This window comes from Bufo bufo, chromosome 6 (genome assembly GCF_905171765.1).
Source record: "Bufo bufo chromosome 6, aBufBuf1.1, whole genome shotgun sequence".
NCBI lineage: Eukaryota > Metazoa > Chordata > Amphibia > Anura > Bufonidae > Bufo > Bufo bufo.
Window position 1 is genome coordinate 298155554 of NC_053394.1, and position 141522 is coordinate 298297075.

General features: G+C 43.8%; 2 protein-coding genes across 3 annotated transcripts; both read left to right on the top strand.

Annotated features, from left to right (window-relative positions):
• Positions 1-18642: 18642 nt before the first annotated feature.
• LOC121003450 (keratin, type I cytoskeletal 17-like) lies at positions 18643-25763 on the top strand. Its single transcript, XM_040435312.1, has 8 exons — positions 18643-19019; positions 20552-20634; positions 21194-21350; positions 21579-21737; positions 23651-23776; positions 23897-24111; positions 24238-24272; positions 25568-25763. Exons 1-8 carry the CDS (start codon positions 18687-18689, stop codon positions 25669-25671), a joined length of 1212 nt encoding a protein of 403 aa, XP_040291246.1. The 5' UTR covers positions 18643-18686; the 3' UTR covers positions 25672-25763.
• Positions 25764-26896: 1133 nt separating this feature from the next.
• KRT222 (keratin 222) lies at positions 26897-117644 on the top strand. 2 transcript variants are annotated; one of them, XM_040437381.1, is made up of 11 exons: positions 26897-27058; positions 35116-35195; positions 55364-55595; positions 76094-76176; positions 77512-77668; positions 98735-98905; positions 103300-103428; positions 107950-108170; positions 109257-109327; positions 110813-110930; positions 116196-117644. In XM_040437381.1, the coding sequence occupies exons 2-11, from the start codon at positions 35146-35148 to the stop codon at positions 116407-116409; spliced, it is 1446 nt and encodes a 481-aa protein (XP_040293315.1). In that variant the 5' UTR covers positions 26897-27058; positions 35116-35145; the 3' UTR covers positions 116410-117644. The 2 variants fall into 2 exon arrangements, with proteins under 2 accessions (XP_040293315.1, XP_040293316.1); XM_040437382.1 differs by lacking the exons at positions 26897-27058; positions 35116-35195 and adding an exon at positions 46181-46192.
• Positions 117645-141522: the final 23878 nt, after the last annotated feature.

Here is a 141522-nt window from a genome sequence, read left to right on the forward strand (position 1 = left end):
CCCCCAGTTAATATAATGGCCCCCTATAGAGCCCTAGTAGTCATAATGCTCTCCTTAGTGCTCACAGTAGGTATAATGCTCCATATGGTGCCCCTGTAGGTATAATGCACCTATAGTGTCCCAAGTAGGTATAATGATTCCCTGTAGTCCCCCCAATATATATAATGGCCCCTTGTAGTGCACTCAGTACTTATAGTGCTTCTAGTACTTATAGTGCTCCCCTGTAGTGCCCCCAAGTAGTTATAATCATCCACCACCCATAATGCCCAAGTAATATCTAACCCCAAAGTGACAGAGAACAAAAAATGCCTCACTCCTGGTCCATGCTGTAGAGTGCTTTGCAGGCCGCAGGCCTCTTCTGGCCTGCGGCCTGATTTTCCTGTGTCCAAGCTTTTGCGGTTTTGACGAACCCTTCACCTTTCTAATGCATCATAGGCTTCAGGCCTAGAGCCCTGAGGCCTATGAGGGTGAATGGCAGAGGGCCATCGGATGCCCCACCAAAGTGTTCAACTGTATCATTGTCCTGAGGATGGTGATACAATTATACAATTAATCTAATGTAAGAGGGGCACTCAAATATCTGAGAGCTCTGGACAATAACATATACCATAAAAACTATATTTATTATACACCACTAAAATACCACCATAAACCATAAAAACATAATAGACTTTCGGCGCATCAACCAGTCAATTGTATGTTGCTGATAAGCACACAAAACAGAATGATATAAGTCCACTGTTTGAACTTCATATAGAGGAGGCTTGAAAGTACTCTGGTATTAAAGCAGTATATATCTTAGGTGACTGACATATATTGCACACCTTATTGCCACATTTTAGAGTCAATAGTATATAAACTGCTTAAAATGTCCCAATAAAAAAGCCTTGTAAAGGATAAATAGATCGTGCCACCTGTTATAAAAATGCTACTTAGGGATGTCCCGTATTGGTATGGACTCCTACTTATAAGAAATGTCCATCTCCTTTAATAGACAGCATAATCCATATCACCAATCAGACAGTAATACGTTTTCAGTTGTTAATAGCAATGTAATCGGTATTGTAGATTACCACCAAGCTTGTGAGTGATTGCCAAGTATCTTCCTTCCCCGCCGCCCGGACCTACTACGGCGTCCCGTGTGGTCTCGCGGTCGTTGCACGACGTCCCACGTGACCTGGCGGCGTCTCATGTGACTTGAGTGTATCCAAGTGACCAGCGCCAACTGCGCTGTGGGGAAATGAATATTCGGCTAATGTTCCACTTGAGTCCTGCAAACAGGACCTCTGCAAACGTCTGAATTTAGATGAAAATGTTCAGTTTTACTTGCATATTAAGCAGCATATTGTAATGTCCATAATAATACAGTGCTTGCTGGGCCACTCCGACCAGACGCGTTTCGGGGTAACACCCCTTCTTCAGTGGTAGTGTCAGCAAGCAGAAATGTGACGTATTTATAGATTAGGGTAGATTAGCCGGTCTGAAAACAAGTGCGGCCAGCGGGACCAGGCCGTTCCGAGAACAGCCACCGGGGGCCTTCACCTGGCTGTTCTCGGAACTGCCTGCTCCCGGTGACCGCATTTGTTTTCAGACCTGCTCGCGCACATGCACAGGTAAGGGCTTACCTGTGCCTCGCCGGACTTGTGAAAAAAGATGGCAGCCCGCATATGTTCGCGGGCGAACTATGTGAACTGGCCATCACTGATAATAAATATTGTTTTTATGGTATATATTATTGTCCAGAGCTCTCAGATATTTGAGTGCCCCTCTTACATTAGATTCATTTTTACCTTTTGGATTCGGGTGATTCCAGAAGAGTGCACCGAGTCCATAGGAGTCCTTCAGGTGAGCCGCTAATCTTTATATCCGAGTTTTACAATTATGCAATTGTATAGTGGGCAGCCACTACGTTCAGGGCCCTAGACAAAACATCTGTGACACAAGTTGCAGATGTTTTGACCTAGCGACATTCCTGCTGTTTGATATGTATATAAGTACGTGGAGAGGTACAAACTGCCCTATGTTGTCAGCTGATCCATAAAATGCCTCTTTTATTATCATCTATTTACTCCATTGTCACTTCTCTGTAAAGCTAAAAGTACCACAGTGCTGGCAGAAAACACTGAAGTACACAACGTATGCCAGAAATGGTAGAAGATCACATGTTTCATTTATGTGAAACGTAAAGGATTTCTCCTGAACTTAAACAATTATGGTCTAACCTTGGATAAGACCATCACTGTGATTAGTGGTGTTCAAACCCTGATGATGAGCCGTATGAAGGGGAAACAGTGCTCTGCATCCCCTTTATTGTTCATAAAGGCAGATTCTGGCCAGGTAGCTCATCCCATTCATCTGAATAAACATGAATGAATTTTATTGATTTAAGGCCACTTTCCCACTAGTGTTTTTTGCGGATCCGTCATGGATCTGCAAAAACGCTTCTGTTACAATAATACAACTGAATGCATCTGTCATGAATGGATCCGGTTGTATTATGTCTTCTATAGCCATGATGACGTATCTGTCTTGAACACCATTGAAAGTCAACGGGGGATGGATCCGTTTTCTATTGTGCTCCACTTCGTCAGGTGGACATCAAAACGCTGCAAGCAGCGTTTTGGTGTCCTCCTCCAGAGCGTAATGGAGACTGATTGGAGACAAACTGATGCATTCTGAGCGGATCCTTCTCCATTCAGAATGCATGAGGGCAAAACTGATGCGTTTTGGACCGCTTGTTAGAGCCCTGAACGGATCTCACAAACGGAAAGCTAAAACTCCAGTGTGAAAGTAGACGAATACACTTTGAACTGAAGTTTTATTAAAGAGCATACCAAACACATGGAACCAATGAAAGACCCAATTATATTTTCTATTGGTTCATTTGACCTACGGTGCCTAATAGAGGTTCTATATGTGAATGTGTTATCAGCCCAGGTAATAACATCCAAAAGTGCTTATAGAAATGTCAACTCAAGCAAGCCTTCAGACTGGAAAATTTGCAGAAGCTTACCGTGGTCTACAAGTGACCTCAAAAACATGACTGCCTTCTTTAAAAAACCGCACCATACATCCGTACGTTGGGTACTGTATTGCAAATCGGCCCTATTTTCTTCAAAAGAGCTGATTCTCAGGATAGGCCATCAATATCAGATATGGAGGTTTAACTCTGGGCCCCCCACTGATCAGCTGTTTGAAGGCAGTGGCGTACCGCCAATATAGGCAGCGCACGCAGCTGCTATGGGGCCCTGTGGCAAGGGGGGGGCCCGAAGTGCATGGAAGGCCCCACCCCTATGTTTGTAGTTATGTATTTATCAATGCTACAGTCTTCTGTCCCAAGTCCCTATCTGGAGCTTGGGCGGGCCCCGCTTTCCCTATGCTCAGGCTCCCCACCCCGACCCAGCCAGTGACATACTGCAACGCCGCTCATTCTCCTCGGTTTGCTGGGCGCTCGCACTTCACTGGCCAATCAGCATTTAGTGGTACAAAGCTCCTACTGCTGATTGGCCAGTGTGTGAGTCACAGGCTCAGCAGACAGATCAGAGAAGAACTGTGCAGGCGGGTGGATGGGCAGGGTGGCAGTCTTGTGCTTACCGCGCTCACCACCTGCCTCATACTGCCACCAGTTCCACTGAGACCCAACTCCAACCAGCCCCCAGCATCGCCGGCTTGCCCCTGGCCTGTTGTGTGCCAGTGCCAGTCTGCCACCAAGGACAAAGTAAGTTGTACACTCACAGCAGTGAGTGACAGACTCTACGTTTAAAAAAGTTCATGGGGGGTGGTGAGGGATGGCTATTGGTGGGAAAAGGGCAGCAGCAGCAAGCAGAGTTCCTGCAGGGTTGGGGGGGAACTGTTCTATAAGGGTTATTATATAGAGGACTCAGGAGGAGTACCCCCCCCCCCAATGAACTCTGCTGTTAAATTGCTAATTTAGAGTACTGTGTCATGGGGGATGGTTAGTGGGGGGAAGAGGTCAGCAGAAAGCAGGGTTGGGGAACACTATTCTATAAGGCTTATTATTATATAGAGGATTTAGGACAGTGCACCGCCCCCCGTAATTTAACCCCTCAGGTCCCACAATTAATAGCAAAAAAATTAATAGATTAATAGTAAAAAAAAAAGAGTGAAAAAAATATAAAATAAAAAACACTGATATATTAAACGTTTAAATCACCCCAATTTTACATATAATAATATATAAACAATAAAAAAAATCATTATAGGTATTGCCGCACCCAAAAATGTCTGCACTGTTAAAATATTTAAAAAAAGAACCTGTACAGTAAACGCCTTAACAAAAAAAAAAAATGAACAACGAAAAAAAAAAAAGGAAAACACGCAAGGGCAGGTGGTGGGATGGGTAGCGGGTGGAATTAGGGGGCCCAATTCAGATTCTTGCTATGGGGCCCAATGATTTCTATGTACGCCCCTGTTTGAAGGGATCAGAGCTGGCCTTTGCATACATGGAACCATGTTTGAGAAGTCTTTTTAGCAACCGTCAACACACAAACTGGAGCACTTCCACCCTGCACAACCACTCCTCCATTCACCACTATGGGACTTTCAAAAATAGCTGAGCACTGGCTAATTACAGAAGTTCCACAGCGGTGAATGGAGAGTTTCACAAGAGAATGCTACCACCCATCATCACGCTGTGACTATAGCACTCATCATACACAGTCAATGCAGAGTAAACATTTACATTTAGTGACTAACAAGTGACGTCTCCCCAGGAGTTATTCTCTTTTTTTTTCTTTCCATCCGGTTCAGACCATCATGCTGATTTCTCCTGGCTATGACTTGTCTCTGCAGACTTTGCTGCCCAAATCTCTTCAGCTTCTCACTTTGCCAACACATTGGCACCATATATACTAACACAAACTCCTCTTAGTGCCATATGCCCTGAACATAATAGCAATACAATCCTGTCACATACAGTGCCCCCTGAAAATGAAGCACCACACACCCAGTGCTCTTAATGGCGGTGCCCCCTTATATAGTGTCACACATTCTGTGCCTCATATATATATACAGCCTCATGGTCTGTGCCCCTGTATATAGTGCCACACGTGTTGTGCCACTGTATACAGTGCCAGGTTCTGTGCACCTGTATATAGTGCCAGGTTCTGTGCCCCCTTGATATAGAACCAGGATCTGTGACTGCTTTATATAGCACCTCTTGCTCTGTATCCCCTTAATATGGTGCTAGATTCTGTGCTGGTGTCAGGCTGGGGCCCCTTTATATAATACCAAGATCTGTGCCTCTTTATATAGTGCCAGAATTTTTAACCCCTTTATGTTATGCCTCTTACTCTGTTCCCCTTTTACATACTACCTCTAGCTCTGTGCACCCTATATATAATGCCTCTTCTTCTGTGCCCCTATAATGCCTTATGTTCTGTGCCTCCCTTTAGTGCCTCATGCTCTGTGTCCCCCTGTAGTGCCCCACGTTCTGTGCCCCCTACAGTGTCTCAAGGTCTGTGCCTCCCTATAGTGTGCCTCATGCTATAAACATTTCTGGACAGGCCTGCATCTGCGGAATGATGTGTATGCCACCTGCCTGATCCAAATAGAGGGGTAGGAAACTACTGGTAATCTGCCTCGCCATTCGGCACGTTTATGTGATGTAAGTGGCGCAATCACATTATTGCGCCTCCTGCAACGTTCCACAGATACAGACCTGGCCAGAAGAGGCCAGCCTGGCATCTGCAGAATGTTGCAGCTGCTGCACGTGCCTGCCCTTTCACAGTAGTTATGTCCCCTTAGTGCCCTCTCACAGTAATAATACCTTGTCAGTGCTCTCACACAGTAGAATGCCCCCTTAATGCCCCCTTCACAGTAAAATGCTTGTTTAGTGACCCCATATAGTGGAATGCCGCCTTAGTGCTCCCACTCAGTAGTTATGCCTCCATAGAGCCCTCACACAGTAGTTATGCTCCCTTAGTGCCCCCGCACAGTAGTTATGCCCCCTTAGTGCAACCACATATGCCCCATTCATGCCCCCACACATTATGCTTCCTTCATGCCCCCTAGTAGTTATGCCCCCTTAGTACCCCTTTACAGTAGTTATCCCCCTTAGTGCCCCCTCACAGTATGCATGCCCCCGTAGTGCCCCCACACATTATGCTCCTTTAGTGCCCCCATAGTAGTTATGCATTCTTAGTACCCCTTCACAGCAGTTATGTCCCCTCAGTGCCCCCTTACATTAGTTATGCCCCCCTTAGTGTCCCCACACAGTATGCACGCCTCCTTAGTGCCCTTACACAGTAGGCATACCCCCTTAGTTCCTGCACAGTAGTTATGCCTCCTTAGTGCCCCAACACAGTAGTTATGCCCCTTAAGTGTAAAGAGTAAAATACCTCCTTAGTGTCCCATCATAGTAAAAGGCCCCTTCAGTGCCCCCATCCACTAGTGCTGCCCGCTAAGTGACCCATTCCAGTAATGGTGCCTGCTTAGTGTTAAGAAAATAAACTAAATATAATACTCACCTAGCACCCTCATTTCCAGGATGATTGAAAAATATCCTGCTCTCTCCAGCAGCAGGCACAATGTGGTGACGTCATCGTGACTGCTAAGCTGGAGAGTGAACAGGCCGATTCCCAGCCTGTGTGCTCCTTCTACACAGCCCAGTAGGCGATATGTGTCACTGCATCGTGCCTCGTCCTAGAGAGCTGAATTGTATTGTGAATTAGGAATATTAAAACATAACATTTACTAGATCATTTAAAATAAATACCACTGGGTGAGAAACATCAAAAACATACACCTCCACTGTAGCATAAAGGTAAATAAAGGGTGGATCTTACCACGTCTCGTGGATTCCACGGCCTGTGGAGGATGGTTCTGGTATTGGATGAAAAACCGGAACCGGTGTGACCAAGGTGCTGATGTCTATAGGCAGTGTTGGCACTCCTATACAACCCTATTATGTCTTTCCTACCTATATAGGGGTAGGGGCTGTTATGAACACCTGCCTAGCACACATGGGGCACCCGCCCCGACAGGGGCGACCCCATACCGATCCTGTCCCTCAGTATGGGCCTTGTGCTATACTTAGCCCTAATTACAAAGCCCTACATGCCATGTTTCGGTCCTAGACTCCAGACCTCATCAGGGGACTTCACAGAAGTATTCAGGGATAATGAAAGAAGATCGTTTTAGCCTCCTACTTTCAATCCGGATGTACAATGAGTCGTATCCGAGCCTTAGCATGAGAAGTGTCCCATGTAAGTGCTGTGTCTCACCTCAAACAGTGGCGATTTGGGTAAGCCAAATCGTCACTGTTTGAGGTGAGACACAGCACTCACCCAGTGGTATTTATTTTAAATGATCTAGTAAATGTTATGTTTTAATATTCCTAATTCACAATACAATTCAGCTTTATTTGGGTGTGAATATATACCGCAACGCATTTACTATTGTGTGATGGTATAACTAATATTTTGTCCTAGAGAGCACAGGCCAGTTCATGGTGCAACCCCTTTAAAAAGATCAGAAGGATCAACCCTATTAAAGGGGTATTCCCATCTCAGACAATGGGGGCATATCGCTAGGATATGCCCCCATTGTCTGATAGGTGCGGGTCCCACCGCTGGGACCCGCACCTACAATGAGAACAGAGTCGGGAAATGAACGGAGGGCGCACTGCGCATGCACAGCCGCCCTCCATTCATTTCTATGGGGCCGCCGAAAATAGCCGAGCGCTGGCTCAGCTATTGCCATCTGCCCCATAGAAATAAATGGGAGCATGGCCAGCGCATGCGTGGTGCGCTCCCATTCACTTGTATGGGAGCAGCGCTTGGTGGGGGACGGACCCCGGGAAATCCGGGGTCCTCCAGCCACAGCGCTCCCCGCTTCGTTCTCCTTGTAGGTGCGGGACCCAGCAGGAACCTCACCTATCAGACAATGGGGGCATATCCTAGCGATTTGCCCCCATTGTCTGAGATGGGAAAACCCCTTTAAAGCAGGCATACTGACCCCGCTTAATAAAATAATATCTGTCCGTGACGGAGTTGCAGTGTTTGCAAGAATTTTTTTTTTTATTCCTTATGCAAATGAGCACTTCAGCACACTGACGGTTGTGGCCAACATTGGAAAGCTGAGGAGCTGAGGGATGCACCAATGGTCTAGGCTTGAAACCCTAATTTGCATAAAAAATATTTTTTTCTCTGGAATACTGCAGCCTATTTCCACAAGGCAGATATTATTTTAACCAGCACAATCAACCATACCAGGTAGTATGCTGGTTTAATAGGGTGGATCCTGCTGACAGGTGCTCTTTAAGTGAAAAAATAAAATGGCATAATATTGACCTCTTGGGGACACAGGGCGTTCCTATACACCCTGATGTCCCGGTACTTAAGGACACAGGGCGTACAGGTACCGCATGGAGGGCGGTGATCGGAACTGGGTGCCTGTGACCCCCCCGTATCGGCGATCGCTGAAAACCGCAGGTCAATTCAGACCTGCGGTTTGCAGCGCTTTCAGAAGTTTCTGATCCCCGCGGTCATTGACCGCTGGGATCAGAAACGTCAAAATCACATGTGAAACATCACAGAGATGTTAGGCGTTTAACCCCTTCCATGCTGCGGTCCGTAGGGACCGCTGTATGGAAGGGGTTAACAGGGAGGGAGCTCCCTCCCTCTCCCATCAGGGGTTGCTGTGCCTTTTCAGCCCCTAATTCTTGATGGGATCACAGAGGGAGGGGGCCCCCCTCCCTCCCCATCACCCGCTGCTCTGTTGTGGCAGCGAGTGATGGTTACCATGGCAACCGGACGCCTTCACAGGCTTCTGGCTTCCAATGGTGCTGATCAGACTTCTGCTAAAGAACCTACTCTATAAAAAAAAAAAATACATGACCTAAACCCTGAGGTGAACACCGTAAAAAAAAAAAACTGTGTCAAAAAAGCCATTTTTTGTCACCTTACATCACAAAAAGTGTAATAGCAAGCAATACAAAAGTCGCATGCCCCCCAAAATAGTGCCAATCTAACCGTCATCTCATCCCACAAAAAATGATACCCTACCTAAGACAATAGCCTAAAAACTGAAAAAACTATGACTCTCAGACTATGGAGACACTAAAACATGATTTTTTTTTTGTTTCAAAAATGATATTATTGTGTAAAACTTAAAAAAAATTAAGAAAGTATACATATTAGGTATCGCCACGTCCATAACAACCGGCTCTATAAAAATATCATATGACATAACCCCTCAGGTGAACACTGTCAGAAAAATAAAATAAAAACTGTGCTAAAAAAACACTTGTTTTGTCACCTTAGGTCACTAAAAGTGCAACACCAAGCGATCAAAAAGGCGTATGCCCCCCACAATGGTGCCAATCTAACCATTACCTCATCCCGCAAAAAATGATACCCTACATAAGACAATCGCTCAAAACATAAAAAAAAAACTATGGCTCTCAGACTATGGAGACACTAAAACATGTTTTTTTTGTTTCAAAAATGATATTATTGTGTAAAACCTAAATAAATAAAAAAAGGTATTAGGTATTGCCACGTCCATAAGAACCTGCTCTATAAAAATACCACATGACCTAACCCCTCAGGTGAACACTGTAAAAAAAAATATTAAAAAGCTATTTTTTTGTTACCTTACATCACAAAAAGTGTAATAGCAAGCGATCAAAAAGTCATATGCACCCCAAAATAGTGCCACTCTAACCATCATCTCATCCCGCAAAAATGATACCCAACCTGAGATAATCGCCTAAAAACTGAAAAAAACTATGGCTCTCAGACTATGGAGACACTAAAACATGTTTGAAAAATGATATTATTGTGTAAAACCTAAATAAATAAAGAAAAAGGTATACATATTAGGTATCGCCGCGTCCATAAGAACCTGCTCTATAAAAATAGCACATGATCTAACCTGTCATATGAACGTTGTAAATAATATAAAATAAAAACGGTGCCAAAACAGCTATTTTTGGCAAATTTTCCATTTTAATCCATTTTTTCCTGTAACAAAGCAAGTGTCAACAGCCAAATAAAACTCAATATTTATTGCCCTGATTCTGTAGTTTACAGAAATGCCCTATATGTGGTCGTAAACTGCTGTATGGCCACACGGCAGGGCGCAGAAGGAAAGGAACGCCATATGGTTTTTGGAAGGCAGTTTTTGTTGGACTGGTTTTTTGACACCATGTCCCATTTGAAGCCCCCCTGATGCACCCCTAGAGTAGAAACTCCAAAAAGTTACCCCATTTAAGAACTACACCCCTCAAGGTATTCAAAACTGATTTTACAAACTTTGTTAACCCTTTAAGTGTTCCACAAGAGTTAAAGGCAAATGGAGATGAAATTTCTGAATTTAAATTTTTTGTTACTTTGCCTCACAAAAAGTGTAATATAGAGCAACCAATAATCATATGTACCCTAAAATAGTACTAACAAAACTGCCACCTTATCCCGTAGTTTCCAAAATGGGGTCACTTTTTTGGAGTTTCTACTGTAGGGGTGCATCAGGGGGTTTCAAATTGGACATGGTATCTAAAAACCAATCCAGCAAAATCTGCCTTCCAAAAACCAAATGGCGTTCCTTTCCTTCTGCGCCCTGCTGTGTGCCCGTACAGCAGTTTGCGACCACATATGGGGTGTTTCTGTAAACTTCAGAATCAGAGTAATAAATGTTGAGTTTTGTTTGGCTGTTAACAGTTGCTTTGTTACTGGAAAAAAATTATTAAAATGGAAAATCTTCCAAAAAAGTGAAATTCTGAAATTGTATCTCCATTTTCCATTAAATCTTATGGAACGCCTAAAGGGTTAATAAAGCTTGTAAAATCAGTTTTGAATTCCTTGAGGGGTGTAGTTTCTTAGATGTGGTCACTTTTATGGAATTTCTACTCTAGGGGTGCATTAGGGGTTCTTCAAATGGGACATGGTGTAAAAAAAAAAGGCCATCAAAATCTGCCTTCCAGAAACCATATGGCGTTCCTCTCCTTGTGCGTCCTGCCGTTTGGTCAGACAGCAGTTTATGACCACATATGGGGTGTTTCTATAAACTACAGAATCAGGGCAATATACACTGCTCAAAAAAACAAATGGAACACAAAAATTACACATCCTAGATCTGAGTTAATTAAATATTCTTCTGAAATACTTTGTTCTTTACATAGTTGAATGTGCTGACAAAAAAATCACACAAAAATAAAAAAATGGAAATCAAATTTTTCAACCCATGGAGGTCTGTATTTGGAGTCACACTCAAAATTAAAGTGGAAAAACACACTACAGGCTGATCCAACTTTGATGTAATGTCCTTAAAACAAGTCAAAATGAGGCTCAGTAGTGTGTGTGGCCTTCACGTGCCTGTATGACCTCCCTACAACGCCTGTGCATGCTCCTGATGAGGTGGCGGACGGTCTACTGAGGGATCTCCTCCCAGACCTGGACTAAAGCATCTGCCAACTCCTGGACAGTCTGTGGTGCAACGTGACATTGGTGGATAGAGCGAGACATGATGTCCCAGATGTGCTCAATTGGATTCAGGTCTGGGGAACGGGCGGGCCAGTCCATAGCATCAATGCCTTCGTCTTGCAGGAACTGCTGACACACTCCAGCCACATGAGGTCTAGCATTGTCTTGCATTAGGAGGAACCCAGGGCCATCCGCACCAGCATATGGTCTCACAAGGGGTCTGAGGATCTCATCTCGGTACCTAATGGCAGTCAGGCTACCTCTGGCGAGCACATGGAGGGCTGTGCGGCCCTCCAAAGAAATGCCACCCCACACCATTACTGACCCAATGCCAAACCGGTCATGCTGGAGGATGTTGCAGGCAGCAGAACGTTCTCCACGGCGTCTCCAGACTCTGTCATGTCTGTCACATGTGCTCAGTGTGAACCTGCTTTCATCTGTGAAGAGCACAGGGCGCCAGTGGCGGATTTGCCAATCTTGGTGTTCTCTGGCAAATGCCAAACGTCCTGCACGGTGTTGGGCTGTAAGCACAACCCCCACCTGTGGACGTCGGGCCCTCATATCACCCTCATGGAGTCTGTTTCTGACTGTTTGAGCAGACACATGCACATTTGTGGCCTGCTGGATGTCATTTTGCAGGGTTCTGGCAGTGCTCCTCCTGTTCCTCCTTGCATAAAGGCCGAGGTAGCGGTCCTGCTGCTGGGTTGTTTCCCTCCTACGGCCTCCTCCACGTCTCCTGATGTACTGGCCTGTCTCCTGGTAGCGCCTCCATGCTCTGGACACTACGCTGACAGACACAGCAAACCTTCTTGCCACAGCTCGCATTGATGTGCCATCCTGGATAAGCTGCACTACCTGAGCCACTTGTGTGGGTTGTAGACTCTGTCTCATGCTACCACTAGAGGGAAAGCACCGCCAGCATTCAAAAGTGACCAAAACATCAGCCAGGAAGCATAGGAACTGAGAAGTGGTCTGTTGTCACCACCTGCAGAGCCACTCCTTTATTGGGGGTGTCTTGCTAATTGCCTATAATTTCCACCTGTTGTCTATCCCATTTGCACAACAGCATGTGAAATTGATTGTCACTCAGTGTTGCTTCCTAAGTGGACAGTTTGATTTCACAGAAGTGTGATTGACTTAAAGTTACATTGTGTCGTTTAAGTGTTCCCTTTATTTTTTTGAGCAGTGTATATTGAGTTTTTTTTGGCTGTTAACCTTTGCTTTTTTACTGAAAAAAATGGATTAAAATTGAAAATTTGCCAAAAAAATTTAATTCTGAAATTTCATCTCCAATCAATCTTACAAAGTTTTTAAAATCAGTTTTAAATACCTTGAGGGGTGTAGTTTCCAAAATGGGGTCATTTTTGAGTGGTTTCTAGTATGTAAGCCTCACAAAGTGACTTCAGACCTGAACTGGTCCTTAAAAAGTAGGTTTTGGAAAATTCCTGAAAAATTTCAAGATTTGCTTCTAAACTTCTAAGCCTTGCAACGTCCCCAAAAAATAAAATGGCATTCCCAAAATGATCCAAACATGAAGTAAACATATGGGGAATGTAAAGTAATAACTATTTTTGGAGGTATTACTATGTACACTGCTCAAAAAAATAAAGGGAACACTTAAACAACACAATGTAACTCCAAGTCAATCACACTTCTGTGAAATCAAACTGTCCACTTAGGAAGCAACACTGAGTGACAATCAATTTCACATGCTGTTGTGCAAATGGGATAGACAACAGGTGGAAATTATAGGCAATTAGCAAGACACCCCCAATAAAGGAGTGGTTCTGCAGGTGGTAACCACAGACCACTTCTCAGTTCCTATGCTTCCTGGCTGATGTTTTGGTCACTTTTAAATGCTGGCGGTGCTTTCACTCTAGTGGTAGCATGAGACGGAGTCTACAACCCACACAAGTGGCTCAGGTAGTGCAGCTTATCCAGGATGGCACATCAATGCAAGCTGTGGCAAGAAGGTTTGCTGTGTCTGTCAGCGTAGTGTCCAGAGCATGGAGGCGCTACCAAGAGACAGGCCAGTACATCAGGAGACGTGGCGGAGGCCGTAGGAGGGCAACAACCCAGCAGCAGGACCGCTACCTCCGCCTTTGTGCAAGAAGGAACAGGAGGAGCACTGCCAGAGCCCTGCAAAATGACCTCCAGCAGGCCACAAATGTGCATGTGTCTGCTCAAACAGTCAGAAACAGACTCCATGAGGGTGATATGAGGGCCCGACGTCCACAGGTGGGGGTTGTGCTTACAGCCCAACACCGTGCAGGACGTTTGGCATTTGCCAGAGAACACCAAGATTGGCAAATCCGCCACTGGCGCCCTGTGCTCTTCACAGATTAAAGCAGGTTCACACTGAGTGCATGTGACAGATGTGACAGAGCCTGGAGACGCTGTGGAGAACGTTCTGCTGCCTGCAACATCCTCCAGCATGACCGGTTTGGCATTGGGTCAGTAATGGTGTGGGGTGGCATTTCTTTGGAGGGCCGCACAGCCCTCCATGTGCTCGCCAGAGGTAGCCTGACTGCCATTAGGTACCGAGATGAGATCCTCAGACCCCTTGTGAGACCATATGCTGGTGCGGTTGGCCCTGGGTTCCTCCTAATGCAAGACAATGCTAGACCTCATGTGGCTGGAGTATGTCAGCAGTTCCTGCAAGACGAAGGCATTGATGCTATGGACTGGCCCGCCCGTTCCCCAGACCTGAATCCAATTGAGCACATCTGGGACATCATGTCTCGCTCTATCCACCAATGTCACGTTGCACCACAGACTGTCCAGGAGTTGGCAGATGCTTTAGTCCAGGTCTGGGAGGAGATCCCTCAGTAGACCGTCCGCCACCTCATCAGGAGCATGCACAGGCGTTGTAGGGAGGTCATACAGGCACGTGGAGGCCACACACACTACTGAGCCTCATTTTGACTTGTTTTAAGGACATTACATCAAAGTTGGATCAGCCTGTAGTGTGTTTTTCCACTTTAATTTTGAGTGTGACTCCAAATCCAGACCTCCATGGGTTGAAAAATTTGATTTCCATTTTTTAATTTTTGTGTGATTTTGTTGCCAGCACATTCAACTATGTAAAGAACAAAGTATTTCAGAAGAATATTTAATTAACTCAGATCTAGGATGTGTTATTTTTGTGTTCCCTTTATTTTTTTGAGCAGTGTATTATAGAAGTAGAGAAATTGAAACTTGGAAATTTGCTAATTTTTCCAAATTTTTGGTAAGTTTGGTATTTTTTTATAAATAAAAATGATTTTTTTTACTCCATTTTACCGGTGTCGTGAAGTACAATATGTGACGAAAAAACAGTTTCAGAATGGCCTGAATAAGTAAAAGCGTTTTAAAGTTGTTCACACATAAAATGACACTGGTCAGATTTGCAAAAAATGGCCTGGTCCTTAAGGTGAAAATGAGCCCAGTCCATAAGGGGTTAAGAGTATAGCAATTTATTAGCTACATAAATTAAGCCAATAAAATAATTAATGACAATGGATTTAACAAATAGCCAATAAAAAACTTTGTAAGAGTCTAATTCCTGATGCTTACTCAGCAAATCCTTTTTCCAGACACATAAAAACTGCTTCTATCCGATTATCAGGAAAAGAGTTACTATTAAGCAGCTGCCAATTCCCGTGCGAGGGAGCAGCAAGTGTTCAGTTCCATTGCAGCACTACCACAGGGGAAATACAGTATTAAATTGTTCTCTTTTAAATAAATCAAGTCCATTTGCTGAGTCCTCTAGAGTGAGAGATGCTCTTCATTATCGCTCTGCACTCGATAGGCTTCAATGGGATTCCCCCTCCCACAAACCTCGATAAATGGAGAATTACCCAATGGACAATTTCAAAATGGATTTTCTACCCCTTGCAGATTAGCTGCAGCACTTGGACATACCACAATACTCCTGAATGGAACTTAGATAACCACAAGACTTAATGGTGTCCCAGATTCAGGTCCGTAGTACAACAGTGAGAAGGTGGGAAGCTGTAACAGATAGGATGTTTAAGTAGATACTCCAAAAATAAAAGTTATTTAAAAAATATCTATCATGAAATATGAATGAGACAAGTTGTTGGGCCTAAGTAAAGGTCAAAATGTATAAAAACTATGGGAGTTCTTGGAGTGAACATGGATCGCTGACCTAACTTTTTTAGACCATGGCCTCTATAAAACAAGTTGGTAGTAAGCTATCTATTCTATAAAAATACTTAACAAGGAGAGATTAGTAAATTTCTTGAAATTTGTTTCGAGTACAATTGGAACAAATTCGGCATCAAATTTGATGAATAAATTTGACCAGAATCAAAAGTGCCCCAATTCCCCTGAATAGTTTGAGGTGTACTAGGACTGTATCCTACCCCTTTCAAGTTCATTAACACCAAGACAGCATTAGTAATGTCAAAGTGACAGTGACATGGATTGGTATGGGTAAACGGATGGTAGCCGGTGGTAACAAACAACCTGTTTAATAACAGATTGCACATTTACACATTTTTTTAAATTTAAAAATAGTTTGAAAATGTTCTGATTTGTCTCTTTTTGGTGGCAGATGTGTTCCTCTCTGTTTTATGACCGGTAAAATTGTAGCCTCCAGTTTAAACAATTCGTCCAAAATGAATCGCAAAAGTTTCGGATTGGCTAGAATCTGAATTTTTGGGGAAGTTCGTAATGAATTTGAATGAATTTTGTTTAGAACCCTATTGACTTATCTCTACCAAAAATCAAGGGCTTCCATAGAGATGTGTGGGCCCCTAGTAAAGATAAAAATAAGGCCACTTTCCGGTGCTGGTTAACAACACAACCAGTAAAAGGATAACTTGATGCTTGTTTGCCCGCCTCTCCTTTTCATGATTTTTTAGATAATTTCCTACACTGCAGGATCTATGAAGGTCTACAGGACAGAGGGGATTCCTTACCGGTTATCACCAACTACAAGAATAAAGGGTGCACCCAACCTGGTTTTTGTCTGAGGGTTTCATAGTTGATATGTGGTCTGTCTCTGTGGTATACATGCATTTGCTAACCAAACAGCCACCTACAGTGGCATGCAACAGTTTGGGTATGCCTGGTCAAAATTACTGTGAACAGTTAAGCAAGTTGAATATAAAATGATCTCCAAAAGGCATAACGTTAAAGATGAAACACACTTTTCAGCATTTTAAGCAATATCAATGTATTATTTTGGTTTTGTACAATTTTAGAGTGAAAAAAGGAACGAAGTATCTTGCAAAAGTATGGGAACCCAAGAAGATTAGAGCGCTCAGATAACTTTAACTGAGATCTCAGAGCTTAAATAGCTTGTTAAGGTTAGGGCTTGTTCAAAATCATTGTTAGGAAAAGCCAGGTGATGCAAATTTCAAAGCTTTATACATACGCAGATTTCTCTAACACTGTCCCAAAAAACAGTAGCCATGAGTTTGTCTAAGCAGCTGCCTAACACTAATAAAAAAGGTTGAGGTCCACAAAGCAGGGAAAGCATTTTCAGTTGCCATTTCCTCAGTTCAAAATGTAATTAAGACATGGCAGTTAACAGGAACAGTGGGGTCAAAAGAAGAGAGACAGTTGCTTGTAGGATTGCTAGAAAGGCAAATTAGAACCCCCGATTGACTGCAAAAGACCTTCAGGAAGATCCAGCAGACTACTACTATTCAGCAACACTTGCACAAATATGGACTTCATGGAAGACTCAACAGAAGTCAACCTCTCCTGCATCCTCTCCACAAAGTTCAGCATCAGAAGTTTGCAAAAGAACATCTAAACAAGCCTGATGCATTTTGGAAATAAGTCCTGTGGATAACCAAAAAATAATAATATTACACACATATAGTATGAACTTAATCTTTATTGTTTAAAAAGAGAAATTAAATACATAATACAGCAAAAAATGCATATAGTAGTAGCAGTGCAGGAAAATACTGCGACAAGTATAAAACCACCATCCCTCCAACACCAATAACTCCCATGGTTCGTTTTGCACTTGGCAACTATTGATATTAACGTATAAGTTGTTAAATAAGTCCTGTGGACCAATGAGGTTAGAAAAGAACTCTTTGGCCACAATGAGCAAAGGTATGTTTTGAAAAAAAGGGCACAGAATTTAATGAAAAGAACACCTCTCCAACCATTAAGCATGGGAGTGGATCAATCATGCTTTGAGGTTGTGTTGTAGCCAATGGCACAGGAAACAATTCATGGTTAGAGGGTAGAATGGATTTAATAAAATTCTGGAAGCAAACATAACACCAACGGAAAAAGTTGAAGTTGAAAAGAGGATGGCTTCTACAAATGGATAATGATCCTAAACACACCTCAAAATCCACAATACACTACCTGAAAAGGCACAAGCTGAAGGTTTTACCATTGCCCTCACAGTCCCCCCATCTGAACATCATTTAAAATCTGTGGATATACCTCAAAAAAGCAGTGCATGCAAGACAGCTCAGGAAGACTTTTGCAAGATAAAATGGCTGAAAATACCTCAAACAAGAATTGAAAGACTGTTGGCTGGCTACAGAAAGCGTTTACAAGCTGTGATACTTGCCAAAGGGAGTACTACTAGGTATTGACCATGTAGGGTGACCAAAGTTTTACTTTGAACCCTTTTACCTTTTTGTTATTTTGAAAATGTAAAATACAAAAAAAAAATTGTTTTTGCTGAAAATACAAAGGGAATGTGTCATCTTTAACTTTATGCCTTTTTGAGATCATTACATCTCCAACTTGCTCACAGTAACAGTAATTTTGACCAGGGTTGCCCAAACTTTTGCGTGCCACTGTATACTATCAGTAAGCCAAATAACATAAAAATTCAGGAATGAAAATGTCATATTAATGTAGAATAAATCCAGTGTCTCTCAATGATGATAATGATCCTTAAAATATAAGTTTCACACATCATTAGAAAGCTGCCATATAAAACCACATTCATAATTATTATTTACCTTAATAATTGTCAGCTGTTTGTCAGCACCTCGGATCTCCCCTATGACAATAAAGGCAATAGTCATTTTTAAAACTATAAAAAAGGGATAATATGTATTTTATGTGTAATTTGTAATAATCCAGCAAGGATTTACACAATGTTTTATAGTAAAATATAAAGTTGAGATGACATTACACCCATCTCAGCAATTATGTATAAATATCTTGAGGTTGAGCAGTGTTGTATGATCCACTGATAACTTTTCACTAGATCTTTGAAGATTGAAGAGGTTGCACCTGACATTTTGCACCATGTCTTGTCACTGGAAAAGTGGATCTGTAAGATCATCCTGCAGCAGCATCAGTACTCACAGGGTCAGCAGCCTGGCTGGGGACTTAGCTTTGGGATCTGAGCACTTATTAGTTGGAGGTCATAGTTCAAGTGATGCCCTCCTGCATGGAGGAGAAAAGGAGACCATGCAAAACCTTAACATAAGACTGGCTTCCTACCTGGACAAAGTCAAAGCCCTGGAAGATGCTAATGCTAGCATTGAAACAAAGATCAAGGAGTGGTACATTAAGCACCAGCCAAAGGTAGAGGACTACAGCCCTTACTTCCATATCATTGAGGAGCTCAAATCCAAGGTGGGTGATTAACAGCACTTTGCTTTAAATGCTATGACCATTCTTCCAAAAACAACAACATGGTTGGCACTATCATTGCTCTATGACCTCATATACCATGCTATCACTCATATGAACCAAAAAGGTTGTGGTTTAAAATTAAAATAGTTAACTATTTACTAATTAAAGAGCGCACACAATAGATTCTGGGTCTCTGGAGTTACTTTCCTCCAACACAGGCAGCATCTCTTTGGAATACAATAAAATTTTGGAGTTAGCATCAATGTCCAGTTGTCATAGAGGATGTTGCATTGATCTTCTGCTACTCACATCCTAGGTGATGGAATATGTCTCCCATCATTAATCTCCAAGTGCCAAACTGACACTAGACTGATTCATGTCATAATGGGTTAGATTCAAATACATTACACTTACAGAAGTAACAAAACTAAAGTTTTTTGTGTATGTAAATTCTTAAGAGTTCCCATAGCACTTGATGGTGTCTCTTTAGACATGCTATGTCTATGCAAGTAGAGTGGGAACCCCACTCTGTGATGTCCAAATGCTCTCGTAGAGCATATGAAATTAGCAATTCTTAGCCAGACAACCGCTTTAAACATGGGTTACTAAAAATGCAATGCTATAGATATCATCACAATGTAAGAGAAATTCAAAATCAATGCAACTATTCTGGACAGAACTAAATATGAACACATCTCTCAGCATTTACTTTTCAAGAATCTCATGGTAATTTGACTTCGGTTGAGATAGAGCTGGGCCTAGTCATAAAGTTAAGTATTACTTAAAGGGGTTATCAGGTACCTATTTATAATGGCTGCCAGCAACCTTTCCTAGCTCTGGTTGCACCCACTTGCAGAGCTAGGTGTGGTGAGGGGGCTGGGCCTCACTACATGCTATACTGCTCTATAATAGATGGTAATGATGTGATCCTGCCTATGATACACCATCACGGCTGAGCAGCCTGACAGGAAAACTCACCAATATGTAGTATATGCAAGTGCCAGAGCGTAATATGTAGTGCCCCCACCCCCTCGCCCTCCTAGGCAGCTTTGCAAGAGGAGGCACGCAATCTTGCTCATATTCTAGGACAGGTTGCTGGCAGCCATTTTATATCACTCCTTGAGAACCGCTTTAAGTCTTTATAAGAATTTGTCTAATAACATTACCTGATTTGTCAATACAATTACTTCTTGAAGTTGTAATGTATAATATATCTTGAATTACTATTTTTAGGCATTCGTTGTGGTCCATGCAGAGGACTAGTTTGCCCAGGTACAAATTCCTTACAAGTACCTTGGGACCCTCATGACATAATTCTTTATCTACCTCCACATACAGTAAAGCTGCTTTCATTTGTATGATTGACAAGCTACTGGCTCACCACAAGTAGTTGCCCAGTTGTGACCGTTACCACTATTTCATAAAGCTATTTCACCACGTAAAAGAGAATACTGTTCGCATAAGATTTCTAATAAATAAAGGACAGCATAGTTTATGCCACTATAGTAAAAAAGGTTCTCTTTTAATTCCAGATCTTAACTGAAAGTTCTGAGAACGTAAAGATTTTTCTTCAAATTGACAATGCCAAGTTGGCTGCAGAAGACTTCAGAATTAAGTAAGTAAAAGAAACCTAAACACTCACTCAATTACCTAACATTACCTAACATTAACAATTCTATGAACCACAAGAAGAAAAATATACTAGGAGTACAGTTTACATACATGGTAAACCTTTAGAGGGTATGCCTTCAGACGGATATTTATCAAATCTGCTACGCCAGTACTGTGGCATTAAAATGTCGCAAGTGATGACCACGTGCCCAAGATATGACACACTATTTCTACACCAAACAATTAATAAACAATGTTAATGAGCATTAAAGTGGGCCCCCATAGAAAACATTATAATGGGGCTCCCTTCTGCTGTTCCTGGTTGACACCATCTTACCCCTGAATACTTGTTTCTGTTCATTTACTTTTCCTGTTCTGCAGGTGACTTTCCACCAATCCTTGTTTGCTAATGTTGTAGGGCTCATGGAAAGGGGATATACATATTAATTACAAATCCAAATCCAAGTGTACTATCCAATGCAGACATGATAGATTCCAAAATAGAGATGCCCAATTTCTACATGGTACAAATATCAACTCTCTTGTGTGTTGTTTGGTTTAAGGTATGAGAATGAACTTTGCCTGTACCAAAGTGTTGAAGCAGACATTTGTGGCCTACGTAGAGTATTGGATGAGCTGAATTTTGCCAGGTCTGCTCTTGAACCACAGCTCCAGAGCTTGAAAGAAGAAATTGAATGTCTGAAGAGGACCCATGAAGCGGTATTGAGTTGTTTTTGCTCTTCTTCTGACATTACCTATATGTATAAACCTATACTTGATCAGATATAGATGTTTTGGTCCTGTTTATTAAAAAGTACAGGTTAATTCTCCAAGTCTTTTCAAGCCTTTGAAGATACCAGAAGACATAAATAGCATTGTACTTTTTTGCTAAATTTATCCTCAATTGGTGACTTGACCTTGCATTTTATTTTTCTAAATGCTTTGAAGGAAATTAATGGCTTGAAGCGAGAAAGAGCCGATATTAATGTGGAAATGAATGCTGCACCAGGAGTGGACCTAGGCAAACTTCTGAATGACATGAGGGCTCAGTATGAAGAAATTGCTGAGCAGAACAGGCAGAAGGCTGCAGACTGGTTTATTGAAAAGGTAAGACTATGCTTTTCATGTCAAATTGAAAGAGAGGGTGAAGTCGTAAACTGGCAATACACATTAGATAAAAGTCAACTGTGCATATCATATTCCTCCATACAATCTTATGTGTATGGGGCCTCTCAATGACAAACATTAGGGAAAAGGATTGGCCAGGATCATCTGTTCCTGCTGGTGGTGAACCACTGACTGAGGTATCTGGCAGCAGATTATTCTCCTCTGCCAATTAAATAGACAATATTTATGGCTGGATCACGACAACTAGTCATTGATGATTTTTGGCAAGCTTTACATGGAGAAGACTGGCATTATGTCTCATTGACAGTGGCGTGCTGCCAATATAGGCAGACCACACCATTGCTATGGGGCCCACGGCACAGAGGGGCCCGGAGCGCATGGAAGGCCACGGCCCCTATGTCTTCTATGAACTATGAACAAACACAGAAGGTTCCGGGCTGCGGGCTCCCTCCCAGGCACTGCATCTGCTGCATTTCACACTGGCCAATCAGCTGTTAGCAGAGCAAAGATCCTTCTGCTGATTGGCCAGTGTATCGCTGGCAGGCAGCAGGAGCAGGCTTAAGTAAACACAGAGGAGCGCACCCGGCGTGGCAGTTACTGCGCTCACGTGCTGCCCGCCACTCAAGTCATCGGCCAGCCAGTGAGTGCAGCCCCCTCCTCTCCCGGCCCAAACTAAAGGACCGCTTCAGAGTCCGGACCCGTCACTGAGCAGTATATGAACATAGAACCTGGCTACAATAAGTCCTGTAGTGTGCCACAGTAAGAGGACTGCAAACTTAATAAAAAGTTAATATATGGTCGTTGGGGGTGTGGGTGGGGGTAGTCAGTGTGCTTTCCTCCTACTCCTCCCCCCTTTCCCTCTGGGGGGGGAAGCACACTGTACTCACAAGTCTTCTTTGAGTCTACAGGCTGATTGGTGGCTATGTGCACACTCAGTATCAGCAGCAAGGAGTTAAATATAATGCCCCCCAAAATGCCAGGGCACCTTACTTACCTCATTCCCCGGCACCCACATTGCTCCTGATGCCCGCACAGCCGCCACTGACTCCCTCCTGTCACACAGATGAAAACTTCCAGCGACATGGGGGCAGTCAATAGCAGGCCACGATGGGAACGAGCCTCCCTAGCATCGGCTATTGGCTGCACTCCCCCATTGGGCATAAGTATTATCTGTATGCTGTGCCTGGGCATTTTGGGGGCATAATAGGGGTTAGAAACCCCTTTAACGCTTAGGATACCAGAGGTTTATTTAGTCTTTAAATTTTCTTTTTTCTTCCTTATCTTCCCTGAGCCATAACTTTTTTATTTTTCCATTCACATAGATGTGTGAGGGCTTATTTTTTGCAGGAGATGTTGTACTTTAATATGGCATACAATGTAGTGAGAAGCGGGCAAAAAAAAAACAAATGGGGTGGAATTTAAAAAAATATATATAAATTTCCACCATTTGACGGGTTTTGTTCATACAGCATTCCCTTTGCGGCAAAACTGACCTGTGCCCTTCATTCTCTGGGTCAGTACGATTACAATGATACCACATATGTATAGGTTTTTTTATGTCTAAATAGTTAACAATAAATGAAAACTTATGTATAAATTTCTTTATTGGCAAATGTGGGTGTGGCAGGTGAGGAGCCAGGATAGGAGGTGGGATGGGTCAGGGGTTGGTAGTGGGTGGGGTATTCACATTCTTGCTATAAGGCCCAGTGATTTCTATGTGCGCCACTGCTCATTGATTATAAGGCTTTGTATATTTGCTCATTGATTATGAGATATTTATATCATCAAATGATCAAAAACAAAAGACCAATCCAAACTGTGAAAGTGACATCAAAATTGCTAAAACATCAAAAAACTATTTCACAGCAATACTTACTTGATTTATGTTTCAGAGTGCTGAACTTAACAAGGAGATCTCACACAGCAGCGAGATCGTTGAATGTCACAAGACCCAACTGAACGAGCTAAGACGTACTCTTCAAGAACTGGAAATTGAGCTACAGGCCCAACTTGCCATGGTAATCACCAATCAGCTAGCATATGCTTAGAAACCAGTATCAAATACTTTAGAGAATATATCAAATGTGTCCCCTATTGGAATATGCATAGAAATATTCAACATTTTTGATTTACTACAGAAAAAATCCTTGGAGTGCTCATTGGCTGAGACAGAGGGATGCTACAACGGCCAGCTGTCACAACTGCAGGATTATGTAGGAAATCTTGAAGAACAGTTGAGTCAGATCCGCAGTGACCTGGAAAGGCAGAACGCAGAATACAAACTTCTTCTGGACATCAAGACCCGTTTGGAAATGGAGATTCAGACTTACCGCCGGCTACTAGATGGGGAATCGTAAGTATGATAAAGAATACTTTACGTAGGGAAATTCAGATCTACATTTTGACACTTACTTTATTAAAACATCTCTGCAAAAGGACTAGTAAAATGTATTAATATGTAATACATTTTCTGTTACAGATGGCATTGCAAGGAAGTCATAGTCCCTGCCAAAGGTATGGTACCTACAGTAACATAGTTAGTTCATGGAATAAAATATCTACCTAAATAATACCTATAATCTATAGGAATATAGTATTTATATGCTATGGCGTTTATTCTCTATGTAGCACTTGTGACAAGGTACAGTACCATATAAAATATAGTGTCTATGACATAATAGTAATTTGGAAATACTAATTACCCATAGTACCAACACACATGTAGTGTCCACAGATCCTTAGTATGTACATAAACCATGTTTTCATAGTACCTATACACAACCTGTTACCTGCGTTTGCATAGCATCTAAAATGTATGGTGTTGTAGCACTTACATACTACCTCATACCTACAGTGCTATAGTACCTACATGCTACTTCATGCCTACAGTGCCATGGTACCTTCATACTACCTTATATCTACAGTGCCACAGTATTTACACACATCCTCAGACCTACAGTGCCATAGTATCTACATACTACCTCATATTCACAGTGCCATAATACCTATATACACCCTAATACTTACAGTGCCATAGTACCTACTTACAACTTCATAGCCACAGTGCCATAGAACATACATTCTACTGTATCTCATATCCACAGGGCCATAGTACCTACATACTACCTCATACCTAAAAAAAATATAGTGCTTGCATGCCCCTTTGTAGTTATACTTCTAATGTATCTACACAATACTGTATTCCTACAGTGCCATATAAGCTACACACTACCTTATACTACTTATAGTACCATAATACCTATATACTACCTTGTACCTATAGTGCTATAGAAGATACAAACTAACTTGTACATGTACTGAAGTAGCTACATAATATTTCACATCTACAGTTCTACATGTACAATACCTACATACTATCTTGTACTTAAGGTCCCTTTACCAGAGACGATACAGCAGCAGAGTGTCGGGAACTCGGGAAGCATTCCTTCCTGACAATCTGCTGCTCGCTGGTGGAGGAGACCGCTGTATTTACATGCAGTAATCTCCTCCACAGTATGGGGAACAGTGATCACTAATGCCATCACTCATCCTCAGAAAGTTGTTTATAGACAAGCGTTTTTTATGAACGTTCATTAGCAATTATCTGCGGGATTCTCGGCCCGTGTAAAGGGCCCTTTACACTACCTCATGCTTGCGACACCACTGCATCTTAATACCAGCTAATGTTTACACTACCTAAATATCTACATGCTAGTAAGTACTTTCTGAACCATAATTCTAGCAATATCTTCTCTTTATATGTCACTGACTATGCCATTTTCAATAACTAAAATGTTCTTGCTTTCAAGAGCCAAGTAAAACCAGGAAAGTGACAACAATCGTGGAAGAAGTGGTCAATGGCAAAATTGTATCACAAAAAGTGAACGCAACTGAAGAGAAGCTCAAGATCTAACTATTCCATCATTGCCATAGGCGTTGTCCTGAATTATGCACTGTCCGCTTGGGCATAAATATCTCTTTGCTTTCACTACTTAATAAATCTTATTGAGCAATTTATTTCTGTCTCATTTTAATTCTTATTAGGGAAAAAGAAACCACGTTACTGTCACAATCTAGTCAGTTCTGGAGGTCATACGCCTGCGTTGTCAGATAATCTAGAACATGTGATAATTTGGCCCAAACTAGCCTTTTAAATGTAAAATAAAGGGATTTTAAGAGGGGCTTATATGAAGGAAAGAGGACCCCATAAAAAGATTAAAATGAGGACCCCTCCTGGTGCTAGTTGATACCATCACCCCTGATACATACTTACCTCCATCAATTTTCAAGAGCCCTAGCTGATTCCCCACACCCTTGCTTGTTAATCCTGTAGGGCCTGTGGGAAGGCATCCTTCAGTAATTAATAAAAGTGATTTGGCCAACCTGGGCAGGGCCCCCTCTCTCCAGGGTTCCCATGGCTGAATGGTAGGTTTCTATGCTATGTACACCTTTGCAATAAATAATATAAACTGCAAACTACTGTTCACAGATCAGAATGTCCAACAGTGATACAAAGTCAACAATGACTATTCTGTCCTGTTACACCACATTCACCTTTAGTTGTTCACATAATGCTGCCAGACTTGATTATAGTACACAGTTCTTATTGCCATGGACTCAGAGAGTACTTATACATACTGTAGTCCACTCTCATAAACCTTCTTTACACTAGGAAGAGATCAGTACTGGTCAGACTATGTAGTCATCTTCCAAATGGATAATTTGAAGTAGACCCTGGAGTGATCATGTGCAGAAAAATATGTTGGGACAAGTGAGGGCGCATTTCAAAGCTTACATTAAGGATTTACATAATTGTGTAATAGATTGTACTCCCAGCAGAGCTACTGCTACCCTTTGAGAGCTGCAATGGAAGGAATGCTATTGGTTGGAATAACCCCTTAATTTGAAATATAAATAATCCTACTTCTAAGTTGAAGAGACAGTAAAACCAGGTGTTGGTCCTAGGTATAATTTTGCCCCAAGATCCATGATCTCCAATAATACACATCTCCATCCACTCACATTGGATTTGCTGCATACAGCAGACTTCAATCCACTAATGCCTGAAAGGGGATCTAGAACTGGTTAGAAACTTGAAGAACAGCATTCTTGGTTAAGGGAACATTTCTGACAAGCTGCATTCTGAGGAAAGATAAACTTTCCTTAAGGTCCAGCGTGGCAGACGTCTGAAGAATATGGTTACCTCTTCAGTGTTTTGATGAATATTATCTTGCTTGAAGACACAATGATGACAGTGATATTGACATGGTGACAAGCTAAGGACTCTTATCACAAGATCAGTAAGTACCGTACCATTGCTTTTGAAGGTGCTGTTCTGGAGAGTACCTGAACTACAGAGGGCAGGACATTAAATAAATAGACATACAGGTTACACTTGATCTAAGTACACAACAGCCGAGAACATGCCTAGCTGGGTCCGTATTATGTTCATGACACTGAAAATGTTTTCATTATAAAACTGGTTGTGACTGTGCTGAAGGATTGCATCATACGCGATTGTTTTACTATTGTTACTTTTAGATATATACATTTTTACAAGGAATCTATGGTGGCCTACTGAAAAAGTTGTCACCACGTGTTTCCTCAATGTACACCGAGACATACCATTCTTTTCCAATAGCATTAGAATTTTTTTTTTGTTCCATAAGTGTAAACAGTAGAGTTTAAAAGTTTATATGTAATGTAGTAAAAAACAGCAGGCGAAATTTGAACATGTAATATGCCATTTCATCAATTTGTCTCACTTAAAATGGTGAACAGTTTACAATTTCTCTAACTTGTCATTTGTGTATGCCACAGAGGTGTGGCTAGTCACTTTGCATCTTTGCTATGGGGAGGTTTCACCCCACTGTGACAATCTCCGTCACACAGCCTCCTGATGCGACGAGAAGTCCCAGTTCTCACAAGACCATGCTGTACCATAGCTTCTGACTGGTCAGCATGCCAGCATACAAGGCTCTTCTCTGCGGCGTTGACTAACTCTAGTCTAGGTGAGACACTGTCCCATATGTGGCTATGGTACATCTTGGTCTGGCGAGAACTCCCCTAGCAAAGATGCAAAATGACTAGCCACAACACTGTGGGAAGTAACTTTCGACTGACATATGTGGCGCCAGAAATCTCAGGGACATTACTCCATGCTCAGGGAATCATGGCCAACTAGAACATGCAACTATCTCACTTTTGTTTTTTGCTACCAGGTCTTATTTAAGTGACACAAAAAGCAATATTAATGGTGTTAACCTTGTGCAGTCACCCAGGCCAGATTTTGTGTCATTACTGAAGGGACTCCACTGGCCCTGAAGGCCTGAATAACCTGGTGCACCTCTAATCCCACAATTGGTGCTCGAATCTATGAAATGGCAGATGAACTGAATGAAGGACCTTGCTGCAAGAAAATTTTGACTAAAACCTTCAGGATCACAGGTGCAAATCCATGAGGCAAACATAATTACAAAAAAACAAAATGGCTGCACACCATTATATATAAAAACAATAGAGCTAGGAAATGGGGGTCATTCTAGATAAAAGTGGTACAATACTGACTATAAGTGAGTATAAAGTGGTACAATACTGACTATAAGTGAGTATACATGAATAATAGAAGCTCTTAGCGCACATACGTGTCGGGCCCATCTACCATGCGTCAAGGTGGCTTCCGCAGATGGGTCCCTATCACTAAAGAAACTGCCTCACTCTGGATTTACTTAAGCCTACAATATTCAGGGCAGTGTAGGAACCAGCTACAAACATATTCTGCTCAGAAGTCCCAGGTAGATGGGCGTGTCCAGTCTAAAAGGGGTGCCACCCCCAACATGTTGCAAGAAAATTTAGACTAAAACCTTCAGGATCACAGGTGCAAATCCATGAGGCAAACATAATTACAAAAATCAAAATGGCTGCACACCATTATATATACAAACAATAGAGCTAGGAAATGGGGGTCATTCTAGATAAAAGTGGTACAATACCGACTATAAGTGAGTATACATGAATAATGGAAGCTCTTAGCGCACATACAGTACAGACCAAAAGTTTGGACACACCTTCTCATTCAAAGAGTTTTCTTTATTTTCATGACTATGAAAATTGTAGATTCACACTGAAGGCATCAAAACTATGAATTAACACATGTGGAATTATATACATAACAAACAAGTGTGAAACAGCTGAAAATATGTCATATTCTAGGTTCTTCAAAGTAGCCACCTTTTGCTTTGATTACTGCTTTGCACACTCTTGGCATTCTCTTGATGAGCTTCAAGAGGTAGTCCCCTGAAATGGTTTTCACTTCACAGGTGTGCCCTGTCAGGTTTAATAAGTGGGATTTCTTGCCTTATAAATGGGGTTGGGACTATCAGTGGCGTTGAGGAGAAGTCAGGTGGATACACAGCTGATAGTCCTACTGAATAGACTGTATTATGGCAAGAAAAAAGCAGCTAAGTAAAGAAAAACGAGTGGCCATCATTACTTTAAGAAATGAAGGTCAGTCAGTCAGCCGAAAAATTGGGAAAACTTTGAAAGTAAGGGCTATTTGACCATGAAGGAGAGTGATGGGGTGCTGCGCCAGATGACCTGGCCTCCACAGTCACCGGACCTGAACCCAATCGAGATGGTTTGGGGTGAGCTGGACCGCAGAGTGAAGGCAAAAGGGCCAACAAGTGCTAAGCATCTCTGGGAACTCCTTCAAGACTGTTGGAAGACCATTTCAGGGGACTACCTCTTGAAGCTCATCAAGAGAATGCCAAGAGTGTGCAAAGCAGTAATCAAAGCAAAAGGTGGCTACTTTGAAGAACCTAGAATATGACATATTTTCAGTTGTTTCACACTTGTTTGTTATGTATATAATTCCACATGTGTTAATTCATAGTTTTGATGCCTTCATAGTCATGAAAATAAAGAAAACTCTTTGAATGAGAAGGTGTGTCCAAACTTTTGGTCTGTACTGTACGTGTCGGGCCCATCTACCAGGCGTCAAGGTGGCTTCCGCAGATGGGTCCCTATCACTAAAGAAACTGCCTCACTCTGGACTTACTTAAGCCTACAATATTCAGGGCAGTGTAGGAACCAGCTACAAACATATTCTGCTCAGAAGTCCCAGGTAGATGGGCGTGTCCAGTCTAAAAGGGGTGCCACCCCCAACATGTTGCAAGAAAATTTAGACTAAAACCTTCAGGATCACAGGTGCAAATCCATGAGGCAAACATAATTACAAAAAACAAAATGGCTGCACACCATTATATATACAATATATATATACAATACCGACTATAAGTAAGTATACATGAATAATGGAAGCTCTTAGTGCAGCCATTTAGTTTTTTGTAATTATGTTTGCCTCATGGATTTGCACCTGTGATCCTGAAGGTTTTAGTCTAAATTTTCTTGCAACAGAATATGTTTGTAGCTGGTTCCTACACTGCCCTGAATATTGTAGGCTTAAGTAAGTCCAGAGTGAGGCAGTTTCTTTAGTGATAGGGACCCATCTGCGGAAGCCACCTTGACGCCTGGTAGATGGGCCCGACACGTATGTGCGCTAAGAGCTTCCATTATTCATGTATATTCACTTATAGTCGGTATTGTACCACTTTTATCTAGAATGACCCCCATTTCCTAGCTCTATTGTTTGTATATATAATGGTGTGCAGCCATTTTGTTTTTTGTAATGTCTGAATGGAGGACCTGTCACGGGACACCGACTAGGCGCTTACTCTCCTCAGCGCCGTCGGCGTCCCGTCTCTGTGCAGGAGCGAGGATGCACACAGCGTCCTCGTCTCCTAGGTGATAGGGGGCGGGACGGACCGGCCGCGCACGTCTCCTCCGCGTGGCCGGCGTCCTCAGTTCCCCTGGCAACCAGGGGAGGTCTGAGCACCGAGCTGGGCACTCAGTGCTCAGCTGTATTCACTAGCGTGGGTCATGTGGCGCTGGCCACGTCACATGACCCCAGCTAGTCAGAATTTAACAGGCAGCCTGCTGGCCACAGGTTGCCTGTTAACTTGGTTCATTTGCGATTTTGTTACCTGGCATACTTACCTGTTCCTGTGTTCCCTGACGATCCTCTGCCTGCTCCTCCTGTACTGCGCTGCTCTCCTGGTATTCTGACCCCGGCTTCCACCTGACGATTCGTTGCGGACTCCTGTTGTACTTCCTTACTCTCCTGGTATTTGACCCCGGCTTCTCCTGACTATTCTCTGCTTACTCCTTTTGTACTGCGTTGCTCTCTTGGTATTGACCCGGTCCATTCACTATCTGTTATTTGTCTTGTCTGTCCTCCCAGCACGTATTCTAAGCTAGGTACAGCCGTCCAGTTGTCCCCTGTCATCAGGACTTGCGAGGCAAGTAGGCAGGGCCAGGGGTGAGGGTGGAGCGCAGTGGTCACTATCCTCCCCCCTGTGTGTGTGTGTACGCGACCGTTACAGGACCATTCTACGGGTTTATTTATTTGGCAATTGAGTATTATGTATGCAGCTTTCTGATATTGTTATTTGGCCACTCTATGAATGTACTATTTATTATTGGGCACAGTATGAGCAGGTGCGGGGCTTCACCAGAAGGTTCTGCACAGGACACCAACCAACCTAAGGCAGGTCCTGGATGATACATTTATAATAATAATGTGCCCCACTTTGCTTTAACCGTTTTCTTTCAAAGCGTAGATCACAGATGTCCTTGCAGGGTGGCCCTTCAGTAGCCAAGAATGTATCTCATACAGCCTTGCTACTGTCAGCTATATCTTGGGCCGCATAGCAACTAGAGATATTAGCCAGTTCCTATTTTAAAGCTGACAATGTAAGCAATACAACCCAAGATACAGCTATAAATCTGCCGCTCTCACTCCTGCCCTGATTTCTAAAAACTGTATCTCTGGTTGTATATATGTCAGTTAGCACCATGATCTTGATTTAAAGCATAGATTATCAACTTTAAAACAATACCTGATATCTCCAACTGGTTATTCCAGGTTAAAGCAGCCCCCTCTTCAGTTGGCTGTGATACCAGCAAGTGTAGAAGAACATGGAGGGGCAGTGGAGACGTGTGATAGGCTGCAGGGAGAAGAGGAGAGAATTAGATCCTAACCTGCATGTGTAAAAGTACATGACACCAGGGGAACGGTAAAATGGACTTTTATGGATGTTATTAACCCTCCTCCAATCAGAGAGTATCCTTTCTCTCTGACAGCAACATATAGAGTTATTTTTCCAGAAAGGAGTGAGAAGATGATTGTTTGCTCGTTTAGTCACCCCTTGGCATCTAATCAGGCATTTACCAGAGTCCAGATCACAATACTGAATAAGTCACACCAAACAACTGCACCGCAAATACACATACTTAACATCAGTAAAGTTCACATTTCAGACAGTCCCTAACCTGTCCATAGTGTAAAGCATGTGGACCACTTCTCTAGCAATACCAACTACCGGCTACTATAATAGCAATAATGATTATCACTACAGATGAATATGTAATATACACTGCCTGTCCCAAAAAAAAGTCGCCACCAAAAAAAAAAGGTCACACACTCTAATATATCGTTGGACCGCCTTTAGCTTTGATTATGGCACGCATTCGCTGTGGCATTGTTTCGATAAGCTTCTGCAATGTCATAAGATTTACTTCCATCCAGTGTTGCATTAATTTTTCACCAAGATCTTGCATCGATGATGGTAGAGTCTGATCGCTGCACAAAGCCTTCTCCAGCACATCCCAAAGATTCTCAATGGGGTTAAGGTCTGGACTCTGTGGTGGCCAATCCATGTGTGAAAATGATGTCTCATACTCCCTGAACCACTCTTTCACAATTTGAGCCCGATGAATCCTGGAATTGTCATCTTGGAATATGCCCATGCCATCAGGGAAGAAAAAATCCATTGATGGAATAACCTGGTCGTTCAGTATGTTCAGGTAGTCATCTAACCTCATTCTTGGAGCACATGCTGTTGCTGAACCTAGCTCTGACCAATTGCAGCAACCCCAGATCTTAGCACTGCCCCCACTGGCTTGTACAGTAGGCACTAGGCATGATGAGTGCATCACTTCATCTGCCTCTCTTCTTACCCTGATGCGCCCATCACTCTGGAACAAGGTAAATCTGGACTCATCAGACCACATGACCTTCTTCCATTGCTCTCGAGTCCAATCTTTATGCTCCCTAGCAAATTGAAGCCTTTTTTTCTGGTTTGACTCACTGATTAGTGGTTTTCTTACGGCTACACAGCTGTACAGTCCCAATCCCTTGAGTTCCCTTCCCTGTGGAAATGCTCTTACTTTCACTATTAAACATAGCCCTGAGTTCTACTGTTGTTTTAATTCGATTTGATTTCACCAAACGTTTAAGTGATCGTATTTCTTCCTCGAATACGATGGGTCCCCACTATCCTTCCAGTTTTTGATAATGCGTTGGACAGTTCTTAACCCAATTTTTGTAGTTTCTGCAATCTCCTTAGATGTTTTCTCTGCTTGATGCATGCCAATGATTTGACCCTTCTCAAACAGACTAACATCTTTTCCACGAACACGAGATGTTTCTTTCGACATGGTTGTTTAAGAAATGAGAAGCAACTCATTGCACCAGTTGGGGTTAAATAACTTCTTGCCACCTGAAAGATACTCGCCCATGCAGTAATTATCCAATAGGAGGCTCATAACTATTTGCTTAGTTAAATCCAGGTGGCGACTTTTTTGGGGGAAAGGCAGTGTATTTGTGACAGATGGAAAAATATTTTTTTCAGTCAGAAAATACATTTTTGCTCACTGACTGTCATCATAAATGAGCATTTTCAATTACCATAATTCAAACAAAATTCAGTAGCTTATCAGATGGGTGTAATACAGGGGCTTCCACATTATGGATGCAACACCCAGACCTACCACGATTCATCAGAACCAGAGTTATGGCACTCTAACCACAGTTCTGGAAAACCACAGGAGATTCCGGTGTTGTGTCTATAATACAGGAGCAAAGAACCACCCATATGAGGCCCATATCATTTTTTATTACAGTTTGAAGAGGGGTGGATAATTACAGTATCTCACAAAAGTGAGTACATACCTCATATTTTTGTAAATATTTTATTATATCTTTTCATGGGACAACAGTGCAGATCTGACACTTTGATACAATATAAAGTAGTCAGTGTACAGCTTGTATAACAGTGTAAAGTTGGTGTGCCCCTTCTGTGTGTTGCTCCATAGTTTTTATGTTTTATTTTTGTGCCCCATCATATCTATTGTACTGACTGTATGCACACCCTGACCTCTATTTACTGAGAGACCCTCCACTTACTTCAGGAGGCACAAGGCAGCACTCTTTTCACCCATGTTGGGAGTGACTACTACTCAATACCCTTCTACTGTTGCAATGTAACTCACTCTAGCCAGGGGTGGGCTACCTGCAGCATTACAGCTGTTGTGAAACTACAGTTCCCAGCATCTTCCATTTATTTCTATGAGAGTTCTCAGAGCAAGTATGCATGCTGGGAGTTGTAGTTTCACAACAGTGGATGTGCCACAGGTTGCACATCTCTGCTAGATTCATGAGGCCAGAGTCCACCAGTCAATATACCTCTTCCTGTAGCAAAGGAGTAGAGGGGGAAGAGGGGTATTTAGTAGTGGACTCAAGTCTAAAAAAAAAACTGTTTCTTGCCCTTATCAACCAGAGCTCGACTTTTATTTCTTAAACTGCTCTGGTGAAAAAAAAAAGCTGTGCTGTAATTGGTTGCTATGGGTATTAATCAGTTTTTCATTTAGATAGTTTTGATAAATCTGCTCCTCAATACAGTCTACATTTAAAAGAGAACATTTATTAGAATAATCCATGCAGGGAGATGAGAGGCAGGCTGAGAAGCTGTGTGCCACAGCAGTTACAGTTAGCACTATATATGTCTGCTTTGACTTGTCGCTGAGTGGCTGAAGTAGTTAGGGATTGTTGTTCATCTACGAATCACAGTCAGAGATGGCGTAAATCGAATGCATCCATACAAACCTACAAAGACATCCATTTAGAGAAATTTTCCCCAACCTGCCGTTTTGCCTTGCTAGGAGTTGCAGTTTGACACGACAGCTGTAGAACCACTGATATTGAACATTAAAAGATCATTCCACTTACAACTCTTTCATTTATAACTCATTACTTGTGATTTTTTATGTGTAAAGTTATTCGGCCATACGAGAAGTCCCATTAAATATGTAACCTGCAGGAGTAGTGTCTGAAGCTTGGATCAGTGCATAATAATAAAACTGGTGCTTGTGACTGGTCCCTCCCAAGACAAACAAAACGTATGAAGGAATCGAAGTTCATGTTTCTGTATGCAGTAACTCGGTGTTTATCTTAATACAGCGGTGTGGCCAGCTCAATAAAGTAAGAACGATGCAGGATCTTATTCAGGTGGAGCCTCTGACCCAGAAGACCCAACTAAGGTACCGTGACAACTCAATTGTGTCTTTCTCTTGAAGTTTTCCCTACAGTATCTAGCATCAGACACTTAAGGTCACAAACAGAACTCCGTGAGGAATCCACTAGATCAATATGATTGCATACGTAGGAGATAAAATGCAGATGACATAGGCAGCTAGGGTTGTACCTATATCAGGAGCAGAGGTAGCGGATGCACCAAGGCCCTTGTGCATGAGGAAGACCATAGTAAACATGGTAATTGGAGAATTTTTACAGATTTTGCATTGTGGACCAGGAACTTTAAAGGGACATTACCATCAGAACATTTTTATTACATATTAACAATCTATATGCATACCTAGACATATATTGCATTTTTTCTAATTATATTTTTTTTTTTTACAAAAAAAGGTGGATGGTTTTCAGTATATAATTTGTTTAGGCTACTTTCACACCTGCGTTCGGGTGTCCGCTCGTGAGCTCCGATTGAAGGGGCTCACAAGCGGCACCGAACGCATCCGTCCGGCCCTAATGCATTCTCAGTGGACGCGGATCTGCTCAGAATGCATCCGCCTGCCAGCGTTCAGCCTCCGCTCCGCTCAGCGAGTGGACACCTGAACGCTGCTTGCAGCGTTCGGGTGTCCGCCTAGCCGTGCGGAGGCAAGCGGATCCGTCCAGACTTACAATGTAAGTCAATGGGGACGGATCCGTTTGAAGATGACACTATATGGCTCAATCTTCAAACGGATCCGCCCCCATTGACTTTCAATGTAAAGTCTGGACGGATCCGCTCAGGCTACTTTCACACTTTCAATTTTTCTAAGTTATAATGCAGACGGATCCGTTCTGAACGGATGCAAACGTCTGCATTATAGGAGCGGATCCGTCTGATGAAACATCAGATGGACCCGCTCCGAATGCTAGTGTGAAAGTAGCTTAAGTCGCTCCATGTATTCTACTTCTTGTCCCAGCACTTTAACTTTCTTCTTTTGTTTGAACTTTTAGCATGGCAAACAAACTCGCTTGACTTTCTCAGTCAGACTATTCACTCAGGCCAGAGAGGGAAAGGTGATGAATGACCCAGTTAGAGTATCACACATTACACTGATAATGCTTTTCTGCGGCATCTTTATCCAGGCCTATGAAAAGAACAATATAGCTGGCATACTCTTATCCTAAATTCTACATCTACTATTATACTAGCAGATATATTCCCCTCACAGCAGCAGTGAACTAACAGTAGGATCCCAATCTATGTAGGATTTTTATCTCTCAATACTGACTGCTACAGAAGGACAATATTTTGTATTTAAATTTCAATGGTAAAAAAAGAGAAACTGTCCAAAAAATGTTTTCTGTGAATAATGTTTTTTTTTTTAAATAACCCTTTCTGATGGAAGCACCTCTGGGTTTAGCATGGGAGGGAGGGAGTTTGTCACAGCCTATAACCCAAGGAGAACCCCTTTAAATTTCGGACAACACAGATGCATGTGCTGTTAAATAAATCGGCCTTACCTTACTCCGGTAGCCCATTTAAATCACCATATTTAGTAAATGATCCCTATTATGCTTAAAAATCTATGTACCCTCTGACTACTCTCCCCCAATTCCTTATGCGCAAGAAAATACACACTGTATAGCACATGAACAGGAATAGCACCAGCTGGTTTATTGAGGCATATAAGGCAGAAATGCTCTGCAGCCCAACAGCTCCCCTGTAGTTGTTGTGTTATGGTTGCATTGGTCACCATACAGCCCTGCCCTTTACCTTAGAGTGTGAACCCCATTAATAAGAGCACAGAACCTTTATCTGACTTAGAATGTGTTCATTGTGGTCATTTTTTAAATGTTTGCTTTTTTTGCTTCTCTTTTTGAAGAGTCACGTGTAACAGATGTTGTACTACAGGCTCTGACTGACCCACAGGTGAACCAGGGAATCCCCTAGTGGGCCCCTGAGCAAAGTGAACTACTAGTCCCTAACACCCTGCACTAGTAGCACATATCACAGTAGACTGACCACACTACATATAGATAGGCAGCGTATAGCACCTCAACCAGCCTAATTTCATATAAGAAGCTGGGTAGATTATTCAATAAACTACCCAGTTTATTATTATAGATGCATTAGATAGCTGAAAGGACTTCTAGGTACCAAGGTAGACCATCCATTATCATCTTTAGTGATAGACGGACATCGGGCGATCAAATGTTTGCGAACCGCGCGTTCGCTGCGAGCCCCATTCACTTTAATGGCAGGCGAACCTAAAAAAAACCTTCAGGTCATATTTGCAGCAGGCAAATACTTCCTAGAAGTGCACAAATAGTCCCACAACATGGACAGTGACATACCAGAGGGGAATCATTGGCAAAAATTCCCACCAAAAATATGTATTTTAATCAGGGGACATTTTTATGCGTCTTAACCACCTCAGCCCCCTTAGCTTAAACACCCTTAATGACCAGGCCACTTTTTACACTTCTGACCTACACTACTTTCACCGTTTATTGCTCGGTCATGCAACTTACCACCCAAATGAATTTTACCTCCTTTTCTTCTCACTAATAGAGCTTTCATTTGGTGGTATTTCATTGCTGCTGACATTTTTACTTTTTTTGTTATTAATCGAAATTTAAAGATTTTTTTGCAAAAAAATGACATTTTTCACTTTCAGTTGTAAAATTTTGCAAAAAAAAACGACATCCATATATAAATTTTTCTCTAAATTTATTGTTCTACATGTCTTTGATTAAAAAAAAATGTTTGGGTAAAAAAAAATGGTTTGGGTAAAAGTTATAGCGTTTACAAACTATGGTACAAAAATGTGAATTTTCTGCTTTTTGAAGCAGCTCTGACTTTCTGAGCACCTGTCATGTTTCCTGAGGTTCTACAATGGCCAGACAGTACAAACACCCCACAAATGACCCCATTTCGGAAAGTAGACACCCTAAGGTATTCGCTGATGGGCATAGTGAGTTCATAGAACTTTTTATTTTTTGTCACAAGTTAGCGGAAATTTTTATTTTTTATTTTTTTTTCCTTACAAAGTCTCATATTCCACTAACTTGTGACAAAAAAATAAAAACTTCTATGAACTCACTATGCCCATCAGCGAATACCTTGGGGTGTCTTCTTTCCAAAATGGGGTCACTTGTGGGGTAGTTATACTGCCCTGGCATTCTAGGGGCCCTAATGTGTGGTAAGTAGTTTGAAATCAAAATCTGTAAAAAATGGCCGGTGAAATCCGAAAGGTGCTCTTTGGAATGTGGGCCCCTTTGCCCACCTAGGCTGCAAAAAAGTGTCACACATCTGGTATATCCGTACTCAGGAGAAGTTGGGCAATGTGTTTTGGGGTGTCATTTTACATATACCCATGCTGGGTGAGAGAAATATCTTGGCAAAAGACAACTTTTCCCATTTTTTTATACAAAGTTGGCATTTGACCGAGATATTTATCTCACCCAGCATGGGTATATGTAAAATGACACCCCAAAACACATTGCCCAACTTCTCCTGAGTACGGATATACCAGATGTGTGACACTTTTTTGCAGCCTAGGTGGGCAAAGGGGCCCACATTCCAAAGAGCACCTTTCGGATTTCACCGGCCATTTTTTACAGATTTTGATTTCAAACTACTTACCACACATTTGGGCCCCTAGAATGCCAGGGCAGTATAACTACCCCACAAGTGACCCCATTTTGGGAAGAAGACACCCCAAGGTATTCCGTGAGGGGCATGGCGAGTTCCTAGAATTTTTTATTTTTTGTCACAAGTTAGCGGAAAATGATGTTTTTTTTGTTGTTGTTTTTTTCTTACAAAGTCTCATATTCCACTAGCTTGTGACAAAAAATAAAAACTTCCATGAACTCAATATGCCCATCAGCGAATACCTTGGGGTGTCTTCTTTCCAAAATGGGGTCACTTGTGGGGTAGTTATACTGCCCTGGGATTCTAGGGGCCCTAATGTGTGGTAAGTAGTTTGAAATCAAAATCTATAAAAAATGGCCGGTGAAATCCGAAAGGTGTTCTTTGGAATGTGGGCCCCTTTGCCCACCTAGGCTGCAAAAAAGTGTCACACATCTGGTATCCCCGTACTCAGGAGAAGTTGGGCAATGTGTTTTGGGGTGTCATTTTACATATACCCATGCTGGGTGAGATAAATATCTCGGTCAAATGCCAACTTTGTATAAAAAAATGGGAAAAGTTGTCTTTTGCCAAGATATTTCTCTCACCCAGCATGGGTATATGTAAAATGACACCCCAAAACACATTGCCCAACTTCTCCTGAGTACGGGGATACCAGATGTGTGACACTTTTTTGCAGCCTAGGTGGGCAAAGGGGCCCACATTCCAAAGAGCACCTTTCGGATTTCACCGGCCATTTTTTACAGATTTTGATTTCAAACCACTTCTCACGCATTCGGCCCCTAAAATGCCAGGGCAGTATAACTACCCCACAAGTGACCCCATTTTGGAAAGAAGACACCCCAAGGTATTTCGTGATAGGCATAGTGAATTCATGGAAGTTTTTATTTTTTGTCCCTAGTTAGTGGAATATGAGACTTTGTAAGGAAAAAAAAATAAAATAAAATCATCATTTTCCGCTAACTTGTGACAAAAAATATAAAATTCTAGGAACTCGCCATGCCCCTCACGGAATACCTTGGGTTGTCTTCTTTCCAAAATGGGGTCACTTGTGGGGTAGTTATACTGCCCTGGCATTCTAGGGGCCCTAATGTGTGGTAAGAAGGTAAATGACCTGTTAAATCCGAAAGGTGCTCTTTGGAATGTGGGCCCCTTTGCCCACCTAGGCTGCAAAAAAGTGTCACACATGTGGTATCGCCGTATTCAGGAGAAGTTGGGCAATGTGTTTTGGGGTGTCTTTTTACATATACTCATGCTGGGTGAGAGAAATATCTCAGCAAAAGACAACTTTTCCCATTTTTTTATACAAAGTTGGCATTTGACCAAGATATTTATCTCACCCAGCATGGGTATATGTAAAATGACACCCCAAAACACATTGCCCAACTTCTCCTGAGTACGGCGATACCAGATGTGTGACACTTTTTTGCAGCCTAGATGCGCAAAGGGGCCCACATTCCTTTTATGAGGGCATTTTTAGACATTTGGATCCCAGACTTCTTCTCACGCTTTAGGGCCCCTAGAATGCCAGGGCAGTATAAATACCCCACATGTGACCCCATTTTGGAAAGAAGACACCCCAAGGTATCCAATGAGGGGCATGGCGAGTTCATAGAATTTTTTTTTTTTTGGCACAAGTTAGCGGAAATTTATTTATTAATTTTTTTCTCACAAAGTCTCCCTTTCCACTAACTTGGGACAAAAATTTCAATCTTTCATGGACTCAATATGCCCCTCACGGAATACCTTGGGGTGTCTTCTTTCCGAAATGGGGTCACATGTGGGGTATTTATACTGCCATGGCATTCTAGGGGCCCTAAAGCGTGAGAAGAAGTCTGGAATATAAATGTCAAAAATTTTTTACGCATTTGGATTCCGTGAGGGGTATGGTGAGTTCATGTGAGATTTTATTTTTTTACACAAGTTAGTGGAATATGAGACTTTGTAAGAAAAAAAAAATTATTTCCACTAACTTGGGCCCAAAAAATGGCTGAATGGAGCCTTACAGGGGGGTGATCAATGACAGGGGGGTGATCAATGACAGGGGGGTGATCAGGGAGTCTATATGGGGTGATCACCCCCCTGTCATTGATCACCCCCCTATAAGGCTCCATTCAGATGTCCGTATGTGTTTTGCGGATCCGATCCATGTATCAGTGGATCCGTAAAAATCATACGGACATCTGAATGCAGCCTTACAGGGGGGTGATCAATGACAGGGGGGTGATCAGGGAGTCTATATGGGGTGATCACCCCCCTGTTATTGATCACCCCCCTATAAGGCTCCATTCAGATGTCCGTATGTGTTTTGCGGATCCGATCCATGTATCAGTGGATCCGTAAAAATCATACGGACATCTGAATGCAGAATTACAGGGGGGTGATCAATGACAGGGGGGTGATCAATGACAGGGGGGTGATCAGGGAGTCTATATGGGGTGATCACCCCCCTGTCATTGATCACCCCCCTATAAGGCTCCATTCAGATGTCCGTATGTGTTTTGCGGATCCGATCCATGTATCAGTGGATCCGTAAAAATCATACGGACATCTGAATGCAGCCTTACAGGGGGGTGATCAATGACAGTGGGGTGATCAATGACAGGGGGGTGATCAATGACAGGGGGTGATCAGGGAGTCTATATGGGGTGATCACCCCCCTGTCATTGATCACCCCCCTATAAGGCTCCATTCAGATATCCGTATGTGTTTTGCGGATCCGATCCATGTATCAGTGGATCCGTAAAAATCATACGGACATCTGAATGCAGCCTTACAGGGGGGTGATCAATGACAGGGGGGTGATCAATGACAGGGGGGTGATCAATGACAGTGGGGTGATCACCCCCCTGTAAGGCTCCATTCAGATGTCCGTATGTGTTTTGCGGATCCGATCCATGTATCAGTGGATCCGTAAAAATCATACGGACATCTCAATGCAGCCTTACAGGGGGGTGATCAATGACAGGGGGGTGATCAATGACAGGGGGGTGATCAATGACAGGGGGGTGATCAGGGAGTCTATATGGGGTGATCACCCCCCTGTAAGGCTCCATTCAGATGTCCGTATGTGTTTTGCGGATCCGATCCATGTATCAGTGGATCCGTAAAAATCATACGGACATCTGAATGCAGCCTTACAGGGGGGTGATCAATGACAGGGGGGTGATCAGGGAGTCTATATGGGGTGATCACCTCCGTCATTGATCACTCCTCTGTAAGGCTCCATTCAGACGTCCGTATGTGTTTTGCGGATCCGATCCATCTATCAGTGGATCCGTAAAAATCATACGGACGTCTGAATGGAGCCTTACAGGGGGGTGATCAATGACAGGGGGGTGATCAATGACAGGGGGGTGATCAATGACAGGGGGTGATCAGGGAGTCTATATGGGGTGATCACCCCCCTGTCATTGATCACCCCCCTATAAGGCTCCATTCAGATATCCGTATGTGTTTTGCGGATCCGATCCATGTATCAGTGGATCCGTAAAAATCATACGGACATCTGAATGCAGCCTTACAGGGGGGTGATCAATGACAGGGGGGTGATCAATGACAGGGGGGTGATCAATGACAGTGGGGTGATCACCCCCCTGTAAGGCTCCATTCAGATGTCCGTATGTGTTTTGCGGATCCGATCCATGTATCAGTGGATCCGTAAAAATCATACGGACATCTGAATGCAGCCTTACAGGGGGGTGATCAATGACAGGGGGGTGATCAATGACAGGTGGGTGATCAATGACAGGGGGGTGATCAGGGAGTCTATATGGGGTGATCACCCCCCTGTAAGGCTCCATTCAGATGTCCGTATGTGTTTTGCGGATCCGATCCATGTATCAGTGGATCCGTAAAAATCATACGGACATCTGAATGCAGCCTTACAGGGGGGTGATCAATGACAGGGGGGTGATCAGGGAGTCTATATGGGGTGATCACCTCCGTCATTGATCACTCCTCTGTAAGGCTCCATTCAGACGTCCGTATGTGTTTTGCGGATCCGATCCATCTATCAGTGGATCCGTAAAAATCATACGGACGTCTGAATGGAGCCTTACAGGGGGGTGATCAATGACAGGGGGGTGATCAATGACAGGGGGGTGATCAGGGAGTCTATATGGGGTGATCACCTCCGTCATTGATCACCCCCTGTAAGGCTCCATTCAGATGTCCGTATGTGTTTTGCGGATCCGATCCATCTATCAGTGGATCCGTAAAATTCATACGGACCTCTGAATGGAGCCTTACAGGGGGGTGATCAATGACAGGGGGGTGATCAATGACAGGGGGGTGATCAGGGAGTCTATATGGGGTGATCAGGGGTGATCAGTGGTTCATAAGGGGTTAATAAGTGACAGGGGGGGGTGTAGTGTAGTGTAGTGGTGTTTGGTGCTACTTTACTGAGCTACCTGTGTCCTCTGGTGGTCGATCCAAACAAAAGGGACCACCAGAGGACCAGGTAGCAGGTATATTAGACGCTGTTATCATAACAGGTCTGGAGGTGGTTAAAGGGAAAGTCTCAAAAATGTGCCCTGCTGGAGCCTAGAAATTTTTTATTTCCTATCGGATTGATGTATACAAATGTGCAGCACTCCACGTTTTTGTATCCTGCAGAGTCCATTAAAAAAATGCATATGTTAACGTCAAAATTTTTTCTACCATGGAACTGTATGGTGAACGGACGCCACTGTATGGAATCAGTCTGAGGCATCTGTTAACGCATACATTTTTGGTATGCATTAAAGGGATGGCAAAAATAGTATGTGAACCCAGCCCTAGTGTCAGAATAAGCACCAGTACACATCGGAGCAGCGTGGCGAAGAGGGGAGGCCGCCATGTACTGACAGAGCGCTACCTGGTACTGTTGGTCAGGGATGAGGACTGTGTTTCCCAAGGATTATTTTCTACTGGTAAATACAGGGCACAGTATAATACACTAGAATCTATATAATATAAAGATATTAACCCTACCCCCAAATAATAATACAATTAGGTGGTCATTTATTATATAGAAATACATCTATGTTAGGCGTATTTCTGACACAGATTGTGGCGCAAAGGTCCTTAGCACCGCTATCTGCATATTTTTCCCGCTCATGCCAGGTCTAAAAAAGGATGGCGTGGGCAGGGAAAGGGACACAGTTATTGCCATCCAGTTATTGGATATCACCGCCATACATTGACCGGATAACACCTCTATACAGTGATCGGATAACACCGCCATACCGTGACCGGATAAAAGGGTATAAGAGGACACAGTACAGGAAATGACTAGGGGCACTGCACAGGGTGTGGTAAGAGGGCACAATGCAGGGTATAAGGGGGCACAGTGCAGGGTGAGAGGCACAGTACGGGGTGGGGGGCACAGTCATATGACCCTGTGACATTAGAAGGTCCTTATGGTGAATGCGGTTCATACGCCACCATAATGAGAGGCAGAGGAGTGAGACAAGGGTGTGATTATGTGGCTAGAGATAAAAAATTTAACTGTAGGCCAGTACAGGCTCCAAAAATTAGGCAATAGGCATTCACCTGACAGCAAAGAACTTTGGATTCTGTGGCTGGTGGTACATTAGGCGGTCACAGGATAAAAATTTAACTGTCGGCCAGTACAGGCCCCAAAAATTAGGAAATAGGCATTCACCTGACAGCAAAGAACTTTGGATTCTGTGGCTGGAGGTACATTAGGCGGTCACAGGATAAAAATGTAACTGTCGGCCAGTACAGGCCCTAAAAATTAGGCAATAGGCTTTCACCTGACAGCAAAGAACTTTGGATTCTGTGGCTGGAGGTACATTAGGCGGTCACAGGATAAAAATGTAACTGTCGGCCAGTACAGACCACAAAAATTAGGCATCCACCTGACATAATAGGCCTTTTATTCCGCTGTATATGCATAAGGCAAGGACCATTCTTTGTTCTGGGTGGTGGAGGATATGTGTGGGCTGGTATGAGGAAATTCAAATACACGTGGTCATCACAGGTGTTGAATTCTTCCGAGATCCATTTAAAAAAATGTGAGGTAGTCCACACTGTCGTGAGCTAGGCGAGTGCGCTTATCGGTCACAATCCCCACTGCTGCGCTAAACATCCTTTTGGACAGGACAATCGACGAGGTGCAAGCCAAGAGTTCCATGGCAAATTGTGCCAACTCTGGCCACACGTCAAGCCTGCACACCCAGTAGTCAAGGGGTTCCTCGCTTCTCTGGGGGTCCACATCGGCTGTTAACCCAATGTAGTCAGACACCTGTCGGTCTAGGCGTTCCCTGAGGCTGGGTCCAGAGGGCGGTTGTCGATGGGTTGGCTGCAAGAATGATCTCATATCCGAAGTAACCAACACATCTTCAAACCGCCCTCTTTTTGCAGGCGTGGTAGGATTGGTACCCGCACCTGTTGGTGGAAATTGCTCTGCCAGTGCCCGCAACAGCAGAATGCTGCATCTCTCGCAGCAAGGCCTGGAAATGCTGCATTCTGACAGCCCTCTGTGATGCTGGTACGGGGGTCTAAGTATGTTGCCACCCAGTACAGGTCCTTGACCTTTATGCCTTTTATACGGGGGTCCCTCTTTAAACACTGGAGCATGAAGGCCTCAATTTGCACTAAATTGGAAGCGGTGGAGCGCCCTGGCTCCTGCTCATCGCCCAGGAGAATGTTGTCCTCTGTCTCCTCCCCCCAGCCACGGACAACACCAGGGATCCCCGAAAAGTTTAAAGCCTGCTCTTCTTCCTCCTACTCCTCCCCTCAGCCACCATCCTCCTCTGACTCCTCTTCAGACTCCTGCTGACTTGTCTCAGATGGAGTAGCCCCCTTGGGAATTCTTTCAGCATTGCGACTTCCTCATCTTCCAGCTCCTGCTCCTCGACGGCCTGATCAATGACACGACGCAATGCACGCTCCAGAAAGAAGGCGTAAGGTATGATGTCACTCATGGCGCCCTGGCTGCAACTTACCAGTTTGGTGATCTCATCAAATGGGCGCAGAAGTCTTCATGCGTCGTGCATGAGGAGCCACTGGCACTGTGAAACAATAAACAAGCTCCCCAGAACCTGTCCTGCCGCAGAGTTTGTACAGGTAGTCGTGAGCCACTCAACCAACTCTGGCGCGCCCTTTGAAGTTATCGTGCACGCCTTCTCCAACTTCCCACTTACGCCCTACCATCCCTGCAAAAAGGTCTGCATCTTCCTCTGCCTGTCATTTTCCAAATGACCCTCTGCCTAAGTTCGTAGAGAAGAGCAGTATTTGTGGAAAAAGGCATATCGCAGCCCTCAATCAGTATTTGGCAGAAAAAGTTATATATCAATAGCACCCCTCAATCAGTATTTAGTAGAAGAAGGTATATGGCACCCCCCAATCAGTATTTGGCGGAAACAGGTATATGGCACCCCTTAATCAGTATTTGGCGGAAACAGGTATATATCACCCCTCAATCAGTATTTGGCGGAAACAGGTATATAGCACCCCTCAATCAGTATTTGGCGGAAATAGGTATATGGCACCCCTCAATCAGTATTTTGTGAAAGCAGGAATATTGCGCTCAATCATTATTTGGCGGGAGAAGGTATAAAGTAATAGCACCCCTCAATCAGTATTTAGTGGAAGAAGGTATATGGCACCCCTCAATCAGTATTTGGCGGAATCAGGTGTATAGCACCCCTCAATCAGTATATGGCGGAAACAGGTATATGGCACCCCTCAATCAGAATTTTGTGGAAGCAGGTGTATCGCAGCCCTCAATCAGTATTTGGTGGAAGAAGGTATATAGCAATAGCACCCCTCAATCAGTATTTTGTGGAATAAGGTATATGGCACCCATCAACCAGTATTTGGCGGGAAAGAGGTATATAGCACCCCTCAATCAGTATTTGGCGGAAACAGGTATATAGCACCCCTCAATCAGTATTTGGCAGAAACAGGTATATGGCACCCCTCAATCAGTATTTTCTGGAAGCAGGTGTATAGCAGCCCTCAATCAGTATTTGGTGGAAGAAGGTATATAGCAATAGCACCCTCAATCAGTATTTTGTGGAAGACGGTATATAGTACCCCTTAACCAGTATTTGGCGGAAACTGGTATATAGCACCCCTCAATCAGTATTTGGCGGAAACAGGTATATAGCACCCCTCAATCAGTATTTGCCGGAAACAGGTGTATCGCAGCCCTCAATCACTATTTGGTGGAAGAAGGTATACAGCACCCCTCAATCAGTATTTGGCAGAAACTGGTATATAGCACCCCTCAATCAGTATTTGGCGGAAACAGGTATATAGCACCCCTCAATCAGGATTTTGTGGCAGAAGGTATATGGCACCCCTCAATTAGTATTTTGTGGAAGCAGGTGTATCGCAGTCCTCAATCAGTATTTGGTGGAAGAAGGTATATAGCAATAGCACCCCTCAATCAGTATTTGGCGGAAACAGGTATATAGCACACCTCAATCAGTATTTGGTGGAAACAGCTATATGGCACCCCTCAATCAGTATTTTGTGGAAGCAGGTGTATCACAGCCCTCAATCAGTATTAGATGGAGGAAGGTATATGGCAATAGGACCCCTCAATCAGTATTTTGTGGAAGAAGGTATATAGCACCCTTCAATCAGTATTTGGCAGAAACTGGTATATAGCACCCCTCAATCAGTATTTGGCGGAAACAGGTATATAGCACCCCTCAATCAGGATTTTGTGGTAGAAGGTATATGGCACCCCTCAGTTAGTATTTTGTGGAAGCAGGTGTATCGCAGCCCTCAATCAGTATTTGGTGTAAGAAGGTATATAGCAATAGCACCCCTCAATCAGTATTTTGTGGAAGAAGGTATATGGCACCCCTCAATCAGTATTTGGTGGAAACAGGTATATAGCACCCCTCAATCAGTATTTGGCGGAAATTGGTATATAGCACCCCTCAAATCAGTATTTGGTGGAAACAGGTATATAGCACCCCTCAATCAGGATTTTGTGGAAAAAGGTATATCGCAGCCCTCAAGAAGTTTTTTTGGGGGCAACAGGTATATCATACCCGTTGCAATTAGTTACTCCAATAGCGTTTGTCCCTCTATCTAGCTGCAGTATCGCAGCAGAACCGCACACAACTGCTGCACAATACAAATACACTATAATATCATTTCTATGTTAGAAAGTATATTATAAGTATAACACACCCCTCTATATCACACCTATCGATAGCACACCTATGCCAGTCCTTAAAAAGACTTTTGTGGCCCTATTAGCTAGCGTTTGGCTCTGTCCTCTGGGCCTTGCCCCAGAGAGTGAAGCTAAATCAGCCCATGTAGTTCCAGCCTAGGAATTATTGATCCGTAACTGTAATTTCCCTACTAGGAACCCTTCCGGGGACTTAGGGAATAATTGCTGTACCTACTGCAACCTCTTCAAAGAATGGAGCAGAGAGTTTGCCTGCCATAAGAGAGACCACCCTTGGGTTGCTGGATTTCTGAACTATAGAGTATTGGCAAAGGAAGATAACTTTCGTTTATCAGGTTTTAGTCACCTTTGCATTAGGTGGAGAGTTTCTAAGGTACAGGCTGCCCACCATAATCAAGGACAGAAAGGCCATCTGTCAGAATTCTAACTTACAGAGGATCTAGACTACTATTGAAAGGCTGAGTATCAAAAGCAACATCAGGAACCAAGTAAAATTAAGATCATCATTTCTATACAGTGGAGCTGGAACCTATAGATACCACCTCACTGAGCCTGGTATGGGAATTTACAGCTTTACCATCTGTATTTATGACAAAGTGCTGCTAATGGATGAATTTATTAAGACTACAATTTACAAGTAAAGTTCCTGTTTGGTTCAACCATTGCCTCCCTTATGATTCCACTCCATCTCCTCATTGCACCTGGCGGTGCTGGTGTCACAAACTCAACACATGGGCCCAGCCGCCAAAGCACCCTAAGCATACATATTGCCATCAAGAGCACCTCAACTTCCATCTTGCTGGTGTTCCCTGCAATAGAGACTGCCCCGGAGGATTTAGGGCTGTCTTCTCATCCATTGCACGCCAGCCCCAGGGGACAACTGAGCTGTCAGTACTACTATCTTTGGCATCTCATCACTAGTACACTCACCACACATCCCCCCTGAGGTGTCCGGTCCGCTGCACAAGTCGAGCCCCCCGACAGAGTGGAGAGGGTGTCAGCAGTAAGTTTATGTTGACGTCACTGATTATTTTGCCTTTCCTCTGATCCGTCAGAAAAATAACCCTCAAAAAACGGATTCTATCTGTTGAGCATCCGCCTTCACTCGGTCAGCATTTGGTCAGTAATCCATCAGTATTTCTAATGCCAAAAAAAACAGGAGTGGATCCAAAACAGAGATGATCGAATCTACTATTCAAGAACTGCTGGGTTGCTGGACAAAACACGACCGCTAGCTGACACTGGGAGCTCAGGCCTCTCAAAGTGACCCCTGCTGCCATGGCCCCTTACTCTGCTGCGACCTCTGCCTGCACCAGAAACATTTAGGCCTCTGCCACTCCCCTGTGCAGGGCCTGGCACTTCTTTGTCTGACATACTGTTAGATCAAATAAGTAAATAAAAAGGAAATTAAAACACCCCAAAAAAGTCAGCAATTTTCTCACTTTACCATACAACGGCTATTAAGCCCTTTTTTCCCACTAATACACATAAAAAAGGGCTTTATAACTGCACCGCTGAAAGGCAAAAAGGCCCTTATTTTTTTCCATTTATACATGCCACAGAAGGCTTAAGAACATATAACTGGACCGCTGAACGGCAAATATATTTTTATTTTGCCACTATTACATGACAAAAAGGGCTTTACAACATATAACTGCACCGCTGAACGGCAAATATATTTTTATTTTGCCACTAATACACGCCACAAAAGGCTTTACAACATATAACTGCACCGCTGAATGGCAAATATATTTTTTTGGTGCCACTAATACACAGCAAAACGGGCTTTAGAACATATGACTGCACCGCTGACCGGCAAATATATTTTTTCTTTTTCCACTAATACATGCCACAAAAGGATTTAAAACATATAGCTGCACCGCTGACCGGCAAATATATTTTTTCTTTTTCCACTAATACACGACACAAAAGGCTTTAGAACACATAACTGTACCGCTGAACAGCAAATATATTTTTTATTTTTCCACTAATACACGCCACAAAAGGCTTTAGAACAAATAACTGCACCGCTGACTGGCAAGTATATTTTTTCTTTTTCAACTAATACACGACAAAAAGGGCTTTAGAACATATAACTGCACAGCTGAACGGCAAATATATTTTACTTTTGCCACTAATACACGATAAAAAGGGCTGTAATTTTAGCACTTCACAAACAAAAGGCTAATAAGCCCTTTTTCGCACTAATACAAGCCAAAAAATGCTTTAGAACATATAACATATGCACCGCACAAGGGCAAATAAGACGTAGAAATATTTCCTTGTAATAAACCGTTAATGCCTGTATCAAACAGCACTTGCACCCTAATAAGAACGGTTTGCTGGAATTACAGAGCTGTATAATGCCAATTTGGATCCCCAGTCAGTGCAGCAAGGTGTAATAGGATTGGTCCTATTACCCAGGCTGTAGCCTCCCCTACTGAACCCTGTTCAACATAAATGCTGTGGAATGATTTCTCCCTTTCCTTTCCCTACACCTTGAATAATCTTTCCTTCACTTGTAAATAATTTTTTTAGCACAATGAAGTTTTTTCTAACACTTTCCCTGGCGCCTGCTGAAGTCTCTTACTGCACTAAGTACACTGGTAAATGGCAGAATCTAAGATGGCTGCCGCTATTTATAGGGCTGTGACATCACAGGGCTGGCTGGCAGCTGATTTGCTGCATGCATGGCATTAAGGGTAATCCCGCCTTCCCAGAGTTCCTTTCTCCGTGTCCTCACACGTGCAGCAGCCATTTTAGAAAAAATGTGATTCGTTACTAGTGTTGAGCGCGAATATTCGAATAGCGAATTTTAATATTTAGATTATAGTGCTATATATTCATAATGATGAATATTCGTAATTTTTTTCCATCTGAACACATGATTCCTCCCTGCTTCTTGCTTGTGGGCCAATGAGTCATTGGCCCACAAGCAACTTAAGCAGGGAGGAATCATTAGTTTTTTAGAATATTCGTCATTTTTTCCATCTGAACACTGAAAAATGACGAATATTCTAAAAAACAAATATATAGCACTATATTGAATATAGTGCTATATATTCGTTTTTTTGAATATTTGTCATTTTTTTCCATCTGAAGTCATGATTCCTCCCAGCTTAAGTTGCTTGTGGGCCAATGACTCATTGAACCACAAGCAAGAAGCAGGGAGGAATCATGTGTTCAGACGGAAAAAATGACGACTATTCTAAAAACTAATATATAGCACTATATTCTATAGTGCTATATATTTGTTTTTGACTCACGCCTGTATTGAGCGCGCAATATTCCCATATTACGCAATCATTACCATGTAAAAAAAAAAGAATGTAGAATATAACGAATATACGAATTTGCGAATATATCACGAATATTCTACAAAATATTTGTGAAATATCACGAATTCGAATATGACCCCTGCCGCTCATCACTATTCGTTACCACGAAGCGCGAGAAAATTGAGCTTCAGTGGGAATCAAATGTTTCCTGAAATTCGGATCAAATTCCACTTTGTCAGCTTCGATTCGCTCATCTCTTCTAATTGCTAATGTATGATCTGTACTTGTCAAGCAACTACTTGTGTATATATCTGGCCATATGACTGACCAACCATCTAATGTCTATGAGGGTGTCCCAGCTTTGAAATTTAACATGCCCGATCCTTTCATAAGGTGCAGGCAGAGTTTTCCAGCAGCAGCTTTCTGTCCCCATTCAGAACACATGCACACTTAGCAAGCCTGCATATGTCATGAGGGATAGCTATCTAAAGTCTAAGGCCAGCCTTAGTCAATACTAATATACTGCCAATGATACCTAATTAAGGTTAGTCTCCACTGTGACGCCTCAATGACATTACTGCAATTTACATTAGGCCTCATTCACACAGTCAGTGTTCGGTCAGTGATTTCCATGAGTGGTTTTGAGCCAAAACCAGGTGCGGGTCTAAACACAGAACAGGTGCAGATCTTTCCCTTATACCTTATGTCTGTGGAGGCTCCACTCCGGGTTTTGGCTCAAAATCACTCATGGAAATCACTGACCAAAATACTGCAGTGTAATTGAGGCTTTACAACTTTGTTTTCCTATTTTAATAAATTTGGGGCCATTTATTAAGACTGGCCCCCAACTTTAGAGAAAGTTATGAAGAGGCGCCAGTCTCAACATAACTGCCCACATCCAGCGCCAGTTCTAAACGTAAGACATCTTCTGAGCTTCCTAGACCATTTTCTACGCCTAAAACAGGTGTAGAAAATGATGAATGAGACAGGCCCGCCGGCCTGTCCCATTCCTCACCCACGCCTCGCCCACCTTTTTAGACCTGGCGTGAGGGGAGAAAAGTCGCAGATTGCAGTGCAAATAACCTTTACGCCGCAATCTGCGTTGGAAATACGCCTAAATATAGGCGCATTTCTGGATAATAAATGACCCCCATTGTACATTTTCCATGAGATTCCAATGATGACCAAAATCACTGGTGAAGGCTGTCTAGTGTTTTGGCACAATATGATGATCACACGAGCTTAAAGGGAACCTGTCATAAACTTTATGCTGATCTCAATGAGGGCAGCATAAAATAGTGACAGAAATGCTGATTTCAGCGGTGTGTCATTCATGAGCTAAAAGTAAGTGGTTGCTGAGAACCAGCATCATAATCATTGCAGCACAAACCTTGAAAAGAGTCAAATCTACCTGAGAAGAGTCATGGTTATCCATAATCTCCTGCTCTCCCGCCCAACTGCTGATGACTGGCAGTTGTCTCCTAGAGAGAAAGGGAGAAAACTAGGTAGAAGACTGTCAGTCATCAGCAGGTGGGCAGGAGAGCAGGAATTCATGAATAACCAGGACTCTTCTCAGGTGGCCAGGACTCTTTTCCAGGTCAAGTCTGCAATAATTATGATATTGATTTTCGGCAACCACTTACTTTTAACTTATAAATGACAGGCCGCTGAAATCAACTCGCCTGTCTCTACTTTATTCTGCCGTTAGTATGGACAAAATAAAGTTGATGACAGGTTCCCTTAAAAGGGGTTATCCAACCCAAAAATCCGGCAACGGGGGGCTGCCAATAGCAGGCCACAATGGGAACGAGCCTTCCTGGTGTCACCCGCCCGTCAGGGCCTGCTATTGGCTGCACACCACCCCCCACCACCACCACCGTCACCAGGTGTTTTGATCCGTGAGACGGGGAGATACAGTGGTGGTTGTGCGGGCATCAGGAGTGACGCGGGTGTTGGGGAGCGGGGTAAGTATTATCTGTATGTGGTTCCCAGGCATTTTGCTGGGCATTATAGGGGTTGGATAACCCCTTTAAGTCAAATTGTTCAGAACAGTCCTGTTTAAAGTTTTCTCTGCTTTGGGCATTTATTTGTCAGGAAAGATCCTTTGCAATAAGTTGACTAAAAAAAAGTGCCCCCCGCTGCAAAGACCCCCTAAGATAATCTTTAATCTGTGGCAAAATCTGCCAGTAAGTGTTTGATTTTGTTCACAGAATGGGGTGGCTCTACCAATCCGTAGGAGAGAAAAGGTGCTCACTATCTAAGTGTTAACTCCAAAAACACCAAGAGGTTAATAATTAGTAAAAAATGAAGATATGGCACTCAATATCTGGAGGACTGCTCAAAGCAAATTACTTTATTATTACTACTACTATAACAGTTCTCAATTATTAAAAGATTTAAAATATCATACAAGATACGTAAGTTGTACAGAAATTAAATAACAAAAGGATAAAACATCACAAATGACGGTAAGGTAAAAATCACTTGAGGTATAAATGTGTATGTCAGACAGCTTATAGGTGCTTTCTGAATTTCTGATTAGTCCACCACAGAAAAATTGGTTATCAGCACTTTATAGGCTGTTTGTTAGTAATTCTCTGAGATTGTCGATAGTCACCAATTCTTCAGTTAGTAAAATAATAAGCGATTCTTGATGTTATAACGCAATGTTAGACTTTTATGAAAGAGTCATATTTTTCTTATATCACAGTTCTTAAATTTGTAAAATTGTAGAAATTTGGGAATTATTAGCTCTGGGTGGCGTCCCACCTATTATCGAGCTGCCTTATTCCCTTACCTCCAACCTCTGAGTGCGGCTTTTTCCTTTTGGTCGCCGTTCCTTCAGCGTCCCACGTGTTCAGCTTCTCCTTAGCTTCAATTAGGTGAAGAGTGGAACTGTGTCATTCCAGGAAGCTATCAAGCATAAGTCTTTATGTAGGACGGATCAGTCACTTGAGAGGTTATTAAAAACGGAGGTAGAGTTGTAAGTGTCCTTGCGTACGCCAGAAGGGTGGTAATGTGGGGTCCAGATTCCTCCCAGACGCGTTTCGAAGTCCCAAAAGGTACTGACTTCTTCCTCAGTGAGGAAGAAGTCAGTACCTTTTGGGACTTCGAAACGCGTCTGGTAGGAAGAAGTCAGTGAGGAAGAAACGCGTCAGTGAGGAAGAAGTCAGTACCTTTTGGGACTTCGAAACGCGTCTGGGAGGAATCTGGACCCCACATTACCACCATTCTGGCGTACGCAAGGACACTTACAACTCTACCTCCGTTTTTAATAACCTCTCAAGTGACTGATCCGTCCTACATAAAGACTTATGCTTGATAGCTTCCTGGAAAGACACAGTTCCACTCTTCACCTAATTGAAGCTAAGGAGAAGCTGAACACGTGGGACGCTGAAGGAACGGCGACCAAAAGGAAAAAGCCGCACTCAGAGGTTGGAGGTAAGGGAATAAGGCAGCTCGATAATAGGTGGGACGCCACCCAGAGCTAATAATTCCCGAATTTCTACAATTTTACAAATTTAAGAACTGTGATATAAGAATAATATGACTCTTTCATAAAAGTCTAACATTGCGTTATAACATCAAGAATCGCTTATTATTTTACTAACTGAAGAATTGGTGACTATCGACAATCTCAGAGAATTACTGACAAACAGCCTATATAGTGCTGATAACCAATTTTTCTGTGGTGGACTAATCAGAAATTCAGAAAGCACCTATAAGCTGTCTGACATACACATTTATACCTCAAGTGATTTTTACCTTACCGTCATTTGTGATGTTTTATCCTTTTGTTATTTAATTTCTGTACAACTTACGTATCTTGTATGATATTTTAAATCTTTTAATAATTGAGAACTGTTATAGTAGTAGTAATAATACAGTAATTTGCTTTGAGCAGTCCTCCAGATATTGAGTGCCATATCTTCATTTTTTACAAGTGTTTGATTTTACTCTAGCACCATCAAGGTGGAAATAAAGCATAACACAATGTCATTCAAGACAATGAGATGTCTGTGTAATTGCTAGACATGACTGGTCCTCCAGAGCTTGAGATGTTCTGTACCTTCCCATAATTAATACTGTGAATATTCAAAATTTCAGCTTGAAAAAGCTTGTGATGATGTCAACGGATAATGGCTTCTCATCAACCGATCAGAAAGAGACAATGAGACAGCTCAATGAGAGACTTGCTGATTTTATGAAGCACTGTCAGTGCCTGGAACAATCAAATATTGCATTACGCAACAAAATTGAAGAGCAATTAATGAAAAGTGAACAACAATTTCCTACCTGGGATGAGAAGGAGAAAGAGAGCCAAGATCTCCTCCAATCTGTGAGTGTTACATGGTTCTAGTCATATTATGATACAGTGATCAGTTGTAAGGACCACAAACTTAAGTTAGGGTCAATCTCCATGATTCCCACAATGGGGTATCCCTTCATATTGTTTGGGCAATTCATTAAATCAGAAAGACCTAGTCTCCTAGTTTGCTTGGTCTATTGGATGTCCTAAAACTATCTTGTCAACCATGACCTGACAGCTATGCATTCTCTATGGTTGTTAAGTTGGTAATAGTCATTCTCAATACTCCCAATAATGGAACATGGCAACCTCTGTATATATGTACTACTAGGACATTCTAGATCCACCACTCTAGGCTGCCCTATAATATAAATTGTGGAGGATGATTAAAACAGCAGCTTATTTAGCTACATAGTCTCCTCCAACATCATCTTCACCTGGGTTTCAGCAGCCTTAGGCTACATGCACACGACCGTATGTGTTTTGCGGTCCGCAAATTGCGCATCCACAAAAAAAAAAAGGGATGACATCTGTATTCCATCCGGTCTTTTTTGCGGATCCATTGTAACAATGCCTAAAACGGACAAGAATAGGACGTTATATTTTTTTGCGGGGCTACGGAACGGACATACGGATGCGGATAGCACACGGTGTGCTGTCCGCATTTTTTGCAGACCCATTGAAATCAATGGGTCTGCATCCTATCCGCAAAAAAAAAAACTGAACGGATACGGAAACAAGCAACGTTTGTGTGCATGTAGCCTTATGCAGAGCAATAAGCTGATTGATGGAGGAGCTTCATTTGAAAGTGGGTTGTCAATTTGAGACAACCCCTTCACATGTACAGGCTGGTTGGCCAAATATGCATGCCCTGCCTATGGATGGATGAGGACTGAGTGGCTCCAGCTGCTTCAGCATAGCTCTGATGGGCATAAGACAGAATGATGCCTTTAAGGTTTGAAGTCTGTCATTGATTACACAAGGTAATAAAATGCCACACCTTTCAGATGAAATCACTACATCTGTGCCTGCCAATAGACATAACAATTAGTAAGCGAGTCACTAATGATTTTCTTGTAATAATTATCGGTGTTTAACAAACCCTGACAAATAATAACCACCAAAGCCATACTCAAGAGGCTGTGGACTATTAGAACATGTTGGCATTACTAGTACATAAATTAGAATAGAGTCACCTTAATCGGTAATTACTATGCTGAGGATCTATGACAGACTTCATACTGGAAGTCTGAGGTGTAATTACTTTACTGTCACATATACATATTAGGAAACATTGATTACATTAATATTATATAGTATATGGATATGGCTGTTTGCTGTCAGAAGAGCTGGGGGGTGGGGCTGTAGCTTCCCCATCAGTGGTGTTTCCCTTCAGGGCCTATATAGACAATCATTAGTACTACACAAATAAATAAAAAAAATCTCCCACAATTCTCTCTATATAAGCCTAATTATTGCCTTGTAGCAGGCACAGTATATGTGTGGGTCCTGCTCTCCTGGAATTAGATGCCCAATGGCATAAAGACAGGTATTAAATAGAGTAGGTTCCCATCCAGACAAAAGTCACCTTGCCATGGCAGGTGGTCACGGATATTTTTGATCAAAATATATTCGCTAAGCAGTGGTATTCAGGGGTGGACTGGAACTTAAAGGGCTTCTGTCACCCCACTAAACTAATATTTTTTTTTTGGGGTACTTATAATCCCTATACTGCGATATATCTATACATTATGTTATTAATCATTTCCGTTCTGTAGATAAGGCAAAAAACGTACTTTTATGATATGCTAATTACCTGTCTACCAGCAAGTAGGGCGTCTACTTGCTGGTAGCAGCCGCAAAAAACCGCCCCCTCCTCCTGTTGATTGACAGGGCCAGCCGCGATCTCCTCCTCCGGCTGGGCCTGTCTGCATTTCAAAAATCGCGCACCTGTCTTGATTCGGCGCAGGCGCTCTGAGAGAAGGAGGCTCGCCTCCTCAGCACTCCCTCAGTGCGCCTGCGCCGATGACGTCTTCTCTTTCGGTGACGTCATCGGCACAGGCGCACTGAGGGAGTGCTGAGGAGGCGAGCCTCCTTCTCTCAGAGCGCCTGCGCCGAATCAAGACAGGCGCGCGACTTTTGAAATGCAGACAGGACCAGCCGGAGGAGGAGATTGCGGCTGGCCCTGTCAATCAACAGGAGGAGGGGGCGGTTTTTTGCGGCTGCTACCAGCAAGTAGACGCCCTACTTGCTGGTAGACAGGTATTTAGCATATTATAAAAGTAAGTTTTTTGCCTTATCTACAGAACGAAAATGATTAATAACATAATGTATAGATATATCGCAGTATAGGGATTATAAGTACCCCAAAAAAAAAAATGAGTTTAGTGGGGTGACAGAAGCCCTTTAAAGTGGCCTTGGAAAAAAAACTAAAAGTGGCCGCATGTAGTAGGTGGATCCAGATTGACAGAAGGTGGGGCAACAGAAGGTGACTTGGACAACAAAAGTAGGCAGGGCCAGCAGTACCTTAGTGCAACACAAAATACCACCCCAGCCGAATCAAATACCAAAGTGCAGCACAAATTGCCACCCCAGCCGAACCAAATACCTGTCACAACTAGACAGCTGAGAAGCTCTGACAGGAGCTTTCCAGATCCTCCTCCTTGAGTTTCTTTGTTTTGGTTAAGTTCCTCATCTCGTTAGTCTATCTCAGCTGTCATGCAGTTGGACTGATTGCTTCCCTTTAACCACCTCAGCCCCCAGTGCTTAAACACCCTGAAAGACCAGGCCACTTTTTACACTTCTGACCTACACTACTTTCACCGTTTATTGCTCGATCATGCAACTTACCACCCAAATGAATTTTACCTCCTTTTCTTCTCACTAATAGAGCTTTCATTTGGTGGTATTTCATTGCTGCTGACATTTTTACTTTTTTTGTTATTATTCGAAATTTAACGATTTTTTTGCCAAAAAAAGACATTTTTCACTTTCAGTTGTAAAATTTTGCAAAAAAAAACGAGATCCATATAGAAATTTTGCTCTAAATTTATAGTTCTACATGTCTTTGATAAAAAAAAAATGTTTGGGTAAAAAAAAAATGGTTTGGGTAAAAGTTATAGCGTTTACAAACTATGGTACAAAAATGTGAATTTCCGCTTTTTGAAGCAGCTCTGACTTTCTGAGCACCTGTCATGTTTCCTGAGGTTCTACAATGCCCAGACAGTACAAACACCCCACAAATGACCCCATTTCGGAAAGTACACACCCTAAGGTATTCGCTGATGGGCATAGTGAGTTCATAGAACTTTTTATTTTTTGTCACAAGTTAGCGGAAAATGATGATTTTTTTTTTTTTTTTTTCTTACAAAGTCTCATATTCCACTAACTTGTGACAAAAAATAAAAACTTCTATGAACTCACTATGCCCATCACGAAATACCTTGGGGTCTCTTCTTTCCAAAATGGGGTCACTTGTGGGGTAGTTATACTGCCCTGGCATTCTAGGGGCCCAAATGTGTGGTAAGGAGTTTGAAATCAAATTCTGTAAAAAATGACGAGTGAAATCCGAAAGGTGCTCTTTGGAATATGGGCCCCTTTGCCCACCTAGGCTGCAAAAAAGTGTCACACATCTGGTATCTCTGTATTCAGGAGAAGTTGAGGAATGTGTTTTGGGGTGTCTTTTTACATATACCCATGCTGGGTGAGATAAATATCTTGGTCAAATGCCAACTTTGTATAAAAAAATGGGAAAAGTTGTCTTTTGCCAAGATATTTCTCTCACCCAGCATGGGTATATGTAAAAAGACACCCCAAAACACATTCCCCACCTTCTCCTGAGTACGGCAATACCAGATGTGTGACACTTTTTTGCAGCCTAGGTGGGCAAAGGGGCCCATATTCCAAAGAGTACCTTTCGGATTTCACTCGTCATTTTTTACAGAATTTGATTTCAAACTCCTTACCACACATTTGGGCCCCTAGAATGCCAGGGCAGTATAACTACCCCACAAGTGACCCCATTTTGGAAAGAAGACACCCCAAGGTATTTCGTGAGGGGCATGGCAAGTTCCTAGAATTTTTTATTTTTTGTCACAAGTTAGTGGAAAATGATGATTTTTTTTTTTTTTTTTTTTTTTTCATACAAAGTCTCATATTCCACTAACTTGTGACAAAAAATAAAAACTTCCATGAACTCACTATGCCCATCAGCGAATACCTTGGGGTCTCTTCTTTCCAAAATGGGGTCACTTGTGGGGTAGTTATACTGCCCTGGCATTCTAGGGGCCCAAATGTGTGGTAAGGAGTTTGAAATCAAATTCTGTAAAAAATGACGAGTGAAATCCGAAAGGTGCTCTTTGGAATGTGGGCCCCTTTGCCCACCTAGGCTGCAAAAAAGTGTCACACATCTGGTATCTCCGTATTCAGTAGAAGTTGGGGAATGTGTTTTGGGGTGTCTTTTTACATATACCCATGCTGGGTGAGAGAAATATCTTGGTCAAATGCCAACTTTGTATAAAAAAATGGGAAAAGTTGTCTTTTGCCAAGATATTTCTCTCACCCAGCAGGGGTATATGTAAAATTACACCCCAAAACACATTCCCCACCTTCTCCTGAGTACGGAGATACCAGATGTGTGACACTTTTTTGCAGCCTAGGTGGGCAAAGGGGCCCATATTCCAAAGAGCACCTTTCGGATTTCACAGGTCATTTATTACAGAATTTGATTTCAAACTCCTTACCACACATTTGGGCCACTAGAATGCCAGGGCAGTATAACTACCCCACAAGTGACCCCATTTTGGAAAGAAGACACCCCAAGGTATTCGCTGATGGGCATAGTGAGTTCATGGAAGTTTTTATTTTTTGTCACAAGTTAGTGGAATATGAGACTTTGTATAAAAAAAAAAAAAAAAAAAATCATCATTTTCCACTAACTTGTGACAAAAAATAAAAAATTCTAGGAACTTGCCATGCCCCTCACGGAATACCTTGGGGTGTCTTCTTTCCAAAATGGGGTCACTTGTGGGGTAGTTATACTGCCCTGGCATTTTCCAGGGGCCCTAATGTGTGGTAAGTAGGTAAATGACCTGTGAAATCCTAAAGGTGCTCTTTGGAATATGGGCCCCTTTGCCCACCTAGGCTGCAAAAAAGTGTCACACATGTGGTATCGCCGTATTCAGGAGAAGTTGGGGAATGTGTTTTGGGGTGTCATTTTACATATACCCTTGCTGGGTGAGAGAAATATCTTGGCAAAAGACAACTTTTCCCATTTTTTTATACAAAGTTGGCATTTGACCAAGATATTTCTCTCACCCAGCATGGGTATATGTAAAATGACACCCCAAAACACATTCCCCAACTTCTCCTGAGTACGGCGATACCAGATGTGTGACACTTTTTTGCAGCCTAGATGTGCAAAGGTGCCCAAATTCCTTTTAGGAGGGCATTTTTAGACATTTGGATACCAGACTTCTTCTCACGCTTTGGGGCCCCTAGAATGCCAGGGCAGTATAAATACCCCACATGTGACCCCATTTTGGAAAGAAGACACCCCAAGGTATTCAATGAGGGGCATGGCGAGTTCATAGAAAAAAAAAATTTTTGGCACAAGTTAGCGGAAATTGATATTTTTAATTTTTTTCTCACAAAGTCTCCCGTTCCGCTAACTTGGGACAAAAATTTCAATCTTTCATGGACTCAATATGCCCCTCACGGAATACCTGGGGGTGTCTTCTTTCCGAAATGGGGTCACATGTGGGGTATTTATACTGCCCTGGCATTCTAGGGGCCCTAAAGCGTGAGAAGAAGTCTGGAATATAAATGTCTAAAAAATTTTACGCATTTGGATTCCGTGAGGGGTATGGTGAGTTCATGTGAGATTTTATTTTTTGACACAAGTTAGTGGAATATGAGACTTTGTAAGAAAAAAAAAAAAAAAATCCGCTAACTTGGGCCAAAAAAATGTCTGAATGGAGCCTGACAGGGGGGGTGATCAATGACAGGGGGGGTGATCAATGACAGGGGGAGTGATCAATGACAGGGGGGTGATCAATGACAGGGGGGGGTGATCAATGACAGGGGGAGTGATCAATGACAGGGGGGGTGATCAATGACAGGGGGGTGATCAATGACAGGGGGGTGATCAGAGAGTCTATATGGGGTGATAACCACAGTCATTGATCACGCCCGTGTAAGGCTTCATTCAGACGTCCGTATGTGTTTTGCGGATCCGATCCATCTATCAGTGCATCCGTAAAAATCATGCGGACATCTGAATGGAGCTTTACAGGGGGTTGATCAATGACAGGGGGGTGATCAGGGAGTCTATATGGGGTGATAACCACAGTCATTGATCACGCCCCTGTAAGGCTTCATTCAGACGTCCGGATGCGTTTTGCGGATCCGATCCATCTATCAGTGGATCCGTAAAAATCATGCGGACGTCTGAATGGAGCTTTACAGGGGGGTAATCAATGACAGGGGGGTAATCAATGACAGGGGGGTGATCAGGGAGTCTATATGGGGTGATAACCACAGTCATTGATCACGCCCCTGTAAGGCTTCATTCAGACGTCCGGATGCGTTTTGCGGATCCGATCCATCTATCAGTGCATCCGTAAAAATCATGCGGACATCTGAATGGAGCTTTACAGGGGGTTGATCAATGACAGGGGTGTAATCAATGACAGGGGGGTGATCAGGGAGTCTATATGGGGTGATAACCACAGTCATTGATCACGCCCCTGTAAGGCTTCATTCAGACGTCCGTATGCGTTTTGCGGATCCGATCCATCTATCAGTGCATCCGTAAAAATCATGCGGACATCTGAATGGAGCTTTACAAGGGGGTGATCAGGGAGTCTATATGGGGTGATCACCACAGTCATTGATCATGCCCCTGTAAGGCTTCATTCAGACATCCGGATGCGTTTTGCGGATCGGATCCATCTATCAGTGCATCCGTAAAAATCATGCGGACATCTGAATGGAGCTTTACAGGGGGGTGATCAGGGAGTCTATATGGGGTGATCACCACAGTCATTGATCATGCCCCTGTAAGGCTTCATTCAGACGTCCGGATGCGTTTTGCGGATCCGATCCATCTATCAGTGCATCCGTAAAAATCATGCGGACATCTGAATGGAGCTTTACAGGGGGGTGATCAATGACAGGGGTGTAATCAATGACAGGGGGGTGATCAGGGAGTCTATATGGGGTAATAACCACAGTCATTGATCACGCCCCTGTAAGGCTTCATTCAGACGTCCGGATGCGTTTTGCGGATCGGATCCATCTATCAGTGCATCCGTAAAAATCATGCGGACATCTGAATGGAGCTTTACAGGGGGGTGATCAGGGAGTCTATATGGGGTGATCACCACAGTCATTGATCATGCCCCTGTAAAGCTTCATTCAGACGTCCGGATGCGTTTTGCGGATCGGATCCATCTATCAGTGCATCCGTAAAAATCATGCGGACATCTGAATGGAGCTTTACAGGGGGGTGATCAGGGAGTCTATATGGGGTGATCACCACAGTCATTGATCATGCCCCTGTAAAGCTTCATTCAGACGTCCGGATGCGTTTTGCGGATCGGATCCATCTATCAGTGCATCCGTAAAAATCATGCGGACATCTGAATGGAGCTTTACAGGGGGGTGATCAGGGAGTCTATATGGGGTGATCACCACAGTCATTGATCATGCCCCTGTAAAGCTTCATTCAGACGTCCGGATGCGTTTTGCGGATCGGATCCATCTATCAGTGCATCCGTAAAAATCATGCGGACATCTGAATGGAGCTTTACAGGGGGGTGATCAGGGAGTCTATATGGGGTGATCACCACAGTCATTGATCATGCCCCTGTAAAGCTTCATTCAGACGTCCGGATGCGTTTTGCGGATCGGATCCATCTATCAGTGCATCCGTAAAAATCATGCGGACATCTGAATGGAGCTTTACAGGGGGGTGATCAGGGAGTCTATATGGGGTGATCACCACAGTCATTGATCATGCCCCTGTAAAGCTTCATTCAGACGTCCGGATGCGTTTTGCTGATCGGATCCATCTATCAGTGGATCCGTAAAAATCATGCGGACGTCTGAATGGAGCTTTACAGGGGGGTAATCAATGACAGGGGTGTAATCAATGACAGGGGGGTGATCAGGGAGTCTATATGGGGTGATAACCACAGTCATTGATCACGCCCCTGTAAGGCTTCATTCAGACGTCCGGATGCGTTTTGCGGATCCGATCCATCTATCAGTGGATCCGTAAAAATCATGCGGACGTCTGAATGGAGCTTTACAGGGGGTTGATCAATGACAGGGGGGTAATCAATGACAGGGGGGTGATCAGGGAGTCTATATGGGGTGATCAGGGGTGATCAAGGGTGAATAAGGGGTTAATAAGTGACGGGGGGGGGGTGTAGTGTAGTGTAGTGGTGCTTGGTGGGACTTTACTGAGCTACCTGTGTCCTCTGGTGGTCGATCCAAACAAAGGGGACCACCAGAGGACCAGGTAGCAGGTATATTAGACGCTGTTATCAAAACAGCGTCTAATATACCTGTTAGGGTTAAAAAAAAACACATCTCCAGCCTGCCAGCGAACGATCGCCGCTGGCAGGCTGGAGATCAACTCTCTTACCTTCCGTTCCTGTGAGCGCGCGCGCCTGTGTGCGCGCGTTCACAGGAAATCTCGCGTCTCGCGAGATGACGCGTATATGCGTCCAGGCGGAATGAATCAACCACCTCCAGGACGCGTCTGTGCGTACAGCGGTCCGGAGGTGGTTAAGTTCCTCCCCATGATGCATTAGGTTGCGGCTTATACAACTTCCTGGAGTGTGTGTGCATGCTGTTTCTATTCCTCAGTCCTCTGCAAGATAAGTGCTGTTCCTTTATTTGTGATTTTCTGTCTGCTGGATTTTCAGGTGACCCTGACTCCCTCCGTGTCTTGTGTAGGGAGCCGGTGGTCGTGTCCCCTCACTATTGTAGGGTCTTCAGGTATTAGATAGCCGAGGTACGTGGATATGCGCCCATCCACCTTTGGGGTGTTCGCATAGGCTGAGCAATTAGGGAGAGTGGCAGGTCTCATGTAGGGGTCTCCCTTTTGTTCCTTAGTTGTGGATGGTCGCATATCCACGTACCTCGACTATCTAACGCCTGAAGACCCTACAATAGTGATGGGACACGACCACCGGCTCCCTACACTAGACACGGAGGGAGTCAGGGTCTCCTAAGATCCAGCAAACAGAAAATCACAAATAAATATACAGCACTTATCTTGCAGAAGACTGGGATATAGGAACAGCATGCACACACACTCCAGGAAGTTGTATAAGCCGCACACTACTGCATTATGGGGAGGAATTTAAAGGGAAGCAGTCAGTCCAACTGCATGACAGCTGAGAGAGGCTAACGAGATGAGGAACTGAAACCAAAACAAAGAAAACTCAAGGAGAAGGTTCTGAAAGGCTTCTGTCAGAGCTTCTCAGCTGTCTGGTTGTGACAGTACCCCTCCCTCTAAGAGTGGACTCCGGACACTCAGAGCCCACCTTCTCAGGATGGGACCTATGGAAAGCCCTGATGAGACGAGTGGCCTTAATGTCCGTCACTGGGACCCACATCCTCTCCTCAGGACCATAACCCTCCCAATGAACGAGGTACTGGAGAGAACCGCGGACAAGACGAGAATCCACAATCCTAGAGACCTGAAATTCAAGATTCCCATCAACCATAATCGGAGGAGGAGGCAAAGGCGAGGGTACAATGGGTTGAACATAAGGTTTCAATAAGGACTTATGAAAAACATTATGGATCTTCCAAGTCTGAGGAAGATCAAGACGGTAGGCAACAGGATTGATGACAGACAGGATCTTGTAAGGCCCAATAAACCTAGGACCCAACTTCCAGGAGGGAACCTTCAATTTGATATTCTTGGTAGACAACCACACCAGATCACCAACATTCAGGTCCGGACCAGGCACACATCTCTTATCTGCCACACGCTTATATCTCTCACTCATGCTCTTTAGATTATCCTGAATCTTTTGCCAAATAGATGACAAAGACGAGGAGAATCTGTCCTCATCAGGTAAACCAGAAGACCCCTCTCCCGAGAAAGTCCCAAACTGCGGATGAAACCCATATGCACCAAAAAATGGTGACTTATCACTCCTGACGACAGTTATTTAAAGCAAACTCAGCAAGGGACAAAAAAGAACACCAATCCTCCTGATTCTCCGCCACAAAACAGCGCAGATATGTCTCCAGGTTCTGATTGACGAGCTCCGTCTGGCCATTCGACTGCGGGTGAAAAGCAGAAGAGAATGACAACCGAACCCCCAAACGAGAACAGAAAGCCTTCCAGAATCTGGAAACAAACTGCGTGCCCCTATCAGAGACTATGTCTGAAGGAATACCATGCAATTTGACAATGTGGTCAATGAATGCCTGCGCCAGCGTCTTAGCATTGGGCAAACCCGGAAAAGGGATGAAATGCACCATTTTGCTAAAACGGTCCACCACCACCAGAATCACAGTCTTCCCCGAGGAACGAGGCAGGTCCGTTATGAAGTCCATGGACAGATGTGTCCAAGGACGGGAAGGAATGGGTAAGGGAAGGAGAGGACCTGATGGCCGTGAATGAGGGACTTTGGCACGAGCGCAAGTCTTGCAGGCTGCCACAAAACCCTCAACCAACTTACGAAGCGCAGGCCACCAGAATCTCCGAGCGATGAGATCCAGTGTGGCTCTTGCCCCCGGGTGCTCAGCAAGGACCGTATCGTGGTGTTCCTTAAAAATCTTGTGTCTCAAAGTGAGAGGCACAAACAACCTCCCAGGAGGACAAAGATCAGGAGCCTCTGACTGGGCTGCCTGCACCTCTGCCTCCAATTCAGGAAAAAGAGCAGAGACCACCACACCTTCAGCCAAAATGGGACCCGGTTCTTCAAAATTCCCACCTCCCGGAAAACAACGTGACAGGGCATCTGCCTTCACATTCTTAACCCCAGGGCGGAACGTAACAACAAAATCAAACCTTGAAAAGAACAAAGACCATCTGGCCTGTCTCGGGTTCAGACGCTTGGCTGACTCCAAGTAGGCCAGATTTTTATGGTCAGTAAACACGGTAATAGGGTGTCTGGCTCCCTCTAGCCAATGGCGCCATTCCTCAAAAGCCAACTTGATGGCCAACAATTCCCTATCTCCCACATCGTAATTTCTCTCTGCGGAGGAGAGTTTCTTCGAGAAAAAGGCACACGGTCGCCATTTGGCAGGAGAGGAACCCTGAGACAAGACCGCACCCACACCTACCTCAGAAGCATCAACCTCAACTATGAAGGGTAAAGAAAGATCAGGTTGTACCAGGATGGGAGCGGAAGCAAAACTCTCCTTGATATTAGAAAAGGCCTTACGCGCCTCTACCGACCAGGAAGAAAAATCTACCCCCTTTCTGGTCATATCAGTGAGTGGTTTAACAACAGAGGAATAATTCAAAATAAACTTCCTGTAATAATTGGCAAAGCCCAAAAAACGCATCAGCGCCTTCTGATTCTCAGGAAGCTCCCACTCAAGCACAGCGCGGACCTTCTCGGGGTCCATGCGAAAACCAGAAGCGGAGAGAAGAAACCCCAGAAATTGAATTTCTGGAACCGCAAACACACATTTTTCCAGTTTCGCGTATAATTTATTCTCCCGCAGGATGAGCAAGACCTGACGTAAGTGTTCCTTATGAGTTTTGAAATCAGGAGAAAAAATCAAAATGTCATCCAAATACACTAATACAAATTTTCCCATTAAATGATAAAAAATGCTGTTCACGAAATGCTGAAAAACGGCTGGGGCATTCATCAAACCAAAGGGCATAACCAAATTCTCAAAATGGCCCTCAGGGGTATTGAAGGCCGTCTTCCATTCGTCTCCTTCTCTGACCCTGACCAGGTTGTATGCCCCTCTTAGGTCTAATTTGGAAAAGACTTTAGCCCAAACAACCTGGTTAAACAGGTCCGGGATCAGAGGAAGCGGATAAGGGTCACGAATAGTGATACTGTTCAGCTCCCTGAAATCCAGACAAGGTCTTAAAGAACCATCTTTTTTCTTAAAGAAAAAACCAGCGGCAACAGGTGACTTTGAGGGTCGTATGTGTCCTTTTCTCAGACTCTCAGAGATATAAGTACGCATAGCGACCCTCTCAGGTTGGGAAAGATTGTATAAACGAGATTTAGGCATTTTGGCGCCTGGGATGAGATTAATAGGGCAATCGTACTCCTTGAGCGGGGGCAAATCCTGAACTCCACTCTCAGAGAAGACATCCGAAAATTCAGAGAGGAAAGGTGGTACAATCTTAGTAGAAACCTCAGAAACAGATGTCGTGAGGCAATTCTCTCTGCAAAAGTCACTCCAACCATTTATTTGCCTCGCTTGCCAATCAATGGTGGGGTTATGTTTAGTGAGCCAGGGTAGCCCCAACACTAGAGGAGTAGGCAAACCGCTAAGGACGAAACATGACACATCCTTAACATGAGTATTACTCACAATTAAACGGATATTGTGAACTATGCCCTTTAATGATTTCTGAGAAAGTGGAGCGGAATCAATAGCAAAAACAGGAATATTCTTTCCCAAAGTGCATACCTGGAAACCATGAGTTATTGCAAATTGACTATCAATGAGATTGACAGCTGCTCCACTATCCACAAAAATCTCACAAAAAATGATCCTGCTCTCTAGCGCCACCCTAGCAGGCAGGACAAAACGGGAACTACAAGCAAACGGAAAACCTTCAATTTCCGCCTCAACCCTGCCAATAGTAACCGACGGAACATTTTTAAAAGATTTTTTCCTTTTTGTTTCTTTATTACTCCCAGAAAACTGCCTGAATCTCCTAGAGGGACAAACATTTGCCAAATGATTTATACCTCCACAACAAAAACAATCCCTGCCATGCGGGCTGAATCTTCTATTGTCAGAGGCAATCAACCCCAGCTGCATGGGCTCCTGCTCAGAAGGGGCTGACCGCGACTGAGACCCCTGCGCACAGAATGAGACCGCTGCACTGTCCCGGGAAAGAGTATGACAGGAAGGAGAGATCTCTCCTCTCTCTCTAAGACGCCTGTCAATACGAACGGCCTGAGACATAGCAGAGTCCAAGGAAATAGGCCTCTCATGAAAGGCAAATGCATCTTTCAATCCCTCTGAAAGACCATGGCAAAATTGACTTCGGAGTGCAGCATCATTCCAACTAGTATCAGCTGCCCATCTCCGAAATTCTGAGCAGTATATCTCTGCGGATTGTTTACCCTGGCATAACAGACGTAGTCTAGACTCAGCCAGAGCAATACGATCCGGATCATCATATATCTGACCCAGGGCTAAAAAGAATTCATCCACTGAACAGAGGGGCCGTGCCCCCTCCGGCAGCGAAAAGGCCCAGGACTGAGCGTTACCCCTGAGCAGCGATATAATGATCCCCACCCTCCGTTCCTCATCACGAGAGGAATGGGGAAGAAGGCGAAAATGGAGTTTGCAAGCCTCTCTAAAACGCACAAAATTCTCACTACCCCCGGAGAACGTATCCGGGAGCGAGATCTTAGGCTCAGAACAAACTCCATGAACGCAAGCTGAACCGGTCACTTGAAACTGAGAAAAAGTCTTACGGAGATCAGCTACCTCCAATGAAAGACCCTGGAAGCGTTCAGCCAAAAGTGAAACCGGATCCATGCTTAAGACGGTTTTGGCGGCTTATAATGTCACGGATGGTGTACAGGAAACAAGACAATGCAAAATAATCTATGACTCATTGGATCCACAACTAAGGAACAAAAGGGAGACCCCTGCATGAGACCTGGCACACTCTCCCTGACTGCTCAGCCTATGCAAACACCCCAAAGGTGGATGGTCGCATATCCACGTACCTCGACTATCTAACGCCTGAAGACCCTACAATAGTGAGGGGACACGACCACCGGCTCCCTACACTAGACACGGAGGGAGTCAGGGTCTCCTAAGATCCAGCAAACAGAAAATCACAAATAAATATACAGCACTTATCTTGCAGAAGACTGGGATATAGGAACAGCATGCACACACACTCCAGGAAGTTGTATAAGCCGCACACTACTGCATTATGGGGAGGAATTTAAAGGGAAGCAATCAGTCCAACTGCATGACAGCTGAGAGAGGCTAACGAGATGAGGAACTGAAACCAAAACAAAGAAAACTCAAGGAGGAGGTTCTGAAAGGCTTCTGTCAGAGCTTCTCAGCTGTCTGGTTGTGACACATACAGTCTAATGACATTACAATACAAGTGCCAATCCAGTCTTTAACGACAGGGCAGTTCTTTGACTACTGTCCATTTTTATGCTACAGGGATGTTGTGGTCTTTTGAGCAGCACCTCCTTAAAGGGGTTGTCCCATAAAAAATATTCTACAGTTTTCAAACCAGCACCTGGATCTGAATACTTTTGTAATTGCATGTAATTAAAAATTTTGGATAGCCACTGAGTTATTCCATAAAATGTATCTGTTTAGCGCCACTTAATTTCTTATTTCTTTGTCCGGCTCACTGAGATGGCCGCACATGCTCAATTTCATCTTTCAACTGCCTCCTGAGCTGTGATAGGGAGAGCATGGACACGCCCCCTGAGCTGCAGTAGAGAAGACACTCCCCATGAGCTTCCAGCTTGATATAAATCTAGCAGAGAAATGAATGTGGAGATCTTTGGATCCATGTGAGGTAAAGGGCTGGTACTAGCTTTATTAGAAAGAAACTATCATGTGTTATATGATGTCTTATTTTCATTTTTTTATATTAGTCATGGGATGACCCCTTTAAGAGTTCTTTTTGCAGGTTCCTGATTTTCAGTGACTGTCAGCTGTTCCACTAAGTACCCTTAGCACCATACCAGCCTTCTACTTGTATTGGCAGCAATGCCTATGCTGTCAGTCCGAATAACACTAGGCTCAGATGCTGGCAGTGACAACTCTTGGTGGGAAGGGATGTCCTTTAAACAGTCTTGACACAATTTCCTTGATAGAAATACGGCACAATTGTCCTAGTGGATTCCACTGCTGTTCTGGGCAAAAGGCCATGTAGCTCCATACCATTCTTGGTGATTGAGGCTCCCCACTAGGTTGGCTGGCATGCCAAGGACATTACATCTAAGAACCACTATGCCTTACAAAAGAATTGTTATGGTATAAGAGGTTAGAGGGTGGGCACAGCTATGTATTCAGCAAGATAAGGCGTGCTACACAAAATACAGTATTAAATACTTTATTAGCACCAAACAACCAATATATGAAAGACATGTATAGTAAAAACAATAGCAAACATGAATTGTGGATTATAGAGGTATTGCCACCCCGCTGCAGCACTAGCCAGAGTAAGGCTACATGTACACGTGAATAAAAAGTCAGTTAAAAACAAAACTGTCAATTTTTAATGGACTTTGCTTCACGGATGCCTTTCTGAGAGATGGACATTAAAAACTAACCCATTCAATTGTATGGAGGCAGTCGGTCAGTGAAAAACGGACAAGATAGAGCATGTTCTATTTTTCGATGTTTGTTATTCACTGGCCGTCAAAAAAGCTGCCAATAATGGGGGTGAATAACCCCATAGACTACCATTGATCTTAAAACAGACTTGTGATGGCCACTAAAAATAACTTCATCTGTAGTATACGGGAGTTGTAATACCCGTTACTACCAAAGGTCACTTGGTGTGCTGTCGTCCCTCCTTAATATTGGGGAGTTGTTGTATGTCAGTTTTATAAAATGTAATGTAATGTGTGTATTTCCCTGTCACTGAAACTTGCATGCACAGGCCTGCTAGGGGTGTAATTACAACTTCTAGTCCATAGAGGGAGCTAGGGAGCCCTAGTTTATATAAGGCCAGTCAGGGAAGTGCAAGGCAGACGGAGTCTAGTGTCTGTAAACTACAGTTGGAGTTTAGACAATGTCTGAGACAAGTCCAGGCCTGAAGCCTGCTGTTCAGGAGAAGATTCCCTCCTGAATACCCATATGCAGAAGCGGGAACATCATAGCCTAAGGGCCTGAGGAACCATTCAGAAGCTAGGAGAGACTGAGGCAAATATCAGAGGAGCCAGAGGTACTGAGAGAAACAGAGGAGGTACTTATTTAAGCCATAATCAAGGATATAAAGCCAGACTTAGGTTAATGGGCCTTGGTGAAGAATTGCTACATTCCAAGATCAGACAGAGTTAGAGTGCAAGCTCCTTTGCTGCAAATCCTGTGTTCAACACTCTGTAATTACCCTGCTGTACTGAATTGCCTGCATCGACCGAATTGCAAAATCGACTGTATGCTGAGGAACTGCGTTTCCAATATTGTCTCTGCCTGCAAACTACTAAAGTTGAAGTTCTGTTTTAACACCACGTTTCCTCAAATTATTCCTGCATCCGCAAACGGCGTGCCACCGTTTACTTGGCACTGGCGTCACGAACTATTCCTACCTATACCTGCCCTTGCAGAGAGTCAGCTGTACCAGGTTAGTGTATATTGCACTACTACACCCAGAAACACCTACTACGCACAACTTGAGTACACTGCACCTCTCTTTTGGCTGTCACGAACAGGATACGCACGCTTTCTAGGGCAAGAAGCGTGAACTTTGTGCCTTATACAAGTGCCCTGTGACCAAAGTGACAATTTTCCTGTTTAATGAAAGTGGACTTTGTGGACTGAAAATCGTACCCAAAGTGTTCCAAAAACCTCTAAAAAGCGCTGTGCAGGGTTGCGCTACCCAGAGGAAGAAAATCGCCGCATTGGAGTGTGGTTTTGTGGACTTTAAACATTCCTGCTTGCAGTCAGTGAATAGACAGCGTTTGTACCTAAAGATGGCCGCTGAGCTGGCTGAATTTACTGCTGCGTCACCTTCATCCCGAAAAGGCGGGAAAAATTGGCGCCTTTATGAAGAAAAAGCGGGAAGAAGGTCAAGGGCAGGCGCCACGGCTTATCTGGACATTTGCATGTCTGCCAGCATGGACACCGCCTTCCCTATATTGAGATACCTGGGGGGTGGCCTCCCAGTGCAATGGGAGGAGCTGACTACTTTAATTGACGCGTCCCTATCGCTCTCCTCAGTAGGATCGAGCATGTTGGATTGTGAGCAGAGTGTTGCTGCAGCGTCCGCACCTATGATTGGAAAAATGACCGACACCGGTGTAGAGCCAGAGGAGGCTCCACCGGCCTACGCTCCGGGACCGGAGCAACCTGCCTGCCGCACCAGGGAGAAAGAACCCGAGCCCTACTATGGCTCATGGAGGGACTTTTTTCAGCCATCGTTTAAATGGTCTTCCCTGATGGCGGAGATTCGGGAGGCCGCTATCAAGCGAAATACCCAGACAAAGATCGTGTATGAGGAGCTAACTAAGACCATACATGAAAGACATACGCACACCCAACCCCGCCTGGAAAGGAGAAAGGGAGTGGTGCTGTCGTTTGACAAATCCCGTGGCTACGGGTTTATTCAGGACTATCTTACTGGCAGAGACCTCTATGTCAATCGAAGGTCTGTCAAGAGAGACTACCTCCCTTCGTACCAGCACAGCCTCCGCGAGGGAGAGGAAGTGGAGTACACCCCTGCCGAGGGCCTGCGAGGCCCCTATGCGACTGCTGTGACCCGTCCGAAGCGAGGACCTGAGGATTGGGAGGCAGAAGAAGAAGACCACTCTGGCTGCGAGCGAGAACCGGAACGCTCTCCAGAGCCGGCCCATCACGCCTTTCAGGAGCGGAGCTCCTTCATCGGGCCGAACGTCTTCTGGCAGCCAACCGTGTTGGAGAAATCGGTGAGCCCCTACCCTTCCCCCGAGCTGCCACGTCGGGAGAAGACACTATCTGAGCTGGAGCAGCAAAAAGGACTGAGTGCTACCTTCCAGAACATCCGGATGGGACGGAGACCAGAGGCAAGTCCAGGACCTGAAGAGGCCGAGTCTGCATCAGCGGTGACTGTACCTGCGCCGGCGGCGCCAGCAGAGAACAGCGACTCCGACACCGAGAGTATCGGTGAGCAGATCGTCCGGCTGGAGGAGAAGTTGCGGGAGTTGCGTAAGACCTACACCGCCAGGATCCAGACGCCGCCGAGGAAGGATGAGGTAAGGGTGCCTGTCACCACCCGCCGACCGCCTTCTGTTGTCACCGCTCCGTCAGTGCCCCAGACCGGACCCGCGATTGCTGTGAATTGCTGCACCCAGAGCACCGGACCGCTTGCTGCGGCGGTACCAAGTATGTCACACCCTGCAGTGATTATGCCAGGGCCGGCACGGCCCACCAGAGGGTTCACCCCTAGGCCTATGGGGCCAATACCTATTAGGGGCCCCTTTACCCTGCAGCTACCCCCTGATACAGTCATGTGGGCCCATCCTCCTGTAGAGGAATACTACGGAAGATACCTCCCTGCAGAGCCAAGTAGCTACAATGTGCCACTGTAGTCAGCCTGCTAGGCCCTTGATTCATTTCTTCAGAAGGTGATGTTAACCCTTCCAGGACAGGAGTCCTATGTTGCTGGCCCTTTGTTGCAGCTGCCAGTTTGTCCACGGCTCAGTGGTAGGTGTTGACCACTGAAATTACAAAGTCAGCAAGGCCACGTTTGTTTCCAGGACCTCCTGCCTGCTTTTGGTATCCCACGTCAAGTTGTGGCCTGTTCCTTTGTTGCACCTTTTACCCTTCACCCCCTTTTCAGGTTGATCAGGGGTTTTACAGCACTTTTCCTGCTGTCATTTTATTGTGCAACCTGTTACTAAGGAACCGTGCCCGGAGACAGACTCAAAAGGTACCTGAGCCTCCGAGATTCTACTCTTTTAAAAGTATTGTGCCCAGAGATGGACTCCACCGCATGAGAGCCTCTGTGATTTAATAAGAAATAACCTGGGTACGGACTCATGTTTGTTATTTGAGCCTCCAAGAACTTTTATACCGTTTTCTACTGTTTTATCATGGACTTATTCATTGTCATGGACTATCCTGGTTCTAATGTTACGCTGTGCCAGGTCAGCGCCCCCGTTCCATTCATTATCCTGAGAGAAGAGAACGACGCCCCTTGTCACTGCCCTGCACCTTTGCCAATTGGACCTGATGTAAATGCAGTTGAATTACATGTATGTATGCCTGCATGTCTCTTTTTCTATTTCAGGTAGAGATTCCAGTTGGGCGACCCATGATGGAGTACGAGGGCGTACTCAGCTTAAAGCAGTGGGGTATGTAGTATACGGGAGTTGTAATACCCGTTACTACCAAAGGTCACTTGGTGTGCTGTCGTCCCTCCTTAATATTGGGGAGTTGTTGTATGTCAGTTTTATAAAATGTAATGTAATGTGTGTATTTCCCTGTCACTGAAACTTGCATGCACAGGCCTGCTAGGGGTGTAATTACAACTTCTAGTCCATAGAGGGAGCTAGGGAGCCCTAGTTTATATAAGGCCAGTCAGGGAAGTGCAAGGCAGACGGAGTCTAGTGTCTGTAAACTACAGTTGGAGTTTAGACAATGTCTGAGACAAGTCCAGGCCTGAAGCCTGCTGTTCAGGAGAAGATTCCCTCCTGAATACCCATATGCAGAAGCGGGAACATCATAGCCTAAGGGCCTGAGGAACCATTCAGAAGCTAGGAGAGACTGAGGCAAATATCAGAGGAGCCAGAGGTACTGAGAGAAACAGAGGAGGTACTTATTTAAGCCATAATCAAGGATATAAAGCCAGACTTAGGTTAATGGGCCTTGGTGAAGAATTGCTACATTCCAAGATCAGACAGAGTTAGAGTGCAAGCTCCTTTGCTGCAAATCCTGTGTTCAACACTCTGTAATTACCCTGCTGTACTGAATTGCCTGCATCGACCGAATTGCAAAATCGACTGTATGCTGAGGAACTGCGTTTCCAATATTGTCTCTGCCTGCAAACTACTAAAGTTGAAGTTCTGTTTTAACACCACGTTTCCTCAAATTATTCCTGCATCCGCAAACGGCGTGCCACCGTTTACTTGGCACTGGCGTCACGAACTATTCCTACCTATACCTGCCCTTGCAGAGAGTCAGCTGTACCAGGTTAGTGTATATTGCACTACTACACCCAGAAACACCTACTACGCACAACTTGAGTACACTGCACATCACATCTCCGTTTTTCCCTGTCGTGTGCATGTAGCCTAAGGCCTTATTCACACATCAGTGTTTTGGTCAGTGATTTCCATCAGTGATTGTGAGTCAAAACCAGGTGCGGGTCTAAACACCGAACAGGAGCAGATCTTTCCATTATACCTTATCTCCTGGTTTTGGCTCACAATCACTGATGGAAATCACTGAACAAACACTGACTGTGTGAATAAAGCCTATGGTATGCAATAGATCAATATAAGCAAATAAGAATCAGAAGACACTCAGACATCTAGAAAATATTAATACAGATATGGCTCTCCGATAAAATAGACGGTATCAACAATCACAATGTAATGTAAATTAAACTAATAACTGTGCACAGCACGTCAGCACGTCATCATATAATGTTCTATCCACAGATCCATAAAATGGTCATGGAAAATGCAAAAACATCTTTGGAAATTGACAAATGCAGCACGGATCTTGCCCGGCTTAAACAAAGGTATACCATTATATTTCCTAAACAAGAAAGTGACTAGACATTTTTGCAACAGCTAATGAATATAATTAGAGTGGCGTCTACAATACGTATTGTGCAAAACAGTGAAACTCATCTGCATGATTTATAGACATTGTTATGACCGATATATCCTTCAGGATACTGTCCTGAACAGCTTGGGGTTGCTAGCTTTTCACTCACAGGCTGTCAGTGCCATAGATCACACAAAGCCATGTGTACAGAGACAGGAAAAGAAAGGTGGGGCAGAGAGTCGAGACAATGCATTGCTAGGAAGCCTGGGTGACTCTGTGACTACACAAGATCTATAGCTTCAGAAATGGCCACTATAACAAATTTCTAAGCCCAGCTTAAAAGAGGAAGAGATCAGAGACATAAACTGGCTAATAATGAAAGACAAATGATCACACAGAGATAGAGCTAGTTGTTTTCTTCTCACAAATAGACAGTTCTTTATTAAAGGAGTTTTCCAGGCTCCTGATTTTGATGATCTATCCTCAGGATAGGTCATTAATATCCAGTTGGTGAGGGTCAGACACCCCGAACCCCTCTGATCAACTGTTTCCTTCAGCCACTGATGCTGAAAACTAGAACTCTTAGGGTTCATGCACAAGACCATGTGTATTTTGCGGTTCACAAAAAACGGATTCGCAAAAAATACAGATGACGTCCGTGTGCATTCCGCTTTTTTCACAACGGAACAGCTGGCCTCTAATAGAACAGTCCTATCCTTGTCTGTAATGCGGACAATAATAGGACATGTTCTATTTTTTTGCGGAACGGATATACGGACATACATATGGAAACGGAATGCACACGGAGTAACTTCCATTTTTGTTGCAGACCCATTAAAATGAATGGTTCCGCATACGGTCCGCAAAAAAAATATGTTTGTGTGCATGAGCCCTTAATGGAACAGGAAGCACAGCTCCATTCAAAGTGTAGTGGTTGTGCTGGGTACTGCAGCTCAGATACCTTTGAATTGAATGGAAGCTAAACTGCAGTAATCCAGTACGGCCACTACACTTTGAACAGAGTTGTGCTTCCTGTTCCATTCACAGTGCTAGTTCCAGCATCAGAGGCTAAAGGGAACAGTTGATCAGTGGGGGTGTGGAGCTCGGAACCTCACCAATCAGATATTAATGACCTATCCTTAGTATAGGTCATCACTATCAGATGCCTGGAAAACCCTTTCAACATAACAAATGTGGATAGGAATGTCCTTCTGCTGGCTCCTTATAATTTCCTTGTTGGCTCTAGCGGTATCATGGGGAAAGCCAATCAACAATGTCTGTCTTCAATATGGAAGTATTTTTACAGGGCTACGAGAGAGGCTTTGGAAAAGAATCGGATTACAGAGAAAACACATGTTCTGAGAACAATGGCAGATGAATTTGCAGAAAGCATCTCTGATCTGAAAATAATGATTATGGATAAGGAAGAAGAAATAAAGAACTTCATTTCAAATCATCAAGAGGTATGAAAAGGGGTTCCCTCTAGTGTTTGGGCACAGCTACTGCAGCATAAGTGGTGGTCAGTAGGCTGTGGAGTTGGAGTCACAGTCATGGAGTTGGAGTCGAAGCTAGTTTTAAGTGGAGTCAGAGTCAGCAGACATGTACCGACTCCAGCTTAAAAAATATTACCTGGTATTAATATTGTGTAATTAACTTATTAACTTTCATATAAATTTAGAAACATTTAGAAATGTTAATCATAAATATATTTTATGTTCTATCCATCTAAGGCCCTTATATATCAAAATCAATAATAAGCAGGGTGTTATAGTGGTGATATAAATCTCTTACCTCTCCTGTGTTCTCTCCTGTCCTTATACTATAAACAGTGATGAGCAGGGGGTTCTAGTGGTAATAGACAATCAGTTCTCTCCTCACCTCTCCTGTGTACTCCCCTGTCCTTATGCTATAATCAGTGATAAGCAGGATGTTCTTGTGGTGATAAATAATCAGTTCTCACCTCTCCTGTGTTCTCTCCTGGCCTTATACTATAAACAGTATTGAGCAGGGTGTTCTAGTGATGATAGATAATTAGTTATCACCTCTCCTGTACTTATACTATGATTAGTGATTAGCAGTGTATTCCAGTGGTGATAGATAATCAGTTTGCACCTCTCCTGTGTTCTCCCCTGTCCCTTATACTATAAACAGTGATAACATAAATCACTGATCATGATCATAGCTCTTACAAAATAACAGATCACTTATCTCCAAAGGAAGTAAACTGCATATAATTCTTAATGTAATGATGACAACTACAACAAGAAATAATAATAAAACAGTGATAGGGGTCCCTAGAGTAGGAAGCCCCGACTAGTGGAAAAACATACAGAGGCACCACTAGTCAGTTGTAAAACCAAAGACATTTAATATACATTTAATGTATAAACCACAATAAGTACAAGTAATATGGTGACTGGGTGAGTACTTATAGTAAATCTACAGAAATGTAGTACCCTACTCCAAAGTCCCATCATGTTTCCCCATTAGACAATGGTTCATCAGGCTACAATGTGAAATACTATACATACAACAGTGCTGTACAATACACATTACAAAAACATATAAGAAATAAGTACGTAAATCTACATAGAGGACGCATGTATTGGTGGTACAGGGTATCAAGAATCAGATAATTCAGAAAAAGTCAATTGAGGTTGTCATGGTTTGACTCTCTCTGTGACAATGGCCACACCCATCTGCCTCCCAGCCAAGCTCTTGAACTAATCTCTGCTTACCTCATTTGCATAGCCAATCAGAGGGGGTTTTACAATTTACCAATTGAAAGAGGTGTTCCAACTGTGATTATAAATATATGTGATGCATTCAATAAAGAATTTTGTCAGTTTGAACTCACATACAGCCTGACTGGTGTTAGTTCTGTGAGAATTAAAACGACACGAGCGGTCGTTTGAGGCCGGATCATCAACGGCGGAGCCAGCAGATATTGTGGTCACATCAGGGAGTGCCGTGAGAGCAGAATAGAGTGAGGAGGGGCTCGTTACATTGGTGGCAGCGGTGGGATTGGCTCTCCAGTTACTGGGACACTCCAAATCACAGGTAGGAACTAGTGTTAGGGACCACTCAAATGAGACGACCTTGACGCGGTGAGTGGCTTATTACGCTTTGGCCAAAATGTACACCAATGTCTCATCCAGCATGGAGGCAGGGCAGAGTGCTGGATGTAGTGTGCGATCACATTTGCATTTTCCGTTTGTATATGTATTTCGCCATAGTGATATGCACCTTCATACGGGTTGTGTTGACCCAATCCCCCACACTCCAAATCACAACTAGGAATGACCAGCTACGCAGCCTGCAGGAGAGACACGCTGAAAGATTTACTTGAGAGCCAAGGAGGGATCGCTGGGACAAAGAACAAGGCCACCTTGATCAGTGAGTTAGCTGAGATGGATCAGAGGGATGGTGATGCTGGACCTCGGTCCGTGGAAGCCTTGTTTCAGCAACGAGTTAGAGAACGGTTGACATTATATGGTGCCAACCCATCCGAGACCGCCATACAGAATGCCATCAGAGACATCCAGCTGCAGGATGAGCGGCAAGAGAAAGAACTAGAGCGACAAGAGAGAGAATTGGAGCGACAACATGAGTGGAGAATGGCGGAAATACGGCGATCAGAGACAGCACCTAGAGATACAGCACCTGTCCGTAAGTTGCCCTTTCGCGCATTCAAATTATTTAAGGAAGGAGAGGAGGAAATAGAAGAGTTCCTCCAGGACTTTGAGAGACTGTGCCAAATACATAAAGTGGCGTCTCAAGATCGGGTCGCCTTACTGGCGAGTAACCTAACTGGCAAAGCTGCGGATGCGTATCGGGCCATGGAGGATGAGGACGCCATGGATTATGACCGGGTAAAAGAAGCCCTGCTAGCCCGATTTGCCATTACCCCTGAAGCCATCCGGATTAAGTTTCGAGAATCCCGGAAACAAGGCAACCTAACCTACGTGGAGTGGGCACATCGTCTGCAGCGGAACCTCAAGGGCTGGTTCCAGGGAAGCCATGCTTATACCATAGAGGACATCACCCAGCTAGTTCTCTTAGAGCAGTTCTTTGACCACACCCCTCCGATAGTACGGGATTGGGTGCGAGATAAGCGGCCACAGACGGTACAGCAAGCAGCTACTTTGGCCGATGAATATCTGGACTCTCGGAGATCCATTGGAGGCCAGCGCTATTCACTCCCGCGGCCCAGTGTACCGACCTCGAGCCCAACTCCAGTATCTCAGTGGGCTGCCTCTAGACCCTTAGCCCAATCAAAATCTTCTACCGGGCCTAAGTGCTATACATGTAATCAAACGGGTCATCTGCAGCGTTATTGCCCTAACCGATCCCCGAGGTACAAAGAGACTGCCCAGTTATCCAGGTCAGCAAATTATTGCCTCCAGAACGAGGCCAACCCGCTAGATGTTCAGGAAGAGTTTGGTGAGCTGTTTGAGGCGGATCCCGTCCAGGCCGCAGCTGAAGATAATCGGCAGCACCATCGTCAGGCGGTATGGGTTAATGGGCAGCCGGCCCAGGGACTTCGTGATTCCGGGTCTACGATTACCCTTATTCAGCCTCACATGGTTCCTCAGTCGGCCCGAACCAGCCAGACTGTGGCAGTCAGGGTAGCAGGGGGCAAGGTGCTGCGTTTATCCACCGCCAGAGTTCACCTGGATTGGGGCTCAGGGAAGCGACAAGTGAGAGTAGGGATACTCCCTGAGTTACCCGCAGAAGTACTTTTGGGAAACGACTTGGGGCATTTGACTTCTTCATTTGCACCAGAGACCGCCATGGCCGTGACCACCCGACAACAAAGCCACCTACAAGGCAACTCCACTCCTATGGGGACCCAGGTAAGACCAAATCCTCCCACGTTACCCCGACTTGACAACCCCATGTCCTGGGATTCTCCTTCTGACGTTAGGCAAGAAACCCGGAAAGACCCTACTTTAGCGTGCTATCGGGACAGGGCGGGCAAGGATCCAGGGGGGTTAGGGGAAGACAGAATAGAGTGGGAGGGAGGGCTTCTTTATCCTTACACTGAAGGGGTGGGCAACGGGAAACGCGAGGGCCCCCACAAACAGCTAGTCGTACCCCAGAAGTACAGACAGGAGCTATTGAGGCTGGCTCACGACATCCCCTTGGCCGGACATTTAGGGATAGCTAAGACCCGGAGTCGGTTGTCTCGTGCTTTCTTCTGGCCTAGGTTACATGCAGAGGTACGAGAATACTGCCGGACCTGTGAGACTTGCCAGAGAGTAGGAAAGGCGGGGGATCATCCAAAAGCCTCTCTGCACCCCATGCCGATAATTAGGGAACCCTTTAGCCGGATAGCAGTAGACATTATTGGCCCAGTGCTACTGGGAAGAAGTATATTCTTACAGTGGTGGATTACGCCACCCGCTACCCGGAAGCTATTCCCCTATCCAATATCCAGGCTGACACGGTAGCTGATGCCTTACTGCGGGTGTTTACTAGGGTAGGATTTCCCCAGGAGATATTGTCTGATCAAGGAAATCAGTTCACCGCATAGCTGACCCAGCAGCTCTGGCGCCTCTGTGATATTAAAACCCTCCAGAGTGCACCCTACCACCCCCAAACGAACGGGCTGTGCGAGAGATTTAACGGGACCCTAAAACAGCTACTTCGGGCCTTCGTGGAGAGTAGGAAGGATTGGGAAAAATATCTTCCCCACCTACTGTTCGCATACAGGGAGGTACCTCAAGAGTCCACAGGGTTTTCACCATTTGAGCTGTTGTATGGGCGAAGGGTTAGGGGACCCTTAGACTTAGTGAGGGCCCAGTGGGAAGGGGGAGAGGATCCTGAAGGCCTCCCCATCCTTAGTTACGTCTTGGAACTCAGGGATCGACTGCGGGAACTTACCGAGCTAGTCCATGAGAATATGCAATCAGCCCAGAGTCAGCAGAAGGTTTGGTATGATCGATCTGCTCGGAATCGCACTTTTTGTGTCGGACAGAAGGTCCTAGTACTAAAACCTTGAAGCAAAATAAATTACAGGCCTCCTGGCAGGGCCCCTATCAGGTGGTAAAACAGCTGTGCGACACCACCTACGTGGTCGCCAGCTGTGCAGACACAAGAATTAAGAGGACATTCCACATCAATATGATGAAGGCCTATCATGAGAGGGCTGAGGCAGTAGCCGCCATATGCGCTCCTGCCACCAGGGACTCTGAATACCTGCCGATGCTGGAGCTTCCTGCAATCAGTAATCATTCTGGGGGGGTGGAAGATGTTCAGTTAGGAGATGGTTTAGGACCCCAGGAACAAGAACAGGTCAGTGAATTACTCCAGGAACGGAAAGAGATGTTCTCAACACTCCCTGGATACACTCACTTGGCAGTGCACAAGGTGGAGACCCTCGGGCAGAAGCCCCTGAGACAATCAGCCTATAGGATTCCTGGAGCTGTGCAAGAAGGGATGAGAGCAGAGATTAGGGAGATGCTTAAGTTAGGGGTGATCGAACCATCAGCAAGCCCCTGGGCTTCCCCTGTAGTATTAGTCCCAAAACGAGATGGCACGACCCGATTTTGTGTGGACTATAGGCGACTGAATGACTGTACTGTGACAGATGCCTACCCCATGCCCCAAGTGGACGAATTGTTGGACAAAATAGCTCAGGGACATTATCTGACGACTATTGACCTGTGTAAGGGTTACTGGCAGATTCCCCTGGAGGCGGCCGCCATTCCAAAGTCGGCCTTCATCACCCCGTTTGGCCTTTACCAGTTCCGGGTAATGCCATTCGGGATGAAAAATGCTCCGGCTACCTTCCAACGAATGATAGATAAACTCCTCGGTGGTCTGCAGGATTTTGCATGCGCATATCTTGATGACATCGCAATCTATAGCCAGACATGGGAGGAGCATCTCAGACACCTGGGCATAGTGCTAGACAGAATCAGAGTTGCAGGCCTGACCCTGAAGCCAGACAAGTGTAATATAAAATATCGGGATGTCTGAGGTACAATATTTGGGACATAGAGTGGGATGTGGGAAGCAGAGGCCGGAGCCTGCAAAAATCGAGGCCATCCTAAACTGGTCGGTTCCCAGAACCAAGGCCCAGGTACTTGCATTTTTAGGGACAGCCGGGTACTACAGAAAGTTTGTACCTCACTATAGTGACATAGCCAAACCACTGACGGACCTGACCAAAAAGAATCTCCCTAGACAGGTCCTGTGGTCCCCGGAGTGCGAAACAGCATTTCAACAGTTGAAAACCACCCTAACACAAGCTCCCATACTGACGGCACCCGATCCTAACAAACGCTTTGTCGTACATACAGACGCCTCAATGTTCGGACTGGGAGCCGTACTAAGTCAAGTTGGCGACGATGGGAAGGAGCACCCGGTGGCGTATCTCAGCCGCAAGTTGTTACCCCGTGAAGTTGGATATGCTGCCGTGGAAAAAGAATGTTTGGCTTTAGTCTGGGCTTTAAAGAAATTGCAGCCCTACGTCTATGGACGCTCTTTTACCGTCATGACGGACCACAATCCCTTGATATGGCTAAACCGGGTGGCGGGAGAGAATGGCCGATTACTAAGATGGAGCCTGGCTTTGCAACCCTACAATTTCACCATACAATATCGGCCAGGGCCTCAAAACGGGAATGCGGATGGATTGTCACGGCAAACGGACCTGGAATCTTAAGACTACTTTTCCAACATCCTCGAGTTGACCCGGTGAGGGTCCCACTGTGGCTGTTGGACTGTTTCCCGGGAGGGGGGGTAATGTCATGGTTTGACTCTCTCTGTGACAATGGCCACACCCATCTGCCTCCCAGCCAAGCTCTTGAACTAATCTCTGCTTACCTCATTTGCATAGCCAATCAGAGGGGGTTTTACAATTTACCAATTGAAAGAGGTGTTCCAACTGTGATTATAAATATATGTGATGCATTCAATAAAGAATTTTGTCAGTTTGAACTCACATACAGCCTGACTGGTGTTAGTTCTGTGAGAATTAAAACGACACGGGCGGTCGTTTGAGGCCGGATCATCAACGGCGGAGCCAGCAGATATTGTGGTCACATCAGGGAGTGCCGTGAGAGCAGAATAGAGCGAGGAAGGGCTCGTTACAGAGGTTATATTGAAAAAGAAGGTGGCGTACTTCGTGGAAGCTTCAGATTAGGCCTCTTTCACACTTGCGTTGTCCGGATCCGTCGTGTACTCCATTTGCCGGAGGTGACCGCCGGATACGTAACACCGCAAGTGAACTGAAAGCATTTGAAGACGGATCCATCTTCAAAATGCGTTCAGTGTTACTATGGCACCCAGGACGCTATTAAAGTCCTGGTTGCCGTAGTAGTAGTGGGGAGCGGGGGAGCAGTATACTTACCGTCCGTGCGGCTCCCAGGGCGCTCCAGAATGACGTCAGAGCGCCCCATGCGCATGGATGACGTGATCCATGCAATCATGTCATCCATGCGCATGGGGCGCCCTGACGTCACTCTGAAGCGCCCCAGGAGCCGCACGGACAGAAAGTATACTGCTCCCCCGCTCCCCACTACACTTTACCATGGCAACCAGGACTTTAGTGTCCTGGGAGCCATGGTAACCATTCAGAAAAAGCTAAACGTCGGATCTGTAATGTGCCGAAACGACGTTTAGCTTAAGGCCGGATCCGGATTAATGCCTTTCAATGGGCATTAATTCCGGATCCGGCCTTGCGGCAAGTGTTCAGGATTTTTGACCGGAGCAAAAGGCGCAGCATGCTGCGGTATTTTCTCAGACCAAAAAACATTCCGTTCCGGAACTGAAGACATCCTGATGCATCCTGAACGGATTTCTCTCCATTCAGAATGCATGGGGATAATCCTGATCAGGATTCTTCCGGCATAGAGCCCCGATGACGGAACTCTATGCCAGAACACAACAACGCAAGTGTGAAAGAGCCCTTAGAGATAAACACATTTTTTTAAAATTTGATTCGCCGGTTCGCCGAGTAAAAAAAAAGTGCTTCCATCTGAATTTATTTGTGGCGAATTGCATTAAAAAACAGCTATTTCCTGGCTGCAGAGAGCCTTTATAGTGGTGTAGAACACTGCCTTGCAGTAACACGCATTGGGAGTCTGCTCTGGTAAATAATACTGTGAGTCTGTATGACATGCAGATGACAGGCGTCGCTCTTAGGCCCCTTTCAGATGGGCAAGATTTCCTCGCGGGTGCAATGCGTGAGGTGAACGCATTGCACCCGCACTGAATCCGGACCCATTCATTTCTATGGGGCTGTGCACATGAGCGGTGATTTTCACGCATCACTTGTGCATTGCGTGAAAATCGCAGCATGCTCCTCTTTGTGCGTTTTCCACATAACGCAGGCCACATAGAAGTGAATGGGGCTGCATGAAAATCGCAAGCATCCGCAAGCAAGTGCGGACGCGGTGCGATTTTCATGCACGGTTGCTAGGAGACTATACAACATGGTTATAAGGGAAAATAATAGCATTATGAATACAGAATGCTAAGTAAAATAGGGCTGGAGGGGATCATGTGATGGACCATGTGATGAGCGCAGTGACGTCATCAAAGGTCCTTTTCCTCACAGATGAAGACAGAAGAGATGCCGGCTGCGCGAACAAGTGGATTAAGGTGAGTTAAATTATCGATTTTTTTTAACCCCTCCAGCGCTATTGTACTATGCATTCTGTATTAAGAATGCTATTATTTTCCCTTATAAAAAATAATACAATCTACACAACCTTGAACCCAAACCTGAACTTCTGTGAAGAAGTTCGGGTCTGGGTACAACATTCAGTTTTTTATCACGCGCGTGCAAAACACATTGCACCCGCGCGATAAAAACTGGACAACAGAACGCAATCGCAGTCAAAGCTGACTGCAATTGCGTACCTACTCGTACGGGTTTGCTGCAATGCACCTGGGACGCATCCGGAGCCAAAACGAGACGCCCGTCTGAAAGAGGCCTTAGAATCACTGCACACTTCACTTATTTGGGCAGTCATGGGGTCAAAACTGACCAAATAAATCAAGTATGAACTCAGCCTTACAGGTCGATGTTAGTGCCAAGAAGAAGCGCACTCCTTTAACACTGTCCAGTGCTCCAGACAAAAAAAAAAGACCAGGAGCCATTGGCTCCTAAACTAAAAAATTTAGGAGCCAAATTACATTTTTTAGTCGCCAAATTTAAAATGCATATAATTAAAAAAAAAAGGACTTTGAGAAGATGAGACGCAGGTGCACTACATATAGGAGAAAACAGCACCACATACCTCTCACATCCAGGGACATTTTCTGGGGGACAGGGTGACTAAAAATGGCGAATTGCGTGGTTTAGAGTTTTTGTTTTCTGTTACAGCCTTCACCGAGCGGAAATATTTTTTAATATTTTAATAGCTCACACTTTTTGGGACGTGGCGATATGTAATATGTTTATTCTTTATTGTTTGTAAATTTTATATGTAAAACTGGGAAGGGGGCCATTTAAACTTTTAGTATTTTTTTTATTTTTTTTTTTAACTTTTTATTTAATAACCATTTCTTCCCTTAGGGACTAGAACCTGGATCTTTTCATCCCTTGTGCTATTCACCCTGATAGAGATCTATTAGGGTGAATAGGACCTTACACTCTCCCTGCTGCTCTGTGCTCTGTTCACAGAGCAGCAGGGAGCTGAACATGGCAACCAGGGCTTCAGTAGCGTCCTGGCTGCCATGGTAACGATCTGAGCCCCAGCAGTGTAATCTGCCACTGCCACCAATGAAGGGGATGGGACCCTGTGGCCACCATATAACAATGGGGGGGTGGGGGGACACTTGTGGCCAGTGATAATGGGGATGATGGGGGGAAGAGGCTTTGGGAGAGCGCACTGCACCACCAATGAATGTTTAAAGAGGACCTTTTGTGGGTCCAAACAATATGAACTTAGTAGCAGGCTACATAGAGCGGCGCCCAGGGATCTAAGTGCACTTACTATTATTCCTGGGCGCCGCTCCGTTCGTCCGCTGTGGCCCCTGGTATTTTCAACATTCAGAGGAAGGAGGAGGAGACGCCAGTGTCTCTCCTTCTCCATGACAGCAGCACTGTCCAATCACAGCGCATAGCCAGGGAGTTTTTTTTTCTCCCTGGCTCTGAGTTCTGTGCTGTGATTGGACAGCGCTGCTGTTATGGAGACGGAGAGACACTGGCGTCTCCTCCTCCTTCCTCTGAATGCTGAAAATACCGGGGGCCACAGCGGACGAACGGAGCGGCGCCCAGGAATAATAGTAAGTGCACTTAGATCCCTGGGCGCCGCTCTATGCAGCCTGCTACTAAGTTCATATTCTTTGGACCCATGAAAGGTCCTCTTTAACTCCTTTATACAATTGTCTGCAGCGGTATCACAGACCCGGCACCCGGCCTCAATAACAGGGCATGCGATCTGGGGCACCCGCGGATCGCATGCCCTGTTATTGAGGCCGGGTGGCGGGTCTGTGATACCGCTGCCTACACTTATGTTTTACATTCATTGGTGGCGCAGTGGCGACAGCTCCTCCCCTCCTCCTCCCTGCTATCTCCCCATTGGTGGTAGTGGCGGCCGCGTCACAGTGGAGAGGGAGGGACTCCTTCCTTCTCCACTGTGCAGTGTGCTACTGAAGAGAACTTAGGCTGCGCAGGATCGCGGCGGTACAGTCGCAAATGGCGACAAGACTAAAAAGTCTTGTCGCCATCTGCAAATTTTAAGGCGCATTGGCGACCGTTTTGGTCGCCATCTGGAGCCCTGCCGTCGTCAGCTGATTCCACATAGATGTCAACAGAACCTGTTCTACTAAAAGCTTATACAAGTAGCGACCCCCGACAGAGTGGAGAGGGTGTCAGCAGTAAGTTTGTGTCGATGTCACTGATTATTTAACCCTTCCTCTGATCCATCAGAACAATAACCCACAAAAAACGGATCCTGTCTGTTGAGCATTGGCCTTCACTCGGTCAGCATTTGGTCAGTAATCCATCAGTATTGCTAATGCCCCAAAAAACTGGAGTGGATCCAAAACAGAGATGACACATGAACGGAATATTTCCATGTTTTCTGTGTTTTGTACTCACTCCTGCTTTTGGCTACCAAAACACAAGCCAATCCTGATAAGACCATACAGACCTTACAGCTTCTACACACATAGGACCCGTTGTGCGTCTCATTTTTCCTTCCTTTTGACAGATTAGAAGAAGGGTCAAATAAATGATGATGTCAGCCAGACCAAAAGGCAAAATAGTGGCCCAGTCATGAAGTGGGGAGGCTGGGAATAGCATAAGAAGTCCACAGAGTGGCCCTATGACATAGTGGTGAGGTGGAAGATGCATGAGTAGGCCACAGAGTGGCCCAATGACAGAGTCTGGAGGTGGCGGTAGCATCAGGAGGCCACAGAGTGGCACAATGACAGTATGGAGATGGCAGCAACATCAGAAGACCACAGAGTGACAAGGTGACATAGTGTGGAGGTGGCAGCAGCATGAGGAGACCACAGAGTGGCAAGATGACATAGTGTGGAGGTGGCAGCAGCATCAGGAGGCCACAGAGTGGCAAGGTGACATAGTGTGGAGGTGGGTGGAAATACCAGTACCTGCTGAAGATGGTGGGTGAAAGAAGAAGCACTTGGCATCAGATGTGTGGCATCAGGCGGGTGACAGCATGAGAATAATAGCTGAAGCCAGAAGAAACCGGTCTCTTTTGTCAAAGTGTTTGTGTGGCACCATGGATGATATAGTCTGATGCATCAGCCATTGGTGGGTGGAAATCCTGGCTCATCCACGTCTGATTCATCTTGACAAAGGTCCGTCTCTACATATTTTGGGTGGACAGGTGAGTTCTCCTTGGGGTAACTATGGCCCCGCCACACTAAACACCCGCTCTGATGCCACACTACTGGCCGGGCAGGACAGCTTTTCCAGGGCAAACTCTGCCAGTTGCGGCCACAAATCCAGTTTGGCTGCCCAGTAGTCCACCGGATCTTCAACTTGGGGTGGCAGGGAGCTGTCCAAGTATGCCACCACCTGCTGGCTCTGGTTCTGCTCTATGTCTACCTGCTGCTGCTGGTGAGTAGTTTCTTCAGTAGGCGGGTGTAGAAAACTGCTCATCACCGACTCAAGACTTAAGTTGCTGTTGATGGAGCTGGTACTGCTCCTGCCCCCCCCCACCCCCCTCCAGCAGCCATGGCAGTGGAACGTGAGCACAGAGGGCCCCCCGGTCAGACCTGCGTGAGGATGGGCGATGGCGCAAATAGGCAGCGGCCAACTGATTACATAAGATGTCTCTATAGTAGTTAAGTTTGTCCTCTCTCTCAGCGGGTGTAAAAAAGGCCCCCATTTTGGACTGGTAGCGAGGTTCCAACAAGGTGGAGAGCCAGAAGTCATCCCTCTGCCTAATGTTAACTAGTGATGGCCTTGCGGTTCGCCCGGCGGCCTGTTCGCGGCAAACTTTGCTCGTTTGCAATTTGCCAAAACATGCGAACATATGGCGATATTTGCACCCGCCATATTCTTTTACATTGTGAAGAACTTTGACCCATGACACATCCATCAGGTGGTACAGGACAGCCAATTGAAAAGTTTCAGCACATGGACATACCCCCTACCTTATAAATAGACCCGATCTGGCCGCCATATTACATTCAGTCTTTTGTCAGTGTAGGGAAAGGTTGCTGTGTGGAGCAGGGACAGACTGTTAGGAACAAAAACGCTATCAAATAGGTGCACAAAAGTCCTTTTAAGGACTGATATAGGTGTGCTGTTGATAGGTGTGCAGTACAGAGGGGTGTAAAACACTTATAATATACTTTCTAACATACTGTAGAAAGCATATTATAGTGCATTTGTATTGTGCAGCAGTTGTGTGCGGTTCTGCAGCGATACTGCAGCTACACAGAGTGACAAACGCAATTAGAAAAAATAATTATAACTGGTGTGATATAGCAGTTGCCCCCCAAAGAAACTGATAGAAGCGGGGTATTATATACCAATAATATACTTTCTATATAGTGCATTTGGGTACAGCAGCATTTGTTTGCGGTTTTGCTGCGTTCCCTCTGCTACACACAGTGACAAACGGTATTGGAAAAAATAATTATAACTGGTGTGATGTACCAGTCGCCTCCTAAAAAAACTGATAGATGCGGGGTGTATACCAATAATATACTTTCTTTATAGTGCATTTGGGTACTGCAGCATTTGTTTGCGGTTTTGCTGCGTTCCCTCTGCTACACACAGTGACAAACGCTATTGGAAAAAATAATTATAACTGGTGTGCGCATGCGTGTACGTGAAAATTTTATTGCCGATATTTTGCATTGGAAAAAATTATGAATGGAGATCGCAAATTCGAATAATACATCTGGTATGTCACTGTCCATGTTGTGGGACTATTTGTGCACTTCTAGTAATTATTTCTTGGCTGCAAATATGAGCTGAAGGTTTTTCAAGTTCGCCTGCCATTAAAATGAATGGGACCTGCCACGAACTTGCGGTTCGCGAACATTTTGCTCCTCCTCTCCTGTCGCCTGTGTACAAAAACCACCCATTTCGCTACACATTGCTTGTGCTCCAATGTCCTCCTCTAGTTCAGCCTCCACAGGGCTCATGTGGCCGTGAGATCTAGGCGCCACGTCTCATGTCCCCTGACCAGCCAGATCTAGCAGCATCTGTTCCAGGACATGAATCAGTGGAATGACGTTGTTCATCCCGTAGTCCTGGCGAGTGACAAATAACGTGGCCCCCTCAAAGGGCCTGAGCAAACGGCAGGTGTCACGCATATGCTGCCACTGGCTGACATCGAAGTTATACAGGGGAGTACTCCTGTCCGCTTGGATCATCAGTAAATCGTTTATGGCTTTCTCTGTTCGTACAATCGGTCCAACATATGGAGGGCTGAATTTCAATGGGTGGAAACGTCGCATATCAGCCTATGTTGGGGGTTGCCGTTCTGCCGCTGCTGCTCAAGGAGGGTGTGCTTTGCTGGGTACGAGTGACTGAAGTGTATGCAAAATTTCCTGGCCAATTTTATGATATCTTGCAGATGGGTGGAAGACTTCAGGAACCGCTTGACAACCAGATTGAATACACGTGCCATGCAGGGCGCATGGCTCAGCCCTCCTTGACGCAACGTCAACACTATGTTCTTCCTGTTGTCGGTCACCATGGCTCCGATTTTTAGTTATCGCGGAGGAAGCCAGGATTAATTTTTTTGATGAAGGACACGGAGCAGTTCCTCCTCTGTGTGACTCAGTTTGCCCAGGCAAACGAGGTACGAGGTATAGAACAGCCTGACACCACCGTGCCTGTACATGTGGTATGCTGAAGGAGCACTGTGAATTGTCCCTGCAGTGGAGGCTGAGGACATGGTGGAGGATGAGGAGGCAGAGGCGGACATTGTCGCAGGACCAGGAGGCGGAATCAGCGTCACCTGGCCAAGTTGCTGGTGTGGCTGTGCAGGAACCACATTCACCCAGTGGGGCATAAAGAACATGTATTGTCCCTGACTTTAGTTACAGCTCCACACGTTGGCGCTGCCGTGCACTTTGGCAGACACCAACAAGCTCAAGGACTGGCCCACCTTCTGTTCTACATATGTGTGCAGGGCTGGTACTGCCTTTTTGGCAAAGAAATGATGGCTTGGGACTCTCCACCTCGGCTCGGCACAAGCCATCAGTTCTCTGAAAGGTGCAGAGTCCACCAGTTGGAAAGGGAGGAACTGCAGCACCAGCAACTTGGACAGGAGCATGTTCAGCTTCTGCGCCGTTGGATGAGTGCATGCATACTGTTGTCTCTTGGCAATCGATTCGGTGATCGATTGCTGACAGAATGACTGACGAGGAGTAGGAGGAGCAGGATCATCAGGAACAGCAGATGATGGTAAGGACAGACAACTCCCTTCGGCTGAGGTGGTGGAGCCTTGACTGCCTGAAATCGGGTACGTGCCACTGGGTGATGCAGCGGTTGCCGCGGCAGGCTGGACCACCACATCGGAGCCATGTTCTCCCAGGCCACTTCATGGCGACGCTGCATATGTTGACGCAGGGCCGTAGTGCCAACATTGGCACCCTGGCCACGCTTCACCTTCTACCCACAGATTCTACATATGGCCATGTTCACCTCCTCCAGTGGCCTAACAAAAAACTGCCACACCACCGAGGTGATTTTACCCCTGTGAGAAATGGACAACAATTCTCATAACTTTTATTATTTGTCTATGTTTTTATAACTGTCGTGTGATCCTATATATTTTCCATTCTGTGATTGTTCGTGCCGTTCTGTCTGGGCCTGCAGGTGGAATATGCATTGCCTTTTGAGGAAATCAGTTTATCGCCTGAATGTTAGAAAACTGTCCCTTTTGCAAGTGGTAATGAAGGTGGTTCCTGGAAATGCAGCCACTCAGACAGCCTGGACCATCACCCCGCAGGGGTCCAGGAGCTTTCAAATACAGTGCCAGAGGATGAAGAAAATATCTCATAAGCAATAACTCATCTCTGATACAACTCACGTATTAATAATTGTGATCATTGTATTCCGCGTGATGTGGGCATCGTAGGGGGTCTAAACACCCCAATCCTGATAACCAGCATTCCCACATAACCAGTATCTCACCTTCTGGGACACCGGTCATGTGTGGTATCAAAATGTGAGCTCCATCAGGCTGAGGTTTTGAAAAGAAACCAGAAAGACAAAAACCTCCACCTAATAAACAAAACTGCCAGTAGCAAAATAAATAAAAACTTCCGTATCCTGCATTTCATATTTCCCATAGACCTTTAGTTAATGTCTGGAGCTGGCGTTATCACAGGTGCAAAGAATCCCACAGAAAACTTTATGCGTGAAAGCAGCCTTTGGGTGTTTTTTAGACTTTTTTAGGTGTTTTGCATTTTTTTATGTGTTTTTTTACTGGGCTTTTTTACTTTGTGTTTTATACAAAAAAATGCTAGCTTCAGATGTTTCATGGAAGTCTAGGATAATTATTAAACAATGATTTTTTTGTTGTGTTATTTTTTTTTACACAAGGTATTTTATTTTATTTTTTTGGTCAATGATTTGTTTTTCCTTAAATCACAGCATGATCTGATTGTGGTGTTTTTCCCTTACTGTCTAGCGTTTTTGAAAAAAAAAAAAAACACATCAAAAACTGTTTGGTAGCAGTGAAGTCCTGTGTCAGTAGATACAATACTCAAACCGTTCCCTGTCTGTAAATACATAAGAGTTAATTCCTTAGTGTGTTTATGCAAATGCAGATTTACGAGGGTATTTTGCTTAATCATTTTCCATCTTCCCACAGTCAAAAAGGAGATTAAATAAACTGTTTGCATTCATAATTACACGTTCAGGGAGTATCGAGCAGCATTTTTCTTGGGTAAAGACTCACGTATAGGCGAGTTGTAACAAGTGCTTAACACTGTAACAGCAGCTTCCTGTTACAAATGTGCTACAGTACAATGCACGCCAGTAAAGCTGCCCATACACATTAGAAGTATGTCAGATGAAACCTCTAGAAGACTAGAAGAGCATCTAATATGTATGAGGGTCAGTGGTAGATGGCTGGGGAATAAGAATCTGGCATGTTGGGTTAGAACCTATCTTTGGTTCTCTACCCATGGACAACACATACATATGAATGGGGGTTCAGGAGAGATAGCTGCCAGTGTTATACACGTGTGTCTGTCACCGCCTTACTCTGACCAAGCATGGGCACTGTGTCTGTCATCCTGCTGCTGTCAGCTACGCAGACCCAATGTCCCTCCTTTGCCCACCTACAACAGGTCCAGCCACCAGAATCCAGGGGTTCCTCTGCCACTGCAGGCTGCGACGTATGTTTCTCGGTCAAGTTCTCACGGTCTGCTTGTAGGGCCCATGTACTCCCTGGCTCTTAAAGGGCCAGCACACTCCCTAACTCTCCCCAGCCTATGGCCAGACACCTTAGAGTACTTAAGGCACCTTCCCCTAGGGTGTGCTGTTTTGTTCCCCTGCCTGCGTGCTAACCTCTGCCCAATTGCTGATTCTGACCCTCTGCTGCCTGAATGGCATTGCCTATTTACAGTATTGTCCCTTTGCTGCCTGCTTGACCTTGGACAAATTTCACAGATTTGCATGTTTTGTGCCTGCCATGACCTCTGTCTGTTTCCTGACTAGGAGTAATGCCTGATCCCTCAGTGCTTTGCGCCGATGTCTCTGACCTTCATGGATCAGCAGCCAACCACACCAAGACTACTCCAAGAAGTAGCATCAGCTTGGTGATTCCCCTGCAGCGAAGTCCAGATCCCTGTATAGGGGTTAAAGGGTGAAAACCAGGAGACTGCCAGGATGAATATCTCTAGGTCATACCCTTTGGTTGACACAGTGGTTCTACACCCACTACCCTTGACTGTCGGGCTTGTCTACTGTAAACAAAAAGATCAGGAATGTTGAGATCCAAAAGCCTATCTAATATGTACAAGAGGCCAAAGATGTGGCACTACTTTTAGCTTGTTCAAGGGGTTTTTCAATACTTAGAGACAGATGACCTATCCTCAGGATAGGTCATCAATATCAATATCAATGTGGGGGGGTCCATCAACTGTTTTAGGCAGCCACTGTCGCCTGGAACTATACCAGGGATGGCCAACCTTCGGCTCTTCAGCTGTTGCAAAACTACAATTTCCACCATGCCCTGCTGTAGGCTGATAGCTGTAGGCAGTCTGGACATGCTGGGAGTTGTAGTTTTGCAACAGCTGGAGAGCCGTAGGTTGGCCATCCCTGAACCATAGAGTGGGTGGACGGCCGCTGTATAGCACCAAGGTACTGAAGCTCAGCTAACATTCTCTTGAATGGGAGCGGAGTTGATGCATCCTAGCATGGCCACTACAAAGTGGGTGGAAAATTCTGCTTCAGGCTGTAGAGTTTCCAGTGCTGGTTGCTGTCCAAAACACTAATCAGTGGGGGCGTGGGGTGACATACTACCATTGTTTTGATAGTAATGACTGATCTTAAGGAGAGATCATCAATATCTAGGTACTTGAAAACCCCTTTAACAAGGGACCGTCTTTTGGCCTCATGCACATGACTCTATCCGTATTTTGGTTTGTAAACCATGGACCTATAAAATACAGATACTTTCCGTGTCCATCCCACATTTTTCTCACTCCCATCAATTGAAAACTCTACTCTTGTCTGCAATACGGCCCAGAATAGGACATGTTCTATAATTTGTGGAATGGTAATAAGGATCCACAAAAAAAATGCATGTGTGCATGACCCCATTAAAAAATGTGGATAGCACATGGATGAAAAATAAGGTTGTGTGAATTTGGCATTAATGTAACGTAGGGTCCATTGTTAATAAGCTGATCACTGGGAGCGGTGCTATAATTTGTGATATAATCCAGCAGCAAGTGTTCAATACCCTGCAGTGCCAACACAGGGGGATTGATGCATAACACAGCTCTCATTTAAATCAGTGGGATGTTCAGGTACTGGTCAACCTACTACATTATTTAGTTGTTAACTTGAGTCACACATGTCATTCAATATTCCTTATCCTGTGTTTAGAGGCATAGCTAGGAGTGCAAAACACATCTGAGGCCTGAGTGGGCCCCCACCCCAGGTAACACCATACTATGACCGCAACCAATATTACCATCCTATATCTTAACAAAACACACTATATAAAGACACCTATTATCCCCATATAGTAACCATATAGTGGTTGATATTACGTTTTTAAGGTACTGTACTATGCAGATCGTATAATGTAATGATTTACAGTTGACAGACATGTTCACCAATTGGAGTTGTTCACTTTTTCTATCTTTTTTTCTCTCCATCTTTTCAATCTGACCCAGACCACCTTGACAGCTTCTTCTAGCCATGACTTGTGTTTGTAGAGCTTGCAATAGAGAAATGTTTGATTCTTTACTTTTTCAGCACCTTCTCTTTCCCAACCTACGCAAACTCCCTATCCTGCTGACAAGCCCAATTCTGTGCCTCATCTGCCCATAAACCTACTCCCTGACACGATGCCCTCAAATACTATACTCACTATAATCATAATTATAAATACTGCCCTCCCAAAAGAAAATAGCATGCACATTCTTTGTAGCCAAGTCAGCAGTGGCTAATAGAACCAAAGTCCCTCAATTAGCTAAGGCTAGTTTCACACTAACGCTTCTCTCTGTATTCCGGCCCGTTTTTTGTCCAGCCGATTCTCTGGATATTTGCCGGCTTGCGACCGGATCTCTACAGTTTAGCTTTCGGCAATGCCAGAATGCAGAGAGATCTGGCAGGGTGTTCCCTGCTGGAACAGTCTGCCGGATACTAAGAACTTGTGTGAAACCAGCACAAAAAAAATGTGAATTATTTTTATTTTTTTTACTTGAAAACCCTTTCAATATCAGTAAATAATGGACTGGATAACTGTATGGGACAGGATTTTGCACATTAGCTTTTATAGACATATAATCTATGTAGAACAGCATTACAAGCTAGAGTATTGTTTGCAGAGCCTGCCATTATTATATAGTATCTGTCTATTTTGACCAAGTGCTGATATAACATCACATGTATATTATAGCGCTGCTGTTCTGCTGGGACTTACTGCAAATACATCCTAGGTGCCTCCAAAGTTACACCTATACATACAGAGAATTCTGTAGATTATTCAGGGAATGTTCCATAGCTTTACTATAGAATATTCTTCTTTTCAGCAGTTTCTGTCGCTTTTTCAGATTACTGGCTGCCAGAAGTAGTCTGTGGTCTGCTAATGGACTGAAACAGAGGGAAAATAAAGTTCTATCATTATCTGAACTGAATACTGACCTTTAGTATGGAGGCTAAAATTAAGCTGTAATACAGCTATGTGAACTTGGTCCTAGGCTGAGTTCATATGGGTTCTATTCCATGTATTTCTGCAGCATGACCAATATGATGGATCAGATCTTGTAGAAATGGAGACCATTATACACGTGTCGTCAGCTTTTTTGGTGACATGTACAATTGCATGTGTCTTGTGTGCATGCACCCTGTGATATACAGTATTGCTGATGATTTGAAGGCTCAACATTGTTAGGGTGTATGCACTGCCGGTTTTGTGACATTTATTCACACCATTATTAGAAAATGATGGCAAAAACTGTCACAAATCGGAAATGGTTATGGGGGAATGTAATACGCCAGCTTTAATCAGAAGTGCGCTGAATAAGATGCTGCAAATTTAAGAGGTTCATGCGGCAAAAAAACGAATCCATGCCTGTACAAGAAGTAACCTTGCAGATAGGTATGTGACTGTCTCGTTTATCCAAATGGGGCTTGCAGAAATCCACGTACATTCTGCACAAATAAACCCATTTGACCGTATGGAAAGATCTTTCAGTCTGCTGCATGGGAACATACCCTACAGCATGACCGACATACCAAAGGGGGTATAGTATCACCAAATATCACCAGATTAGTTCCTGAAACCCTGCTGCCTGGGCATGTGCAGTGGTCGGGTGTACCTGTCCTTGCTTTATGTGTGTACCGCAGAGGCAGAGCTCTAGAAGCCCCAGCACTCTCTATCTCACCTTCCAGCGCATGCACAGTGCATAGGTGAAACAGGGCAACTTCAGGAGCTATTCTGGTGATATTGGACCCCCTTTGGCATGTCAATCATGCCACGTTGAGCGTGATTACATTCTGGATAGTATGACTATTCAAAGGAACAAATGACTATTTATTTTTGTCCGTTTTTCCAATAGATAAAAGACCAGTGCACTCCTAATCTGTTGAGCTTCATTGAGGTGCTGCGTACATATCAGATTTCCATAATAAGGCACATGGAAAAATTCCACACACTCTCAAGAGATTCAAAATCTGTGATTTATTGTGCGTAAAATAAATGATGACAGCAAAGCTAATAAGAGATGCTGAGATACTCTAAAGTGCTATACAGGTGATGCAATGAAGTGGTGAATTCCCACAATTTCTGTTGCATCAGACGTTGCTTGATTGGCGACACATCAGTCTAGACGTTTCGTTCCAGCGTGGACCTTTTTCAATATGTTGCAACAGGAAGAGCTAGAGGGTAAGGAATGGCGTCTGGTGCACTGTGCCATACAAGCAACATCTGATGCAACAGAAATGGTGGGAATATAGCATATAGCAGGTTCCCTTTAAGGCCTTCGATCAAGGAATATCACACAGCAAATCCAAAATTCCCCCATAAATCTGTCAAACTCCTGTCTGTGTGTTATTCCTCTACCTCTTACCTACACCTCTGCTCAAGCTGTGTAATAACCAGTATTATTACAGCTCCCCTAGGGACTGTCATCCAGCTTTCCTTGTGTCCGGATGACCAAATCTGCGCTGTGGAGCAGAATACGTATCACTGGAGGGTACCATCCCTGCAGAAGCAGCCATATTGCTGTTGTCACCCAGCTTTCCCAGAGGCGGTGGATGACTTAAGGATTTATATTTACTGGAGAATTCTCTTCTACATTTCCATGTGCAGCCATTGCAGCTGATTATAGTGTTTCATTCATGGCTTTCTCCATGTCTCCTTCCCTCCCTCTCTCTCCCACTGCAGAAAGTCCAGGCTGTGCAGCAGTTAAAACATCCCATCGATGATATTCAGTTTGCTACAGTGGAGGATGGGAGCAGGATGGAACTGTCCCAGCTCCTCAATGAGATCAGAAGACACTATGAGGCTCTCATCAGCAGAAGTCACACCACCGACGACCTTCCAGCCAGGATCCTGGTAAGTGCATTACACAGGCAGGCAGCTTCCAGGAAAGGGATGCAGAGTCATAGCCAGCCTGACTCAGCCTCTCCTGGTCCTCTGATTGCTTCACTGCAGGGGATGCCGGGTGGGAGTGCCAGGAGCACTGCAGATAAATTCCAACTATTAAATATATATATGTGTGTGTGTGCATAAATGCAGGGATTACCCAGCACCCACAATGCTTTGCAATATTTTATGATCAATACAATTACCCATCGTAAAATGTAAGGCCTTGATATTAGGATGCTGATGTGAATGAGGAAGAGGCCTTTTGGGAACCTGACATCAAACTTCAGGAGTGGCCATACACTTACCCCCCTTCATTATTAACACCATGTCACGATGTAGATTGGATGAGCCCAGGCTTCCGTTCTATTGGCCCTCCTATGTCGTTTTTGAGCTTGCTGCTCCATGGGTTCAAACCCTATCGAAATATATTGTCTTAACCCTTTAGCGACTGTTTCATAAATTGTTCCTAACAAAACTTTCATTCTGTTATTTAACTTGCCTCTAAAAGGCCTCCAAACTCTTAAAGTGAAACTCAGCGGGAAAAAAAAGTTTCCTATTGTAACGATCAATTAGGGAGTCATACGTCATTTTTTTGCCTCTGTACTTATGATGCCAACACTATTGTCACAAAAAAACTTATAGGGGTTGTCCTTTTTTTTTTTACAAAGAGGGCAGTGCATAGCAGGAAGGGGAACGGCCTAAGATCAGAATCAGCATTTTGCACCGAAATTGCACCACAATTCTGGTGTAAAATTCTGTCTCAAAGTATTCCGACAAATAGTTCGTACCGAGGTACAAAAAAGTGTCTGTCACTGCGCCAGATTTATTATCTAGCCTGAGCCCCTGTGATAAAGCTGGTGCAGGTCTAGATGTACCCCATCTATAGGATTAGTAAATCTGGGTCACTATTTTAAGGGTTGTTTTTTTTTTTCTTGTGTTTTAGTTCTTCAAAAAATGCTGTGTTTAGATGTTAGCTGCCACCAGCAACATGTAAAATGCACTACAAACAGTGCTTTCTCAGTGCAATTTGTCTTCACTTTTGGCATGTTTTTAGGTCACTGGAGCTTATTGTGGAGGAAGCTTAAAAATGATGTAGACTTGATTTTATCCTTGCCCCAAGGATGCACACTACGTTATCAATGACATCAGTTTTAGCTTAGTCATATCACATACAGCCATAAAGTACCTTTAAAGGGGTTTCTTCATTAAGACAACTTATCCTTGAACCAGAGAATAGAGGATAACTGTTTTATCAGGAGGGGTACGACCACTGGGGCCCATGATGATCATGAGAATGGGGGCAGTGCTCTCCCATTTGAAAGGAGCTGCAGTCATACATGCATGCTGCATTCAGGTCTATGGTTCTGCCAGAGATAGCCAAGCACTCATACTCGGCTATCTCTAGCAGTCCCATTGAGTTAAACAGAGTGACAGACATGCTTGAGTGTCTGCCACTCCATTCGAATGGGGAGCATGGACCCCTTTCTCATGATCGGTGTAGGCCACAGTGGTTGGACACATCCCCTATCCTATGAATGAGTTGTCTTAATGTGACAACCCCTTGGCTTACACACAGCTACAATCAGGACTTATTAGAGTATACTGTATGGACACAACAGAGGAATATCCCATGCTTGAGCAGTAGCCAGGTAAGAGTATCTCCTGCCCGAGCGGACCAGGCCCATCCATGCATTACATGATCTGTCATTTATTTGACAAGCCAGCATATAATTCTACATTTCCTCTACAGTTAGCTGCTACTACCCCCATGACAACATCTGAAGCCAGACGCACATCAAGTAGATGACCACCAGGCCCGCTCCAATATAAAAAGGGCACGGACCAGTGAGAGTATGGGTCTAACTGGACAGGCTGGGATATGCTTGAAACATTTCTAGTTCTCAAAAAAATAGTCAGCAATGACTGGCTAACAACTAATACCAGGGAATGTTCTGTGAATCGTCACGTCTCATCAGTAGAATTAAATGTATAGAATTTCAGTTTATGACTTGTGTCATCAGTACTGGAGAATCTGATCTTGGCAGGAAGAGCTCTAATATCAGTTCATCTCTTTATGGAGATTTCCACCCACATTTTATTAATATGAGGCTAGTCACCTTAAAAAACACTTTCCCCTCTCCCACCTGATCTTCAACTGGGCTGTGACTAAGTGATGTGTGGGACAGAAGCATTGAAATCTGGCCATGTTACCTACTTTGAGAAAAGGCACAAACATATTTAAGCCACTTCATGGTTGTGCTTAATATTCTCTATGTAAAATGTTTTTGAAGAATATTGAAGAAGCAGATGCCTGGGCCCAACAAGGAAACCCATCTGAATATAATAACACAGCGATAGTAACATCATTTGTAGTAACATTTCATTTTGAGGTTTCTTTCTGAAGGTTCTGAGTTTCACATCATGTATAGCCATCCAATAATCCAGAGTATCTAATGACCTGGCACATGCCTGGACACATTGAGTAAAAATTAAAGGAATGTTTTGTTTTTTATCTATATGTTGACCATAAATAGTTTGCCTATAATCCATAGGCTTGTCAGAGGTATTGCAAGTCTAAAGACGGAAACCTTGTGGGCAAGCAATGTTAATATTAAAAAAGTTGCGTCCTTGAGATTATATGTGTCATCTGTCATTGTCCAATTTTCCCTGTCAGTGTACGGGATATGCTTGAAACATTTCTAGTTCTCAAAAAAATAGTCAGCAATGACTGGCTAACAACTAATACCAGGGAATGTTCTGTGAATCGTCACGTCTCATCAGTAGAATTAAATGTATAGAATTTCAGTTTATGACTTGTGTCATCAGTACTGGAGAATCTGATCTTGGCAGGAAGAGCTCTAATATCAGTTCATCTCTTTATGGAGATTTCCACCCACATTTTATTAATATGAGGCTAGTCACCTTAAAAAACACTTTCCCCTCTCCCACCTGATCTTCAACTGGGCTGTGACTAAGTGATGTGTGGGACAGAAGCATTGAAATCTGGCCATGTTACCTACTTTGAGAAAAGGCACAAACATATTTAAGCCACTTCATGGTTGTGCTTAATATTCTCTATGTAAAATGTTTTTGAAGAATATTGAAGAAGCAGATGCCTGGGCCCAACAAGGAAACCCATCTGAATATAATAACACAGCGATAGTAACATCATTTGTAGTAACATTTCATTTTGAGGTTTCTTTCTGAAGGTTCTGAGTTTCACATCATGTATAGCCATCCAATAATCCAGAGTATCTAATGACCTGGCACATGCCTGGACACATTGAGTAAAAATTAAAGGAATGTTTTGTTTTTTATCTATATGTTGACCATAAATAGTTTGCCTATAATCCATAGGCTTGTCAGAGGTATTGCAAGTCTAAAGACGGAAACCTTGTGGGCAAGCAATGTTAATATTAAAAAAGTTGCGTCCTTGAGATTATATGTGTCATCTGTCATTGTCCAATTTTCCCTGTCAGTGTACGGGATATGCTTGAAACATTTCTAGTTCTCAAAAAAATAGTCAGCAATGACTGGCTAACAACTAATACCAGGGAATGTTCTGTGAATCGTCACGTCTCATCAGTAGAATTAAATGTATAGAATTTCAGTTTATGACTTGTGTCATCAGTACTGGAGAATCTGATCTTGGCAGGAAGAGCTCTAATATCAGTTCATCTCTTTATGGAGATTTCCACCCACATTTTATTAATATGAGGCTAGTCACCTTAAAAAACACTTTCCCCTCTCCCACCTGATCTTCAACTGGGCTGTGACTAAGTGATGTGTGGGACAGAAGCATTGAAATCTGGCCATGTTACCTACTTTGAGAAAAGGCACAAACATATTTAAGCCACTTCATGGTTGTGCTTAATATTCTCTATGTAAAATGTTTTTGAAGAATATTGAAGAAGCAGATGCCTGGGCCCAACAAGGAAACCCATCTGAATATAATAACACAGCGATAGTAACATCATTTGTAGTAACATTTCATTTTGAGGTTTCTTTCTGAAGGTTCTGAGTTTCACATCATGTATAGCCATCCAATAATCCAGAGTATCTAATGACCTGGCACATGCCTGGACACATTGAGTAAAAATTAAAGGAATGTTTTGTTTTTTATCTATATGTTGACCATAAATAGTTTGCCTATAATCCATAGGCTTGTCAGAGGTATTGCAAGTCTAAAGACGGAAACCTTGTGGGCAAGCAATGTTAATATTAAAAAAGTTGCGTCCTTGAGATTATATGTGTCATCTGTCATTGTCCAATTTTCCCTGTCAGTGTACGGTTCTTATCTTTTGACCTATCGTGCTCACAGATCAGATACATTATGATCCTGTCACTTAATTTCCATCTAGCTGGAAGAAGAAGCTCGGCAGAAGATGCAGAAAGACGAAGAGGAACTGAGGGCGGCCCAGGCCAGTCTTTATGAAGCCAGGAAGCAATGGAAAATCCTACAGACTGAAATTGAGTCTCTCCAAGCAATGGTAAGTATTTACCGTCACAGAGCCATGTCTACCAGTTGTAAATGTGACACCTTGCCTTGAAGAATCAGGATCCTTAATTAAAGGACTACTAAATGATTGTGAATGGCATTGTGATGTGACACACAATATGCCACAACAGTCGCAGAAAATCCAACACTGTGGGATTTTTGGTCAAAGGTTGCAAGTCAAAACTTTATCATGATAGACCATAATGGAAGTTGTGTGCGTCCTGCCACTTGCCTGCAATTTTTCTGAGATTTCTGTCATAGCTGTGACACAGAAGTCACACAAATGTTTCTGGTGGCATGACTTTTCTGTCATGTGACACGTCTACTTAGAGCCCCAGCCTTATAACCTGCAATAGGCCCACATAAATACCACCAGACTCCACAAGAAAATTGTAGCATGTTGTGATGGATGTGTTGTCCCCTAGAAGCAATGTTTCCAGTGAAGAAAAAGAGGCACCAAGAGGTGGCACAAGGGTCTGTAATGTGGACCTGTATGGCCTCTGTGTACTGGCATCCGAGGCAATGCTGTGACCAACTGCAAGGTCTACAGAAAGAAACAAAAAATCTGAGATAGATGCTGCTCAAGTTATCTCAGCTCGAGTGGCTGCAAATCCAGGCCCTACTATGAAGTAACAACCCACACTAACAGTGTTTCAAGGGGTTGTTCAGGTTTTATTTTTTTAAATTTTCCCCCCTTGCCCAACCAACGCTTTGTGTGGAAAAATCCAAACTCACCTGCTCTGCGTCAATCTGTTCTGGCTCCCTTTCTCTCTTCAATTCACTTTCATTCCACATGTGTCAACTTCCACACAGTGGGGTCATATGCGCCTCTACAGTAAATGACTGGCCTCCGCACTGACGTGTTCCCAAGCGGCCCCTAACCCAGCAGTGATGTGTCACTTGGAGACACATCACCACTGGAAGTAAAAAGAAAAGAAAAAAAGGACAACTGTTAAGGGATCCAAAATGTAATAAAATAAAAAAATAAATCACCAGTACTTACCTGTTCAATCCCCCGTACTTACCTGTTCAATCCCCCATGCTGCCACTCTAGTGGTCCCTTTCAATTTTTGTTTACTTGTTCTGCAGTGATGACATAACGTACATCCACGTGACCACTGCAGCTAATCAGTGGTCTTAGCAGTCTTGCTAGATATGTAGAGAAAAACAAAGAAGTATACAGCGAGGGTTAATCCAATCTAGTGGAAGCAATTATCCAAGATATAGGAGAAACTAGAGGAGCCAGTGGACTAGGAGTGTGGCATGATAAATGGAAAGGTTCGTAATGGAAGGAAAAAGGAGGAGAAAGGTCACCAGAGGCTGCTATGGGTGGAGGCTGCTGAAGGGGTAGCAACGCAGAAAAACAATCAGTGTGTATGGCGAATACAGTAATTAGATGGCCAGTATCTGGGGGGGTTCACTGGAGAGCAATGGACCCGAGCAGACTGGTGTATAGCCCCTAATAAAAGCAATGGACCAGAGCAGAATGTATAGCCCCTAATAGAAGCGCCAGGTCCCAAGGAAAAATGATGGAATACACTAAATTGACTATTAGGATATACTGGACTATCCTGGACCTACTGGCCCCACTGGCTTCATCTCACTTATACTCTCAAGCAGTGAGTTATTGGATTTGGGATCACTACTATTTATATCCTGATAGTCAATTTATTTATATCCTAATAGTGCTTCTATTAGGGGCTATACATTGACCAGTCTGCTCAGGTCCATTGCTTAGCAGTCTTGCGTCATATGTGCTAGCATAATGGCTCAAGCCAATGATTGGCTGCAGCAGTCACATGTATGTACGGCATGTCATCTCTACAGCAGAGTAAACAAAAACCTTGGGAACCGCAGCAGAGGCTCCTATCCACCACCACAATGTACCATACAAAATAAATTGTGTAGATTAAAGAGAACCTGTCACCGCTCTTGACATTCCTGTTTTAATAGCTACACTGACGAGCAAAAGGGTAACAATGTTTTAAAGTTTTAACTTTCAGGCCCCATATCTCACCATCCACTACAGCTTCAAATGCCAGACTACCATCATTTTATAGACAATAATCTTGACTATCTCATACATAATTTGGACTTGCAACTATTTAGCATATAATTAGTTGCAGATTCTTGTCATGTGCCTGCATTGTTACTGTTTTGCTCTTAAAATTCAAATTTTTATTATTTTGTTAGTTTTTGTAAATCCACCTTTGGCTTTCAACACTGCCTGAATCCTTTTGGGCATGCTCTAGATTAGATTCAAGCATGTCTCGACTGACATCTGTTCCCAGGTCTCTTCTACATGTTCCCAATGTTGGTTCATACTAGTCGACGCATACGAATACAGCTTTTTCTTCAACTCTACCCACAAATGTTCGATTGGGTTGAGGTCTGGGGACTGTGGCAGCCAATCCAGCACCTCTTCTTCATTGAAGCATTTTTTCGCTAATGTGGACATATGCTTCGGGTCGTTGTCCTGCTGGAACACTATGTTGTCCTTTTCATACCCATAGTACTCGAGTGTATGAAGTAACTCATCTTGTAGGATACTCACATATTGCTCAGCATTGAGATCACCATTGATCCTGGTCAAGTCTCCAACATCTTTGGCTGTGAAACAACCCTATATCAGGCTTCCTCCACCGAACTTGACAGTTCCTCCAATTTCTCGATCCGTTAGCCCCCTTTTCTCTTGTTTTTTCCAGGCCCATTTGCACCCATCAGAGCCCAGTCTATTGACTTTCATCTCATCGCTCCAAATCACCTGTTTCCAATCTTCTACTGTCCACTGTTCATACTTATTTGCAAACTCGAGCTGACGCTTCTTATGACGATATTGAAGTCGAGGCTTTTTTCGGGCCACCATTCCAGACTTGTGTAATATGCGTCGCACAGTGCTTGCATGGACGTCTGTGATCTCACTATTACAAAGAATGCAAGCCACCTCCACTGCCGTGTTTGTCGATCCAGAACTGATAGACTTTGTGATGAGCTGACTTGTTGATTCCGATATTTTGCCTGGATGTCCACCTCTTGGCTTTGGAATGGATGGACAGACTTAGTTTCGTATTCTTCCAACTGTCATGGCACTCACATGATGCAGTTTGGCAAGTTTCTTTGCCCAGATACCGCTATGGATGAGCTAGATCGCTGATGGCTAACCTCCGGCACTCCAGCTGTGGTGAAACTACGACTCCCAGCATGCTCCATTCATTACTGTGGAGTTCTGAGAACAGCCAAGTGTACATCTTGGGAGTTGTAGTTTTACCACAGCTGGAGTGCTGGAGGTTAGCCATCACAAGGCTAGATGATGCTATTTCTCTTTTCTTGGGAAATCTTCTTCATGGCTGGATTTGAACCAGTGACCTTTCGCTTTGGAATCAACCTAATAACACACTGAGCTATTAGGGAATAGTATACAAGAAGAAAAAGATGGTTCCACCACCAGGAGTAAAACAGTAACAATGCAGTTACATGACAAGAATCTGCATAACTAATCATATGCTAAATAGTTGCAAAAACAATTTATGTATGAGATAGCCAAGATGATTATCTCTAAAATGATGGTAGTCTCACGTTCGAAGATGTAGTGGATGGTGAGATATGGAGCCTGAAAGTCAAAGGTTCAAAACATTGTTACTCTTTTGCTCGTCAGTGTACATGCATTCCCCCTGTGATAACAATTCTGGAGCATGTACTCTCATGGCTCTATGATGTGCCGATCCTTTATTATTTATTGTAGAAGTTATGACTGAATTGCTAGCAGTCTGCAGTAAGGGTACAAAGGGGTGAGTTGGGGGTGAGACTGTGCAGGGACACCCCCCCCTCCCCCCCAACTGGTTAACACCCCTCTGTTTCCTTACTGCAGACTGCTAGCAATTCAGTCTTAACTTCTAGAAGAAATAATAAAGGAATGGCACATCATAGAGCCATGAGAGTACATGCTCCAGAATTGTTATCACAGGGGAATGCATTTAGCTATTAAAACAGGCATGTCAGGAGCGATGGCAGGTCCTCTTTAAAGGGGTTGATCACTTGCTGGCTACTTGTGACCACTGTGCATGTAAAATGACTATATGTCACTTGATAAAATAGCCTGTTGTTTAAATTCTGTGTCATTTTCTATATTTCATAAGGTATGCCCCATTGTTTGCCATGTCCTTTGTATTGTCTACAAAAGGTCGTGTCCATAAAATGGCTGCTGATGGAGGGTCATGTGACCAGTTAATCTCCTGCACCTGCCATATGGACAGGACCTCTTTGTGGACAGCACAAAACGTTTGGCAAACAAGAGGGCATACCTTATGAAATATTGCAAGTAGCATAGAATTTCAACAAAGGCTATATTAGTAAGTAACATATAGTCATCTTACAAACACATTGATCAACAGTAATCAGAAAGTGGCCAACCCCTTTAAGGGATTTTTGTAGAAGCTAATGAATAATTACAGTAGGTTATTCTGTGTTTCTAACGAGTTTCCCTTTAAATGCATTATTTATGATTGTTTTAAAGGAAAGGAGTCTGACGTTCACCCTCCATGAAACAGAGCAGCAGCACCAGAAGCAGCTGGAGGCTCTGTCTGCTGTGATTGCTGATTTACAGCATGAGCTGCAAGAGGTGAGAGAAGGAGTTCGGGCCCAGCTCCAGAAGCACAAGATGCTCCTCAACACCAACATGAAGCTGGAAAATGAAATCTCAGCATATCGAAGCTTGCTGGACAGTGAAGAGAGAAGGTGCATCTATCTAAATTAAGCTGTACATACCCGTTATTAAGGCCTAAGATGACCTCAAAACCAAGATACATAGCACACCCCATCTCCAAGTCCCTGTAAACATAAAGTTATAGAAATGATACTGGATGTTGTTATAGTAATAATTAAAATTATTGTCCACCCTATAAATACATTTTAATTTTGTCACGGTAGGAAGCAATAAACCCTGAATTACCCGCCCCACTGTCCCTACCTACTTGCATGATCTGTCCTAGGCAGAGGCCCACAACTGGTCGACAGTGCCTCCCTAGATAAGTGCTAGGGCCTAAGAGGAAGGACACACAGTGACAGATTGACAAGCACACTATCATACAAGCGGGGTCAGGCCAGGGAAAAACAAGATAAACCAAATCAGAACCAAATCAGAGCCAATACCAAATACAGAAGTCAATACCAGAAGTGCAATCAGGGTAATTCAGCAAACCGAAATCAGAAGCGATACCAAACCAGAATTCCGAACTAGGAAGGAGCGTCAGGGTCCAAATCGTCAGCCAAGAATCTAGGTTAAGATCCAAAAAGAGTCAGAAAACCAGGACAGTAAGTGATTAGTGGAAAAACTCTAGTGAGGATATCCTAGGTAGAAGACACAAATCACTAGCAATATTTGGCCAGAAGACTGCCTGTTTAAAGAAGCACTCCCACAAAAATGTTTATTCTCTGACCTGTTAGAAAGGTACATGATGTTAACTGTAGTGAAGGTAGTTTTCTTGACTGAATTTGTGAGTTATAATCTCCCTTCTGATCCTCAGCTGTGTCATGTGACTGACCCTCTGACACGACTGCTGGCCCGGAAGTAACACATATATTCTAACAGGAAATCCTGAGTTAATATAGGGGGTCCTTAATTTAGGATCCTTGTCTCTTGATCAGAGAGTGGTTACAAAGAGCACTTCTTATTCTTGGGGACTTCACCTGTCCTCCTTAACACACCCAATAACTTGAATTGGTACCGTGTAATGCTTAATTTCTTCTGTAGATATCATGTACCGTAAAGGGGTAATGGTTTATGTCACAAAAAGCACTGTCCTCACTCATTTCTATTGACAGATTAAATGGTACAAGACAACTTCAGGAACAGGAATCATCTACCAGCAAAATAGGCTTTAACTTGCCTTCAGGTAAGTGTCAGTGAAGTGGTGATCACTTAGGTTGCTTCCACATCTCCTATACAGATGTATGGAGCATCACATACTTGATTGATGCTCCTTACAATTTCCCTTCACCATGGGTATGCCTCCAGACGCAGAAAATGTCCTCTCGTCAAAGTCACAGTCCTGGGGATAAATAGATGATGGGAGAGATCTTTGTACTGATCCCCGATATATTTATACATAGATATTAGATAGTCGTCTTTTTTCTAAAGTGAATAACCCTAATTTTGATAATCTTTCAGGGTACTGTAGTCCCCCCATTCCAGTTATTACTTTAGTTGCCCTCCTCTGGACCCTCTCCAGCTCTGCTATGTCTGCCTTGTTCACAGGAGACCAGAACTGTACACAGCACTCCATGTGTGGTCTGACTAGTGATTTGTAAAGTGGTAGGACTATGTTCTCATCACAGGCATCTATGCTCTTTTTGATGCAACCCATTATCTTATTGGCCTTGGCAGCAGCTGCCTGACACTGGTTTCTACAGCTTAGTTTGCTGTCCACTAAAATTCCTAGGTCCTTTTCCATGTCAGTGTTACCCAGTGTTTTACCATTTAGTATGTACGGGTGTCTTGCATTATTCCTTCCCATGTGCATAACCTTACATTTGTCAGTGTTAAACCTCATCTGCCACTTATCTGCCCAAGCCTCCAATCTATACAGATCTCTCTGTAGTAGTAAACTGTCCTCTTCCATGTTAATTGCTTTACACAGTTTAGTGTCATCTGCAAAAATTTATATTTTTCTGTGTAAGTCTTCTACAAGATAATTAATAAATATATTGAAGAGAATAGGGCCCAATACTGACCCTTGTGGTACCCCACTAGTGACATTGACCCCTCCATTACTGACCCCTGTGTTACCCCGGTGATAAATGTTGGTAAATTTGCCAGGGCCGAAGTTCCGGCCCTAGCCAAGCCCCCCAGCATGCCCCTGCTCCGCCCCCATCTATTCCCAACTGCTAAACATGACGTGAAACTGCCCGTGCAACTAAATATTATCGCACGGGCAATTAAAAAAAAAAGGGAATTGCAACTATTCTTCAACTAAAATAGTCACAAGTCCCTTAATTAATGACCCCAATACCCGTTGCCCAAATAAGCGTTCAGTCGACATCTATCTAATGTATACGGCCAGCGTTGGCATCTTTATTTATGTGCTGACACCTTGATGACCTTAAGAATGTCCTCACATTTACTGCAGAGTAACCAAATCCCTAATCCATAAGCCTTTTCAGAGATAATAAAACCACCAAATTCATTTTATAGAATGAGGCTCAGCTGCAGGACCAAGCACAGCCATGTGGGAGAGAGAGGTGCTGTGTCTGGAATTTCTTTTCAGTTCTACTAACGGGTTCAATATGAAGCTTTTGTATCATCAAAAACAACATGAAAATGTAATCAATGCAGAATTCTAAGATAATACGTTACATGTCTCATATTTTGATTATTGTAGGCCCTGTGCACAAGAGTTCAAAGGTTTACAGGGAGTCTCCAGACCAGCAAGACAAAGACCAAGCAATATTTAATGGAAATTTAGCGGAAGAGGGTGCGGAGGCCACAGGAACAGTGCAGTAAGTAATGCATCCTATTAACCACAGGAGAAAACAAAAAAATCAATGAATGAATGTGTTCTCAAGTTTAAAACCATAGCTCGGTTTGGCCGAAATGAGAAAGTTGCTCATACCATTAAAGGGGTTGGTCGAGTTATATGAAAACTCAGGTTACCCATGTAAACTGCCTAAAATAACAACTTACGGTACTGCTTACCCGTTTTCCCCTCTGCTACTTCCTGAGATGCACTCCAGGCTTCACCGCTGCTCTTTGTCTGGGGGTATAATTGTCCTTCTCTTTGGCCTTTCATTCTCAGGCCACAGGAACAGTGCAGTAAGTAATGCATCCTATTAACCACAGGAGAAAACAAAAAAATCTATGAATTAATGTGTTCTCAAGTTTAAAACCATAGCTCAGTTTGGCCGAAATGAGAAAGTTGCTCATACCATTAAAGGGGTTGGTTGAGTTATATGAAAACTCAGGTTACCCATGTAAACTGCCTAAAATAACAACTTACTGCTTACCCGTTTTCCCCTCTGCTACTTCCTGAGATGCACTCCAGGCTTCACCGCTGCTCTTTGTCTGGGGATATAATTGTCCTTCTCTTTGGCCTTTCATCCTCAGTCAAACAGACAGAATGAACGCACTAACCAGAATCTGGAGACTTATTTGAGATGTTTCGTCTCGGAGAACCAGGAGAAGTGGTCCTCATTTTTGTCTTTAGCCAAGTTTGCCATAAATAACCGAAGACAGGAGTCTACTGATAAGTCGCCGTTTTTTGGGCGCATATCGGTTTCACCCGCAACTTGGCACATTTTCTGGTATGGAGACTTCTGGTATACTTGAAGAGGAACAATTTTCCTCTTCTTTGTCTTATATTTGGCGAAAAATTCAAAATAATCTGAAAAAAAAAATGGGCAACAAGTATAAACGTATGGCTGACAAGAGACGTATAAATGGTCCGGACCTGAGAGTGGCTGATTCTGTGTGGCTGTCCACAAGAACCATTAAGTTGAAAGTACCTTCTTGGAAGTTGGGTCCAAGGTTTATTGGTCCATATAAGATCACTGCCATTATTAACCCGGTAGCCTTTCGCCTTGAACTTCCTCAGGCTTTAAAAATTCATAATGTGTTCCATAAATCATTGTTGAAAAGATGTGTTGAACTGTCCTCCTTGCCTCCTGCTCCTGTCATGGTGGACGGTAATCCGGAATTTCAGATCCCAAATTCTCCGTAGATCCCTCCAGTATCTGGTTCACTGGAGGGGTTACGGACCAGAGGAGAGGATGTGGGTTCCAGCGACCGACGTTAATGCTAGTCGTCTGGTGAAAGTCTTTCACAGAGTCCATCCGGATAAAGTCGGTCCTGGGTATCCGGAGGCCACCTGTAGAAGGGGGGGGGGGGTACTGTCATGGTTTCTCCTGTGACAGGGGTCAGAAGATCTAGGAGACTGGCTGCACGTGATGTGATCTGACAGCCTCTCTGGTTTCATTCTTCTGTGTTGCTGGGTATGACCACACCTCTGGTCTCAGGTGTAGCTTAAGTGGTCATTCCTACTCCTCTATTTAGTCTGGCCTCACCCATCATGCTGTGCGGTTGATAACTCCTTTTAGTTGTGAAGAGCTGGTGTCTGGTTCTCCTCTGAGTTCCTGCTCGTCTGCATATTTTGGAGTTAAGTGTCTTTTCCCTATTTCTTGTTCATGGTTTTCCCCTACCTTTTGGTATTAGGCCTGAGGAAGTCTCCTGTTCCTTCAGCTGGGAAGGAACATGTCATCTCTTGTCCTGACACTATTTCCAGGGCCCTTTAGGGTCAGATAGGGCCCTAGGTTCCAGTGTATGAACATTCCTACCATCAAGGTCTGTTCATACTTACAGTTGCAAGAAAAAGTATGTGAACCCTTTGGAATGATATGGATTTCTGCACAAATTGGTCATAAAATGTGATCTGATCTTCATCTAAGTCACAACAATAGACAATCACAGTCTGCTTAAACTAATAACACACAAAGAATTAAATGTTACCATGTTTTTATTGAACACACCATGTAAACATTCACAGTGCAGGTGGAAAATGTATGTGAACCCCTAGACTAATGACATCTCCAAGAGCTAATTGGAGTGAGGTGTCAGACAACTGGAGTCCAATCAATGAGATGAGATTGGAGGTGTTGGTTACAGCTGCCCTGCCCTATTAAAAACACACACCAGTTCTGGGTTTGCTTTTCACAAGAAGCATTGCCTGATGTGAATGATGCCTCGCACAAAAGAGCTCTCAGAAGACCAACGATTAAGAATTGTTGACTTGCATAAAGTTGGAAAGGGTTATAAAAGTATCTCCAAAAGCCTTGCTGTTCATCAGTCCACGGTAAGACAAATTGTCTATAAATGGAGAAAGTTCAGCACTGCTGCTACTCTCCCTAGGAGTTGCCGTCCTGTAAAGATGACTGCAAGAGCACAGCGCAGACTGCTCAATGAGGTGAAGAAGAATCCTAGAGTGTCAGCTAAAGACTTACAAAAGTCTCTGGCATATGCTAACATCCCTGTTAGCGAATCTACGATACGTAAAACACTAAAGAAGAATGAATTTCATGGGAGGATACCACAGAGGAAGCCACTGCTGTCCAAAAAAAACATTGCTGCACATTTACAGTTTGCACAAGACCACCTGGATGTTCCACAGCAGTACTGGCAAAATATTCTGTGGACATATGAAACCAAAGTTGAGTTGTTTGGAAGAAACACACAACACTATGTGTGGAGAAAAAGAGACACAGCACACCAACATCAAAACCTGATCCCAACTGTGAAGTATGGTGGTGGGGGCATCATGGTTTGGGGCTGCTTTGCTGCGTCAGAGCCTGGACGGATTGCTATCATCGAAAGAAAAATGAATTCCCAAGTTTATCAAGACATTTTTCAGGAGAACTTAAGGCCATCTGTCCACCAGCTGAAGCTCAACAGAAGATGGGTGTTGCAACAGGACAACGACCCAAAGCATAGAAGTAAATCAACAACAGAATGGCTTAAACTGAAGAGAATACGCCTTCTGGAGTGGCCCAGTCAGAGTCCTGACCTCAACCCGATTGAGATGCTGTGGCATGACCTCAAGAAAGCGATTCACACCAGACATCCCAAGAATATTGCTGAACTGAAACAGTTCTGTAAAGAGGAATGGTCAAGAATTACTCCTGACCGTTGTGCACGTCTGATCTGCAACTACAGGAAACGTTTGGTTGAAGTTATTGCTGCCAAAGGAGGTGTTGAAGTTATTGCTGCCAAAGGAGGTTTAACCAGTTATTAAATCCAAGGGTTCACATACTTTTTCCACCTGCACTGTGAATATTTACATGGTGTGTTCAATAAAAACATAGTAACATTTAATTCTTTGTGTGTTATTAGTTTAAGCAGACTGTGATTGTCTATTGTTGTGACTTAGATGAAGATCAGATCACATTTTATGACCAATTTGTGCAGGAATCCATATCATTCCAAAGGGTTCAAATACTTTTTCTTGCAACTGTATAGTAGACAGGGCTCAGGTTAGGGATTCATTATGTGGTGGCCTTTCCCCCTTTCCCTAGTTTCCCGGCCTAGTACCTTTTCCCTTCCCTCTTGTGGTCGGTGTGGAGTCATTGCAGCCTCTTTAAAGGGAATCTGTCACCAGTTTTATGCTGCTAGGTTCTAACTGCTCCAGTGCATGTCAATGAGTGCCCATATTCATGAGCTCAGGGCTCTTCCCGCCCACCTGCCTCTGACTGACAGTTTCTTTTCTATATTAATCAGCAGCAGGTGGAGAGAGACTCATCGGCATGTGCTGGAGCTGTTCAATACAAGATTTTGGCAATGCCCAAGCCCCTCATATAGACTATACTTAGCCTGCTCCCCAGCTCTCGCTTCGCTCCTGATCCCCGCACGGCCGCCGCTGCAGCCTCCCAATGCTAGGGAGGCTCATCCCCGTCGTGGCCTGTTATTGCCCCCCCCCCCTTCCCGTTGCTGGATGTTTTGATCCGCACAACAGGGAGATACAGCGGTGGCCGTGCAGGGATCAGGAGCGAAGCGGGTGTCGAGGGAGCAGGGTGAGTATAGTCTATATGATGTGCGTTGGTTATTTTGAGGGGTCATTATAGGGGTTGGCCTTTAAGGCTCCTTCTTCACTGTAGTACAGAGAAAGCGATATCCATACATATGTGTTTGTGTCTGGTGGTGTAGCTCAGCCCATTCAAACGAAAGGGCTGTGGGGCGGAGCTGCGTAACCAGACACAGACACACTTGAATGGACACTGGTGTGTGGAATTGAACTAATCGTGAACAGATCCCTACATTAATTACATCATGTGAAATCAATAGAGAGAGAGTAGGGAAACATTCAAGTAGTTTTCTTTCCAATAGGCCTTATGCACATTGCGGTCTGCAAATGGCGGATCCACAAAATACGGATTTGGTCAGGGTTACATCCACATTTTTCTACTTTAAAGGGGTTGACTCACTTCAGCAAATGGCATTCATCATGTAGAGAAAGTTAATACAAGGCACTTACTAATGTATTGTGATTGTCCATATTGTCCACTTTGCTGGCTTCATTCATTTTTCCATCACATTATACACGGCTGGTTTCTATGGTTATGACCACCCTGCAATCCATCAGCGGTGGCCGTGCTTGCACACTATAGAAAAAAGCGCTGGTCTCTCTGGTGGCAAAGACCGTAGGAGCGCATATAGGATGGTACTTTTTTCTATAGTGTGCAAGCACGAACACCACTGATGGATTGCAGGGTGCTCGTAACCATAGAAAGAGCGGAGTGTAATATGATGGGAAAAATGAGTCTAGCCAGCAAATGAGGCAATATGAACAATCACAATACATTAGTAAGTGCCTTGTATTAACTTTCTCTACATGATAAATGCTATTTGCTGAAGGGACACAACCCCTTTAATGGAGTCCACATTTTGCGGACAAGTATAGGACCTCTTCTGTCTTTTTGAGGAACAGTCATCGCATGCAGATGCAGATTATCCGTGTGCTTTCCGCATTCGTATGTCTATTCCGCAAATAGACTATGTCTGCAAAATGCAGACCATGTTCACATTAAAAACAATAGGCCCGCAACTAAACTGCGGACCGCACACGGATCGCATCTGTATTTTGTGGATTCACAATTTCTGGACTGCAAAACTGATACAGTCGTGTGCATGGGGTATTACTGCCATAACTGAAGTGTCCAGCAGAAATCTAAAGAGTCCTTCTGTTTGATATAGTATAACACACTTGTATTCTACTTTTGCAGGACAGAGAAAGTGGATGAAATGATCAAAAGGTGGGAAGGTTCCTTCTTCAAGGACAATCCTAAACTCAGAAAGAAATCTGTGTCTTTAAGATTTGACCTCCACATGGCCGCTGCAGATGAAGCATGTTTCCAGACCAAAAAGGACAATCTACCTGACATTGAGGTTCGGTTAATCATGAGACGCTCGAGCAGCATTCCCACCATGAGTCCTTGACCTCACAACTACCAACCCAAAGAAAAAAGGCAAACAACTCAGATGACGACATTTGGTAATACTGCTAATCATATCAAGACAGAGGGTCGCATTGGATCTAAGAGAAAAACTGAATATGCGTTCTTCATGCAAGTATAGAAGTTTCATATAATTTGTATGTATATTTATTGAAGACATAGAAGTTAGAGGCCTAAAATATATATTTTAATTGTTTGTTACAGACAGGTACAATCCTGCACCAACGCTCCATTATTTTAAATTTCTCCATTGCCATTATAGGACTCATAGGCTGATCAGTATTCACGGAAATGCATTTCAAGGAATTGTCCAATATTTCATATCCTCTTATCAGTCACCTATTGAGAACATTTTGACCCAAAGTGTGTAGGAGAGATTTAGGGATAAACATTAGACTGTTGACCACCTATAGAAGGTAGCACAGTCATACAGAGTGCTAATGATCTACTAGGGATTGCACTTTACTGTATCTCATCCTTGCTGGTGCACAAAGGTCGAGCTTGGGATTGGGTTGAATTTTAATTAATGGTGGACGAATTTTCTAATAGGACACTAGTGACATAAGTAATGGTGATTGGTGCTTACATGTATGGTGATCATCTAATTGCATTGGGGAGAGGGGTGATTATTATAATATTTGGGTGAAGGGCAATACAAATAATATATCAGCCCTATAGCTAAACTTGGAATGGGGTCCCACTCCACCAAGTGAGTTTATGAAATTGAAAGGTTATGATTATTATAGCTCACCTATACTCTATCATCCACAGTAATTTCTAACCAACCTAACCTATGGGGAATGGCCCACCTCAGATGCCGGGTCTTATAGAAGTTGCTGCTACCCAGGTGGTTTTGCTCTTGCCTTATGTCTACTGTACACCTTAAAGGCTTTGAACACTTTCGCACAGATTTTTTTTCATTCCTTTGCTTCTTAAATAAAAAATGAAGCCACTTTCTAATTAGTTTTCATAAAAAATTTTCTTCCATTTTGCTTCTGCAGAGTGTGTGCAACTTCTTCACCCAGCTGCTGATGCTTCTGAATCTGAAATAACTCCACTTTCCCCTTCCCTCTCTCAGTGTTTGCAGGAAGAGGTTGTAAAGGGCAGCTATACACTGCTCACAAAAAGTTAGAGATATTTGGCTTTCAGGTGAAATTTATGGAAAATGTTAAAAGTTCACGCTACAGTGATATTATATCATGAAAGTAGAGCATTTAATTAGAAGCATGCAATAGTAATTTCCTCATCTCAAACAATTTATTGAAATAAAAGCAAATAACAGTGGTGGGTATACCCTCACAGAAAATGTAAATGTCTCAAAAACTTGTCATGTGGCCTTGAGCATCAATTACAGCTTGACAATGGCGTCTCATGCTGTTCACAAGTCGACTTATTGCCTGCTGAGGCATGGTATCCCACTCTTCTTGAAGGGTGGTCCTCAGGTCATTGAGGTTCTGGGGTACAGAGTTACGAGCCTTTACATGGTGACTCAGCTGATCCCATAAGTTTTCAATTCAGGTCTGAAGAAAGTGAGGTACCCCAGTCTCAAGCAGCCCATCCCTAATGATGCAACCTCAATGAGCTGGCGCATTGTCATTGAGTTTCTGAGGTACAGTTATGAGCCTCTACACGGCGGCTTAGCTGATCCCATATGTTTTCAATGGGATTCAGGTCTGGACAAAGTGCAGGCAATTCCATTTGAGGTAACCCAGTCTCCAGCAGCCGATCCCTAATGATGTGACCTTGATGAGCTGGCGCATTTATCGTTCGTGAAGATAAAATTAGGCCTGTGTTGTTCAAGTAAAGGCACAATGACTGGATTAATGAGGTTTTTCAAGTAGTATGGGCTTGTCACTGTACCATTCACAAAGTGTAGGGAAGTTCTGTATTGACTAGACACCCACACCTGCCCACACTGTAACACCACCACCACCAAAGGCTTGTCTGGTAACAACAGTGGCTGATGCATAGCGCTCTCCTTGAAGTGTCCAACTCCTTGGCGGCCATGATTTCTGCTCAGCGTGTGTGAATCGACATTTATCAGTGAACAACACGGAGGTCCACTGGTCCCTTGTCCAGCGTAGATGCTCCCTGGCCCATGCAAGAAGATGACACCTGTGCCTGGTGGTGTGGTCAGGTCGTCTAGCACGCAGACCATGTTGATGTAAACTGTTTCGAATGGTCTGACATGACACTTGGGTGCCTCTCACCTCTCTTAAATGTGCCTGGATTTTGGGGCATTTATCATCCGGTTCCGCAGGGAATTGTTCACAATAAAGAGGTCATCAGTGTGGGATGTAGCCAAAGGACGTCCACTTCTATGCCTTTCTGTGACTATTCCAGTCTTTCTGAATCTCTGTTGCAACCTGCTTTTCACACTCTGTGACATGCTAAGCTCAGTGACGACTTCCGTCTGAGAACATCCTGTTTGAAGCCTAGTAATGGCGAGGTACTGTTGATCACTTGTTAGGTGTCATTTTGGTCCCATGATGTCAAAATGTGAACAGCATGATGAGCAGGACTGTTTAAATACCAATTCTAATTGAACCAGAAAATCTATCGGGCGATTCATGGATCAAACAGCTGTTGTGAATTTTGCCGTAAAGCTCCTTGTTAGAGGACAGCAAGTTGTGCAAAAAGTAATGAAACACTAAACAGTTGGACATGTGCATTCAAAAGTTTAGAGAAGGTCACAATAAGTTCACCTACAAAGGTTAGGGTGCATTTTAGGTTCATCCTGAAATTTCACCCACAAGCCAAATATCCCTAACTTTTTGTAGCCAAATATCCCTAACTTTTTGTAGTCAAATATCCCTAACTTTTTGTGAGCAGTGTACGTGCGGGGGGGGGGGGGGGGGGTTGGGGGAGGTGTTCCAAAGAGGACACCTCAAACAGGTTGCAGATAGGGAGGAGAGCACACACAAGGTAGTTTGCTGTGGGAAGACATCAACATCCTGAACACACAGATTCAGCATGTACTACTTGGGGGGACACGTCCACATGGGTAAAGTCAACTAAGTGCAGGTTGCAAACTGAATAGCAGAGGGTCTGAAAATAAATGTAGGAATGACAATTGCAGACTGAAACTTAGTGCAACTCATTGTTTCATGAAGACAACCCATTTATGAGCAAAAGCTAGCACAGCAATTACAAGTTTCTCTGAGATCAGGATCTACCAATGAAGGAAGCCACTCCTGACCAGGCTTTCCCTCTGCATTCAAATGAATGACCATTCATCTAATGCATTCCACAATGAGATCCCACTCTTACAGATTGGCTCTCCATTCTGTTAGCTCTCAAGACCACCCTTAATAATAAAAATCTTCTAAGAGCACCTCCAATCAGTAGACCTGCATCACAGTCGTCCATATTGTAAGCTTTATGGCTAGGTGGAGGGACGTGCTAATATAAATGAAACAATTTATGATCAGGTCCTGATCTAAATTATTACAAAAATATTTTTAAACAGCATCACGCACACAAGTGGCTTTTTTTCACAAAAACAACTTTCTTCCTCACAAAATATGAATGTCTATGCACAATAATTGAAACTGTAAAAAGGACAGTGCAGCAAAATCTGTACATTTTTCATCATTTCTCTCAGGAGCAGAAAAAATACATTTTTTTTTTCCGCTATGCTCCTTCACATGTTATTGTGAAAAAACAAAAAGGTAGCAGAATTTTTGTTGGGATTTATCATCAATAGGATGGACTCAAGTTCCTGGTCATGAGTTCTTGGCTCCAAATGAGGTTAACGGCTGTCTGCTGAAGTTTGGAGCCATGTAGCATGAGAGGTCACAGCCAGGCTCCAACAAGGGTTCCTGTTAGGGTCCATTCACAAGTCCGTAAGTGTTTTGCGGATCCGCAAAACACGGACACCTGCAATGTACGATCCGCAATTTGCGGACCGCACATCACAGACACTATAATAGAAAATGCCTTTTCTGGTCCGCAATTGCGGACAAGAATAGGACATGTTCTATTTTTTTCAGGAACGGAATTGCGGATCCAGAAAAATCGGATCCAGAAAAAAAGGATGCAGATCCCGAAAATGCGGATGCGGAACCCGGAAATGTGGATTTGCATCTGTTCCAGCCCCATTGAAAGTGAATGGGTCCGCAAATTGCGGAACGAATGCGGACCCAAATTACGGACGAGTGAATGGACCCTTACTCTGATGTGCTAATCCAGGCCTGCGTGCCACATGTCCTGCAGTGTACAACCGGTTTCCGCTTAAAACATACTGGAAGTTTTCGTTTTATTCATACCGCCAGTCCCCACTTGTCAGATATTACTCCCGAGCCTGCAGTTTAACCCAAACCAGTAAGTACAAGCATTTTCCTTTGCTAAGGGGTAGATTTCAGTTTCTGGCACACGGGCAGCAAAAGATGTGACAAATTTATTACAAGGCGTGCGCCTCTTCATAAATAGGTCAGATCTATCTCCTGCGGACTTTAGAGAAATGCCTGCCTTTAGTCAACTTGCCCCACTGACTATTCTGTAGATGCACTGGCGGTGTACAGTAATAACAGGCCACCAGTACTTCTGCCCCATGGTTTCTTCCTGGAAGATGGTCTCCAGGGTCAGACGCAGTTAGGAAAAGTAGAGAAAGACCATGATGGAGGTTTTCTTTAAAAGTTCCCTGTCCTGTTTAAATGATGACATCTCCGCTACATGACTCACTGTCTGGCTATGCGATCCATTATATACCTGCACATCCTATCTAATAAACATTTTATGTATGTACAGAATTAAATAACACTTCTATATGTATAGGCTTTATTATATTGTGTTGCTATTACATATTATTTTATATTTGTATAGGTTATATTATATTGTATGACTTTTTACCTTTGAACAGCTCATTTACATTTATTTTGTGTTTTTGCATTCACACTGCTGTACATGCCACAGCAGGATCACATAAACTGATTAGAATTGAATTGCTTATTCAGAGATCATTGTTAATGGGCACAAATCCTGCAAAACTATGCAGCCATTAAAGGGGTATTACATTTTTTATTTTTATATTTTTTTATTTGTTGATATAATAGAAATTTATACAATTTTCCAATGTATTAAAAAATTTGCTTACTTACCTTTCTTATATCAGTTTGTTGACTCCTAATCTGCACTGTAAAATGGTATAGCCCATGAGTCAGTCAGTCCTGTGTAATGCATCCATGGCCTAATTAAAACATGGCATCAGTCATATCACCCCCCGCTGACATTCAGTAAGCAGCAGTGTTATATGACATATACGTGCACACAGGACACTTCCATGGGGTAACTACATAGGACTAATGGTGGAAACCATTGTGGTTATTACAAAAACGACTTCCCTGTATTTGAGTTTACCTGCAGTGTGTTTCCAGGTGATATGTAAAATGGCTGCCTGTCTCTAGGTGATGTTGTCATGTTGTTAATAAAGTTAAATGTCAAAAAAAAAAAAAATTACAAACACTAAACATACAGGAGGGTCAAGAAGAACAATGTTAGATGTGCTTCTACACTTACAGCATTGATGAGGTGCTGCTGTAGGCAGTAATACTGCATATAGTGTATACGTATACACATGTATTGCATCTCAATAAACTGCTATTCAGCAGTTAGATGTCTGGACAGTTAGAGGGGTTGTCTCATCTTGGACATTGGGGACATATTGCTAAGATATGCCCCAAATGTCTAACGCTGGGTTCAGACCTGAGCGTACTGGATGAAGCGCTCTGTATGCGCGATTCTACGGGCGTCTCACATACACGGCTCCTGTGCAAGCGAACGCCATTGTCGCGCATTCCCGGAAGTCTATGTACGGGAACGCGTGACACTACGCCCCAAAGAAGCTCCTGTACTTCTTGGGGCGTAGGGCGTTTTACAGTGCGTTCGTACGCGCTGTAAAACGCTCAGGTGAGAACCATTCCCATAGGGAATCATTGGTTCTTGCCTGTTCAGCGTTTTACAGCGCGTAGGAACGCGCTGTAAAACGCTCAGGTGTGAACCCAGCGTAATAGGTGCAGTTTCCAACACTTGGATCCACACCTATCCTTAGAACGGCACCTGCAAAGTGACAAAGGGCGCAGCACACATGCGCGGCCTTCCTCCATTCATTTTTATGGGATTGCTGAATAGCTGTATCAGCTATTTCTATCATCCCCATAGAAGTGAATAGAGTGGTGGCCACGCTTGCGCTGTGCACTTCCCTTTCATTTCAATTGGACTTCCGAAAATAGCCAAGCTCGCCGTTCTGCTGTTTTTGGCACTCCCAGAAAAATGAATAGAGGAAGGCCGCGCATGCGCGGTGCGCCCTCCATCACTTTGCTGGCGCCATTCTAAGGATAGATGTAGATCCCAGAGGTGGGACCCGCACCTATGAGACATTGGGGGCATATCCTAGGGACATGTCCCCAATATCCAGGATGAGACAACCCTTTTAAATGAATGCCAGATGTCACATGACAGGATTGAGGGTCACATGACTGACGGCATCTTTAGTCCTATTCACGTCTTCTACAGATGCATTTTGCAGGACTAAAATGGGTCGTGCCATTTCAGAGCGAGAGGCTATTGTGCGGATATAATAAAGGTCTGCAAGCAAAATTTTAAATACATGTATATTAGAAAATTGTATAACTGCCTATTCTCTAAAAAAAATAATGTAATCGTTAAAACCGGAATACCTCTTTAATGATGGACATCAAATAAACATTTTGGTTCTAATCTGTAAATATGATCCCCTTGCGGCTTACACAGCCGAGCAACCACGCAGCGGCCATGTTCCAGCTGGAGTCACTGATCATCAGCCTAATGGAGCAAAGCTAAAAAGCCAACACTGACTAAGGTGGTGACTTACATATAATGGGACATCCACTGGTCATATGAGCCTTGAAATGACCGTGAAACAATAAGATCATAACTTTGTTTCCTGCTTATGATTAAATTCATTAAATGTAATTATGATTAAATTAACCGCTAAATTATTCATAATTATATGTTTTATTGTAATCTCGTTGCCATCTTTATTATAACACACTCACATTTTTTTACTGGCTTAATTCATTTTAATAATGGTTGTATTTTACCACCGCCCTTCCCACCCTTAATATTCATGTGGTATTTATAGATCTAATTTTATGGCATTTTTCAGCATCATTAGGGAAGTTATAGATGCATACTCTTCTCCAGAACGTACATAATAATGTAGTTCATGTACTTTTACTCCCCTCTGGTGCAACTGAAGTCACATAACTTCCAAGTGCAGTACAAACGATTACGTCAAAGGGGAAGTAGAAGGGTTCATAGGCCATTAAAGGGGTATTAAATTATTACACTATTAGATGGGTGGGGCTCTGACCGCTGGGACTCCCACTGATCCTGAGAACAAGGCTCCCATACCCAGCGAGCCCCCCAAAATGAATAGTGCAGCAGGTAGAGCATGGGCACTACGGTAGCTGTAGGGCTGCTATACTAGGTTATCTCCAGCAGCACATGCCCAACCAACCACTCCATTCAATTCCACTGGCTCATTGGCTACAGGTCCCATTCTCAGGATTCCTGGGGGTTCTAGCAGCCAGACCCCTACCAATCTAATAGTTATCCCATATTCTATTGATATGGGATAACGTTATACAACTCAGACGGCCGTAACCTTTTTCTAGAGAACATGGGGTGGATTGACTACAAAGAATACAGTATTTCAAGATGAAAGTGAAAATGTAGCTTGAAGCCGGATATTCAGCAGCATAAACACTGCACAATCTTCACTTTCAAGGACTTAAAGGGGTTGTGTCACTTCAGAAAATGGCATTTATTATGTAGAGAAAGTTAATACAAGGCACTTACTAATGTACTGGGATTGTCCATATTGCCTCCTTTGCTGGCTGGATTCATTTTTCTATCATATTGTATACAGCTTGTTTCCATGGTTATGACCACCTTGCAATCCATCAGTGGTCGTGCTTGCACACTATAGGGAAAAGCACCAGTCTATGCAACGGTCCCGGACACCAGAGGGGCCGGCACTTTTTCCAATAGTTTGCAAGCACAGCCACTGCTGCTGGATTGCAGGGTGGTTGTAACCATGGAAACAAGCAATGTATAATGTGATGGAAAAATGAATCCAATATGGCCAATCACAATACATTAGTAAGTGCCTTGTATTAACTTTCTCTACATGATGAATGCCATTTGCTGAAGTGATACAACTCGTTTATTATGTGAAGTGGAATGGCCTCTATGAAACATTTCTATATCACTTGCCATAAATCCATGAATACAGACAGATTTGTAGGTGACTGTATACAGATACATAATATCAAGAATATACCTGAAATACTCCAAGACAGAAGGCCCTGGCATTGTTAGAGAGGCATGTCTGTGCCCTGGACAATGCCCAGGCCACTGTCCGAGCATCTCGCAGGACTCAAAAAAGTCTGGGTTTGCTGGTGGGTAAAAAAACAAATGTCCACTACCCCTCTCCTAGATTGTTAAAAGGGGCACTTACTGCACCTCCAAAAAGCCTCGGCACAAAAGTGAACATATTGGCTTATAAAAAGATAGAAATACCATAATATGCAAAGCACTTCTGCACCTCAGACATTCAAAGTAGGCAGGCCGTGGCTACCATCTGTTGGAGGTTAATATCTTTAGGTCCCTAGCGTACATTAACCCTTTCAAAGCTGATGGATCCTCTCCACACAATTATCGTATATGACTAATAAGAACAGATACCACACTTGATCTGAACCAAAAGGCCAAGAAGTCTTTTAGGCAACTCATATGCTGCAGAGGTGATGACAGGGAGTATTGTTTGTATGCCACCAGCATTTCTATACCTGGCATACAGCACAGGAAAGTATACCTTGTTGGGCAACTGCCTAATTTACCGACCATAGCTAACAGGGTGGATCTGGACTGTAGGTGCTATAGATACATCACCCAACTTGCTCTCTTCTGCCCATACACGCAAGATAAATTTGCCTGAAATAGATCATTTTGGTCATTTCGATCGACCATTGTTTGAAAAATGAAAGCAAACAATCGTTCTCGTTGGCTGACGGCAAATTTCTGCCTGCCAGTCAGGTTGGAAAATCTTACCCGTGTTTGACCAATACTTCATATGTATGGTACGACAAATCATTTGCCACTTTGCGCAAGCCACAGGGAGTCCGTTTTTTTTCCAACTGACTCCATGATCGTGCAAGTTTAGTCTCTCCAGGTGCTGGTGGCATCATTCATTGGACCACTGATCATTATCTGACGTATACAGCCGCCTTAACAAGGGAACATCATCCAACCTGTACCAACAGTCTCAGGAAGAGGGAACCTCTGATATGGAGAATTCTGGTAAAGGTGAAATCAGGAGAATTCAGGGAAGGGTGTAAGAAGTTAGGAGGCCAAATCTCCAACCAAAACTGATCTCTGAGTAAATGGCTGGAGATTGCCTTTAGATGTCCGAATAATATGCCAAACTTTGGCTTAGCAAAGAAATAATAAAGTCTGGAATTATATTCTGCTACAATACTTGTTTGATTGGTTCCACCATAGCAGAGGACATGGAAATCTGATGAAAGATCTCCACACTGCATGCAATGGGTATATTAGAGATATATTTTTGACATGAAAAATGTTCATTTTGTCATTGCAATTCATGCAGTAGCTGATTCATGCTGACTAGTACTGTAATATAATACATGTATACAGGCAGGCTATATAATGTGCTGCTGGAGATGCTTTTCTGTGTCCTCATCCAATTAAGGCCTGCTTCTTAGTTTTGCCTTTTAGCAATATCCGGCTTATTGAATGTAAACGCCTTGACGATTGTCTTCATGATGTTAATGTATTGCTTTACATCTAGCTGTACCTATGAAACCTAGTTTTGTGTATGTATAACTAATACGTGGGGGAAATAATATAAAATGCATTGGTTTGGAATGTGATCGAAATGTGGTGATGACTTGTGGATGACAATGCCCAATTTTTAATAAACTTGCTGGTTTTTATCAATAAGAATCTGAGTTTTTATAGTTTTATCCAGGCATATACCACACGACCTGTGTGTCGACTGGAGCTTTAAAGGGGTTGTCTCACCTCAGACATTGTGGGCATATTGCCAGCGCTCGGCTATTTTCGACGATCCCATAGAAATGAATGGAAGTATCAGATTTTGAGGGCATATCCTAGTGATATGCCCCCAATGTCTGAAGTGAGAGAACCTGTTTAAGGCTGTATTAGGAGTCTTCATAGCAGAATCCATCAAAAACACCCAAAACTATAACGGACACTATTCTAGTCAATAGGGTCTGTCAAGCACCATTGGTGTCCGTCATGTCAGGATTCCAGCACGTGTTATTAGTTAGTGTTGTTCTGCTCCTATGACATAGCAGAAGAACGGAAATAACAAGGAGGATGTGAACAAAGCCCATCCAGAATAAATAAAGACATCATGGCTATGATGAGGTCATGGAACCCCTCATAATGCACAGGCATCAAGGAGATGAAATACTGCCCTATAAGAAAGATCCAAGCTTCATCTGACCAGTCTTCAAGCAAGGCCCTGCCCAGGCTGGTAGCTAGACCGCCACGAATAAAGAGAACATCCTGAATGATGGGAATTCAGCAGTATAGTTTTATCTTACAACAGCCCGGGATCGCACATGTAGACACACATTATGCCTTCTACAGGGCTTTGTGCTCAACTAGGCTCTAGTGGCTTACAGTGACTATTAGCAAATGTAGACAGTTCAGTTTCACAAACCTCTTTGGGAATAAATTAAAATGGCCACCAGCAACCTGTCCTAGGATGTGAGGAGGACTGGTTGCCTCAGTTTGTAGAGCTGCCCAGAAGGGTGAGGTGCCGGGGCCTTACTACACTGCTCTACAATAGATGGTAATGATGTGATCATGCCTATGATACGCCTTCATGACTGAGCAGCCTGACAGGAACGTTCACCAATATGTACATTATATAGTATATGCAGGTTCCAGAGTGTAGTGTGTAGTCTGGTCCCAACCCCTCACCCCCTCAGGCATCTCTGCAACCAGTATTGCTTACATTCTAGAATAAGTTGCGGGCAGTCATTTTAAACCATTCTCGGAGAACCCCTTTAATGTGTTCTCCATTCTTATTTTGTTCTAATATGTCATATAGAAATGTCAGAAAATGACATCTTACAAACCAAGTGCTGTCTTCTCTTCAAACAGCTGATCAGCGGGAATGCCAGGTGTAAGACCCCCACCGATCTTGAGGATAAGTCATCAATATTACTGGCTGCATAGCCACATTAAATTGGCATAGATTGTAAGTGATACTGGTTATTTAATTTTTATCTTCATACTCTCTTGCATTTTGATGTTGAGTCCTCTCCATTATGTCCATGAACATGGGAGTCCTATGAATGCATTTTACTGCTGGTTGTGGGAGCACAGCATCAGAATGCAGGAACATATGAAGATAAAAATTACATAACCGGACTCAGCACCACTTACACTATATACACCACTTACTCTAGTTTGGGGGGGCTGGAGCTGACAGATTCCCTATAGAAAGTATAGAATCCAGCCTTAGGGCCCTGGCACACGACCGTATATGATTGTATGAGTGCAGGACAATAGCCCACGGGTGGCCCGACGTGCACAGCATCATTGTAATCTATGATGCTGTGTAATATGCTGCTCCGGGACATATGGCCCGCTCACGGACCGTATGTCTCGGAGGGCAAGGGCCCTTAGAGTTTTCTCCATACCTGTGGGATAACTTCACTTGAAGATCTGGGCCACCTAATCTGCCCTCATAAGGTCCATATGACACCACTTCCATGAACGCTGAAGTGGATCAGAGCCCAGTATATCTCTTGGGAGCAGCAACATGGAGCAGAAGCACCGACTTGGCAGTCAGTATTTTCACAGTTGGAAAAGTATTGAATTGGAATCAAAAGAAGAAGAAAAGGGCAAATTGTTATATTATTTCTATATTTACAGAATCTGTAAAGAAGACTGAGGAGGTCAATGGTGGGGCTATAAAAAATGAAGCAGAACTGAACATCCATTTTACTGATGACAGTATAGAGGCGATGGGCACACTGCAGTAAGTACTGACTACCTGTAACTCCCAACTAAGATCTGTCACAACTCACCACGACAATACTAGACCAAAAGAATGATCCTACAGATTATACATATCATTAAATCGGTTAATACCCAGGGAAGGACTGAGAACTTAATGTGGCCCTGGAAACCTAAAAGTGGCCCCATGTTGTCAGTGGGTCCAAATTAACACAAGGAAGGGCAACACAAGTAGACAAGATCAGGGACACCAAAATGCAGCACAAAATACCATCCCAGCAGAACCAAATACCACAGAGCACCACAAAATACTGCCACCCTCAATGGAGTATTCAAGTGTATCATTGTCCTGAGAGAGGTGAAAGAGCTGAATTCAGGAGGGACTTGTGGCCACCGGCCAGGTGCATATATACCTGGTGCTCCTACATTACAATTGAGAGCATGAGATGATTATGTACCTTGCCACCAGCCATGGGTTCAGGCGGCACACTGGGCATCGACCCACCAGCAGATTTTCCTGTGGGGGTCTACGGCTGTTCTCCCCGTTCATGCCGGTGACACAATACATTAGGGTATATTCCCTGTCCTGGTCTATGGAGGTTTTGTTGCTGCAGAGGATACAAATGACAGAAAAAAAACACACAAATGAATCAAAATTATATAAAGTTATAGCATTTATAGTTAAAATGACTTATCGGGAGTAATTATTAATGACCTACCCTCACTTTAGGGGTCCTATTCTGAAGATGGGACCCACATCTATCTAATATTGGTGGCATATCCTAGTGATATGCCACCAATGTTTGAGCTGAGAATACCCCTTTAAGACAACACACACACTGCAGTGCAGTTTATGTCGATTTTCCTGCATTTCTGCACCAAAATCCGCATTCTTTGAATGTGGATTATGTTGTGGATATTCACTAGATCCCACCATTTGCATTGCAAAGGGTGAAATCTTTAATGAAGGTTCATGTAAAAAAAAAATTGACATGCAACAGATTTCAAAATCTGCACCACAGGAAAATATCTGCATGTAAAATGTCTGCACTTTGGAGATGTGTATATGGTTCTGTATTACGCTGCCACCCACCACCACTAGCCTAGCCAACCACTATGATAACTATCCCCAGTGGTTATCTAGGACTGTACATACACTCACCTAAAGAATTATTAGGAACACCTATTCTATTTCTCATTAATGTAATTATCTAGTCAACCAATCACATGGCAGTTGCTTCAATGCATTTAGGGGTGTGGTCCCGGTCAAGACAATCTCCTGAGCTCCAAACTGAATGTCAGAATGGGAAAGAAAGGTGATTTAAGCAATTTTGAGCGTGGCATGGTTGTTGGTGCCAGACGGGCCGGTCTAAGTATTTCACAATCTGCTCAGTTACTGGGATTTTCACGCACAACCATTTCTAGGGTTTACAAAGAATGTTGTGAAAAGGGAAAAACATCCCGTATGCGGCAGTCCTGTGGGCGAAAATGCCTTGTGGATGCTAGAGGTCAGAGGAGAATGGGCCGACTGATTCAAGCTGATAGAAGAGCAACGTTGACTGAAATAACCACTCGTTACAACCGAGGCATGCAGCAAAGCATTTGTGAAGCCACAACACGCACAACCTTGAGGCGGATGGGCTACAACAGCAGAAGACCCCATCGGGTACCACTCATCTCCACTACAAATAGGAAAAAGAGGCTACAATTTGCACGAGCTCACCAAAATTGGACTGTTGAAGACTGGAAAAATGTTGCCTGGTCTGATGAGTCTCGATTTCTGTTGAGACATTCAAATGGTAGAGTCCGAATTTGGCGTAAACAGAATGAGAACATGTATCCATCATGCCTTGTTACCACTGTGCAGGCTGGTGGTGGTGGTGTAATGGTGTGGGGGATGTTTTCTGGGCACACTTTAGGCCCCTTAGTGCCAATTGGGCATAGTTAAAATGCCACGGGCTACCTGAGCATTGTTTCTGACCATGTCCATCCCTTCATGACCACCATGTACCCATCCTCTGATGGCTACTTCCAGCAGGATAATGCACCATTTCCCACAAAGCTCGAATCATTTCAAATTGGTTTCTTGAACATGACAATGAGTTCACTGTACTAAAATGGCCCCCACAGTCACCAGATCTCAACCCAATAGAGCATCTTTGGGATGTGGTGGAACGGGAGCTTCGTGCCCTGGATGTGCATCCCTCAAATCTCCATCAACTGCAAGATGCTATCCTATCAATATGGCCCAAAATTTCTAAATAATGCTATCAGCACCTTGCTGAATAAATGCCATGTAGAATTAAGGCAGTTCTGAAGGCAAAAGGGGGTCCAACACCGTATTAGTATGGTGTTCCTAATAATTCTTTAGGTGAGTGTATGTGCTTAACAAACATCTTCCAGTAGGCTAAGCTCCTACTAAAAATTGTCCATTGATATCCAAGGCTCAGCTTGAAACACTACCAATCCATCCAGGTACACCTACAAGATGGACCACATTTACTCCACAACAACTGTATGCGCATTTACATAAACCTACTTCCGTCCAACAATACAGGACACTATATCATAAGATGAAACAGGAAGTCTGATTCAGGGTCCTGTGTCCATGTCCAAAGCAAATCTCCTTGGTCACCAAAACCAGGGTAAGAGGGTCCGAAATAATGGATAGTGGGCCTCCAACACTTACTTGAGTCACTCTTTAAGTAAACAATATCACATACAACATTATGTATAAGAACTTCATAAAGATGGTGTCCACATAACTTATACCGATTATCTATTTCACAGAGCAGACAAAGTTGATGAAATCATCAATCAGTGGGAAGGTTCTTTCTTCAAAGACAATCCCCGACTAAGAAAAAAATCCATATTTTTAAGAATTGAGGTTCACTTGGAAGGTGATGATAACAAGTGTTCCCCCAACAAAAAGGACGATCTACCCAATATAGAAGTTCGGATGATCTTGAGACGCTTCTGCAGTAATCTCACTATGAGCCATTGATTTGGCAATCAACCCTATAATAAAGAATGGTATCACTAAACCTTAGATGTTTCATTTTTTTTTGTTTTCTTTACCATAATTTATCAGTGTGTTATTGGTTATATCTCCATTCTGGATGCTCAAGCCACCCACTTTTGTATGAGGTAGTTGTGCGTCTGTACACTCAGCTGTGCCTGGTAATACCCTAGTACAGTGCTTGCTAGAGCGCCAATGCCTCTTTCTTGATCATAGGGGTATTGTCACGGACATACCGAGACTTACGGACGCCCCGGCGACAGTGTGTGGCAGGAGATCTGTGAGACTGGTAACACGTGGTTTTATCTGACAGGTTTTTCTTGTGGATCAATTGGCATCTGTGTTGTTTCTGGTAATGGCCACACCCCTTGTCCCCAGGTGTTGCTTATATGGTCATTTAACCTGCTGTGCGGTTAATAGCTTCTGTGCCTGTGGATAGTTTGTGGTTGGATCTCGGCTGAGTTCCTGTTGCTTCCATTGCCTCTTTGAAGTAGTCTTTCCTTTCCCTTTTGTATTTTATTTGGGTTCTGTGTGTTGGATTTTCCATTGTTTGTATTAGGCCTGAAGAAGACTCCTGTTCGTCCTTCCATTTGGAGGAACAGGTAGTCTCATCCTTGCCATTAGTACCAGGGTCCTATAGGGCTAGATAGGACTCTAGGTATACCTGCGTATGAACTCACCTACCTTTGGGGTCTGTTCATACTGGTAGTCAGTCAGGATTTTGGTTAGGGTTTTACTAGGAGGTGTCCATTTTCCTTCCCTAATTCTCAGGCCTGATTCTCTGTTTTCTCCTTCCCTCCTATGCTCAGTGTTGTGTTTCACTCCCACACCGAAGCGTGACATGTATGCCATCAATAAAAATTCCTCAAAAACTCATCTCAGTTCAGGAAATTCACTGTTAAACTAGGTACTTGTATAAATATATAAACAGACCGTAGTCTCAGTTCAGTCTCCAGAAGCGTCAAAGCTTCTTTACTGTAAGAACTGTAACTCTGTGGAATAGTCTACCTCAGGACGTGGTCACAGCAGGGACAGTGGGCAGTTTGCATCTATGCAAAAATATTAAGTATTTATTATACAATAATTTAAAATACAATCTAAGATTAATCAATGTGAAACTCAATAATCTGCAATGATACACAGTGATATGCAGTACCCAAAATTCGCCAGAGATGGCACAACACAAATACAAGCGTGCACACAGTACCTCTCAGACAGAAGAAAATAATACAATCCGTCTCGACCACAATTTTTAGATATAAAAACTCAATAACTTTAATAAATGATACGAATCCTTGCTCTGCACAAACTATGACAAATCTCGGATAATGGAGTAGAAATATAAATGATCAAGCCTGTTATTGACTATGGAATGAAATTATTCCAATCAGAGAGTTACCTCTGAAATCAATATTTAGGTCTTTTATTAAGTAATTCGCATCGTGACTGAATAGTGACAATATTGATGTAGCACTTTTAACAACTATACATCCGCCAACAGCGGGGAGTTTGCCGAATATCAGGCTGATTAATTTATATCAATTCTACACAAGATAAAGTTATACATTACCGAGAATGCGGATGATGTGCAGAAACTAAGGGAAGTCAGCTCTAAGGTACGATCTGGTCATTAGGATCTTTCTAGTGGGTTTTCTTTGTTTCTCTGTGTTTTCTCTTTTTTCTTGTTGTCCCTTTCCTCATGTGTGTGTGGTTTATGATCACAAACTTATCAGTTAGACACACCTTCCTAGCTTAGAGTTTTCCAATCATTGTCGGCTAGGCATGTACATATGATAAGGACTATGATATCACTGTATTACCCAAAATGCACTTCTGCTGTTGGTGTAATGTTAGTCATTTACCCCTAGGTGACACTATTACCTAAGCTATTAGTATCATTGTATTAAGGGTTAAATTTTCAAATATGACTTTATCTCACATTCTATACACATGACCTCTGGAACCTAAATCAAAGATAGAGGGATTAATTCTGACCCTTTTACCAATTAAAACAGAGACATCTGGGCACCATTTAGACTTTTCCTATACTCTCAGATTTATGTACCGATAAATAATATGATGAGCCTAGTTTTCTCACAGAGATATCTGTGCCTCCTCTGCTACACCAGCGGACAATTGATGGTTAGTTAAAATAACACATCTTTACAGATACTCATTAACAAAGTCCATACTTAAACTGTTTTCATCATATAATAGGAATATATGCGTTCCTATTGAGAAATATATATGATAACAAATACATAAACGTCCTTAATAATACGTAACAATATAAAACGATACATATGTCTTATTGATTTTCTTATACAAAACTAAGGTTGATTATAAGCGTATATAGGTATCACAGCTAATGTTGAGCAAGCACCAAAGTGCTTGTGTGCTCTGGCCGAACACATCAGTATGCTTGTGTGTTCTACCGAGCACCATGGAGGTCAATGGGCGAACCCTAGGCACCCCCTGCTCCTAAGAGAAGAGGGTGTCTGGTTCATAAAAAAGGTTAGAAATTGATGAAAACCCCATCAAAATGGTTTGGAAACAGCATTAAAAGGATAGCTGGATGCATCTTAGACTCCTAATATGTATGACATACAATAGACAACCACACAAAGGCTATATGCCAAAACCCAGGTATGTACAAGCCATCCATCTATCCATGAGCCATCTAACAGCCAGCATACCTTACAATGGCAGCCTTGTGCACTATGAGATATTCCAAACCAGCTCTCATCTGACTGAGAACCAGTAAACCTCAAAGTTATTTTGCATCTGTTGGATGGCTTGGGTGGACCTGCACACCTAGATCAATATCGTTAGGGCGACAAAAAGTTTTCTGATTGTCCTAACACAATATTCAATAACCTTTCTATACAGTTTTGTCATGTAAAAACTCATTTGAATAAACATGGCCATATGGGAAAGACATGCAAATGACCAGAATCTGCCTTGTTTTTCAGCTGTCATAAGACTATGAAACCCAATAGATGGCGCTATTGAGTTATGAACATCGCCATCTTTTGGTTTCACAGTCTTATGACAAGAGTAGACTAATAGTTTTGTCAGAAGACTATGAAACCAATAGATGGCGCTGTTCATAACTCAATAGCACCATCTATTGGTTTCATAGTCTTCTGACAATAATATTAGACTATGAGTCTTATGACAAGCTTATTAGTGTAGACTTTAGCATAGAAAATTTGCAATAAAAATTTGCGATTAGAATATTCGCGATCTACACTGAGTTATTACCCAGCTTTCCCAGTGTCAGATATCATCACTGAGTTATTACCCAGCTTTCCCAGTGTCAGATATCTTCACTGAGTTAGTACCCAACTTTCCCAGTGTCAGATTTTATCACTGAGTTATTACCCAGCTTTCCCAATGTCAGATTTTATCACTGAGTTATTACCCAGCTTTCCCAGTGTCAGAATTTATCATTGAATTATTACTCAGCTTTCCCAGTGTCAGATATCACTGAGTTATTACACAGCTTTCCCAGTGTCAGATATCTTCACTGAGTTATACCCAGCTTTCCCAGTGTCAGATTGTATCACTGAATTATTAACCAGCTTTCCAAGTGTCAGATATCATCACTGAGTTATTACCCAGCTTTCCCACTGTCAGATATCTTCACTGAGTTGTTACCCAGCTTTCCCAGTGTCAGATTGTATCACTGAGGTATTACCCTGCTTTCCCAGTGTCAGATATCATCACAGAGTTATTACCCAGCTTTTCCAGTGTCAGATATCTTCAATGAGTTATTACCCAACTTTCCCAGTGTCAGATTTTATCACTTAGTTATTATCCAGCTTTTCCAGTGTCAGATATCTTCACTGAGTTATTACCCAGCTTTCCCAGTGTCAGAAATCTTCACTGAGTTAGGCCTCATGCACACGACCGTTGTGTGCATCCGTGGCCGTTGTGCCATTTTCCGTTTTTTTTCGCGGATCCATTGACTTTCAATGGGTCCGTGGAAAAATCGGAAAATGCACCGTTTTGCAGCCGCATCCGTGTTTCCTGTCCGTCCAAAAAATAGGACCTGTCCTATTTTTTTGATGGACAACAGTTCACGGACCCATTCAAGTCAATGGGTCCGTGAAAGAACACGGATGCACACAAGATTGGCATCCGCGTCCGTGATCCGTGGCCGTAGGTTACTTTCATACAGACGGATCCGAAGATATGTCTGCATAAAAGCTTTTTCAGAGATGAGTTTTCACTTCGTGAAAACTCATATCCGACAGTATATTCTAACACAGAGGTGTTCCCATAGTGATGGGGACGCTTCTAGTTAGAATATACCACGAACTGTGTACATGACTGCCCCCTGCTGCCTGGCAGCACCCGATCTCTTACAGGGGGCTGTGATCCGCACAATTAACCCCTAAGGTGCTGCACCTGAGGGGTTAATTGTGCATATCCTAGCCCCCTATAAGAGATCAGGGGCTGCCAGGCAGCAGTTTGAATATTATTGGTGGCCAGTGTGCGGCCTTCCCCTCCCTCTATTGTAATTTCATTGGTGGCCAGTGTGCGGCCTCCCCCAGCCCCCCCCCCTCCCTCTATTGTAATATCATTGGTGGCCAGTGTGCGGCCTCCGTTGGCCCCCTCCCTCCCTTTATTGTAATATCATTGGTGGCCAGTGTGCGGCCTCCCCTCTCCCCCCCCCCGCCCGATCATTGGTGGCAGCGGAGAGTTCCGATCGGAGTCCCAGTTTAATCGCTGGGGCTCCGATCGGTAACCATGGCAACCAGGACGCTACTGCAGGCCTGGTTGCCATGGTTACTTAGCAATATTACAATATTAAAAGCATTATACTTACCTGCTGCGCTGTCTGTGACCGGCCGGGAGCTCCTCCTACTGGTAAGTGACAGATCATTAAGCAATGCGCCGCACAGACCTGTCACTTACCAGTAGGAGGAGCTCCCGGTCGGTCACAGACAGCGCAGCAGGTAAGTATGATGCTTCTAATATTGTAATATTGCTAAGTAACCATGGCAACCAGGCCTGCAGTAGCGTCCTGGTTGCCATGGTTACGGATTGGAGCGATTAAACTGGGACTCCGATCGGAACTCTCCGCTGCCACCAATGATCGGGCGGGGGGGGGGGGGGGAGGGGATGCCGCACACTGGCCACCAATGATATTACAATAGAGGGAGGGGGGGGCCGGGGGAGGCCGCACACTGGCCACCAATGATATATCAATAAAGGGAGGGAGGGGGGGCCGACGGAGGCCGCACACTGGCCACCAATGATATTACAATAGAGGGAGGGAGGGGGGGGCGGGAGAGGCCACATACTTGCCACCAATGATATTACAATAGAGGGAGGGGGGGCCGGGGGGGAGGCCGCACACTGGCCACCAATGATATTACAATAGAGGGAGGGAGGGGGGGCCGCACACTGGCCACCAATGATATTCAAACTGGGGAGGGAGGGGGGTCTGCCCCCTGCTGCCTGGCAGCCCCTGATCTCTTACAGGGGGCTATGATACGCACAATTAACCCCTTCAAGTGCGGCACCTGTAGGGTTAATTGTGCTGATCACAGCCCCCTGTAAAAGATCGGGTGCTGCCAGGCAGCAGTCATGTACACAGTTCGTAGTATATTCTAACTAGAAGCGTCCTCATCACTATGGGAACGCCTCTGTGTTAGAATATACTGTCGGATCTGAGTTTCACGATGCAACTCAAATCCGATGGTATATTCTAACATAGAGGCGTTCCCATGGTGATGGGGACGCTTCAAGTTAAAATATACCATCGGATTGGAGAAAACTCCGATCCTATGGTATATTAACTCCTGACTTTACATTGAAAGTCAATGGGGGACGGATCCGTTTGCAATTGCACCATATTGTGTCAACGTCAAACGGATCCGTCCACATTGACTTGCATTGTAAGTCAGGACGGATCCGTTTGGCTCCGCACGGCCAGGCGGACACCAAAACGACTTTTTTTTCATGTCCGTGGATCCTCCAAAAATCAAGGAAGACCCACGGACGAAAAAACGGTCACGGATCACGGAAAAACGGAACCCGTTTTTGCGGACCGCAAAAAAAAACGGTCGTGTGCATGAGGCCTTATTACCCAACTTTTCCAGTGTTAGATTTTATCACTGAGTTATTACCCAGCTTTCCCAGTGTCAGATTTTATCACTGAGTTATAACCCAGCTTTCCCAGTGTCAGATTGTATCACTGAGTTATTACCCAACTTCCCCAGTGTCAGATTTTATCACTGAGTTATTACCCAGCTTTCCCAGTATCAGATATCATCCTAGTGTAGTGTGATGAGGTCAGGCGGCACAGCGTGCTAGTCGATAGGTGCTCGGTTTGTGCGGATGTAATCCTGGAATCAGAAAATAGAAAAAAAACGGCACTCCAATAATCTTTGCTTGTAAGGAATTTATTGGTCACTCATATTAGGGTGACGCGCGTTTCGGCACTCACAGGTGCCTTTTTCAAACAGAAAGTGAGCAGCTAGTATGAGTGGAAGAACAAACAAACAAACAGGTTTAAATAGCCCGCCCCTGGTCATGTGATGATGACATCACGTTGCCGGGGAGACACGTAAACAACAGTGTAGGTGGACGCCTCCTGTTAAATCTTCACAGAGGTCATGCCCTGGAAGGTGAGTTTCAATTGCACTGTGAAAAGAAACATTGTTGCGAATGAATGACATATAATGTGAAAATGAGTATATCATGGCAGTGCGGCATTAGATCCCATCGCGGTCCCGCAGTACTGTTGGTAGTATGTGTCTTGAAATAATAAGTTGTTTTTTATTAGCACGATGGTAAGAAGGGAGATGAAGAAATTTTTCAGGTCTGTGTTATAATTACTGTTGTCTAATAGGGATCTAACTGCCGCTATCCCCTTTGCGTGAGTTATAGATGTATATAAACTAGATACATCATATGTGACCAGTAGGCATTCTTCACCTACATGTACCTGGCTACGCTCTTCCAGGAAATGCTGTGTGTCCTTTAGGTACGAAGGGGTTCTTTGTGTGAGAGGGGTCAGTACCTTGTCTAATAACATGGCTGGGGGGGAGAGTATGGAATCTGATGCTGCCACTATTGGTCTTCCTGGGGGACGTGTAAAACACCGGTGTAATGGGATGTTGTTTTATAAGAAATTCTGCCATTTTTCGATCTATGATTTTTTGTTCTAAACTGTCCCATACCAAAGTTTGCAGTCAGGGCCGGACTGGCCTGCCGGGATACCGGTAAATTTCCCGGTAGGCCTGCAGGCCTGAGTGCCGCAAGGCCGTGGCCCTGGTGGCAAGTGGGGGCGGTCGGCGGCAGGGCACAGCAGCAGGAGCAGAGTCCTCAGGACGGCGATACAGATGTCTATGCTGCGGCAGGGGAGGGAGAGGTGTGTCCCCTCCTGTTCTTCTGATAGGCTGCCAGCACTAGGCCGGCAGCCTATCGGAGGCCGGTGCAGACGGCGCGATGACGTCATTGCGCCACCTGAGCAGTATAGCGAGGGATACAGATCCCGGTCAAGAGACACTTCACATGTGACAGCACGTTTGTTGTCTACCTGTTGAAGTGCCCCTGCAGTCTTTGTTATGTGGGTGAAACCAGTATGCACATGAAGGAACGCTTTGGTAAACACAAATCTACCATACGCAATGAGAACCTATTACTCCCCATTCCCCAACACTTTCACCAGCAGCGACATAATGCCTCACATTGAAGAAGTCATCTTACCTAGACGGGGTGGGAACCGTGTAGAAATGTTGCTCAGACGCGAGGCATTCTGGATTCATCGGCTACAGACATTGGCTCCTAAAGGGTTAAACCGGGACTATGCGATTAACAGCTTCTTATAAGACTTTTTATAAGACCCTTTATTCCTCATCTTGCCTCTCTCTCTCTCCTGGTTGCCACAAGTATATACTCATTTGCACATTATATGTCATTCATTCGCAACAATGTTTCTTTTCACAGTGCAATTGAAACTCACCTTCCAGGGCATGACCTCTGTGAAGATTTAACAGGAGGCGTCCACCTACACTGTTGTTTACGTGTCTCCCCGGCAACGTGATGTCATCATCACATGACCAGGGGCGGGCTATTTAAACCTGTTTGTTTGTTCTTCCACTCATACTAGCTGCTCACTTTCTGTTTGAAAAAGGCACCTGTGAGTGCCGAAACGCGCGTCACCCTAATATGAGTGACCAATAAATTCCTTACAAGCAAAGATTATTGGAATGCCGTTTTTTTTCTATCATCCTAGTGTAGATCACGAATATTCTAATCACAAATTTTTATTGTGAATTTTTTATGCAAAAGGCTACACTAATAAGCTTGTCATAAGGAGTCATAGTCTAATATTCTTGTCAGAAGACTATGAAACCAATAGATGGCGCTATTGAGTTTTGAACAGCGCCATCTATTGGTTTCAAAGTCTTCTGACAAAACTATTAGTCTACTCTTGTCATAAGACTGTGAAACCAATAGAGGGCACTGTTCATAACTCAATAGTGCCATCTATTGGTTTTCATAGCCTTATGACAGCTGAAAAACAAGGCAGATTTTGCTCATTTGCATGTCTTTCCCATATTTATGCAAATTAGTTTTTACATGACAAAACTGTATAGAAAGGTTATTGAATATTATGTTAGGACAATCTGAAAACTTTTTGTCCCCCTAATGATATTGATCTAGGTGTGCAGGTCCACCCAAGCCATCCAACAGACTCAAAACAACTTTAAGGTTTACTGGCTCTCAGTCAGATGAGAGCTGGTTTAGAATATCTTATAGTGCACAAGGCTGCCATTGTAAGGTATGCTGTCATCTGTCTCATGGATAGATTGGGCACATACCTGGGTTTTGGCATACAGCCTTTGTGTGGTTGTCTATTGTATGTCATAGATAATAGGAGTCCAAGATGCATCCAGCTATCCTCTTAATGCTGTTTCCAAACCATTTTGATGGGGTTTCCATCAATTTCAAACCTTTTTTATGAACCAGACTCCCTCTTCTCTTCCGAGCAGGGGGTGCATGGGGTTCTCCCATTGACTTCCATTGTATTAATTTGTACTCAAGCACCCGAAGTATTCAGCCGGGCTACTTCAGCCGGGCACTCGGATATGCTCGAGCCGAACAGGTATTCGGCCGAGCATGCTCGCTCAACACTAATAACAGCTTTTCTGCCTCATTAATAAATACCAAACTGTAGAGGTAATTAGCAACAGCTGCGTCTGGAGAGCACCCTTATCTCCTGTCATAAATCCATAAGGAGACAAGAAGGCCTCTTTTCAGACTGGTACATCCACGAGAAGAAATCATATTAACAGCGTCCTTACCATGACCCTCTCTCGGCCGTCTTTAAAATACATAAATATATAGCAATATGGCCTCTTATAGGTCTAATCAAATCCGCTATAATTATGATATTTAGATAAATGTTTTATACATTTATGAAAAAGCACAACAGTCCCAAGGACCAGAGTTGAGAAACCCTGCCTTTAAGGAATCAATCAAGACCTGGACACCTGCAGTTCTACTCAACAAGGTCACCATGAAAACTATTTCAGGGGAGGGGCATGACACAAAAGGGGCTTTTCAATATTGATGACCTATCCTCAGGATAAATCACTAATAGTTCGGCAGGGGTCCGACACCCAGTACCCTCACCGATCAGCTGTATGGCGAGATGGCGCACGTGCTGTCTTCCTTCTTTCTTCCTGTCCTCTGGTGGGGTCTATGGTCTTTGCCATAGACAGTGGCGGTGAACGGGAAGAGAGATGGCACGTCCGCCGTCTCCCCATGCAGCTTATCGGTGAGGGTACTGGGTGTCAGACGGCCTAGTCGATCTGATATTGATGACCTATCCTGAGGATAGGTCAACAATATTAAAAAGCCGGAGAACCCTTTTAAGCATGTCACTACAAATGTATAGAGCGTGAACGTACGTGAATTTGACGCAACCTACATTACTCCAGTGTACAGGATGGTACATGAACCAATTTACTTCAAACCCCCCCAAAAAATAAA

What these genes read in the sequence shown, in the direction of transcription:
- LOC121003450 (XM_040435312.1), top strand. Translation starts at nt 18,687, where the DNA reads ATGTCTTGTCACTGGAAAAGTGGATCTGTAAGATCATCCTGCAGCAGC. An exon ending in CAGACTGGTTTATTGAAAAG is followed by an intron (nt 21,738 to 23,650) that starts GTAAGACTATGC and finishes TTTATGTTTCAG; the next exon opens with AGTGCTGAACTTAACAAGGA. An exon ending in AGTCATAGTCCCTGCCAAAG is followed by an intron (nt 24,273 to 25,567) that starts GTATGGTACCTA and finishes CTTGCTTTCAAG; the next exon opens with AGCCAAGTAAAACCAGGAAA.
- KRT222 (XM_040437381.1), top strand. Translation starts at nt 35,146, where the DNA reads ATGCAGGATCTTATTCAGGTGGAGCCTCTGACCCAGAAGACCCAACTA. An exon ending in TCATTTCAAATCATCAAGAG is followed by an intron (nt 77,669 to 98,734) that starts GTATGAAAAGGG and finishes CTCCCACTGCAG; the next exon opens with AAAGTCCAGGCTGTGCAGCA. An exon ending in GAGGCCACAGGAACAGTGCA is followed by an intron (nt 110,931 to 116,195) that starts GTAAGTAATGCA and finishes CTACTTTTGCAG; the next exon opens with GACAGAGAAAGTGGATGAAA.